Here is a 144,179-nt window from a genome sequence, read left to right as displayed (position 1 = left end):
TCAAAATATTTAAAAAGTGTCCTCTTCTCAGATTTCCAAAATATGGTAACCCTAGTATACAGTCGATAGTCAAAGCTTTGCTAGTGTGACGTCATATAGGCAGGATGTGTGTTCATGTTCATACCCCATTGTAAAACCAGCTAGTAGGCGCTAAAGAATGTCCGGAATTGGTGCCACAAAAATATGGTAACCCTACTAAGCTACTATTCATAGACCATATGGAACTCTACTAATACCTGCACTGACGCCGCAACGAGCGGAATCAACAATTATTTCCGCTTCCTATTTTACACAATTGCAAATTGTCACAGATTGGAAAGTTAAGCCTCTTTACGCACGTGGAGGATGGTTATGTTGGAAGTAGATGAGCCCTATAACGGCGTTCGTATTACGGTTTTGCTGTTACTTCTTATCTCGTTCGTTCCAGATATCATAGCCTCTCCAGGTAAGATTGGATGACACCTCGAGTTGGAAATATACGGATGGAAATTATTTTGTTGAAGGTATTAGTCAGGAAAGTTGGACTCAATGGACGGCTTGCAGTGTAACCTGCGGAAGCGGATTGAGATTCAGATACAGGAAGCACGCACACTTTAATTATTTTGACGAGCAATCAAGTGCCTGCTTCATTAAGTATTGTCCAAGTAAGCTTGTCAGACGTATGTAAATAAGCCTATGTAGTCATATAAATGTATTATCTATACTCGCGAATTTCACAACTGTGGGATGAAAATAGCAAGACAATAGAAATGGCCTATGTCAAATCAGCGAGTGTCGTAATGGTGAGTCGGTGAAAATACCAAGTTTCAGGACAACGAGTGTCTAAATCAGGGGTCACCAACCTTTTTGCAACCGAGGGCTACTTTTGCGTAATGATTGAAGCGGCGGGCTACTATTTACTCCCACCGTTTACCCGCACCACACTGTATTTCCGCTTTGATATCCATAGCACTGGGCAGGACTGGACATCATGTTTCTGTTTCTATAGCAGTCAGTGGGAAGCCTGGCATTGTATGATATCAACTAGTGCGCTGTACTCTGGTATGTAACTTGACACTGCAAATCTGAGTGAGTGTTCCAGATGTGCATTGATTAAGCGTGTTTTGTGTTGTTTTTGATGAAGTTCATGTCCGAAAAGTCTGATTCACAACGATAAGTTGAACCATAGACGCTTGCAACCTTCATAGCTGCTGCGCATACACCACTGTACTTTACCGTGTCAACAAGGCACCAAACGTTTGCTGCAGACTGAGGTGGGGGTCATTTTGCAGTGTTACAATTTCAATCTCCAACTGTTCAGCATCCAGAAATGACAGAATTTCATTATATCGGACAGCAGCAACGATTACATAAAGTTAGAAACCTGGTGTACTAAACTGCTTTGAGTGTGACAGAAACAAGCTCTGTCAAAAGATGCCATACGTAATGGGTATACAGATATTCAAAATCTGCTAGTGCTTCACGGCCATCTAACTCCGAATAGTGATATTGTTTACTACTTTGGCATTGTCCTAGACGTCGAGCTATCATAACGTAACCCCCCGCCATTTCAAGAACACCGTGAATGGCATTTCGTCATGTCGCCTGTATAGGCAATGCGGCGTATCTTCAATTTCTGCCAGTTATTCTATCACATAAATCTATATATTACTAATTGTAATTGAGGATATTTTGAGTGTTTATATATGTAAGTTACATGTTAGTGTATTTGAAACAAGAATAGCTGAATCACTCAATATATATATTTAAAAGATCACAGGTAATAATCTGACGAATAGTAAATGCTGCTATTCCACCTTTTTTAGAACGGGCTCGCGGGCTACTCATCTAGTCCTCGCGGGCTACCTGGTGCCCGCGGGCACCGGGTTGGTGACCCCTGGTCTAAATCATCCCTTAACTCGACTCAAACCTATACCCAATTTAACTCGACCACAATCTAACTATCCTAACTTGGGGCAGTGGTTCTTAACCAGGCTCAATTAGCCACGCACTCAACTTACACATATGATTCGTGATGATACGCTCGTCTTGGCCATCATTCTGGATGTAATTATACGCCCATAGTAGTAGTTGAATCGTGGCTTTTGTGATGCGAACTCATATGCAGTGGCGTACGCAGGGAAGGTCGGGGTTCTAAATCGAAATCCTGTCCTTCCTATATGACATTTCTATCTCCCATATTTAATGCTCATTTGTAATTTGGCAGTTGCTGTTGACGCTGTTGCGTTTCGACCGCACAATACGGTGATGCTTTCCAAGGCGAAGCCTCGCATTTGTGAACTCAGCAGAAGTCACACAGATTTGTGTGAAAATTATATTTTAATTGTTTGTTTCTAATACTCAGTTGGTGCACAGTTCATTATGTTAGGGTTACCATACGTCCTCCTTCTTCAGGTGTTTAGAAATGTCCTCCGAGGTCGCCCAAATGTCCACCTTTTTAGCAATTCGTCCTCCTTTACAACTTATACGGCCAGGATAATGGACAGATTCGATTGAAAATGGGCATAAATGACGGTAAATAGCAATGACGGACGTTCGAACGGGAAATTCGGGGTTCGATCGAAAAAGACGACCTTTTTTTTAGTCAAGTCCACAAATTTTCCAGCAAAAACAGCAAAATCCGCTTTTTTCAGTCTTGATCAAATAACTATTCTGATTTGGTAAAGGTGTCCTTTCCAAATCCCAAAATATGGTAACCTTTATTATGTGCACCAATAATATATATAGTAATGTATTAGATGTACACTGTACAGCTATGTGTGTATTGCGGTAGATTTTATGTTGGTACGACTCGGGGAAACTTAGGGTTCCGCAATGGCTCGCATAGTAGAGTAAATGTATCCGTGGTTAGTAAAGGCTAATGATCACTGGCTTAGAGCTATGCTATATTTAAAGCCTAATTTCAATTACGTTCCATCATTACGCCTGCTGTTTTGACACACACCATTTTTAATGCATCGCCATTGTGATAATCGCTTTTTATAATCCTTTTCATCTGAATACCTTGCTATATTCACACTGGCTAATATGAATGATACCCCGCTACGACACTCGTGATTTCAAATACTTCGATATTTCGAATGGCTTATTATTTTAAAATCGCTATTTGACACATGGTATTTTGAAAACCGGTGCCTATCCCCCATCTCATACATTGTATAGGCCGTTCCAAACCAATGGTTCAAGTGGAGCCTGTAGCTTAGGCTGTCGACTGTCTGTGAATGGACTGCCAATTGGCATGGCAGTAGGTTTGAAACTAATATAGTTTCAAGTTCAAGTTTATTCATAAAATTTCATCACTTCAAAACATCACAAGACTGCAATACAATGAATGATAGGAAGATGCTGAAACGACTAGGAGTAGTCTTAAAATCAGACACCTACCTACCTTGGCCTGGGCGATGTAAAGAGGAGGCATGCACACTGAATGAAAGTAAAAGAAGATAATATAAAGTGGCAAGCGATAAAATCAGGTGACAATTGACAGAAGGCGAGATCGATATGTCAGGTCGTGGTGCGGCTGACTAGTATTCATTCAGCAGAAATTGCTTGTATTTTGACTTGAATGTGGACAAAATGGACATGCTCGACGACTGCCGGATAGCCGGCGACATACTGTTCCACACTTCAGGTCCGGCATATTTGATAGAGCGATTAGTGATTTTTTTTCCATGATAGGCATATAAGCGGCCTTATAATCGCACTTTCGAGCTTTAGTTATCCGTATTTTAAGAAATATTTTGTCTCTGGTGATTGCTGACTGTCACAAAACATTTTTGCTAAATTCGTATTAATCAAATATCAGTTCTAATGATTCGAGTCGAGTAGTGAGAGAACACTTTAAATTTTTGCGGCTGGACAATAGTTGAATAGCCCTGGCATTAGGGTTACATTTAACACAAAAATCAATTTTAAACAAACATGTTTAAAACAAAGCCCATATTTAAAACATGTTTTTATTGTTTTTTATTTTATTTTTCTTCTAGTCATGACGTCATGAATCTTTAATTGTGGCGTCACTGGGGATTGACATAGACATCAGTTGAAAATATAGGGTAAATATCGCTTCTTCAACGAAAAGGATTTCCGGTCACTGTGATAAACAGACCAAAATTGTCTTCAACCGGGACTACATCGTTATGCAGCATTACGGTCGGGTCACCATCATCAGAACAGCCATTCCGTGCCGAAAATCTATATCTACTTGCTATAACTGTTGAACGGACAACGATTTCGAGGGTTGCAGCCACTACACAACGTATAGCCTACGTCGACTATACCGGGTGCAAATCGTCCTTAGGCTAACACTACATCATTTTTCAATAGTATTTAACAACTATGCCCTAATTATACAACGTTTTGAAAAAAAAATTCACTGTTTAAATATGTTTTAAACAAAGAGTTTTGAAACACCGCTTGTTTTGAATGCAAGCCTACCTGACATAGAGCGTCATTGCCAGGCCGTGTTATTTTGGGCACATGCCAAAACTGCCAAAAATAGCTTATTTTTGGCATTTTTCGATTGTTATTTTTCGCACTTTTGGCATCGTCCTCTAAATAGATAGTTTCAGCCCCGAATTAGTCACAAAAACGCTTTATTTGGGCTAGTTTGTCAAAAGACACCACAAAATGTGCAGCATCCACGTATAATCAGTGCCAACAAACAATAAGAAGAAGAAAAAACCTAACGATTACATAGGTTAATAATATCAAACAAAACCACAAAATGTGCAGTATCCATCGGAATCGGTGCCAATAAGCAAAAAAAAGCCTAACAAACACGCTCAACAGCTGATTGTTACAGCTGTTAAATAGACTTAGATCGTTGGCACTGTAACAGTCCATCCAAACTCAGGTCAGCTAAGTTTCTCCTAAATTCATTTCTCGCCCAGCGAATCAGAGAAATATCGGCTTCAACAGTAGCCGTTGAGGGAAATAATGTTGCCAGTCATCCACAAAAGGTTTTCCTAGCTTCAAAATCTTTGGAGGGCCTAACCGGCTTCCATGCATCATGAAAAGACATCACTTCGCCATTGCCATCGATCTCCTCGCGGAAAGAATTTTCTTCCCGATCCTTTTCCAGGAGTTTCCTGTGTTATCTCTCAATACATTCTATTTAGTAGCCCGACTATCATTTCTCCTTCAGTCTACCGATATATTTTCGGAGGACTTTGGTCACTTCAGGCGGCTTTAATATTACCAACTCGCATGGAAGAGTCCTGGGAAGGTTAGCTTGTTTAAGAACATTGACGCAACAAGACTGTCTGGCAAAACGAGGCTATGCAGCTCAGAAATAGCCAGACAGTTTGTTGGGTGACAATGTCCAACTCGATCACAATGGAAAAATCGTGGTTGATTTTGGGGGTTCCAGTTCCATGAGCAGAATATAATTTATATTTTAATAATTAGCACTGCGGCAGCTTCTCATTGTTACCCGTTTCATCAAATTTAACGCTCGACAAGCCGGTCAAAACTGGTCGCAAAATTGCCTTTGGACATGACGTAAACCAAATGCAGTCAGCCGTTCAATCTCGCTGTGCCCACACCATTTAGGACACCATGCTTTCACCCCTAATGGGTGGGCAGGACCCAGATTAAGAAACCTGCCTTTCAGAAACGCTCTTCTCGCTTGTAACGCGGTCCTGTTAACACAACAACATGAACAAAATACACTATTTGGCAGGCCGTGTTATTTTTGGCATATGCCAAAAATTGCTTATTTTTGGCATTTTCAAATTTTTATTTTTGGCAGTTTTGGCATCTGGCTCCTGGAATGCCAAAAATAACACGGCCTGGTCATTGCCCTTCTATATAATAAACTTGATAATTTCGACGTCATCTGCACTCATTGCGTCATATTGCGCCTCCCTTACGTCATGCCAATATTCCATTGTGGCCAACGAACATTTTCGTCGCATTCAACTACTGCCACTCGCTTCTCTGAAAGAAGCCTTATTTTATTACACTTCGTAGGTTATCTTGGCTGGCCCCGGATCCACTTCGCGGGCAAGTTCTTGGTCGACATCAACACCGTGAATAACAACCGATGTGCCTACAACAAGGACTTCTACCCTTCTCTACAATCCGACCAAAATATAGGCGTGGCAAAAGGGGTAAACGGATATAGGCCTATCTATATAAACATGTTTATCCACCCTTAGCACTGCGCGGTGCGCGAAACACTTGGGGTTTGTCTTTTTGTTTGTGGTATTCATGGTGTATGTCGACTTACTATGGTCATTTTCGTTAGGCCAATTTTCGTCATTTATATTCAGTAGCTGCCGACTTGCAGCACAGCCCACTTCTAGGTTTTTTTATAAGACACCGCTTACATGGATGATGTAACTAAAAAGTGACGGTTCACATGGGCATATATATTAAAAACTGCATCTCTAATACTTACTAACTTGTTGGTTCAATTGAGCGTATATTTTCAGAATGGAACTCACGTGTATTACAAGAAAATCGCTGAAAGTTACAACCCCGATGGTTCGAATCACGTTTACTTTATAGACACGAATGTAACATCAATCTGCTTCGGCCCAAAACGATGCAGTCTCGAAGATCCCATAGTCGGCTTGCCTGTACGCGGTGAGAGACTGTATATAGCCATAGCTATCTAGCCATAAGATAGGTACGAAACCCGTGACTGCACACTCGGGCAAGCAAAGGGCACTCGGGCAAGTCGGATATTGTTCAGAACAGTGACGATTTCATTTTTAGGAGCAATTTAGTAGTATTTGTAGTGCTCTGAACTGATGATTCATATTGGAGGAATCAGTGGCATAAACCTCTGGTGTTGGGCTCGGATCGCAAGATATTGCTAGCTCCATCCGAGTGCGCAGTCGTGCATCGACATCATTTACGAAATGAGTGTACATTTACACTCATAAGGTGCACCATGGTAACGAGATTTGAATCTACATATTAATTCAGAATCCCCGTTATCGGGGTGTCCATCGGATCTTTCACCTGACTTGTTAGCAACTGAACTTCCTTCCATATCCTTGTGTGTTTCAATGTGGAGCTAATTTGAGTAAATCATCATTATCAAACGGCGTTTTTCTTTCTCTGTATATATTCAATCGCTGGTTCACTTATGTTGGTTACACCTCGAAAGAGACTGTGGTGTGGCGTGGGACGCAATTATAAGCGGCCCGCAAAAAGTTCCTTGAAATTTACACTATAAAATATATTTATTAATGGTTTACTGTTTACTGAAGTCAGTCGGGAACAAGTCTTTTAGTTTATGGTGAACACCGAGCATGTCTCCGTGTATGAGGAATATTATTTGAGTTGGCCTTATGAGAAAAATCATGTAGTGAATACATACACTCGGCTGCAGCGCATCTGCTAGCGCAGCAAACAAACGAGCAAGGCTATTGTATACCTTGGTATAATTCTGAGGCAGTTTTTGGCTGACTCGAGTAACCTTTCTCGTATGACTTGACTTGACTCGGCGTTTCAAAAATGTGGATTGACTCGTGACTCGGAGCACAATTTACGAGTAAATTTCGAGTCAACAAATAATCGGTATACATTGCATATGTTCGGATTGTTCGCGATACGCTGGCGTGACCTCTGAGAGTGAGCAGTCATTCAATGATTGTGCGCTTTACTGGGCCTCCGTTGTATTATCACGAATAAGAAATAAATCTATCGCAAACGAAGTGATCGGAGCTTACATATTGCGTTGCCGTAAACTAGGAGTAAAGTAATCTAATGGGAAAATATCTATCTCTATTCTATATACGAGTCATTGCGCTCGGAGCTCAATTAAACCAACCTATATTGTACGATTGAAATCGAATGCGAATGATGATATTTCTCGTCAACCATTGGCGCGGGCTTGAATTGCATCATATGGGTCTGTGGGCGGCTAGTGTATTGCATCATATCATTTTGTTTCAACTCGCTGAAATATCGTATTCTATTCTCTATTTGCGCTGATAATTATAGACTGAGGCCATACAGTCACTTACCCATAGCAGTTTAGCAGTTTTACGTATGCGTGAGTGATATACCGCAATTTTGCGTGTATAACTGCATATTCGTTCATCGATTCAACATAGATGGCGACTTAATCTGTATTCGAAACAGGTAGCAAAATGCAATTACTTTATCATTCCCCGGCCGTACTTCGAGAAGGCAACCTGACCATTAGGGTGTGAATCAGGGATATGTAGAAGTTCTAGATATCCCTGGTGTGAATACACACCCCTTTTCGCTAAGAGCGCGCACGTTTTTCGTATATGCCCGTAGGTTAGTTATCGATATATTACCGGAATAAATCTTCACCTCTGTAAAACGTTATTCATAAACACAGAGACTACACGAGGGGTGATGGTGGCGATAGACGTAGACTGGCAAGTTTCGTCTGAAATATACGGGCTTGGAGTGAGCGTACCGGGAATACTTGATGGTACATTTCAGCATTCATCGTATCACATGGTGAAGTTTGGATACAAAGGAATAACGAATGATACGTCCCCGGAATTGGGTCGATACAAAAGGTGGGGAATGAACGGGTAGCATCTATACGTGGTCGCTTTGTTCATGGTGATAATAAAATTACAGCAAACTGAGAAATGTTACGTGGTACGACAGCTATTACAAGTCTCTCTTTGGAAATGCAAAAGAATTATCGATATCGTTTACACTCGGTCCGTATTCCAAACCCTCTCTAATGGCACCGATCAGCGGAACAATCGGTAAGAAATCTTGAAGTAGGTACAAGAAGGAAGCTTTCACACCTTTCCAATGGGCGAAAATGGGTCTAACACAACAAATACTATGAAGCTATATAGAAAGGTGTATTGGTTTTTGTTTTTGTCCGTACCACCCCAAAAATACCATGAATGTGGTATAGGCATATCATATATGATATATAAACTAATGATTTATAAACCAGCAGTATTGTTCGTGAACCGCCATCAAGTCTACTGTCAATTTTTTGTTTGGTATTCATAGTGTGTTAACATCTGTGTTCATTCGACACCAAGCCGGTGATATATATATGGTATCCGGTCTGGTTACTTATATTGTACGGATAAAGTTCGCTTTTTGTAAGACACCTCTTATGCGGATTGGATAGCGATGCGCAATCTGTATCTTAACTCCTAAGTGTGCCGTGCTATAAGTCGGAAGCTCAGGAACCATAGAGAAAAGATATCAGCCCGGTGTAACATAACAGATGACCATTGATATCGCGACACCATAAACACAAAATAGAACTAGCATTAAAGCGAATTGGCTTGTACACTTATGTAAGTTTTGGTACTCTATTGCATGTTTCATGAGTACACAGTTGGTGGCTGCCTCCTACAAGCTCATACGAAACCAAATTACAATAGTGGTGATAAAAATATTGTTAATTTCAAAAATTCATCGCTCACCTGTTAAATCGATAGGTTGACTAAAAACATTCCCTGCAAACTTTGACTCAATTCCTCCAATAGAATCCAAAGGGAACCAAATAGAAATTTTGGTCATATTTGGACATGACTATAAATCGTGTTCCATGCATGCCTGAAGGGAGAGTGATGCTTTTTACACGCGTTTCCACCTTGACACGGGCGTGTGATATGGCTCGCATTAAGACAACGCTAATAAATAGAACATTCATGATTCGCCGGAAATTAGTCAGCTTCATTGAAATAACCTCGTTAGAACTATATGGAGATATAATTTGCAAAAAAATACCTTCTACACTGAAATTACCGACCATGAAAGGAAATATAGTGACAGACGGCTAAAAGATAGGTCGATATATTTCTCAAGTGATATTTAAGTCACTGAGTTTTAGACGATTTATAAGGGACCCTATGAAATTCAGAAAAAAAAAGTATTTTGTAGACGCCTCCTGTACATTACATGCCCCACGCTATAACATTCCCGAAAACTCGCTTGATACGGAAAAGTCTTATTGACATAGTGCCATCAACTCCACAACGTTCACATTATTCGAATCAGGTATCACATCTGCTGACGACCCGGCCATGATCACGACGGGTAGAATATTTCAACTGAGCGATATGACGACGTCTAAAAAACTCGACTCGGCACCGTTCTATATACACGAGAAATCGAAAGTGATGTCCGTTGACTTCTCGATGTCAATTCCGAGAACTCCAAATGGAGTAATAAAGTCAAAAGAATTGGGACAATTAGATTTGGCGATCATGCCACGCGCGTAAGAGACTCGACTCCAACATGTGTTCAAATGAAATGAAATAGTTTTCATCTGGACAGAGACGGCGAGTGGATGAAGATAACTGGGGGAGGCAAAGTTTCAAACCGGATCCGATCATCAAGGCATTGGTATCGAGTCTTCGGAGGCGTGGTCGATATTGACATATCGGAAATTAATTCCTCTATTATAAAGTTGATGCTAAAATCTCGCATCGGGATTATAAATGAGTAAATCATAAAGTTTTTTAGATCAGGGGTTCCCAACCTTTTTTTAAACAGTGTCCCTCTATGTAAAATCTGAACAATCAATGGCTCCCATATTTTCTTCAGATTTCTAAACAATGCAGAAACGTAATTTCATTTGAAGATGGATTTATACAGTTACCGTTAGTTAGAATGATACCATGATATAAATACAGCACACTATAAACATGATGATAAATTAATTAGTTGTTATAAATTCAGTTAATGTGATACTTGCTTTTGCTCGGACAATGTCCTTATTGCTGCTTTGATGATGGAGGTAGGAAATTAAACTCAAGATCAAGTAAATTGATGCCGTACTCGTATCTTTCATTAATTTTTAATTCAATCATTTGCTATAGTGACATGGTTATGATAATTTCTTTCCAAATTTGCTCATGCCCCCCTGAAAACGGATCCATGGTCCCCAGGTTGCCAACCTCATGTCTACTTGATACTATTACATGGTGGTCAATCGTAAATATTTTCTAGAAAAGGAGAGATATACCTAGCCGAGTTTCCGTTCGGAATCAACTACAACTTCATGAATGCCGCTCTGATACGACTGAACGTAGGTGAAGCGTATTTGAATCACGTATTTGTGTCCTCCTACGGAAAGCCGGTCAAAAACGCTCAAGTAAATTTATATTTGATCGACGGGGTATTAGCGAATAACATATGTTCGCTGCCAGCTTGCAATAGGTACGTTTCTGAAACATGACTAACGGCTATACGCGCAGTGTCATATAGTATCTGGAAACTTAATCTTTGCAGGTCCATGGGAGTGCCTACATCTTCGCTGTCGTTATCTACGGATACAAACATCGTACTGACGAATAGATCCGGTGTGACCCCGGTTGTCATATCTGCGATATCTGACCCCGGTAATGTGAGAGGATGTGGGATCGATGGACAAGTGTATCCGTTCAAGATATTTATCAGGTCTGCTTGAGGATTATTTCTGTTTTTACAACCAGTGATTGATATGCGGTGATATTCTTATGTTCGTGTACTTGAACTAGGCTTTTAAGAAAATGCCGAAGGTGCTATTCGAAAAGGAACATAAACCACTATTGATAAGACGGAGGTCGATTATGAGGTAATCGATACGATTTACCGCACGCGTCGTCGTATGTAACGTTAGATCCGTATAGCCATAAGCCTGCAGTTAAAACGCGAAGACAATAATGCTTCACGCAGCTATACTCGACTCAGGGATATGTCTGACTCGACTATGCATACATGCGCGAGTTGTAGCCGCCTGTATATTTTCCCAATGGATTGTAGCAAACAATAGCAAGAGATTAGTTGTAAAGAAGTTGCATGGAGTCAAATTGTTTCGGACTTACTTTGGCGACAAATGTCTCGTTGCGGTTTAACGGCACATACAGTGCATCAAATTTATTCAATTGCAAGTTAGTATGGTACCTGCTGGAAGGTAGGCAATATCTTACCGTAATCAATGAAATGAAGTCTGAATAAGTATAGGGATGGTCAAAACCGAGTACCCGAGTGATTCTATTCTGAATAGAGTATCTTCGAGTATCAGTGATTGTAACGACATAACAGTATGAATGACGTGGGAAATTCCACATATGTGGGCATACCTTTTAGGAGACCACAAGTAAATAATGTCAGCGATACATCACATTAAAGATAGTTCGGTATTTTCCGACCAGAACTTCATTCCACTATGTGACAGTGCTGTGGATTGATCACGACTTCACAGAAATACAATTTCTACTAACGTGTGTAGTTTTGTACAACTTATTGTGTTGGAAGACTGTAGATCGTGATACGACCAATCGGGGTTTCAAAGCTTCAACGGAAGGAAATGGCATCGAAACTATAATTATGGTTGATAAATTACCTCTTTCTGGACAGGACTGGACAGAATCATGACAATTAATATTCGGTTCGAATTCAAATCATTGCGACTAGTCCTAGATATCAGCGGGCCGAAGTACAGTCACAGAGACCGCAAATTCATGCTAAATGATGCATTTTCCTGCTAGGCTTCTGCCTTTTTCTTCATTGCGTGACTGTATAAAGGTACAAACATGGCAACCGAACGTGGACGTATTCTGAGGGACCACAGTTGTCGCATGGCACGGTTCGGTATTCGGCGGATCACGAAACGAATCGGTTTTCTACAGCAGTTCGCATTTTCAGCTCCGTTCCAGAGAAACAGTGTCCAACTTGGAATGACGTCAGAGGTACATATGCCACGAAAGACAAAAGGAATTGATCTTCTATAACTCCAACATGCCGCAGACATATTTTTACCGTATTACAACCTTTATCCGGTTATGTGGAAATACGGCATTATCGATCTCCACTCGTATGGCGATATCAAGAAACGTTCCAAAATGCTGTACGACTCCATGTTTAATACTGAATTTACAAGTGCCAGGTGAAACAAAAATCTTGGTTCTGGAGTTTTGTTTGTAGGAGACACTGATTTAAATCTATTTTGCAGGTACATGCCAACGAGCAGAGAGCTCTCGGCTGGCAAAAGATCAATGATCAAAAACTGGATCAAATGCGGCATGCGTAAAACACCACCTCGCGCTACGAGTACGTTATGTTTGACATTGCTGAACTATTGGTATACTGTGTGGTACATTCCACTGCGTCTACTTCGTGGTAAACTCCAGAATGTATGATTAAGTAAGGCCTGCTGAATATAGGTAGTGTTTTGCAGCAGCATATGGAGATATAGAACAAAAGCGGGGCGTAAAATACAATATTATAATATATTGTAATACAAAATAATATAATATAATATAAGTCGTTATGCATACATAGAGTCATTAAAATTGCACAGAGCTGGTGTAAATGTGCGTTTGCTTGAATTCGACTTTGACAGCATGCTTGCTTTTCTCTTTCAAGGCATGAAAAACGTGTTCCACTTTTAGAACTAGTATTTATGTTTCATTTTCAATTCCCAGTATCATATACTTTGAGTTATACTTAATATCAGTTCTTTTGTATGGATACCATACATGTTGAGGTATAAAAGCAAGTGTAGTAATGCCTTTAATTTCCGGAAATGAAGCTACACAATTTGGGATTTTTACGGTCCACCATATTTTTTATTAACGTTTACTAATCGCACAAAGTGTTTACGCCGTATCCTTTACGACTTCTCCGTATTGCTCTTCGACTAAACTACGGACCTTATAATGGGATGGCGCCATACCATGCTATTTTCTAAAACGTGCTGTTCGAGAAGATAGGATAAGTATCGAATTTCCATATCAATCCTATCATTTTCATCCCATGATGTGGACGAATGCTTGTGCTATGGAAAATTGGATACCTCCTGGTATGCATCAATGTGAATCAAGCTCGTCACCTTTCGCATAGCTCAATTTGCAACTTTATACAATCTATGTGAACAAATTAGGATCGTTTTCACAACTACTTACTTACTTGAGTACTTTTAAAGTCAGAAAATTCTACTTCTACTTCAAGTAGTTTTAGGTAGCTTATGGAAGAAGTACTTCTACTCGTACTTGAGTAGATTTTTTGGTCGCTACTTCTACTTCTACTTGAGTAGCTTTCTTGACTACTTTGACCACCTCTGGTCGGAATTGATATTTTAGTCATTGAAATCCCAAATTTCGCGTACAGACTAATCAAATTTTGGTTTTGGTAATTTCTATTCTGATAATATAACTAATTTCGAGAATAACCCCGCGGGCCACTCGAAACCTTCTTGTTGGCCACGGGTTGACCACCCCTGATCTAGCACGTATTATAATGGATGGTATTTGCATAATTCAAATATGGTGACAAGAATAACTGTTAATCTGTTTCCTTCAGTCAGTCTCAACCGATCCTATCATATTAAAGTAGATTAACATCAACTGAACTAAAATTAATGTATCTTCTGTCAATGTCTTGTCTTGAACAGCATGCCACGCATGACGCATCAACCCTACTATAGATGCAAGTCGTACAGTATACTTCGCATCATTTTATTATTGTAAGTAGTGTGCAGCCGTCTAAACTTAACTTTTCCAGATCACCAATGCTCTATCCCTACCCTGAAGAAAGGTATCGAGGAGGTAAGGCGTTTGCTACAGCACGCTGTCATCCTCGAGCTCTCAACGATCCCGATCTACATGACCGCCTGGTTCAGTCTCAAGACTGAATTTGGGAGGAATCAGGAGATTGCAGATGTCTTGAAAACAGTTTTCGTTGAGGAAATGCTTCATATGGCGCTCGCTGTGAATGTTCTGAACTCGGTAATTCATAAACCCTACTTTAGCGAGTAGTATATCCTGAAAAATATTCATCGAAGTTACAATAGGGCATCCTCTGATGGGGGGATGCCAGTAAAACTGCACTCGAACCACTGCAAAAAATACAACGTAAGGTACTCCGTATCATGGCTAGGGCCCCGAAAGGGCCTGGTTGTCCATCTAACAAGTCGCTGCTGAAGAGATTCGGTGTCTAAACATAGAAAATACGAGGAAACTAGAAATCGCCAAGTTTATGTATCAGTTCCACTGCGGTCATTGCCCCGAATATTTCGATCACTTCTTTACCTTGGAATCAAAAGCTCACAAGTACAACACACGCGCGTCCACGTCGTCCAAATATCATATGATCGACCGAAAATATCATCGCTCTATCAAATATGCTGGACTTTACGTGTTGACTAGTATCCCGCCGGCCATCTGACAGTCGACGAGCATGTCCACATTCATGTCGAAATGCAAGAAATTACTACTAATTAATTACTAGCCCGTCCTTATAAATATCGGACCACGACCTGACCTATCGATCTCGCCTTCCATGACATGCAACCCCATTTTTTGTGGCTTGCTTTTTCTATACCATCTTCTTTTACTTTTCATTCAGTGTACATGCCTCCTCTTTACATAGCACAGGCCAAAGTGGGTGTCTTACTCCTAAGACTACTCCAAGTCGTTTTGACACCTTCCTATCTTTGCATTGTATCGCATTTTTTGTGCTGTATTGAACTGATAAAATTGCTAACAAGCCGAATATTATATAATTTGAAGATATTCTTGGAGGTATAGAACTTCAATATATAAAATTGACTATTATATTCATACTGAAATAAACCCGAATATTTTCACTTGTCAGGGGTAATCTTCAGAAACTAGCAGATAACTGAAAAATATTGCAAATCAGCAATATTATCCCCACGTATGACATCACCGACATGACAATTCGAATAATCGGGCTGAAGAGATCGCTTAAGCTCAGTGCACTTTTATGAATGGTGCACGAACTCTTTCTGTGGGTACAAACTATGTTGACGTATTTTGATAAAGGTTAGCTCCAAGGCACACAAATGAGAGTGTGAATTTCAATTCTCTACTACAGTTGCTGGCGGTTACCTCTGACGAGAGTCAGCCGAGAATACTCCTATCTCCAACGAGAGGAGACGTAATAGATTGTAGATTTTGTAGCGCATTTTTCTTGACTATGTGAAAACCTGACTCGATGCGGTGGACTCTCGACTTATTGTACCCCAGCTGTTAAAGCGAGGCGAACGTTTTTCTGCCAGTTCTTCTTCACGCCGTCATATCATGCCAGTGACTTCAAATATCATTATGTCATTTAGATCGGCGGATCAGTACAACTAATTGACGGAACGAAACTACCGCTGTATCCGACAATACTTGACACCGGACACGGATATCAAATTCTGCCAGACGTGGAGGTGGCTCTAACGCCTTTTTCAATGGGGCTGGTGGATCAGATCTTCTCGCGCATCGAAAGCCCGTCAGATCATAAAACGAAGCAGGTGACATTTTTTTCGCTTACATCTCTCATCTTTTAAAACGCTGCATCATCAATGGAACTGGAACTACTCACTTTTCAAGACTCACAACCAATGTTCCCTCTAATTTTTGACGAGACTGCGCACACTCCCCAACTCACTGCGCAGATCCTTGTACAACAGTGCGTAACGACTAAAAACAAGGTCATCACTTCGGATTTTTTGTGCACAACTTGGATTTTCTATGCGCAGAGACCATCTCAGCACTGCGCATTTGCGCAGGTGCGCAGCTTAGAGGGAACATTGCTCACAACTAGAACTAGAAATAGAATCGCCGACATTAAAAAATCCGCAACTAACCAACTAAAATACAGGTAACTAATAACTGATAATACGAATTATAGCTAACACTATCGAAATCAAAATAGGCATTTCTAAAAGAAGGGGTTGCGAGTTTGAAATGGGAGAGTTTCGACCCCTACAGCTCACCTCTGGCTATATCACTATTGGTAGTAATGACTCTGAGATAGCAATGACTGCAAGAACATAACACAACAGAACACCGGCATCACGATTCATTCCAAACAACGTCACGTGTTTTCTAGTTGTTCTATTACAAATGTTTTGCACAACTCAAACTCGAACTACTTACAGAACTAGTAGTTTGGTAGTTTGTATACATGTCTGTGCTTCCTTTTCGCAGGTTACACGTCAGCTGGGAGCAATTTGGAAGCATCTGTATGCAGCTAACGCCAGTTCAATTGCCAAAAATATGAGGAAATTACTGAGGGAAGTCGGCATGACTAATACAACCGCCAACACCTCTCATAACGCAAAACAGAGTATACAAGAAGATTGGAAATCTTTGATACAAAACGCCAACCGACTGATCGACGGACTGACAGAAACAGACACGAAATCGGTCGGCGGATTGTATTCTGCGATTTCCCTAAAACTGATCAGTCTCGAAGCTTGTGCGAAAGTGACGGACAACGGGACTATATTCCAAGGCAACGAATCGTACCAGTTCAATATGTCGCATTGGTATCAAAGAAGCTACGACTCCATACATAATATCATGGATTCCGGCGAAGTTTTACGTTCCAGCACTTCTACATTTGGAAGTTTGAAAGGTGCAAAGCAAACGATCGCGCAGCCCCTGTTCAAAGTCACAGATCTAAAGTCAGCGTTAGAGGCAATCGTGGAGATTATTTACCAAGGAGAAGGTGGTTCGGAGTGCTCTCCCTTTGTACCAGAAAGTGGAACATACGACAGTTTATGGGGCCGAGATCACGGGCATGAGCTGTCACATTATTACAGGTTTCGCGAGATAGTTCACGGCCGACGTCTTAGCTTGACGCAATACTCAAATGCAACCAATTACGATTGCATTGACAAATCTACACTATCATCGTGCTCTACACCAGCTAACCACCGGTATTGCTACTCTGGCGACGTAATACCATTCTACCGAGACGGTGTGTGGCCGATTCGAATCAACCCAAAAGAAGCTGACTACGTTGAAGGATCAAGAGTACGATTACTAAACAAGCAGTTCAACTTAATCTACACCAGATTGTTGTTTTGTATGGAGAAGTCGTTCACCGGCAGGCCGAATTCGATGAAAGAATGCATGACTATCATGTACGACCTCACGATAGCAGGAAAACGACTGGTGCAAACTCCCGTTTTAAATCATGATAACACTAGAAGTGAGTATACTGGGACACCGACGTGGCAGTTGATAAGAGATGAGTGGAACAGAGCCGGTTTCACATTGATAGACACGCCTCCGGGTTCCTTCTGAATGCAATGTGTCGTTGGTGGGGCTGGACGAAATATCGAGTACCTGCGTGGTTTCTATTCTGAATCGAGTATATTATAGGCTTCTATAGTCGTTTCGAGTATTTCTCATTTTAACGCTATAAAAGTTCGAATTCAATTATCTACCTCTTATTGCAGTAAAGTTTGTGGTATTCGTGGTGTTTTTCGACTGTAATGGTCATTCACACCAATCTGGTGCTTGCGACCCATTTCTAGGTGTTTTTAAGACACCTCCCATGCCAGGAGCGGGCAATTATTTTTCTCCACGGCCAAATGAGAAGTAGAAAATACGTTGACGGGCCGAGTGAAATTTTAACTATATTCTGCAGCGTATTTTAATTTCAGTTCTAAATTACGTAGTTAATAAATGCTGCTCAGTGAATGTGTTGATGTTAGGTATTGATAAAGTGACAGTTAATTAAAAAATATCTATTTCTCGTCATGATTCTAAACAATGTTGAACATGATACCTTTTCAACTCTCTTTAAACTCGTATCCACGTTCTACTATTAAGACACTAAAACAATGGTTCTCACACCTCCCGTTATGATAATGAAAAATTTCGCGCCCTCTTATCATGGTATCACAAAATATCAAAAAGAGCAGCCTGGATGCTAGCAATTCCAACTGATAGGTTGATGCTATATGGAAAGTGATGGCTGTTGATGAGATAATTCTGAAATATCGAAGTCGGAAAATATACAGAGCAATAACGAAAAGCTGAGGGGGGGGGGGGGGTAAATCACGCACAGCGCGAACAAATTTTTCATTTAACCTCGGTTTCACGCTCCCTTCGGATGCTTTCACGTCCTTGGTTCCAGAACCACAGCACTAAAATGTATTTGGGATAGCAGGCCTACAAAGCTTATTGTCTTGGTAGCTGTCTTTCGAGCAAGGGTGCAGTTTAAATAGCTATGATGTGGAGCGAAGCTTGCAGTTTTTCTGAAATTAGCCTTCCCTTGACTGAGTTTTTGTCATAAGACCTACTTTAATTATAATCCTAAATCTCGGCGACATGCTCGGCACAAACTAAAAGGTTTACCTCTGAGTCCAGTATACAAATATTTAGGGCTCTAAACCGAGCGAGATAGTGTAATGGTTATGCGTCCGGCTTCTCGATCGTGGGTTCGATCCCCGGCCGGATCATACCAAAGACTCGAAAATTGATATCTGCAGCTATTCTGCTAGGCGCTCAGCAATCGCTGATAACATGGAGGAGAAAAAAACACGGTGACGCAGACTAGATGACCTCATGGCCGTATCGCAACTCCGTCGTCAAAGCATCTCGATGGTGCAGGCGAAAAAGAATATCATATATCTCCCTCTCTCTGTCTCTCTCTTCTTTGAATTTCAGCTTTCGGCTTCCTTTTTTGACATGGATGATAGATATGATGAGTCATATAGTAATCGCGACAGTGACTGACTTGTTTTACGAATTAGGAATTCGGAACATATCGCGTGATAATTTGAAACACATAACGTATAATGCGTAATGTACGTTACGTAATGCGTAACAAAGAAGGTTTGAACTTTGCCCAAGTCTGTCCTATGCGGCCCTTGAATCGCAGTTTTTCATTCCTGTCAATATATGTGTCGAAAGTAGAGTTGCATTTGAAACAAATGAATAAACTTCGCGGTTATATACCCTCTTTGTCGGATTCGTAAATTTATTTTGGACGACAATTTCTTTCGAGGTTGATAAGGGGACGACAAGTCGAAAAAGGTTGAGAACTACTGAACTAAACGAAGACTCACGCAATTAAATGCGATACACAAAAACATCCAATATAGGTAGGGTAACAGGTTCGTATATTCAACACAAATAATCATGAAAAATCACCGCATATGACTCACCGAAAAGATTGTTTTTTCAGAGGCTTAATAACGGAAGTGTTCGTCAGACTAGTAAAGTGGACCACTGCTCTATAAATAAATCACTGATCCGCATCAAACGACGGATAGTGTACTGTACGCGGATAACATTATTCAATTGAGTTTCTATATTTGCAGCATTTACTCATGGAACCTACATTTTCTGCTACTTGTACCTGAACATATACATTTTCACTTACTTAACTACTTTTCGTTAATTACAGTTTGTCAAGTAGATGTATTATGTTCTTCTAATCGGAGAAAGAGACGTAGACTGAGAACTTGAGGTGTTATTTTCACAGAGGGCGTATTATTATCATCACTGTCCCCATTGATTGTCCTCGTATTCCAGCTAATATTTTGCTAACAGATAAGACCACCGACTTCAAAGATACATTTCATAGATTGTTGAAGAGAGAGATTAAGGAGTGACATATTTTTGCCAATTCCGTCTTGACAGGTGCTAATTTCAGGGATTCAGTTCTGCATAGTAAACCAGCTCATTCACAGGTGCGATGGATTTGACTGCGAAACATGTCATTTTTCAATTTCACATGACTCATCAATACTCGCTATATCGATCAATCTGTAGCCGTAAATGTGTATATTGAGAACCGCTGACATAAGACGTGGTTCGCTTGCGTGTGATAGTGATTTCGCGATTCAGTTGCGTAGGATAAACCGCGCTCCGTATACTTCGATAGCTCATTTGGTAAAGCGGTGGACTGTAGAAGGCGGTGCCGATATACATATAGGTCGGTTGGTTCGAATCCGGCTCGAAAGTGCTTTTTCTCCACTGTAAACCGTGCTTTATGTTTCCAACTTGACCGCTGGCAGAAACTTTGGATACGATCCCTTCCAGAGCCATTATATTTAGCTGAAAGTTAAATATATTTGCGCTTTGGGTGCTGCATTCACCGAAATTTCCTAAATCCACGCAGGCCATCACTGTGGAAACGAATATAATCATCGAGTTTTGACACTAGCCCCCACTGTTAGTGCTAGAAAATTTTATTCAAGATCACACATGAGCATCGACACTCAGTAATCTTACTACAACTTGGATAAGCTATTTGTACCGATAATTAAACTGTGCATATCGGCATCACCCATCCACCTAGTTAAATGGTAATTTCGACGTAATTTGGTAACAGAGAGATCTTCTACACCAGGGGCCAACTTTATGATTATGATTACGATTACAGCTAAATCAGGAAGTAGTCGATTACGATTACGACCACATTGGACAAGTAATCACGATTACTCCCGAGTATATTTATTTTGCTTCTTAGAACTTATCTTTGAAGACATAATAACGATTGCGATGAAAAGGCCACAAGAGAGAACTACTTTCTTTTAAATGAGACTTCATGACGTCGTTCACTGTTAACGTCATAATGTACCAATTGTTCAACTTTATAGCTGACGATTTTTCGCACCAAACAATTTGCATTCTAGCTAGGGTCGTAAACTCGTAATCAAACCTCCTAATTGGATGAAGAGCGAGATCGAAGCGGACACAAAATTATTTCGTAAATCAATTTACATTATAGATTATTTTCGAGAGATTCGATTAGCTTGAAGATTTTTTAACACTTAGCGATTTTATATCTCTAAATATATTGACTTTGAAATTTATGCCTCTCCCCCCGTCCAAAAAATAAAAATATGCGTAATCAATAGAAATAGGCATTTCGGTGCCGCCCATTACCACACCACGACACATCAAAACATATGCAGTTTCGACCAACATGCCACTCTTCAAAGTGTGCTACCAAAGAAAGACCTTGGCCGAAACTTTGTGTGTGTGTCCATTGTCCATAGCGCGACGGATAATCCTGTACTCCCAATATGGCCCACAATACAAATGCCACCAGGGAATCCGCAAAGGAAAATGATGCGTCCCGTTTAGAAATGGCGATTTGTGTGTCTATCTGTCAAAAGTTTTTCTTTTAGTTTTTTATAGTCTATATCAGTGATTCTTAACCTTTTTTGCTCCAGTGCCCCTTTCAAAAATTTCCGTGGTCTGCCGCCCCCCTACTTCAGTACCATTTGGTTCGAGCCCGATGTACACTGCCCGAATCCACCTCTGCGATCGGCAATACGGGGAAGTTAATTGTATTATGCTTTGTTTTATTGTTTTGTGTGACTTTTGCTCACATTGAATTTATTACTGTAATTTAGTCACAACACTAAACAATACGATCATTCGTGATACGGCGAATAAATATTCTGACGATTTAATTTTGTTGTATAGCTCCCAATGATAAGTACATTTGGATAATCATTTTCGCCAAACAGCTTCAAAGCATCTTTAATATATAAAAGGCTCTCACTCTCGATAGTAGTACACTGCCTCTTCGATTTTGACACGCTGTGCGCTGCAGGATACAATACCTAGTTTGAAACATTTTGCTGAAAATAGCCCTAACAAGCGTGGCGGGACTGTTTTAACGGTGAATTCGCGATCTAAAAGTATACGTGCAATTCATTCAACATCAATTATATTAACACACTTCAAACAACGTCGGAATATATTTCGCGCGGAGCGCAACGAAAAATTTCGATAGTTGACAGATTTTGTCAAATGTTAATTTGCAATGAGAACTCGTTAATCATATGTCCCTACGCCATCGATACTTCAATTTTTCTTCAGCACCTCCCATACCGCCCCCCTGATCCCAGCGTCCCCCATATCGCCCCCTAATAGTTTCCGCCCCCTTCAAAATTCAAATCGCCCCTTGGGGGGCGCTGGGGACAAGGTTAAGAACCACTGGTCTATATACTCTGTGGTGTACGTTTGGGTGACTCCAATATTCTTTGACGGTATAGCAGACGGGAGGTCACGAATTAACAACATACAATAAGCACTACCGGTAAATCTGACCGCGTGGGCTGAGTGAGGGTCAGAAAGGAATAGTTTTATATGCAATTACCAATCTAACTAAATCAAGTCATGAACTTGAAATTTTTTTCGCACTTGGCTCGACTTGAAAGCAAATACACAGCGAATCCCCATCGCACCAAACCGTGTTTTCCAGTTGATGCTAACAGCCCGGTCGTGAAAGGGGGGCCCGGGGGACTACGCGCGCCAGAAGTTTGATTGATCACCAACGTGTCGGGAACGAAATGTCGTTTCGATCCTGAGTCTAGCTGCAACCCACGATATAACATGATGTAGGCCTACGCGGATGGGTATAGTGGCAGATCGAAATGTTGAGTGACTAAAGAATTGCGAAATAACATTTGGTGGCTTTTTCAAGTATGGTTATATGAGAATATGATAAGGTGAACATAAAATTATGCCAACAATACAGATATTGCGTGCTGCCGTTACGAGTAACGGCGCATAACAACTTGGGTATGATATATGTCAGCAGCCGTTGATTTTTAATGCTTCAATGTGGAAATCGTCCTGTTTAATTTGACGAGTACACAATTTCAAATCTTTGTCCGGTGTACGTAAATAGGCCTACTGCTCGCCAAGCATCAAAAGCCAAACTAGATAACTAAGCATAACCAAACATTAGTGCATGCATACTGGTACGTTACTATTTGAAAGAATTTGAAGTATTTGAAGTAAGTGACAGTTTGAGTGCCCTATCCGCTATCGCCAATCATGGATCGGTCAATGACTACGTTGTGAACGATATGTTATAATATATTGCAGAACTTCAAAATAACAATAAATCAATCACGTTCATCTGGATACCTGAGAAATGAGCATGCTGGTATTCGTGGTAACTGTTATGTTCTTGATCTTGTTTGAACAATATCAGCATCAGTATATCAGAATCAGTATATTATCAGCAGAATAACTTTGCGGCAGCGACACGATCCAGGGTGCAGTTAAATGAAAGACCACGAGACAACAGAACACAGGGTATAAATACAAGCACGACACACGAGGAAATAATGATTGGCTGTAATTACTAGTCCTATAGAAAGAAAGAGTTGTACGACACCGAACGTAAATGCACGAACATAACAGTCCTCCCCTGTAAGTTAAGAGGGTTTGCCCACATTTACGTAAGTCTATAGAAATCGGTGGCTTTCCTATTTCTAAGAGGATAACGTCTACCCGTCGTACGGGCAGGACTAGCTGCAGGACCTGGTGCCCTGTTCCTAACCAATGGTTGCTCAGCTTGTGACTGTTGCAGCTGAGCAACTTCCTGTGTGGCTTCATCATGACCAGTGGAAATCAAACGTGGTTGGAGTTGGTTCTTGTGCCTTCTCCAATACCCATGATCTGTTTTTATAATGTACACAACACGCCCCAGTATTTCCGTCACCACGCCAGCAACCCACTTTGGTCCGCTACGGTAACTGCGAGCGTAGATCGAGGAACCAATCTCGAAATGAGTGACTGATTGTCTTGAAGTAACGGGTTTCGATTTATCGAAGGGCGAGCACAACTTAACAAATTGCGCGGCTGTCGACCATGTAAAATCTCGGCAGGCGTTTTCCAGTCTATGCCCGGGTGCGGTGCACATCGGTACGTAGCGAGAAATGTTTGGAGCGCGAAGTTGAGATCTTTTCCCCCGTCGCAATTTTTTATTAATCCAGCTTTTAAAGTCTGGACGAAACGCTCCGCTTCCCCGTTCGAGGCAGGGTGAAATGACGGTGATACGATATGGCTGATTACCAAATTAGAGCGAAACGTATCGAATTCATTCGATGTGAATTGCGGCCCGCCATCCGTGACAATTGTTACGGGCAAGCCTTCGATAGAGAAGACTTCCCTCAAAGCGTTGACCACACACAAGGTTGTGGTAGAACCGACATTCATTACTTTAACGAAAAGATATTTCGAATGCGCATCGACGATGACAAGAAACATTTTATTGTTCATTGGACCTACGAAATCCAAGTGAATTCGTTCAAAGCTTTCAGAAGTTTTTGGCCATTCGCGATACTGACGATCAGGCGCTTTCATTACCTTACGGCAAGCGTCGCAACTCTTAACGAGATTTTCAATGTCGCGATTAATGGAAGGCCATGCGATGTAACGTCGAGTCATCTGCTTCATTTTCGCGATACCCCAATGTCCTTCGTGCAACAATGACAAGACTGGTGAGCGAAGTGACTGCGGAATTACTGCGCGCTGAAAACCATCAATATTGAGCATGACTATGTCTTCGTGCAGAGAAAGCGAATGTTTGCGAGTAGAAAACCAAGAAAAATCATCAATATGCGTCTTTGGATTCCAATTACCATGAGTGACAGATAATTTTACTAGTTCCATGGTTTTGTCCTTCAGCGTCGCGTCGCGAATTTCATTGCGAGTTAACGGTAAGCCATCGAATGCCATATTAATAGCGTGAACGATCTCCGCGTTTTCACGAATTTCCAGTTCGTCAAACTCAGGGTCTGGACCCTTTGGTAGGCGAGACAAACCGTCGGCGTTTCCGTGCTGATTAGTCGGTTTATAGCGAATATCGTATTGGTAAGCCATGAGCGTTAGAGCCCATCGCTGTAAGCGTTGCGCTGTAATCACGGGAATTTTCTTGTCCGGCGAGAAAATAGCTAAAAGCGGTTTGTGGTCCGTCACGAGCGTAAATTTTCTACCATACAAGAACTGACGAAATTTAGTGACTCCGTAAATGATTGACAGAGCTTACTTCTCTATTTGAGAGTAGGATTTTTGCGAATCGGAAAGGGTTTTCGATGCGTGCGCGATCGGTATCTCTTCGCCATTGTGCTCGATTGAGAGGACAGCGCCGATTCCGAATTGAGAAGCGTCCGTTGACAAAATGAGCTGCTTGTTTATATCATAATGAGCTAACTGCGTAGCGTCGATTACGTCGTTTTTGAGAATGCGAAAAGCTGCGTCACAGTCCGTATTCCAAATGAATTTCGCGTCTTTTTGAAGAAGACGGTACAAGGCTGTGGCTTTATCCGTGAAATTAGGAATAAACGCGCGATAATAATTGACTTTGCCCAGGAATGCCTGTAGCTGGCGAACATCCTGAGGTTTAGGCAACTGTTTGATTGCTTCAACGGATTTGTGAGACGGGCGTTTGCCGTCCTTGTCGATTATATGACCAAGATACTCGATACTACTTTTGAAAAATTCGCATTTAGCGAAGTTGACGGTGAAACCATATTCGGTGAGGCGCTCAAAGAGTAGCGATAAGTTGCGAAAATGTTCTTGATCTTGTTTGAACAATAAATCAATGCGGCGAGGTTGCAATACAGAATCAGTATATTATCAGCAGAATAACTTTGCGGCAGCGACACGATCCAGAGTGCAGTTAAATGAAAGACCACGAGACAACAGAACACAGGGTATAAATACAAGCACGACACACGAGGAAATAATGATTGGCTGTAATCACTAGTCCTATAGAAAGAAAGAGTTGTACGACACCGAACGTAAATGCACGAACATAACAGTAACGAAATCGCCGATTAATTAGCCAAAGACGCTGCGTAAAGAAGGGATGAAGGGAACAATCACTTATTACCTCTGCGTGATGCACTGTCCGTCTTAAGACACCATTGTAGGTGTGAATGGGATCAGATATACCAAAGCACTGAGACCGGAAGAGCGTATAAGAATCTGCGACCATCAATTACCGACGATATAGCTGAAATTGGAACACGGCGAAGAGACGTAATTCTACTTAGATTAAGGAGCGGCCATTGCAGACTGAATCAAAATCTGCATAAGATCCGTTGTTCTGAGACTCCACTATGTCAGCAATGTAATGCAGAAGAATCTGTAGAGCACTTTCTGTTACATTGAGTGAGATATCAACATCAAAGGAGACAACTACATCATGCTGCGCGAGTGAGCCGAATAAATTGCGAGTTGAAAGACGTTTTAACAGATCCAACGATATTGGATAATGTTGTACATTTCGTGATATCTTCGGGACGACTTATATAGTATAGCTAATACATGTTGTGTATTCATTATTTGTATAACCAAATGTCGTAATTGTATATTGTCGGCTAGCTCCTTATATTGAATGTGCATGTTGGTATACCCATAGAACTGAACGATGCTGTATATACTTGGATAATGCAAATTCATTGTAAAAACAAGTATAGAAGTGGCGCACAAAACCTGTGCCGTGATAAGCGCCACTATCACGATTTTTACTTATAATAATAATAATACTATTTGAAACTATAGTCAGACCTGTGATTATTATCCTGCTACGAGGTAGGAGCGCCTGAGTGTATTGATAACCTGATATAAGGCATGGCGGGTATTCTTACAATCACACTACTACAGGGGTGTCAAACATACTGCCTGCGGGACGCATCCGGCCCGCCGTGCAATTTCATCCGGCCCGCGAAGCTATTCTGAGTAGATTGAAAAATTGTAACATTATTCAGCACATTTCTAACAAATGTTGAGATTTTTTGCAGGAAATACTTTCATTTAAATAATCCCTCAAGACAGCAAATGTGAGACGGACTTTCAGCATTCCCGTGGCCACTTACTGGCCACGGATAATTTCGTGGCTGGCCACAGATATTCCGTGGCCGGCCATGAAAAGTGCTATTCTGTGGCCGGCCATGGTGATTTTCATGGCCGGCCATGAAATTTCAGTATGGCCGGCCATGAAAATTCCATGGCCGGCCATGTCAAACTCATTCTCATGGCCGGCCATGACTAAAGTTCATGGCCGGCCATAGCCAAATTTCATGGCCGGCTGCAATATATCAAGCTAGTATCGATGATAAGAACTGTATGTGGCCCAATCGTGGTCAAATGCATGATCAATTATGTTCTATTAGGGGCGTACAGTAAATAGAACTAGGTGAGAGCGAGAGTTTAGCTCAGTTTATATGCATTTTCACCCGAAATACCAGAAGAATAGCGATACAATGAAACGATAGGAAGAAGATGAAACGATCTGGAATAGTCTCTATATATCAATTAAAAACACAAAAAATGATGTAAAGAATGCATTAAAATGGGGGATATCCGCTAAATGAAACAGAAAATAATGGTATAGAAAGCTAGAAGCGATGAAGACATTATCAAAACTGGTGACTGGTAAGTGTTGATTTGTATCTTTTTTTTTATAGACATAGACCTAAATATTCGGCTGACACTCGTCACAGCTAATCGTATGCAACTTGGAAAAAAAAATGTATACCAGATGTCTGTCATAAAATCTCTATAATTTCCCCAAAAGCTGTGAGATTCACATGACATTCTGTGGCCGGCCAAAGAACAGATCAGAGCTCGCTGTGGCCGGTGCTTCCCCCGTTCTGATATTGATTTTCAACCGTAAGATGTGCAATGTGCATTGTGCGGTTGCAATCGATTGTGTAGTTTGTTTTATTTTGTAAATATGCACACCTACGATTAAAAAATATGATGATGATAATGTCCTTCATTTTTCAACCATGTTTATCGTTTATGATGAGTCTGCGATGCGAATAAGTATAATACATATATATTTGATCATGCAGTTTAAGGATGTTTGTTGGGGCAGCATAAAATCTTTCGTGGATTGCCCTGATGAATTTATGAATAATACAATACTGTACTGGGAATTTGTCTTAATTCACTGCCGATTTTCGATTTACGCTTAAGTAGACTCGACTATATACCTCCTTGAATGCATAATCTGTTCCATCGAGATACTGGATCGGTCAATATGCGGTCATTTTACCTGTTTTCTTGTTTTCAATACTAAATACCGTAATGAAAGTACCCGAACGAAACAATTAGGGAATCAAAGAACCAAGAATATGTGGAAAATACTGTTTCAAGTTCCAGAAAAGCTGTGAAACCCACATAACATTCTGTGGCCGGCCACAGAGCAGCTCGCAGCTCGCTGTGGCCGGTGCTTCCCCCGATCTGATATGTCTTTCCAACACTATAGGACATGTAGTTGCGAACAATTCCATAGTTTGTTATCTTTCGTATAGCTCAAGGGTCGGCAACCTACGGCCCGCGGGCCGGATCCGGCCCGCCAAGCGAAATCGTCCGGCCCGCGACGAAATGATTAGTTACCACAAGAATACGGCCCGCCGTTTCGTAATGAGTTCCAATCTGCAATGCAGCACTGCTTCGAAAAATGTCAAAATTTATAATGTTTTCTTCCACTTACGGATGATGATTCCGGAACATGTAATTCACGCACCTACGGGGCTCGTTCACTTTCGGACCAAACTCAGTACAGCGTTACGGAGAAAAATGGTTTTTGGTCCGAAAGTGAACGAGCCCCGTACTGGTCCGGGTTCGTCATATTCCGATTTTAGAATCAGGCTGCTGCGTGAGTCGCAGAATACCACTTTTTGAATGTTAATCACCTTAATAGCTCTCAGAGAAACGCAGAGATACCTCAAATGTTACTGGCGGTACTGAACTTGAATATTGCTCTCAGAACCACATTCACCACAGCAGAATCCATCACCTCAAAGATCCCCCGTGTGCCCCCTTCAATGAGTTAACGGCACAATAACAAGCACAAAGAGTAGGCCTATATATGCAATCCTAAAATATTAAAGAAAATACCGTTAATTGTCTGTGTTTTGTATGATTTGATTTTCTCTTGTCACTTTGTTATCACTACCGGAGTACCGGTACAGCTGTTAGCGATCCTTTTTATTAATGCATTGTTACGTCATATTTTGCCAATTTGGTTTTCGTATGTCTATATTTCAGTAAGCTCCTCTTGTGTCGCTAACTCCTGACAAGGCGCACGCGAAAAGCCTTTGAGTCAATATGTTCCACTGTAATGAATGCAGACGCAAAAGCAATAGTAAAGATAGGCCTACCCCAATAAGCATTGCTTTGTCACGTATATTTCAAACACAAAAACAACGAAACGTATAGCACTTCAACTACAAGAAGCTGTTCAGCATTCCAAGCAATATGCGTTCTTCTGAAGTTTTCTGTGTCTTGGGCAAACCCGTCGGTTGCAAGTGTCACTGGCAAAACTGGTAGGCCTACATGCTTTGTTACGTCGAGATGCTTGCACGAGTGTATGAACTGAGAAATGAAATAGCAACTTTCCTTGAAAATACAAACATCGCCGACTCATAATCTTGTCATCGGAAATGGGTATCTAATCTTGCTTTCGTAGAACTTTTAACGTCACATCTAAACAAATTGAATTTGCAACTTCAGGGGGAAACAACTAAATAAGCTCACTTTCCTATACTGGAGGAGACTAAACCTACCAGCACTATACATTTGTAACTGTGATATACCAAATTTAATTAATGAATTTCCATCCACTTTTCCGACATTCGTTCTGTACAAAATAAATTCTGACTACCCAGTACTCCGGTTAATGTGGGCGCCAATACCATTGCCAGAAAATTTCAAATGGGCCCATTTGAAATGCCATGCAGTTGAATTGAATGACAAATTTCATACAAAGAGCATATCGCTGATTGACTTTGACAAAGAGTACGTTCTTGAAATGGGTCTTCATCCCAGCTTGACCAACAATGCAAAAGAAACAGCATCGACTTTTGGTAGCACGTGCGCATGTGAACAATAGTTTTCAACAATGAAATTCACGAAGAGCAAGCTAAGATCACGTATCCCAACGCACATTCTGAATATGGCCTGATTCTAGCTTCATCTGACTTGTTGCCAGAAGTTGAAAATCTATCACAAAGCAAGCTGCGCAAAGTGTCACATTTATCCTGCGTTGTTGAAGTGTAAATACATGTGTTTTGCTCTTTTTGTGATTTGTATGATTGAGATTGCAGCATTGTAGGGTAATATACCGACGTGACTGTTAACTATAGTATTAAGAAAAATTCCGGTCCGGCCCGCCAAAATGTTGTGCACCTGAAATTTGGCCCGCGACTAGCAAAAGGTTGCCGACCCCTGGTATAGCTGAATAGCTGTGAATTGGATAATGCCAGGCTGATACAATCCTTCTTTTCTGTATCAGGTCTATGATGAGTCCGCGATATACGGTTATATACATATTTGATTATCGTACTGCTATACAATACATACGACGTTCGAGATCCTCAACATCAATGGAGCTCGCACTCATTTCCACGATGAGAATTGTGTCGATGAATCGAAGAATATTTCTATGCTGTAGCAGCACGTGAACTTGACACACTGCAGATGTGCTGTAGATGTAGAATAAAGGCAACGATGTAGCCTAAGTTACCGGTAATATTGGTAAAATGTGGGGCTTTGTTCCCAGAAATTTGATTTCGGTCACGTTTCCGATCCTATATAATTTGTATGTATAATGTATACTGCATATCCAACTAGGTGCCGTTCTTCCAGGTTGAAGCAAATAATGTACGAATGAGATACATGTCGTAGTCACTAACGATGCCGTGTATGCCAGAGGATACTTGATTATTTCGGATCGTTTTGTATCGCCTGTCGTTGTTAGATCAAGCTGCTAACCGATGTGGTGGGCATAGGACGTAAATGTGCCTGCTATATAATTAAATTACTGTTATAATAATAGATAACTTCGGATACTTTGCGCCATCTAAGGCAGCAGCATCGATCGATGTGACATCAAATGCAGCGCCATTGATCGATGAAAAAATGCCCATGCCAAGCCTGCGAATTGACCAATAGGCATGATATATTTGTGGTTGATGCAGGGAACAATGTGCAATTCAGCGAACAATCTTGATGACACAGACAAGTCCCAATCGTTCATTATAATTCGACATTTGAATGCAGTGCAAATACTTATCGCCGTGTAAAGTGCATCTGATCTCTCGTGCCCCTGGCTGTTTTCTGTGAAAAGCATGTACTGCACACATTGCATTCATGCAACTACTTGTATATGAATTGTGAATGATTCTAATCCTATCTTTAATTGCTTCAGATTTTGTGAGATTGGTAACGGAATAAACAAACTTTTTGTAGCAAAATATGACGGTTTCTTTATGTAGAAAACGAAAGAGGGGCAGGGAGTCAGATTATCTACGTTTGCATCACTAATGGGCTTGGGTGATGGAGATGCCAAGAAACTGCAAGGCTATCGAGTCTGCACCACGATTTTATCTTTCCACGCAATCCCTTTGCGTTGATCGCCTGGCGTGGAAGCAATGTGGACAGTAGTTTTAATGTAAAGACGTTTGTCTGACCGTGCAATAAGATGTACGCAGTACGCTAATACATTACACCAGTGGTTCCCAACGTGGGCGATATCGCCCCCCAGGGGGCGATTTGTCGGTCCAGGGGGGCAAAAATAGCCAAGGGGGCGATAGGGGGGCGAAAACGGACGAAGGGGGCGATAGGGGGGCGATGGCTATATTGGTGTCCATGACCGTAACTGCCACACCCAAACCCCTAATTGGGATGTAGGGCCCGAGCTCGAAGGGGGCCCACAATTTTTTCTTGAATTAACATTAATTATAGAGTATTATTTTGGAAATTTAGGCAACATTAAAAAAAAAATTCGCGCTGCGTGCCATTTCGTGGTCGCATATTTCTTGCTTATTGGATACCCTTCCTCCAATAAATAATACGCATGAGGTATAGAAATGAGCATCTTGGCGTCAGCCATTATCACACCATGACGCACCAAGACGTATGAAGTTTCAGGCCATGTACATGCGACTCCGAGAAGTGTGCCAGAACGAGAAAACCTTGGCGGAAAAGGACTGCCTTCTGATGCTGATCGTCTTCGATATATATATGATATACATATATATTTAATTGTCCATAGGCGCCTAAATGGCTGGCGCCAAATGTTCCTGTCCTGGCAATCAGAACCCCACAAAAAATGCCATGTCGCAGAGAAAAAGTTAATTGCCAGTGCAGAAATACCAATTTGAAATCGTGTACGTCTTTTAGTTTAGTAAGTATGGGCGATTTGAATATCTTTTGACATAGCAGACATGGCACGAAATGTCATTACGTAGCGAAGTCATTATACCCACGGGTCCGCCCGAATATGTTCAATTATTATTTACGGGCCCTACATTTTCCAAGACGCCTCACTCAGCTTTACCGGTAAATCTGAATACATGAGCAGAGAGAGGATAAAAAATTGCCAGCAATATATATGCAATTCCCGATCATATTGACCGATTCAAACATGAATGATAGAAATTTTTCGCGCTTCGCGCGAATTAAGCCGTCTCACTACAGAATCCAACAATTTGTGCTGAGAAATAGCGGTAAAGAGGTATCGAGGGAGTTTGGTCTGAGGGAGCAGAAGTTTTTTTTATCGCCCTATGGAGTGGGGGGGGGTCAAGACCAACGTATTGGGGGGGGCTGACGAAATGCTGTTAGGGTCCTTTGGGAATCAAGTCGGAGAAATCACCGTTTCTGTTGGTCAACTAACCCAAATTTAGCTGGAAAAGTGTAATTTTGAGGTCAAGCCGTAAAGTCGACCTTTTTTCTTAGTCAACTCGCCGGAGATTTCAGTCGGTATGCGGTATGCCCTTTTTCGGTTCCCAATATTTGGGGGGCGATGATAGGTGTGGAGTTTGAAAAGGGGGCGATGAGTCGAAAAAGGTTGGGAACCACTGCATTACACCATCAAATATTGATCTAGATTCTATAAAGTTCAAGGAACGTATATATCGGTGTTAGTTTACAACGCACCGTCCCAAAGTACTTTTTCAATAGTCAGTGGGAATTAAATTCATTTCTACAGCGAACAGAAAAGATAACACGTGTAATGCCGTAAATTTTGAACCCATCCCTAAACTACTCAATAAAGTGGTAATGTAACTTAGTGGAAGTCGTCTATACAAACCTTGCCACCAGCAACTTCGTATTGCAAATGAAGAAGATCTACTTGACCATTGTCAAATTGGATGCAAAGGGCGGATTTTGATCCAACTAGAAGTGCCAAAATCACGAACGGGCCATGAACTCGTGGCCGGCCACGATGAATTCTTATGGCCGGCCATGAAATTCACCGTGGCCGGCCACGAGACAATGCATTTTCATGGCCGGCCACGAGATATTCGTGGCCGGCCACAAAAAAAATCTGTGGCCAGTAAGTGGCCACGGGAAAGCTGAAACCCCTACTGGCAAATGTAGAGCATGTTCAAATCAACATTGTTCATAGGCCACATTACAACCACCCGACCATGGCGTTATGGTTTTACACTCGATCCCTAATTCGAAAAGGCAAAAGTGCACACTGACTTCAGAATTTTATGGAAAAACGGACTAACAATTAATTATTCACAAAAGCGAAAACGCCAATTCGGAACGGGTATATGCGGTTTACATGGGAAATATATATTGGCTAGAAAATGTATAATTCAAATATCTAAGATAACATTGCTATGTCACTTTCCACTCAATAGTTCCCCGGACTTTAAGCGAAACCAGACTGGCGATTTAATGATAATAATCTAAATTCTAAATTCCAAAGTCCTCGTTTACAGGTAAATATCTTGTATTCCACACAGCGTATACGTTGGCTACCGTCAGATTACGACTACAGCAAAGGGAGCATATAAATACGCCAAATTTGATCGTCGTTAGCGCCACGCTTTTAGCGTTTCTTAACTGTATCCAACCGTTCAATCATCGTATTTTTGCCAATTACATTTTTCGCGAAGTAGGGTATTGCGACTTGCAAGTATAAAACCCCTATGAGCCATGTATTATTATCTTTATATATGCTTGATAATAAAGTATTCAAGTGAAAAGGGGAGGGACGATGTAACATTTTGAAATCAGTTGACTGGTCCGGCCCGCGGCCGCTTTGAAGGCTTGAATCCGGCCCGCGATCCAATTTGAGTTTGACACCCCTGCACTACTATATGTACATTGTACATAGTACAACGAATATCTATTTACTACGTGTCGATAATAATTCGTTACACAATGACGAGCAACAAGCTAATACTTATGATGTAATAATGCGCAGTGGCATTTGAAAATCCGACGTATCTGCCATCAAAAACCTGTTGAAATATCGCACTCTTCATTGTTCAAGAATGTTCCCTGTTCAGTTATTTTATGGTCCTTGTACAAATAAAATGTAATCGCCCTTTCATAAAGAAATCGTTTGAATATGTGAAATAGTCGATTACGATTACGTCGTAATTTTTTCGAATGTAATCGATTGCGATTACGGCTACTCCAAAATGCTGTAATCGTCATAATCGATTACGATTACTTATCACGATTACCCCCATGTCTGCTCTCTAGTATCATTCAATCAGTCACAGAAGCATTATTGGGCAACAATCTCTCTTCAGTCTTCACTCGTGCATGAGAACTAAAAAGGCGAACGGAGAGAGTGACAGCTCCCTATTGCAAGTCAACTGTTTTGTCTTGCAAGTGTCATATATAACATTGAGTTACAGCTGATCCATCACATGGCTCGTTGTTATACAAATCACAGAGATCAAAACCATACTAGAAATAGTTTTGTAGCATGTTTCTTTAAATCATTCCTATACATTTTGCGCAATACTCGATGAAAGTTGCAATAAAAAGTTACATGAGAAAGAGAGAAAATTTGCAGTATCAAATCACTACAGACAGCTTAAACATCATACCACATAAAGTCTTCTGAGCAATGTTCCCTCTAATTCTTCATGAGTCTGCGCGCAATCAACAACTCACTGCGCGTGTCCTTGGACAACAGTGCGTAACGACTTAACAAAGGGTCATCGCTTCGGCTTTTTTGTGCGCAGCTTAGATTTTCTGAACGAAGAAACAGTGTCAGCACTGCGCAATTGCGCATGCGCGCAGCTTGGAGGCAACATTGATTCTGAGTGCTTAGGAATCTGCTGGAAGCTGTTAAAAAATGTTGCAAAAGCTGCAAATATTTGCCCTAGTCATGACGCAACAAACAGTGCGTTCGATTCAACACAAGATGAGTGATTATGGTGAAATAAAGTCGATCTATCCAATAGCAATCTACAATACTATACTATCATCGAGCGTTTTATGCTATCGATGCCAATTACTGCAATATAGCGAAGCGACGCAACATATCGGTATTGATTTCTCCAAGTCGTTTCGGCACCTTACTATCTTTACATTGTATCGCGGTTTTTGTGGTGTTTTGAACTGATGAAAATCTTAATAAACTTATACAGATTGTCCTTGCGCTGTCTGCCTCTACGCATGACCAGACCATGTAGCGAACAATTGATTTTCCGCCTAATCCGGACAAAACCGTAAGCAGTTATCCACTAAACTCAGCCCAGTCGTTGCGGAACCAAACTGTCCGAATTAAGCGGAGTCGACTGTAACAAAATTCATGGTTGCATGAAGTAATATATGGACATATTAGATGCAATGAATATGAAGCTATACTTGGCAAATTCTCATCGAGCAACGTAATGATAAATTTGATCAAGTCATATTATATTATACTTACGTATATGGCTGCGCAAAATCGAGTACGTTAGTGATTCGATTGCGATTCAGGTATGAGACTTCGAGTCCAGTCGACGATTTGACTACATTCAATATGATGTCGTAAGTCCTAAGAGTATCGAGTATATGGAAAGTTCAAATATGTACCTTTCGTGACCACGAAGAAAACAATAGCAGTCCTACATCACGTCAGTGTTGGGATCAAGTCACTACCTTCGAGTCACGAGTCATCTCGAGTCATTGCGCATTTTGACTCGAGTCAAGTCAAGTCAATAGATTTGCAAAGGTGACTCGAGTCAAGTCAAGTCACTCGTTTTTTGGAGGTGACTCGAGTCAAGTCAAGTCAAGTCAAGTCAAGTCAAGTCAAGTCAAGTCACGAGTCAAGTCACGCTTCAAGTCAAATCGAATTTTCGAAGTAAGAGGGATGGTGCAAAGTCATTACATTTTGCTGACTGGGTTAAGGACAGACGAAGTGGCCTTTATCTTGAAACAAATAACGAATATAAAGTTAAATATACACGCAAAAAGGTGTTGAGCTGCTAATAAAATACGTGAGTGACTTTATAGCTTCATGATACAGTCTGTTATTATGAGGATCAGCCAATATAGAGGATCGAATACGAAGCCTCGAGAAGTTGAACAAAATTATGTGGTACAATACACTATACCATCCCACCAAAACATTCATGAGAATATAAACGCATAAGCTATATTCGTCCAATTTAAATCATACACGAGTGTTGGTAAAGGTGAGCACTGCGCAATGTAAGAACTGAGCAGTACAAGAAACAAAGATACGTTGCTATTAGATTTCTGCAGCTACTGTACGACAACGTAAACTATGATCGTTGCGTTTGCGGTCAATTTATTTGTGATGTAACAATGGAGGATCTGTGAAACGTACAAGAAGGGAATGACTGGTTGCTCTCACAAGTGACACCGGCGTATCGGGAACAAACCGAACGTACACAAGATAAGGTTGATTTAATCGACATCGTTTACTTAATGACTTGAAATTGACTCGTAATTTTGCTCCGAGTCACGAGTCAAACCACATTTCTGAGGCGCCGAGTCAAGACAAGTCAAGTCATTTTTGCAAAGTGACTCGAGTCAAGTCAAGTCATAAGAAAAAGTTGACTCGAGTCTGACTCGAGTCAAGTCATGACTCGAGTCATCCCAACACTGCATCACGTAAAAGTAATTTAGTATTTATTTATTTAAATATAAAATTTAATGATTTAATATTTAATTATTCGTCCATGTCTACCTCATTTGACTTTGTGACTGACAATGTCGTGCGTTGATCACGGCTTCGCAGATATGCCATATCCGCTAACGTAGGGCCCTCAACCGGGTGTATCGTACACCCTAGGGCAGGGGTGGGCAAACTACGACCTGCGGGCCGCATGCGGCCCGCGACACCGTTTTGTACGGCTTGCGAAAGGCTCAAGAATCGTATTTAAAATATTGAAAAAATGCGCAGTAAAAATCTAATTTCAGCAGGGACTAGATTAAACTTTTTCTCATTATCTTTCTCCATGATAATTATGAGTTTTATTCTGACTGGTATATTTTTATTTCATTGCTGGTGCGATAGCCCGACCTTACGGCCCACACATTGCAAAAGGTTTCAATTGCTAAACATTACAGAAAGTCAAAATGGGAATGACTTTCGGATCACGAGTGTAATTTTACATTGGCCACTCCAGCAAGTTTATTACTGTTAGTGCTGTACTTGGAAAAACCGATTCGCGCGTGTGGTAGGTAGATTCGTTCTCTGTATGTGCAAAAGTAGCTATATTTATAAAATATATCTATATAATATATAGCATACGGAATGCGACCGTATGCTATATATGGAATCGAAGCACGGCCGTGAATAACTAGGAGGTTGAACTCTGCTAGATATAGGCTTACTATACGGAATCAGTGAGTTAGCTGGTGAGGGGTGTACGAGTTTCGAGTGAACGTTAAAAGGGTGTAACACGACGAAAAAGGTTGAAGAGCACTGCGCTAACGTAGCTTTATGATACATGTTTTGGATGATTTATGATTTGAGGTTTCAAGGCTTCAACGTTAGGAAAAAAGCATCACAATTTAATTGTTAGTGGAAACGGGCGTACAATCTTAGCACTCGAAAAAATCGCCTCATACTATACCCAACTCGAATCGTTATTAATCATACTCGATTCGGGATCGAATACTCGAATAATTTAGGCCAGACCTGCTCAGTCAGAGATGAAGATGCTGTCTTTATGAGCCATGTGTTCATGTCGAATGTTCGTAAAACAATAAACAAATTGCATCTACTGAATATTCCGTACTCGAATCAAATGTATCCGAGTGTGAGAATCTGATAATTAGGCTACAAAGGCTATTTACAGGATGCTGTCACTAAAGTTGCATTTAAACAAAGAGCTTTAAAAAAATGTTTTTTTAAAGTTGTATAATTATGCCATAATTGTGTGAATACTTTCCAAAAAACATGTTGTATGAGCCTACGGACGATTACCACCCGATATAGCCGACGTATACGATATGTGATGGTTGGAGACCTCAAAATAGTCGGTTCAACAGCTACAGTACGTAGATATTTCATCAAAGGAGCTATATTTACCCTATATTTTCAATTGTCAATGTCAATCCCTTATGACGTCGTAACTGAATATTCCAGACGTCAGGGCTTAAAAAAAAACAAAAAAAAAAACAATAATAAAAACATGTTTTAAACATGGGCTTTGTTTTAAACATGTTTGTTTTTAAATTAATTTTTGTTTTAAATTTCAACCCTAGCAGTCACGCGTACCTGGTTGCGTATTGTAAAGTTAGACTGACGCCTGGTCAGATATAGGCTCGGTAAAATGTTGAGTGAACTCACAATCAGCACAGCTATTATATTCAGATCACTAAGCGAACTTCCTGTGTCCTGATCGAATGCCAATAGTCTCACTGCTTATCTTCACATCAACAATCCAAAAACCAAACTTACTCGGGCAGAACATGACGAAACAATAATAACGTAGCATACTAACAAACATTATAAATCCAGTATTTTGAACGTGAGGCTTGGGCCGCGATATGCCATTATTTGGGTCGCGGTCTAAGAAGTTGAAGAGCCACTGCTATAATAGGTGTTAAAGTTGCCCGAATATGTCTTGCATTGTGCAAATGTACATTGTGTATCTAGAGCGGATGGACATATTATGATATTATCCTCTGTTTGCATTGTATTGTATTCGGCTATACTCGATTTTGCCAATCCCTAATAACGATATGGTGTATATATGCAGGCTTGGGCTTCATCCTATGATGGATCAGAGCGAACACCTTTAAAATAAACCTGGATAGGTGATGTTTTTTTTCTGAAATCTTTGTTGCACCCCATCGATTATGTGATGAGTTGCATTATGATACGTACAATCGTACATGTAGAATAGGGTTACCATATTTCTGTGACCCAAATTCCGATTTCAAAATGAGTTATGAGCGCATTGTCTGTCAATATGACATTACATTAGCAAATATTTGCTTATAGACTAGGGGTGGTCACAATCCGGCTCAGGAGTTGTATGTGGCTGATGTGATGTGTAACCGGGACCGAAACCACGATTTTTAGTCCCTTCCCGCCCAAATAAGCAATGATTTTGGGCCCACCATAGGGTAACCGATGCAACTTTTTGGGGGCTTGCTATATTCATTTGGTTTATATATGCATCTGGTCGTTAAATTTTTTGAATGAATTATGTCAATAATATTGGTTCTTCCATATATTATTATTATATAGTTTTATCCTCTCTCCGCCAACATGATCAGAGATAGCGGTAGAGCTGATTGAGGATGATGACTTCGAAAATACAGGGAGCGTAATTGTACATGGTTGAGTCATGTTCATGTCACACCGATAAGATTGTTTATCAGCCTTATGCCGGTGCGTACCATGGGGCTTTATCTCCACTTCCAGTGGTTTCCAACCCTTTATGGTCGCGACTCCATCTCCAATTTGAAAATGTTCCGTAGCTCAGATCAAAATATGACGAGCTGGTTACTGAAAGAAGTCAGCACCTTTGCCCAGACTTACTGACGGGCTATTTTGGAAGCTGATTACGTTCAACATCTTCGCGAAACCCAGAATAAAGGCAAACGACCCCAATGTGCGGAATCACTATCTTTGAATAAAGCATTTAAACGGCCTTAACCATCTCTACGAATATACCGTTCTCCTATATTTGCGATTACAATTAGGCTTATTTCAGTAAATGAAGGTTATTTTTATATACATTTAATTGCAGTTTTTGCGAGGGTGGTAGTCCCATATCAAAATCAATAAATAAGATAGTAAATCACGCGCAGCGCGAAGAAAAATATCGTGTAGCATAAATATTCAAAAAATAATGTTAGTATGTTGATTTACGAAAATATTATGAGCCTACACGAAGCCTTCAAAATTCGGGACATTATGCATATTTTAGTAATTCCTCCCGGACGCAAGTTTGAACAGTGAAATTACGGATATGTCCGGAAAATTCCGGACGTATGGCAACCCTAAGTAGAATGCAGGTGTTTTGTGCTCATAATGGAAAAGGTGTTCCATAACGCAGTAGCCTACTTCTAGCTTTTCCGAGTATTCAAGCATATCTTCCCTACTTCTATCACTTACTCAAAGGTTTTTTGTTGACTTCTTCCACTTCTACTTAGCAGTATTTTTCACCCAAAACTACTTACTCATTACACTTTAGATTCTGTTAAGTAGACAGTATAGTTTTGGCATATGCTGTTTCGAAAATGAATGACTTGTGCGAGTAATTCATGTATTTGCACGTTATGAGTATGCCGACGACATGAATCATGTCGACCTGAATTTTGACCATATAGCTCGTGAATCATCTCATACGTTCCTTCAGGGGGACAATTTTCTGGCAACCACATTCAAAATATGAAATTCAAGAATGAAGACAGTGCAAATGCAGGCGTAGCATGTAACTGTAACACAAACTTCACACCAACAGCTACGGATACAAAGTAATGAAATAATATTTCGCGATATGCTCATGCTTCCTGTAAAGCAGAGGTCTCAAACTCAAATGTGCTCGCGGGCCATTTCCTCGTTTTTGACGACGCCGCGGGCCGCACTATTAATCTTAGGGATATTCATTGTATAATTTCCAGGTAGGCCTTATTTGACGGGACCTTGCAGACAGGCATTCCACAAAAATCGTGGAAATGTAGTTTATTATTGCATTATTCTCGCTCGACACGGCACAAAAATCACATTTTCAAATATTTGAATAAAATTGTTTTGTGCCGGGCATAATTTTTCTAATTAATGAGTTATAGACATCATGCGACAGGATGCATCATGCCATCGTAAAACTGTCGGGTTATAATATTGCAGCTAGTGGACCTTTGACGTGCCACAATTTTATGTGGAGTATTTCAAAATCTACTGGAGCATGATTTCATATCAAAGCATTTGAGCGGTATAGCCTAATCCTGGTTTTGATAAAGTCGTGATAAGTATAGGCCATTGTTAAATTCAAATCAGCGTTAGATTTTTCCCTCGATTATTATCAATAACAACTTTAATATAATCATTATTGAGCCATAGCAATATCATTGCTTCTTAACCTTTTTAGCGATTGTACCCCTTGTATTTCCAATGAGATTTCTCCTAGCCGCTGTCCATTTTCACCACAATTTCTGGTGGTACCTATATTAAAATCAGAAAGCCCATTCACATAAAATCGTAGCGAGAAGACTATTTTCCACTTTAATAGATTGGCCAAGAAAATATTCCACATCATATATGCCTAATTCCACAATGCATCTCCCACACCCTGATGTGCTGACCAGCTAGCCAGAAGCGCAGCGTGCCCAACGCCTGCTCGTGAGGTCGAACAAATCTCGCTGTCAATCAAGGAAGTACGATCGCAAATCGTCAAACACTGTGAGCAAAGATGGAATGATGAATTCAAGGAATCAGATGATTATTCGCAATATCGCGAAATATTTGCTTCGCAAACAATCATGCCAAGCTGCAGCATATCCTCACGAAAAATATCATCAATTCTGATAAGATTGCAAACGGGCCACTGTAGACTCCACTGGCACCTGGCACCTTCGCAGAATCGGATGTCACGAGACGGGTTTGTGCGATCTGTGCGGTATCGACGGGACGGTCGACCACTTTTTAATTGAATGCGAACGCTTCGACCCACCGCAATCACTTGAAGACGACAGCGGCTAATCTAGGCTTACCGTTTCAGCCCATAAAACTGTTATCCGATCCACGGACTTTGCTGCCAATGGCTGAATTCGATGTACTCACCGGCAGACAGTTGTGACGCTGAAGGATTTGTCAGACTTTTATGACCTGCTGTGAAAGGTCATAGTAGCCGAACACCATATGCACAATACTAACAACAACAAAAACAACAACAACAACAACAACAACAACACCCTGATGTGGTGCTTTCGTACTCCGATGGGGTCTACGGACCCTGGTTAAGAACCCCAGGAATAGAAATGTCGAATCGGCGAATAATTCATTGGTGTTACTATAGTTACAGCTGTAGAGCTTACTATACTACCCTACTCGCCACCGATAATAACATGGATAAAGAGAACAAACAACACCCAGCATGTAACCAACTATCAGTCACGGGGGCCATAGAATGCCAGTGGTTGCTATACTGACCTGATTAGATAGCTATATACATACCCTACGCAACGCAATCTAAGACCATTTGATATATTACTATAGTATACTCCCCGTGACAGTTGCGTAGATTGTTGCGTCCGTAGGATTAACAAGTTCCGAGTCGCAAGTCCTTCTCTGATTTTAACGTTAGACCCGACTCAACTCGAGACATTTGTATTTAATCACCCAGTCAATCCGAAATCGAGTAATTTTACGGGAAGGTCGCACCAAACCAAATCACAATTTTCAGTCCCGAATTATCAACGGGTCATGTTTTATCGCCATGAACTAGAAATGTGACGTATTAGGTGATCTTCTACCGCATGGTAGCTTTTAAAATTGATGCGATAGTGAAGTTTGATGAGATTTCAGTGATGTTTATAGTAGTTTCAGGGTGAACATCAAGTTCTTATATCTAAAAAAGATATATGGCAATTAAATGTATTGTTGAATACTTGAAATTCCAAAATGCCGTCGCGGGCCGCACAAAATGCTCTCGAGGGCCGCATGCGGCCCGCGGGCCGCGTGTTTGAGACCTCTGCTGTAAAGTGTATATGATAAAATACGGCTACCTCGACGGAGAATATTATCAATATCTTACGAGTCAGTTTCCTCTTTATATGAAATCGATATCCTAAATCTGACAGTTGCTCGAAGATGGTATCATCGAGTCGCAGAGTGAGGATTATGAATGAAGCCTTTCTTTTTCTTGCCATTACTGGTAGTTACATGTTATTGGTATCGGGAGAGCAGAAAGTGCCTGGTAAATAGTTCAAATTGCTCGTAATTTGAAATGATATGAACTGTGATAGCACATCTTTAAAGCAGGCACCGGGGAATGGAGTGTATGGAGCTCTTGTAGCGCAACATGCGGAGAAGGCGTTAGGACAAGACGCAGACGAAATTGTCCACTGGTAGAATGCAATGATGAGATGGATTCGAAGCATTGCTTCGTCATGTTCTGCCCTAGTAAGTTTCCTTTTGGGCTTGTTGATGTGAAGACAAGCAGTGCGAGTATTCGCATTCGAGCAGGGATCCAGAAAGTTGGTTTTTGATAGTAGCATAAAAACTTTGCTGATTGTGAGTTCTTTACTATTGCACCGTGCCTACTAACCGGTGCAGTCGAACTTTGCTGTACGCAACCAATCACGCGTGACATTATCCTGTAAATAGCCTTTGTAGCCTAATTATCAGATTGTTAATCTCAGATACAATTTCTTTAAGTAAGGTGTATTAAGTGGAAGCAATTTGCTCTTTTGCTTCTATTTTAGGCAATCCGTTAACAGCTTTTACAGCTGGGATAATGAACCGGCGAAGTGAAAATCGACAAGTAATGTGTTCGAGCGGGTTATTCGAGAGTAGAATCAGAGTGATGACCTTATTATTTTTTTAGTCAACTCCACAAAAGCAACATAAAGAGTGGGTAACGCGCTATAATAACGTTGCAACATCACCATAAACCTTTTGTCAATCATTTTTTCAAAAAAATACTCTATAATTTATGCTAATTCACGAAATAATTTTCGGCCCCCTTCGAGCTCGGCCCCCCCCAATTGGGGGGTTCGGGGTGCGGCAGTTACGGCCCTGGTTGTAGGACACCAAATCCACTACCTCCGACTACAATGGATCCAACTACAACTGCTATTATTTCAAGCCTCTTCCTACTGAGTATAAAATCGTAAAGTAAAACTTTTTGTGCTATGATATAAGAGTGATTGAATTTTGTGAATTGTTTCACCAAAATCTCTCCGGTTATGTTGAAGTTTTTTTCTTTGAAATTTCTATCAATCATTAAGAACTGTAAGGGTACTTTTCTGTAGACTTTCTGTACTACTTTGCTTCCAGCCATGTTCGATGCTTTTTCGTTCACCTGTTCACAAATCTGTATTTACAATTCCAAGACAGTCTACATTCTACAAAAACAATTATAAATCTTCATCTTCTACAGTGTTTTCAATCGAATTTTTGACATTGGCATAAACATTGTCAGTTCAATTTTCTAGATACATTTATTTGAAAAGCTAGTTTGATGCCATGTCTCAACTGCTTCCAAAAGAGTCAAATATTGAAAATAAAGGGCCAAGGGGCCAAATTAATTTTTTGGGCCAACTGCCTCTAAAAAGGGCCAATCTGGTAACCATGGGAGCTCACGACCAATAATCGGGATTTCGCAGCGTTAACGCTAGGGCTATTAGGGACGTCCACTCATGCACTTTGTGCATTTGATCACGGGTGACGGCATTCAAGCTTGCGGTAGTATAGGTGCGTCAGAGGAGGTGAGTATCGTCAGCGAACAGTGTGGTATTCAATGACGATGTTTTAAAGATAGCATTGACATATAAAGTAAAAACGACCGGCGCAAGAACTGAGCCTTGCGTAACACCACAGGTAACAACGACGACATTGTCACAAAGTCAAACGAAGTATGCATGCTCGATTAAATATCAAGATATCTTTATGAGGTGTAAGGCTGGCATTGTTTACGTTGTGGTCACATGAAAGGTAGTTGAACTTTCCCTATCGTATGTACTCTTAGGACTTGAACATCATATTGAATATAGTCGAATATTCGACTCGGCTCGAAGTCTAATACTCGATTCGCAATCGAATCACTCACGTACTCTATTTTGCCCAGCCTTATATGCAAGTGTAACATAATCTGACATGATCAAATCTATCTTTTCGTTGCTGCCTGGCAATTACACAAGTAGCCTATAGCCCAGGGGCGGGCAACATACGGCCCGCGGGCCGGATCCGGCCCTCGATGGGATTTTGAGCGGCCCGCAGAGAGTTTTTACCCTGAAAGGGAAATTCTAATCTGAAAGTATTGACAAAATTTATGCGTCACAGAACGAATCCAAGTTTGCCAACCCGAGAAAGATGGCAATGAAACTATTTGTTCTGTTCGGGTCCAGATACATTTGCGAACAAACATTTTCGACCTAGAATATTAACACGACAACGCTGCGTTCCAATATAACTGAAGTTCACGTGCAATCTCAGGCTTTCTACATCCGACATGCAGTCAGAGTTCAAAGTACTTGTTGACAACTCTGATCAACTTCAACAGCTAATAAAGTACATTAAGGTAGTATACTAATTAAATACTGTTTCGGGTCTCTATGTTTTGAACTTGACGTTCAAATTATATACGATTTATTCCTTGTATAGGTGGATAAATACGCAAGGAATGTATCGATTCTGTAATCCGGCCCGCGAAGCACGTCATCTTCCCATATCAGGCCCACCGACCGGAGAAGTTGCCCGCCCCTGCTATAGCCTATAATATTCATTGCATCCAATGTGTCCAATGACCATATCTTACTTCACAGTCTGGCGTGCGTCCATGATCCCAGCCAGACTTGGACAACTAGATAATTGTAGTAGTCTAATTTCACTAAATTAGAGCGAAATGCCAGTAATCTAATTCTAATCTAATTTGTGAAATGTTTCCATGCTCTAATTCTAATTCTAATCTAATTTGTGAAATGTTCTTATGCTCTAATTCTAATTCTAATCTAATTTGTGAAATGTCCGTATTCTCTAATTCTAGTTCTAATCTAATTATTGTTTTCCTGAAAATGCCTCTTTGTCCGAGGCATAATGCACTATTGCAGTGAGTTAAAAAGAATATTCCGCTTGCGCAGGGAAATCCAGTGCCAAGCCGCCATCGCCTTACTTACACCGTGCAGTCATAGTAGATATTATGACGAATATAGCCTGCTAGAGTAGCTTGTAGTCTGCGAACAACATTCTAGTTTCTAAAACTTTACGTTAGTACATCGCCATTCTGACTAATATGGGCGATGCCGACGGTTACCATAAAAGAAGTAATATTTTATTAAAGTACAGTAAAAATCGAGCCAAGCTTGGTGTACAGAAGTTAACCATTCTCATGTTTATGGGAATGCACTGTTGTTGTTGTTTATAAAACAAAAATATGTGGCGCATATCGCCTCACGGCCTTTTGCACTACGCACTGTGATTTGATGTGAACTGCATTTTGCTGTATTCAATTCCCATATACAATTTCATTTCCAAGTTTTTGCGAACTAAGTATAGCTCTAATTTTAATTCTAATCTAATCTGGAAGAAGCTTAGTAGCTCTAATTCTAATTCTAGTCTAATTTGAAAAAAGCTGTGTAGCTCTAATTCTAATTCTAATCTAATTCAGAAAAGCTGAAAATTTTCGAATTGTCCAAGTCTGATCCCAGCTACAGTCGACTCCGCTTTATTCGCATTTGGTACATCTTCCTTTTGGCCAAATTAATCGGAGAAACTGCTTTGTCCGAATGAAGGAGAAATCATTAATCCGTAGCATGGTTATGCCCATGCGTAAAGACAGACAACGCATTCATGTTGTGTTGCGTATTTAATGAATTGCAGCAGCAGAATTAGCACTGATCGCATAAAACGCTAGTTGTATAATGTATATATGGTACTGTGTATCGATATCAAACGATTCGAGAATTCATATATACTATTTGCTTACTATTTACTATATTGATATGTAAAACACACATATTTCAGTTAGTGAACCACAGTAATTCTTCACGGGCAAAGAGACTATATCATCACCTGATGAAAATACTCCACAAACAACGAGAAATTAAAAGCAAAAAGATATAGCTAGGCAGAAAACTAGTGTACCATTCTGTTCTACAAGACGGACACAATTGTACCGACGTCAATGCGACTAATACGCAGACACTTTTGTTCCATTCCCGGACATTGTGGTTGTCCGGGTTGTCTAGTGTCCTAATTAAGCTTAGTCGACTGTATTTCAAAATGCAAGACGAAAGTCATGCAGGCGTGCAGGGTACAGCGAAAAGCAGCTATGAAACACGATGAAGTTGAAAAGTCCTAACCCGGCTCATCGAACATCCCATATCTTCTGGGATGAGTTTCTTACTCGCCGGATGTAGTCGATATGACATATTATTATTCGCAGGTTATCTCAGTTGGCCCCGGATTCACTTCAGCGGTAAACTCGTGGTGGACTCAAGCACTGTGAATAACAACAGGTGCGCGTATCACAAGGATTTCTATGCATCGCAACATTCGAAACGGTTCATGACTGTTGCAAAGACGGTGAGACTTACGATTGCACTAGTGATGCCAGCGGGTTCACTTGTTTTGGGTGTGGAAACCGGTTCGAGCCTAAAAGGTTAAGCAAGAATCTGGTCGGAACCATGTAAAATTGTAAACCTTCAGTCTGAGTTTTACCTAAAGCAAAATGATCAGTATAAATGTAAGTCTTCCAGGTTTGTAATGACTCAATTCATGACTCGTCTCGAGTCGCAATTTTTTCTGTGACTCGACTTGTACTCAAGTCATTGTGCATGACTCGACCAAGTTCTATGGCTCGAGAATCGGAAGGCTCAGACAGGCATTTCGTTGTAACATCGAAAAATAGCTACAACGTTATCACTTTTTTGTCTATTATTACTGTTGTTTGTAAAATAGGGCTATAAACTGTGTGAAGTGAAGGAAATTACTATTTTATAAATGCAACGCACTCAATATCACCCAATCAGTTATAAAATGTGGGTAAACGGGGAATGAACTTTAAAATGAACACTAAACACAATGACTTGGACTCGGACGGACTCGAGTCTTAACACTGTGACTCGGAATCGAACATTTGAACCCTGACTTGGACTCGGACTTGACTCGTTGATGAATTGAAAATGACTAGACTTGACTCGAGTCAAAACTATAGAAGTGAAATTTTCTCGAGACTCCGGATCTTGTTACTTGGTTACAATCCTGAAGTTCTCTCGCGCTATCGTTGAAACTATAGAATTGAATATCAATGGAATTCGTGAGTTCTGGCCCGATATCACACCGCCTACTCTGAGAGACAAAACCCGACAAAAGTCTCGACTGCTAAGATACGCAGGATTAACTATACGTTATCGACATTCAGGGTCGGTCCCATACGACTTACACGCATCGGACAGACAACTGGAATCCGGATGGTACAAATCATGTCTACTTTATTGACACAAAGGTCACGTCTATCTGCTTCGGTCCACATCAGTGTACGATCGACGATCCTATCGTTGGGTTACCAGTACGAGGTACGACTCAATAACGCACAGTTATTATAGATATGTTGACGACCTGTTCCCCATACGTGAAATTCCTAACGTAACATTCAATCTTCAGAGACTACTCGAGGTGTGATCGTTGCCCTGGGCGTGGATTGGCAGAGATCATCAGAATTATACGGATTCGAAGTAAGCATATCGGGGATAGTAAAAGGTAATTTCAAACCGGTGTCCTATCAAGACATAAGGATCCGCTTCGATCGCTCAGCGTATCTTTCAAGTAGGAAGTATGCCTATCCTTACATGGCAAGATATAAAAGGTAACTGAAGCAGTCGATCACTAATAAACATCGAATTCCGAACAATACTTTATATTTGGTAGCAAGCTGCAAAACGTCACCTGGTATGACAAGTATTATGGATCATTATTTGGAGGCAACGAATTGTCTATCACTTTATCGATGGATATGTTTGACGTGCTCACGTCGCACCTTCGGGTAACTGGAACAATAGGTGCGCATGGTTTGTGATTTGTATCTGAAATTTTGCAACGATACTTTGGCCGTCAATTTTTCCTAACAGAAAAAGTGAAACGCTGGGAAATTGGATCTTGCTACTTTTCTCTTGACATCACAGATATTTACGAACTGCTATAGTAGGCCTACCACTCATGAAAATCTAAAGTTCTAATATCACAGTGTCCTACAGTGGTGTAGATACAACCAAATCAACGGGCTCACTGTTTGTAGAGTTCAATGATGGTTCTATGCATAACGCATTCGCCATACTTATAGGCATGACTTCACAAGATGATCCGGCGATGATGACCGCAAGCAGAATGCTCCAGGTCGACGGGATCTCAAAATCTCTGTTGTTGTCGCCAGCGCCATTTCATTTTTATGACAACAACAAGATAATCACAATTGACTTCTCGATGTCGATCGGTGGAGAAGCGGACGGAAATATAACATCAGCCGAGTTGGGTTTGCTTGATTTGGCAATTTCGTCACCAACGTGTCCCCAGTGCGAGTAAGAGAGTATGTTTTCCCGAAACGCGAATGTCATTATGAAACCTTTCAGTGGTACAAGATGGGAGAAAATCACGAAGAGAGGTAAGATATCGCAAATGATAGGTAACTCCAGTCGATGGTATAACGTGTACGGTGGAATATTGGATATTGACTTGTCCCATCTTGATCCATCCGTCTTAACTCGGATATCCAAATCACGCATCGGAATACTCAATGAGTAAATATAAACTCTTGATTTCATCCTCGTCATCCGCCCAAACTCGATTAACGTTATTATAGGAGAGGAGATGTGTATATGTCTGAATTTCCACTCGGGCTGAATTACGGCTTCACTGATTGGATAGTCCAGCGTCTAAATGTGGGCGAATCGCGACTAAACCATGTGTTTGTTTCCTCGTATGGTCGGCCAGCGATCAACGCCCAAGTGAACGTGTATCCGAGCGAAGGAGGGTTATCAGAAGGTAGATGCCCCTTGCCGAGATGCAATAGGTAAGTCATTTTACTGATATCATGTAATCTCACTTATCAATTTTTATACATAATATGCAGCACGCAAGGAATACCCGTGTCGTCAATCGGCATCTCAAGCAATAATGACATCGTGAATCAATCTGGGATGTCCGTAGTCAATGTAACAGCAATGTCTGATCCAGGGAATATTCGCGGTTGTGGATTGGACGGACAGGTCTATCCTCTAAAGTTATTCATCAGGTTTGATCAGTGGGCCAAGTGCGGCTGGTTTCAATGTACTAAAGAAGTGATTACCAGCCTTTGGTAACCCATTGCCCTCGTTTAATTTTATAACAAGCTGTTATCATAGTTTAATGGGTCGCGGAAAATCCTAGTGGGAATAAAATGTTTACGCTGCAAAATAGCAAGCAGACTTGGTTCAACATTATACATGCTACACAAACAGCGGTCGGGGACATCGGGCATGCATGCCGAAAGTTGCACGCGAGATGATTTTCTGTGGCACACCAAATGACAAACACGACACACAACCTATTTCGCGATATCACGTGCTCCTTGTGCTCGTTGAGCCATATATCACTGCAAATAGCGATTGATTTAAAAAAAACAAGCTCTGAACAACAATGTGCGCCGTAATACTAATATTCAGCGCAGGGGGGGGGACACTTTTTATAAATTCTGACAGCTCCAAGAAAACTGGTGATTTTGAAAATTTTACGACCAATATTATTGTGTTGACTAAAAAATAAGGTCATCACTTTGACTCGACTCCCAATTTTTTACAAAACACTGATGTTTTACGCGTCTGAGTCGCATTGTTCGTGGCATGTAAATCCTTTTTCAGAGAAAATGAGCTCTAATCCCCAAAAAAGAGGGCATTTAGGCGTCCTCAAAGGACATTTTCAATTTATAATTTTCGATACATACATTTCAGAGAAGTTAACTGGTAACTGTAATCGTGCACGTGTCTCCGGAAATATGCAGAGTTGTGGACTATATCCGGTAGTGCGGTGGTCTCAAACTGAAATCTGCTCGCGGGCCAATTTCCTACTTTTTGGTGGCGCAGCGGGTCGCGGCACCAATCACAGGGGGATTCAATATATTTTCAAGTAGGCTAGGCCTTATTTGACGGGACCTTGCAGACTGACATTCTACACGCATCGTGAAAATGTGATTTATTATCGTGAATTCATGCCTGGCACGAGAAAATCACATTTTAAAATATTTACTTGTAGACACCATGCGTGAGTACAAATGCATCGGGTCCTCGTAAAAGCTTTCGCGTTAGAATTTTGCAGCTAGCAGATATTTGACGTGTTACAATGACAGGTAGAATATTTTAGAATTTTACAAACATTGATCTGATATCAGAGCATTGGAGCAGTACAGCCTAATCCGCGTTTCGGGCATACTCCTGATAACCAGGCTATTGATCATGTCATTACCAAAGTCAAATTAAATAGGCATTAGATTTACCTTCGAATACAGGAACAGATATATAACAACTTGACTATAATGTGTGCCATAGCAATAGAAGTGTCTAATCGCCGACGAATCCATGCGTGTTCCAGCTGTGAAACGAATGCTACGACTACTTATATGCGTCTCATTTATTTGGCAATAATAACAAGGATAGAGATACCCAATATGACACAGGGTGTAACTAACTATACATCAAGAGGAAAACATAATGCAAATCGTTACCATACCGACCTGGTTAGATATCTAAATAAGCTACGCAACACAAACTAAGACCCTTTGATATATTACTATTCTCCATATCAGTTTGACAGTTTGTTGAGTCCATGGTTGTACCAAGTCACTCGTTCAGAGTCACAATAAGGCCTTCTCTGATTGCAACGTTTGACGCGACACAACTCGAGTCATTTTTATTTTATCACACATTGAATCAGAATTCGAGTAGTTCTACAAAAGATCGCGCTGAAGTCCAAATCGCATGTTTTATCATTATAAATAATTACTGTGACGTAATAGTTGAGCTTCCACTGCGTGGTAACTTTTGAAAGTGATGTAGGTGAAGTCTGATGAGTAGTTTCAGGTTTCCAGGGTAGTTTCAGAGCGAATTTCCAGTTCTCAAATTAAAAAAATATTTGGCAGTTAAGTATTGTCGAATACTTCGAAATCCAAAATGATATCGCGGGCCGCACAAAATGGTCTCGTGGGCCGCGTGTTTAAGACCTCTGCTGTAGTGTATATATTGTTTTATTCCCCACCGATTGGGAACCACTGCTCTAGGGAGTGCTGGACTAATAGGAAACACCTTTAAAAATATTCAAAATTCTAAAATAAAAATGTCATATTTTGAGATTTGGCACGCTGCGTACGAAATGATGCCGACAATACATGGCCCATGGCTCCTCGATATGGCTGGTCTGTGTGGAATCGTTGATCATTGCAATAAATCATAAGTTGCATAATTTGCGATAGTGAATTAGATGAGTAAAGGAAAGGAAAGGGCGTAGTTTATTTTTGTCCTTGATGTTTTTGCGGCATATACGCCGACTCATGATATACAATGCACACGATTTGCACATATGTATACCATGAGTGCATGATGTGCATATGCAGCAGGACAAGAGAGGTGCAGATACAGCCTGGTAAGGCTTTCTAAGTCTTGCACCACCCCTTCATGCTATCCCAATAATGCATGAGCGCCAAGCGGGGAAGTCGTGGATACCAGTGTTACTACTCAGGTCTTTGGTCTGACCCGACCGGGAATCGAAGCACGACCTACCGTCCAAGAAGCCGGACGCTTCACCATTACGCTATCTTGTCGCCTCTGATTGTGGGGTTTTGGGGCGCGTTACTTCCGGTCCTGATGGATGCCACTTAATTCAACTAATGCATTTAGGTATAGGAATGGTAAAAAAACATGGACATTTTCGGACAGTCCATTTGTTGGATTTCATACATACCCTTATAATGCGGAATACGAGACGTCGCTCTTCGCCAGCGCTGTTCAAATTTATCATACAGTACCTGAGAATCGAAGTCCATCGTGGGATGATGTAAAAGGTAGCGGATAATATTGCAGGAGTACAATACAAAATACAATCGATCAGCTTTGCAAACCCAGTTTAGACATATTTTTCCAGTATTACAATCTATATCCGGTTATGTGGAAATACGGAATTATCGATCTGCATTCGTATGATGATATCAGAAAGAATTCCAGAATGCTGTATGAATCCTTGTTCAACACCGATTTCACGAATCCAAGGTAACCAAAGATATTTGCATTTTGAGAATGTATCAGGTTAAATGTATGATGTAAACTTTGTTTGAAGGTACATGCCAGTGACCAGAGATCTCTCTGCCGGAAAACAAGCTCTCATAAAGAATTGGATGATACGCGGGATGCCAAAGGTCTCAGCACGCGACAATGGTGCGATCACAATATTTTTAGACGTATACTATAAATGCACGTGTGCAAGCTGTTAGTTTGGAAAGTCAATGAAATATGGACGGTGGATGTTGCATATTTTGTTGTACCTGATGTTTTTGCGGTAGGAGGGTAGAAAGTTTAGGTGTGGCCAATGCTGGTCAGTAACGGAGTACTCCTGGTTTGAAAACTACTTCACCGAGGTTTTGTCAAGTGGTTATGAGTTTAGACTTCTACTTAAAATGACTGATTGACTACTTCAGGGGTCACCAACCTTTTTGCAACCGAGGGCTACTTTTGCGTAATGATTGAGGCGGCGGGCTACTATATACTCCCGCCGTTTATCCGTACCACACTGAATTTCCGCTTTGATATTTATAGCACTGGGCAGGACTGGACATCATGTTATCTGTTCCTATAGCAGTCAGTGGGAAGTCTGGCATTGTATGATATCAACTAGTGCGCTGTACTCTGGTATTTAACTTGACACTGTAATTCTGAGTGAGTGTTCCAGATGTGCAATAATTAAGCGTGTTTTGTGTTTGTTTTTGATGAAGTTCATGTCCGAAAAGGCTAATTCACAACGATAAGTTGAACCATAGACGCTTGCAATCTTCATAGTTGCTGCGCATACACCACTGTACCTTCCGTATCAACAATGCACCAAATGTTTGCTGCACAGTGAGGAGGGGGTAATTTTGCAGTGTTACAATTTCAATCTCCTACTGTTCAACATCCAGAAATGTTTATATATGTAAGTTACATGTTAGTGTGTTTTAAACAAGAATAGCTGAATCAATCAATCTATATATTTAATAGCTCAATGGTAATAATCTGACGAATAATAATAAATGCTGCTATTCCACCTATTTTTAGAATGGGCTCGCGGGATACTCATCTAGTCCTCGCGGGCTACCTGGTGCCCGCGGGCACCGGGTTGGTGACCCCTGGACTACTTGGCAGTTTTCAGTTTCTCAGGCGAAAATAGGCCTAGATTACCTTCTTTTTTACTTACCTCGCCACTACTTCCACTTGAGCACCCACGATTACTTATGTCACCAGCTCAGGTCGTGGCGTATTTTTCAACAACGGCGTGGCGTGGCGAGACGAGTAATTAAGACGTCACAATACACGTATAGACAAGTTAGAGGATGCTAAGTTGACTTTTTCATCCGACTGGCAACGCCAACTGGCGAATAGCAAGTTTATAATAGCAATCCAACTGAGTTTTCTACTGACTTGTAACATCTTCTTCCTATATTTCTTCACAGATCAATGCACCGATGTCTCAATAAAGAGAGGTGTCGATGAGGTCCAGGTCATGTTACAGCATGCAATTATGCTTGAATTCTCTACGATTCCTGTCTACATGAATGCCTGGTTCAGTCTAAAAACAGAGTTCGGAAGAAACAAGGATGTCGCAGACATCCTAAGGTCGATCTTCGTGGAAGAAATGCTCCATATGACTCTCGCGGCGAATTTGCTAAACTCCGTGAGTAATTGTCAGCTTGGTATGTAAACAGTGGTGGCTTTCGGAGTGGGCGAGGTGGGCGGTCGTCCAGGGTCCTTCTGGCTGAAAGGGCCCCCTCTTTGCTTTCAGCGCCTTTCAATGGTTATAGAGAATAGACGTGAAATTTCGTGTACCAATCAAGAAGATGATTCCGTTCAGATGGGTCAATCATCACATCTGTGCATTTGTTAGATAAGTCTCATATCCCGATAATCATCAAGTCTCTGCATGCGGTAGAGGTACTTAGTTGTGATGTAGTCTATCCTTGCAACCGAGCAATAATAGATCTGATCTAATACAGCGCCTGGCTCAAACCTTTGGGTGGTGAGCTAGCTATTGCTAATACTTATAGCGCCCCTCGGAAGTCTCGCCCGGCCCACCCCCAATCGTAGGGCCACCCCTGTATGTAAATGATGTAGACGTCCTAGAGCCTACACAATCTGATCTCAGCAGAAGTGCCAACCACGGCACAGGAAGAGAGTTCAGGTTGTGAGCCGAAGCTAAGCAAAACACTACCAGATCACCGCATGCAATATAATATCATGTGATCAATTTTTTTTTGCCAGATCGGAGGCTCTGTGAATCTCACAAACGAGAGAACGCTTCCTACCTATCCAACTCTCCTATCCGTTGGAAATCAATACCAATTATTACCCAACATTGAACTCGCTCTGGCTCCATTTTCAATCGGATTTACTGATCAGGTGCTTTCGCGCATTGAAAGACCATCAAGATCAAAAGCGAAAGAGGTATATCGCTACTAAATTTCTTCATTATTACTATTTATTCGGGTGATACCAAATTTCAATACTGAAAAAGAACTGTGAAAAAGGAAATGTGAAATCGGACCCTAGGCCGAAGTGGATGCCAGATCAAAAGACCGCTTCTGTAACCGCAACTGGTCGTTCGGCATCCTCCTATCTGTTCATTACATCACATTGTGTATTATTGCATTGTACATTATCTGTGTTGTAGTGCGGATGATTATAATCTGATGAATATTGAATATATTGAATATTGAAAGTATTCTACACTCCCGCTGTCTTGCGTGTGTGGCGATGTGGTCAAATGTGGTCAGCAGCGAAGTACCTTTTAAAAAGAGGTACAGTGTTTTGATGAGTTTCTACTATTCGTAGTCAAATTACTATAAGAACCAAGAAGCTCATGTCTCACGATATCTGAATATATTTTCGAAATTAAAAATTATGAATAGTGTCATTCATTAGTAGGGTAATCTTGCATTGGTCGCGAAAACGAGCCTTAAAATATTTAACGTATAGTCACCTCTCCGATTATCTGCAGAAAGTATGACACCCCTCGACTATACTTACTTTTCGTAACATTCATATTTTACTTCCACTTGGAGCAGTTTACGATATTGCTACTTCTACTTGTGATTGTGATTTAGTGTAAATATTCATCGTTTCATTACTTCTATACTTGAGTAGCAAGGCAGATTGTTCTACCACCACTGTCATCACCCTAGCCAGATTATAATACTTTCTTGTACTCAACTTGTTTCAGATAATCAATCATTTGGGAGTGATATGGCAGCGGAAGTACGCTAACTCAACCTCAGTAGGGACTAATATGGACAGATTGTTACAAGAAATAAAACGTCTGGGCAACGTTTCAATGCTGCAGAATCGTAATTACGAAGAAATTTCCGATTCAGCCGAAGGATGGAGAAGTGTCAAAAACATTGTCGACGGCCTGTTGAACGACTTGGATGAAGTTAATGTAAAGTCTGTAGATGGATTCTACGCCTTGATAGCTTTGAAGCTTGCCAGCCTCGAGTCGTGCGCGAAATTGACGTACAATACGAAAGCGGAACATGATACTATATTCAAAGGCGACCCGTTTCGTCAGTTGAATATGTCGCAATGGTATGAAAAAGATTTCGATTCGATTCTTCATATCTTCGGGCAAGATGGCATTTCACGAACTAACCCTCACAGTGATTCAAAGGAGAGTAGGAAATTGAAATCCGTAAAACCACCTCTATTCAAGGTTACCGACTTGGAGTCAGCTTTAGAAGCTATAGTTGAGATCATTTACCAAGGAGAAGGCGGGTCTGAATGCTCACCTTTGGTTCCAGACACCGATGTTTATGCTAGCTCAAGCGGTCGCGATCGAGGTTACGAGCTATCGCATTACTACAGATTGCGAGAAATAGTGCATGGCAGAAAGTTGATGAAAACACGCTATGCCAATTCCAGCAATCATCCTTGCATCGACGAATTCGTCACCTCTTCGTGCTCTACAAAGAGTCAACACCGATATTGTTACGTTGGGGAATCGGTACCGTTCTATACTGATGGAGTCTGGCCTATTCTCTTCAACCCAAACGATCACGATTATGTAAAGGATACAAAGGCGCACCGGTTGAATGAACAATTCAACTTACTGTACACACGGCTTTTGTTTTGTTTGCAAAACGCTTTCACGGGAAGACCGGAATTACTACGAAAGTGTATGTCGATCATGCACGACCTGACTATTACCGGGAAAAGATTGGCGCAAACCCCGTTGCAAAATCCTGAACTCGAACAGTCGCGTTTCAACGGCGCGCCGACGTGGAATTTCGTAAGGGAGAAATGGTACAGGGCCGGTTTAACACTGCGGATATAGGATATTTCGTCCCACTAACGCAAATATTTGTCCAACTGTAATTACTAATACATAGGATTATAAGGCCTGCATGTGGATACATTCGCTTTAATCAATATAAATTCCAATACTCCACAAAATAATACTGTAGGTACTATATCAAAGCTGTCGCTGAGTTGTGCAATTTCACTCACAGATAAGCCCAAACTTTACGCACAGTATGTCAGAAACTCGAAGTTGAAAATAATAACCGAGCACAAGTTACTCAGTACTATTTCCTGCAATTTTACTTAGTTCATTAAGATAGGGCTACATCTGATATCAGAGACTACATTTTGCAGTGATAAAAAGTGTGTCACATATGAAATATGGCATGAAAAGCAGCCAACGCAAACAGAATATTCCAAGAAATGTGGACAAACTGAACATGTGACTACCCGGGGTCTACGATGACGAAGGTCGGACTACATTTGTGTGCACGTCGACAATAAACAGATTTATTTGATATAATCAAACTGTATTAGAATGCAACATTAAGAAACATTACGTCAGTAAACATGCACAGGTTTGTGATGCGAGGGTTTCAATAGAAAGACAGTCGTTTCGAAGAATACAAATTGGAAGTAACCACTCAGGTGACGCGAGGAATCATTTTGTAAACCGCCTGTCGAAAGGGCTGCGCAATGAACATCCTTGTGCTAATTCAGTGGCTCGCAACCAGATGGGTTTAAGTTTTTAGCAGGGATTCTGGCTTAAGGGTTGTATCGGAAAACACGCTCGGTGCACGTGGTTCTTAGCTTTTATTGTAGAACTGTTAAGTATGAAACTATTTCTTTACAATTGTATGTTTGTTTTTGGCGGATTTTTAGCTGGATGTATGTTTAAATATTTTCCGTATAAATTCCACCCCCTGATAAAGTGAGGGTCGCGAGTGAATTTTGTTGGGCCCGCGACAGCCTCTCGATCAAATTGCTACTAAGAAGGGTCATGCTGAATTCAGCCACTGGTGAAAATGTTTACCTTTTGAAGCCAAGATCTGAGCTAACGTGAAACACATACAACAAGATACCGTAATGGTGAAGCGCCCGGCTTCTTAATCGGTAGGTCGTGGGTTCGATCCCTGGCCGGGTTAGACAAAGGCCCTGATTACTAACACTGGTATCCATGACTTCCTTGCTTGGCGCTCATGCATTCATTACTGGGATAGCATGGAGGGGTGGTGCAAGACTTAGAAAGCCGTAAACGGCTATATCTGCGCCCTCCTTGTCCGGCGGCATATCCACATCATGCACTCATGATGTGCATATGCGCAGATCTTGTGTAGGCTATGTGTATCGTGAGTCGGTATATATGCCGCAGAAACATCAGAGACAAAAATAAACTACGTCCTTTTCTTTCCTTACATACGAAATTTGCCCCTTCAACGCAAGGCTATCGCGAGTGAACTTGGTGATTTATTCTTCGTCAGAAGCTACCCTACCGGTTAACAACAGGTCACATTTCGCCCAATGTTGCCACAACGGAAGGTGACGACCTAATTTCTTTTGAGTAAGTAGCCTGCGCCAGCGTGTTAAATACAGAGGTGGTCAAAGTAGTCAAGAAAGCTACTCAAGTAGAAGTAGAAGTAGCCACAAAAAAATCTACTCAAGTACGAGTAGAAGTACTTCTTCAATAGGCCACCTAAAACTACTTGAAGTAGAAGTAGATTTGACTGACTTTAAGTCTACTCAAGTAAATAAGTAGCTTTGAAAACAGTCTTAATTCGTTCGCATGGACTGTCAAAAGCTGCTAATTGAGCTATGCGGACGGTGCTGAGAGCTTGATTCGTATTGATGCATCCCAGGAGGTACCAATTTTCGACAGAATAAGCATTTTTTCGCATCATGGGATGCAAACTATAGTATTGATATGAAAATGCGATACCCACCCTTGTTTACTAGAAGACCCCGTTTTATAGAATATCATGGCAGGCACCCTACCCCATATTATAAGGCCCCAAGTTTAGGCGAAGAGCAATACGTAGAAGTTGTATCGGAAACGGTTTCATCACTTTGCGCGATTAGTATGCGTTAATAACAAATATTGTGGATCGTAAAAGTTATATTTAGTGTAGCTTTATTTCCGGAAAATACAGGCATTACTACACTTGCTTTTATGCTTCAACATGCATGCTCTGAAGACAAAAGATCTGAAAGCAATTAGAAGTCAAAGTATGATACTCGCAATTGAAAGTGAAATACCACTTCTAAAAAGCGGAAACTGTATTTCATGTCTTTTGTCCATGCTTCAAAGGTGACCTGCTAAAATAGGTGTAACGTTAAAAAAAATGGATTTTCCAGTTTAGCAAGATACGTAATGGGCTTCTAGATTACGATATGATAGCTAATTGCTAGATTGCGAAACGGTAATAGTTTCGCACGTTATTGTGGGCCATATCTACTGTGATGAAATATTTGATGGCGACAATGCGGTGTAAACGGAACAAAGCAATCCGGTACCTAAATTATATTTAGTGATACTTTCGTGAAAATATATTTGTTACTCCATAGCTACTGTGCGCGAAGCGCAACAAAATTTCTGATCTTTACTTGACTTTTATGAATATTAAATGTTGGTACTCCGTGAAAACAGCCCCGAAATTCCTCTTGCTATCTTTCGTATTGGGGGATCGAACAACTTCTACTTGACAAACTGACAATAGCGAAAAGTAAGTAAGTAGATCACAAAATATTATGCAGTAGAAGTAGAAGTAGAGAAAATCATATCTACTTGAGTAGGTACCAGAAGTAGAGGAAAACTACTTGAGTATTTCCAAAAAGTAGAAGTACTTCGTTACTGACCGCCCTAAATAACACTGGTCGACATTTTTCAACTTTTTTTTGGCATTTTTAGAACGATTAATTGAGTTTACCTGGTTTGACGATGCTGATTCCGAATTTGCCGTTAGGATTCACTCATCACCTCACAATGTTTCGCAAAACTCGAATAAAATGTTTACACAAAAACGGCTGCATTAAGGGTGCTTATGCCCGTTTAGGTCCGTGTATGCTACGAAACTCATCCGACAGAGCTCTTAACTTACTTCATCGGATTTGTGGTTTTATTATTTGAAACTAGCCCTCCAAATAATCAGGATTCTTAGTATTTCCAAGAAAATTAGATGCAACTTCAATGAAAGAGAGACATGTATTTTTTTTTTAAATCCGCCTTCCTAATAAGAATAAATAGGGGCTTTTGGTGAGTGTTCTGATTTGAGATCAAACAGATACACCCTCTATTGTATCAACTCAAGTGAGGAAACCTTTCGTGAGTGTATTTAGAACGTGGTGCACTCTTTTTGATCGGAGCCTTCAAAATCTTTTTCGATCCAGTTTAATATATAATGATGGAAATACAACATTAGATCTGTCGATAAAAGCAGGCTCTGAGATATTTTAAAGCCTGGTGTACGATACTCCCTCATCGGCCACTTACGTTTACTTCAATGATTTATACTGTCCCATTCGCACATAAAATTAGAATACCTTGTAGTTCTAGACAGTTTACCAAGTAGCATATTTATGAATTCAAAATCAACGAAAACTTCACACGTTTGAGTAGTTTGAGTACTATATTCCAAATATTAAATCAAAAGTTTCATAGCTCCGTAACACCCCTCGATGCCAATTGTACCAGCCGCAGCAGGGGCGGGCAACTTCTCCAGTCGGCGGGCCGGATATGGGGAAATTAAGTACTTGGCGGGCCGGATTGCTGAAGCGATACATCATTCGCCCATTTATTCACATATACAAGGAATAAATCGCATTTAACGAATGTATTTTGACGACAGCAATGTCACTTCAAAGCCATTTCCAGAGGTGGTCAGTAACGACGTACTTCTACTTTGTCGAAGTACTCAAGTAGTTTTGCACTACATGTGGTACTTACTCAAGTATATCTAATTTTCGCTACTTCTACTTCGTAATCAATTTACTTACTTTTCGCTATTTTCATTTTGTCAAGTTGAAGTAGTATAATCCTCCAATTCGAAAGAGAGACTGAGGAATTTCGGTGCTGTTTTCATGGAGTACACCAACATTTAATTTTCATAAAAGTTAAGTAAAGCCCAGAATTGTCATCGCGCTTCACGCAAAGTACATATTATGAAGTGACAAGTATGTTTTCACGAAAGTATTGGTGAATAGGCTACAGCAGTGGTTCTCAACCGGTGTGCCGCGGCACACTAGTGTGCCATTTATGTATCGCAAGTGTGCGGCGAGCGATTTCTTCGAAATTTTGAAATTATGCGCAAAATAAGTCTATAATAGCAAACGATCAATAATCTAAATTGAGCTTGACATGAAGTTTGTACATTTCATCAATTAAAATTGATAATATGCCTGCAATCAATATCCCCCCTCGAAATCTCTTTACCGGGCAGATTGCGTGCCTCGAAGGCTGGATTCGGTTTTGCACAATACGTTGATTGATCGATCGCCCGCAGCGAAGAGCAGACATATAGCAGCGCCTGCATGACGATGCAGCTTTCTAATCCTCGTTGTCTCCCCAATCACCAGTGAGAAATGAACTCTTTCGGAATTGACGTTCGTGTTTAGAAATTCGAATTTCAAACATGGCAATGCACATTGTGATTGTTAGGTATCGTGCCGGCACTTCCATTAAAATGTAGGCTTGTATAGCACAACGTAATATTACTGTCGACGAATATGAGTAATGAGAATTAAGGTTGATCAAATTATATCAGTTAACAAACCTCTTCGCTTCGCCGCTAAGGTTATAATATCGGTTAGTTGGAAGTACAATGGAACTGCAAGTAGCTGCCAGTAGAACTATTGAGGTAGGCTATGGCTATCCTCACGCGTGCTACGCGTGATGCATTGTGTTCGCCTCCGTACTCGTAAGCGGCGATCGTGCTTGACCACTTCAACCCAATGCGGCAGTGGGCCGATGTATTGCTAAACAAATCTTAGAAATCGTATCTAAGGGCAGCCCTAAGTTACTGTGGAGTCGTATATAAAAATGAACCCCTTTACTTTCGTCTGAATACGCCCTGTTCTTGTAATCACAAAGGAACGAAATTCAAGCCGAAAGAAAACGACCACTTTCTATCACGGCTTAGTAAGCTATATAAGGGAGGCTTCGGGTACAAAAGTTTACTTTTAGAATTGTTAAAATGGAGAATGGAGAAGTTTAGGAAGTAGAAAAACATTTTGGATTGACTGCAGAGGTGGTCACTTAGTCGGCGTTACTACTGGTTGCTAATAAGTATTCTGGAAGTTTGCAGATGCCGTAATCCAAAAAAGTTCAGAACCACTGCGATGGTGTGCCGCAAACTATTTTGCATTTCCAAAGGGTGCCGCGAGGTCAGAAAGGTTGAGAACCACTGGGCTACATTTTAGGTAGCGGTGGCATGGCTCCCTTTACTCACACTGCATTGTCGCCCATATGAAATAGTTCATCACAGTAAATATGGCCCATCATAACTTTTGAAACTTGTAGTTTCACAATCCAACATTTACCAATCATATCGTAATCTAGCAGCCCAGCATGGCGTGTTCTAATCTGGAGAAGTGGTCTCTGACTTTTTGAGCGTGAGACCTGTTTTACCAGACCACCCATTTTCGACTTTTCAGAATTAGTGTTTGTATGTCTCTTTTATTTCGTAGTATCATTAGTTTCAGTTCTAATTAGTTTCAATTCCTTTGTCTGAATCTGCATAGGGAACTTACATGTTGAAGTTTAAAAGCAAGTGTAGTAATGCCTCCATTTTCCGAAAAATAAATTACACTGTGGTATGGCATTTTTACGATCCGCCATATTTTGGTTGACTTATACTAATCTCGCAAAGTCTTAACACCTTATCCGATACAGCTTCTTGGTGTTGCTCTTCGACTAAGCTATGGGCCGTATAATATGGGGGAGGGCGCCGCACCATGACGTTTTCTAAAACGGGTGTTCGGGTAAACAAAGATTAGCGTCCACAGCGATTTCCAGAGCGATACTATCATTTGCGTCCCATGATGCGGACGAATGAATGCTTATGCTCTCGGAAATTGATACCTCTTGTGATGCATCAATATGAATCAAGCTCTCTGCACCTTCCGCATAGCTCAATTTGTAGCTTTTGACAGCCCATGCGAACGTATTATGACGATGTTTTAAACTACTTACTTACTTGAGTAGATTTTAAGACGGAAAATTCTACTTATACTTCAAGAAGTTTTAGGTTGCTTCTTAAAAAGTACTTCTACTCATACTTGAGTAGATTTTTGCGTCGCTACTTCTACTTCTACATGAGTAGCCTTTAAGAACAGCATTGTAGTACAGGCGCCGCCACGTCTGCTTCTCTCTGATCAATTAACACACGGTGCAATCCTTAATTAGGATTTCAAGGCGTTCGAAAAGCCCGGTACCCCAAATTTACCAAGATATCAATTCATTAGGGTTGAGTACTTCGTAAATGCCGATAATGCAAGTCTTTTCGCTTCGATGAACTTACGCGTAAGCGCCACTCTCGCACACACGTATATAATAACATACAGTCTTTAACATTTGATGTTTAAGCAAGTAGTGGGGAATCTCGCCAGACTGGGGCCACGGGCCACATGTAAGACGGGAAACTGTCCACGGGCCGGACAAAATCCCGTCGAGGGCTGTATCCGGCCCACGGGCCGTATGTTTCGCGCCCCTGAGCTACAGGGATAGAAGCACATTGATTTGTATTGTTTGAAAAAACTGCTTTTAGGTTTGATACATAAATAATGAGGCGCAATTCACAGTTTTCAAAGTCTCCATGAAACCTTGAACATCGACACAATAGACTAAAAAGGGTTCAGAGGCAAAGAAGCGTGTGTATTCACTATCACGACGCATATACCAAGCAAAAGTGGTATCAGTGCCAAGTATATGTTTGGTGTTTTAACTGAAACCTACAATAAGAGTAGACTCATTTGGAAAGTTCAAATTTATGACAAAGTCATTTAGTTCAGCTTGATTCAACTTTATATAGCTGCTGATAACCACCAGGCTCGTGCTGAGAACATTTTTCAGATAAAGACTCTTCGCCTAGGGAATCTTCTTCAACTGTTGGTAAAACTTTTGAAGGCAATGGAATTGTGACATCTGGCCCATGAGGAATTGGTCGTATTGCGCAAGCCAAATTGAATATGGAATTTTATGCTGATTTTTGGCATTGAATAAAAAAAACATGAGCATAAACCTAGCAATCTTTTCCATGTCCATGTGGCTGTCTCCAAACCATTGGCACATCAAATGCTATAGGTTTTTGTTTTCAAATGCTTCACAGCCTCAATGTCGCTTTATTTTTCCTTCAGTGTGCTGTGCATATCTCTTCTTTACATCGCCTAGGTCCAGGTGGGTGTCTGATTTCAAAGACTACTCCAAGTCGTTTCGACGCCTTCCTATATTTTCATTGTATCGCAGTCTTGTGATGTTATGAAAAAAAAAAATTAATAAATTGATACTGATATGAAAAACTAGGCTTAGAATACTTACTTTTTTACATACTTATAAAAAGTAACTTTTACTTCTAATTGGGTAGAAATTGATGCCGGTACTTCTACTTCTACTTGAGTACCTATGGTAAATAATTTGGCCACATCTGATGACGTCACAATGGTTATAGCTATGACCCAACAGCAAAAAATACGTCATAGAACAGGCTGTTTTTAGCACTGAAAAGCAAAATTTTTAATCACAGATTATAAAAAATCTTGACGTGATGGAAAATATCGTCTTCATATTCGTAATCAGCGTGCGAAAATTGACTTCAAAGTCATCATTTTGGCCAGAAAGCAAAAATCATGTCGACCAGTGTAATTGAGTCGGAAGTAGCCCGCGGTACTTTGCCAAAGTGTAATGCGCTCCGCATTTGACATAGTTCGGGCATATATTGCTCAGTCAACAAATGGTTGTGCGTTAAAATACACCATTTTAATCATCGGGCAACTTTTTCAGCTCAAATATCGACCAACGGGTTCCACGAGACGAAAAAGGTTGGAAACCACGGTTGTAATTACGGTTGCATTAAAAACAAAAATCAATTAAAATCAAACATGTTTAAAACCAGGCCCTAATTTAAAACATATTTTCTATTGTTTTTTTGAAAGCCATAACGTCACGAATATTCAATTGTGACGTCATAATGAATTGAAATTTAAAATTTAAAATATAGGGTAAAAATAGGTCTTTTGACGAAATATCTGTACTATAACTGTTGAACCAACTATTCTGTGGGTTCCAATTCTTCCATATCGTTATACGTCAGCTAAATCGGGCGGTAATTGTCCGTAGGCACATACAACATGTTTTTTGGAGAGTATTTACAAAATTATGGCGTAATTTTACATCTTTAAAAAGCACAATTATATTTCAAAAAAAGGCCTCTATTCAGAACATGTTTTAAACAAAATGTTTTAAAACACCATTTGTTTTAAATGCAACCCTAGCTCTAATCAATTCGTCGATCTATTAGTGACATAGCATTGGAGACTGTAAAATCAAGCTGCGCAATTGTTGAATGAGTGGTTTCTCGCACAAGTCACGCGGAACAATATCTATAAATTTTCACAGTTGAGATATTGAGTCGGGTGTCATTTGTTTAATCGATGGCGTTTCACTTTATGCAATGCTAAGTAAATAAATGTATATTACTCATACAACAAATTCATGCAGTTGTACTTTATTTAAGCCGACTGTAAGACTAATTTCAACTTGGATTTTAGCCAGAGAAGTGTCTTATACTGCATTTCAGTGTCCTGTGCTGCCTTGCTCTAGGCGGGGTTACTCAGAATTACTTACAAGCCGAAACACTGAGTAACGATAAATTTTGCTGATGATCACGATCATAATATGTAATTGAATAACGAAGATAGCAAATATATTCAAGCCAGTCGTAGCCGAAGGTCTTGTATCTTATTGCCATTAGCATGTAGATCACCAACCTACGTATAGATGCGGAACACGCGATTAGAGCGGTTGGGCAACGAGATAGAGCTATCAATTACTGGTAGCTTCGTACCATGATATGGTAGTTTTATAGCTTGCGACCCGAGTGATATCGTCTTGAACGGAAGCAACCGTCAGAATGATCAGAAACTACAGCACTCCAATTGGCACGCCGTACAGTCACGTGTTACACATCTATCCATACTTAAGTTATCTATCTATAGTCAACACGCATCACAAACTTTAACTCAACAGCAACAGATATCAAGCACTGCGATAGTATTTCCGGATGTGTTCGGTGTACAGGATATAGGATGTAGCGTAGCTACTTCGACGGATACCACAATCAATACCATACGACTTCAGTTTCCCCTTTATATGAAACCGATTTCCTAAAACTGACTGACTGTCGCTCGAAGATGGTGGTACCGCACAGAAGCAAAATTAGGATTATGAGCAAGCCAACTCTTATTATTGCCATTACCACATGTTCCATGGTATTGGTGTCGGGTGAGCAGCAAAGAGTGCCGGGTGAGTGAGCAATGAGCACTAGAGCCATTAAACAATGCGTGAAATCATGGAGACTTATACACTGGTGTAGACTGTAGTGTAGACAGAGGCAAATCGCACGGCTCAATGCAGTTGGTTAGCAACATTTTCTCAAATATTGTCCACATGCGCATAATTTCTTCGCGACGCGATCGCAGTTTCAGAAGCGGACTTGGTAAGCTAGATAGTCGAATTCGAATTCTAGTTATCTAATTAGACTAATTAAGGCGAAATGCTGGTAATACAATTATAATCTTATTTGTGAAATGTTTCTGTGCTGTCATTTTGATTCTGGTCTATTTCTTGTTTTACTGAAAATGCTGCCGGCGATATGCATACATCGACTCCAGTCACATTTGGTGTGCTGACACATGGGATTCTCTTTCTTATCAGAATGAAATGTCATTTGATATTTACTGAACTTGACTTTTTCTCGTATTTCTTTCTAATTCGGAACTGAATACGATTTGTTTAGGAATTCGAACTCTAATCCAATTTGAAAAAGGTGAATATTTTCTATACTTGTGAAACTTTGTCCAAGCGGATGACATTATCCTCAATGCCCTTCAGCTTATGCCTTCAGTCTTCTTAACGCCATGATTCCATCACAATTACCTATAGAGACTGGGCTTGGGCTGGTTTTGAGGGGTTACGGAGGCATGACTAGAATAATATTTATATTAGGGCTGTCCAAAATTGGAAAAATCTTAAAAATACCCCGTGATTATGTCTCATTCCATAGATTATTGATGAAAAACAACAATGAGCCTGAAAGAAGCTCACGGGAAAGCCGTTCAGATTTCGGGCAAAGCGTTTGAAAGTAGCTGCCCAAGAATGGACAACCCTAATTTATATGTACAGTGATATCTATTCGTCTTCATTGACGTAGTATATCTGACGATTGACATCGGTCGCATCGAATTAGGCGGTCTGGAAGTCAGCTAAAATATTGCGACTATTACCTTTGATCATATGAATGGAAATGTTGAAGACCAAGTACAGTGCCGTGCTATTTGCATGTGTCTACTTCAGTGGTTCTCAACTGCCGGTCCGTGACAAGTTTCCTGCCGGCCCACCAGATATATTATAATTTCGTGTCCTAATTAGAAAATGCAAGAAGTTGGGTGCTCGTCCAATGTCCATTGGTTAAAAAAATAAATATCAAAATTTTAATTTATTCAGAAGTGTGGAACGTATTTTGGGCATGGCTTTGCAACAGAAAGTTCATGTCATCCTTTAAGCGTTCGTCATAATGGTAGAAGTGTTATAAGAAACTGTCAAAATGCAGCCTACACCTCGTTTCGGACAAGTTATAGATGAAAGCTACGGAGTCTTTTGAACAAACTTCAATTCAGCAGCTCTTGGCGGTGTAATAGAGCCAATAGTAAATTCACATTTGTTTCAATGGTCACCGAGCAATCACAATCAAGTTAATGGTCTTTAGCAGGACTTTGCCTTGCAGAAGTTTCAATATAACCACGTATAAATATTTAGCATCAAAAAAGCATTATTCAATGGAGTTTCCAATATTAAATTCAAGCTGTCGTAATTAAATTTAAGGTGAATTTTAGTTTTTGAAGGTTCAATGGTCCGTGAGATTTCGTTTGAAGTTTTACCGGTCCGCGAAGTCAAAAAGGTTGAGAAGCACTGGTTTATACTTCACTATGTTGAAATTAGGAGCGTATCATGGTGTAGCATCTCTTTAACGTAGGCACCAGAGAATGGAGTTCATGGAGCTCTTGTAGCGCAACATGCGGAAAAGGCGTTAGGACAAGACACAGACAAAATTGTCACTCGGGACAATGCAATGATGAGATTGATTCAAGGCATTGTTTCGTCGTATTCTGCCCAAGTAAGTTTGCTGCTGGGGGTATTGATTGTGCAATATAAGCATTGTAGCTATTGTCATTCCAGCCATGGTCCAGAAAGTTCTCTAACTGATTTGGATACAAACAATTGGCCCCTATTGCAAGTGGTTTCGATATTATTAGGAATTATCTTCATTCATTACGATAAAATAGGATGGAACACGCGACCGCGTAAACCAACTCGGAATTGAATTGATTTGATAAAATCCACGAACTGCTAAGTCATGTTGCCAAAGTGTGTGTTAAGAACCAATTTTTTATGAAATATTTCTGGCAACACAGTTCTTTCGTCTTGTCTCAGAAAGTAATACCTTGCTATGGTGGTAAAATTCGTGGATCATAATGGTCAAGGGTCTGTGATGTGTTTCGATGTGACTTTGTTGACTTGAGTTTTGTTGTGGTGATATGTGGGGTGTGTTGTGGTGATACGTTGTGTCGTGGTGTGCAGCATGAATTGATACGATTTTGGCTTTTTAATTGGAAACTTACGTGGCTTCGGTGTGACGCTAGTTTTTCATGAACGCTGCTGGAGCAAGCCCGGCAAAGCATTTCCAGGCGAAAACACGGATAAAATCTTTATCTTCGATTTAGATTCGTGATTTTCATTGCCCCGTATCTATTAGCCATATATTGTTCTTAACAGATGCAATAGAACAGAATTATAAGTGAAGCTATGCCTAAGATGCATTATTGTACGAGTCGCTTCTGCACGAATGAAATGTTGCTATTCGCAGGTTATCTCGGCTGGCCCCGCATTCACTTCAGTGGTGAACTCATGATCGACTCAAGTACAGTGAATAACGACAGGTGCGCGCATCACAAGGATTTCTATCCGTCGCAACATTCAAAACGGAGCGCAACTGTCCAAAAGACGGTGAGACAGTCGATTGCCCCAGTAATGCGAGCGGACCTATTTGTTAGGGCTAGAAACCGGTCTGCGCATCCAACTTCGAGCCCGCGTCAAAGCCGGTCAAAACATAGTCCGATTTTCAAACAAGGAATAAATGATCATTGTAAATGTAAGTTCTGACACACAACATCATGGCTTTGAAATGAGCTATCAAGCTTATTCGGCAGTACTGACCCAATTGGAGGCGTCCAGTATTTGATACTCTAAGCTCCAGCCGAAGTTGTACGAATAGAAAATTTTACGTTTTTCCGAACTAGCTTAGAATTAAAAATTATAGCTACACAATATTTTTTTCTAAATAAATTAGAAATAGAATTATTAATTTTTGGAAATTGAATTTAATTCCGAATTAGAAAGCACTAAATCAACAATCAAGCCCACTTCATATCAAATCAGAGTTCATTCTCGCAAGCAAGAGAATGGCAAATGTCAGCAAACTTGGCTCATTTCGCACTGTTCTAGTGGTTCTCAAACTGGGGGGGGGGGGGGCTCGCCTCCCTGGCAGGTCATGCAAGCATCTGAAAGGGGACGCTCAGCCGCGGTCTACTGAACATTTTTTCGCGCTCCGCGTAGTTTACCTCCAATTCATAGTTATTGGTCTGTGTATTACACATTTGAGAATTCTCTCATCAACAGTTATAAGGATAGCCTTACATGCCATCAAATCATCCGTTGAGATTGCTATCATTCTGGTTAGATTTTGTGATATGACGGTAAAGGTGGCGCGAAATTTTTCACTATCATAAAGGGGGGCATGTCTACAAAAGTTTGAGAACCACTTTACTATACAGTTCTACTGAAGCATTTTTAGGCAACCATAAATTAGATTGAAATTATAATTAGAGCAATGGAACATTTTAGAAGTTAGATTGGACTTAGATTACCATCGTAATTAGGCTAGAATTATCCTATTGTGTAATTTTGGCCCGAGCACAACAAATCTGGCATGCATTTCATCACTCGACCAGGAAGACACTTACACTGAACAAATTGTGACGTTGATATTCAGAGTGGGCGCCATTCGATTTACAAGCGACGAACCAGCAACTGGAATCCGGGCGGAACAAATCATGTCCACTTCGTAGACATCAAGGTTACGTCTGTCTGTTTAGGTCCAAAGCAGTGTCGAATCGACGATCCAATCGTGGGTTTGCCAGTACGAGGTATGAAACATTCCCAATCAGATTACAGATACGTTGTCGCAAGCCTCGAAGTTTTAAATTCGATTTCAGACCTTACTCAGGGTGTTATAGTTGACCTGGGTGTGGATTGGCAAAGGTCGTCGGAGTTATACGGATTCGAAGTAAGCATCCCGGGCATTTTTAAAGGTATTTTCAAGCCCGTGTCATATCAGGACATCAGGGCTCGATTCAATGTCTCAACTTATTTGACAAGTACGGAATACGGAAAAGCACTTTTCTTTCTAGCAAGCTGCAGAACGTCACCTGGTTCGACAGCTATTATGAATCACTATTTGGAGGCAACGAATTGTCCATTACTTTATCGACGGATATGTTTGACGCACTCTCGTCGTTAGCTCGGGTAACTGGAACAATAGGTGCGTATGATTTGTGAAATTGTATGGAAATTTTACTGTACAACGATAAGCGTGTACTGGTCTGACATTCCGTCGCATAATAGTTGAAACCAATGGTGCGATAATATATACCAGGGGTCGGCAACCCCCGGCACGCAAGATGATTTTTCGTGGCAAGCCAAATGATGTGACGAACACGACATATCATAACCGTGTTTGATGCAAAATATATCACATAAGTTTTCAAAAAGGAAGAAACTAAAATTATTTGATAAATCAACAGAAAACGGGGGCAGATTTTAGTTATATTAAACCTTTTTTTTCGCGTTTCGCGCGATTTACCGTGGCCTGATTTCTTTATTCTGAGAAACATACAAAAATATATATACGGCAACCTAATATCGTATGAAACTTTTGGATGCTTTAGTCTAGGAGAGTGCAATGTGCAGCCAGTGGGACCGCGAATATTTTATACGAGCCGGCATTTAGGCGCTGGACATTTTCACGCTATGGGAAACACACGTTCCCGGCAACATGCGACTCCGTGCGCTGTGTATGTTGCCAAAATGATTGTCGGCGACAAAACATTAAAATATAATAACCCCCGCATAGTGGCCAAAACGCTCGGCATTGATATGTCCAGGTCCAATGTCCAGGTGTCGATATGACAGGCGCGACTACTCCAGCGCCCGCAACTTGAGCTGCACTTCTCAAATGAGACCAATAGTGGAAAATAATGAGTCTTGCGTCGAAATGCGAACTTGGAATTGTGTTCGTCTTACGAATGGATATATTGTTTCAGTTTCGTAGGATACGTGTAAGCGATTCCAATATATCAGGAACAAAAACAGCCTTTAGCGCTATACCGGACCTTTGCAGCCATATCTAGTGTCAGACCAACTTAATTCTGACACCAAACCGACTTGCATGATACAGGGGTTGGCACATTTTTCATCGTCAGGCCATATCATCGCAACATCTTTGATGGGCCTGCCACTTATTGTCTATGATACCGAACACCGTAGACTTGGAAACGACCAAGGCAACCACACTGAAGATAGATCATTAGGTGACCAAATTTACATGCTGTACATATTGCGTACATTATAGTCGATATGTCTAGGGCGGTAGCGACCAAAGCTTATACCCGTCCAGGGATGAGCGGATATTGGTTTCTGAGAATCCGAATCCCTCCGACAACTTGGGTCTCTGACGAACAATCCGTCCGAATCCGAAAAATCTCATCCAAAAATCCATGAGAATCCTAAAATTATCGTCCAGAATCCTACAAATCCGAAATGAAATACTTTTCCCAAAGAATTCTAATTCTGAAGCTGAGCCAAGATGCATTTAGTTCTAGAGCAACCGGTGGGGAATTCAATAGTTTCTGGTAGGGAATGGACGCATTTGTTAAACATTGTATACATATTTACGGAGACACATGCGCGACTACCGTTACCAGTTAACTGCTCTGGAAAGTATGTATCGAAAATTATATTGAGTGTTGTTCAGAAAAACTAATTTTTCAACTCCTGATAATCAATGATGGCGTCACAAATGCATCCAGCACGACCAGTATGACGTCAATAACTCTTGCAACAGTTTGAGGGTTACCGGTATCGCTTCACAATTCGTTTCATGTTGCAATTATGGGCGATTGTCTTGCGTACTGGCGTGACTTGTGTATTCAGTCAAGCAAATAGCTGCTCCGCAATGACAAAGGTTGAAAGAAAATACGACGATAGTTTTGGGTGGTGGGGAATGAAGATTCGGAATGAGTCTTAAGTGGGGAATTACGACAAAAAGGTTGGGAACCATTGATCTAGAGCAGTGGTTCTCAACCTTTTTGTCTCCGCGGACCCCCTTGGGACTTTCATGGACCTCCGCGGACCCCCAAGTTTCAGATCAAAGTATCTCGATTATCGACTAACCGTTATCTGTCTTGTGCAAATATCGACCTCATGCTAGCGATAACACAATCAGAATGCTAAGAAGCCCAGCGGATAATTTGACGGGATGGAGGGTTATGGCTGTCGAAGAGAGAATTGTCAAATATGAAATGAAAAGTTACACACAGAGCAATAAGTTATAATGATAAGTAAATCGCGCGAAGCGCGAAAAATTTTTTTTCGTCGACTGTGGTTTTGCGCCCTCCTTCATATGTTTTCACCTCATCCCAGTTTGAGAACCACTGTCACAAAAGAATGTGAATGGTTGCAAATATTTCGAAGTCACCCTGCTGGACCTTACTACTCCAACTTCCTATTTTTGCACAAACCCCCACAAAACATCTCTAAGCAGCAATATGTTTGTATTAGTAGGCTATTGGAAGTAAATTGAGTTTGCAATATATGTTATTTGATCTCAGACGGCCAATCTGGTTATGTGAGTCATGAAGTTTTAAAAGTAATAAAGTTAAACTGCCTCGTGTTTTCCCAAATCCCAAAAAATGTTTCCACCATTTTGAAAATTTCGCGGTCTCGCGGACCCCCTGAAAATGCTTCGCGGACCCCCAGGGGTCCGCGGACCCCCGGTTGAGAACCACTGATCTAGAGGAGTGGTTTTCAACCGCCGGTCCGCGACAACATTCCTGCCGGTCCGCCAGGTATATTACAATTTTATACCTTAATTTCAAGATGCAAAGTTGAAGGCGACAATTACAGAACAGATACGAGCTGACTCATCGCTAAACAGTGCAGTTTGCGCGATCATTTGTTTTCGATTCATTTATTTCGTGCAGAAGCGTAACTGGGGCTCACCAAACCATCCAATAGGAGAGGGATCGAGCTTGAAAAAGGACCAAAATTATTTTGCAAATGAACATAAATCATAGCGTATTTTTTTGAAAGTATTTCCTACTTGTTTCAATTTTTTTCGCGCTCTGCGCAATTTAGTGTCACTAAATGTCTTGCTTATTAGGTGCCCTTCTCCAAGAAATACGCATGATTTATAGAAATACGTAGAGATGGTGTGAACCTCTGAAAGGTTCGGGTTCGTGTGAACGCGAACCTTTTTGAAAGGTTCTGTGTGAACACGAACGTGAACCTCGTGACGTCATATTGCTAATTCCAACCCTATCTTTCAATGAAGTGATAGACTATATTAATGTACACGATACCTAGCGAAGACTCGGGCCACATAATGTCACATTGCTGAAGTACATATTGGCGTTTTAAACGTCGCTAAATGTATCAACCGCGGTTATGAAGGCATATAATAATCTCATAAAATCAATACATTCCGTCGCTTTGCCAACAATTTCAACGAGGACTTACCAGGGAATATAAGCTTACGCCTTAACGGTCTTTGACAGACCGGACAATGTGTTCGGAGTCTGAGTATTGCTACATTGATATTGAGCAGAGTGTAAAACGGGTTTCTATACTCGCTACCGATACCATAAACAACAAGTTATATAGCAGTAGCCAGCACCTTAATCGCATGGATTTGGTTTTAATGGTACAGTAAGGATATGAAGTCAAGATTTACCCCGTACGCCCGCTCGATTGTTCACATCAGAAAACGATATCAATGTCATTGATTGGTTGAATCAGCATCATTCGCTGACTACGTATATCGCTCGTGATGTGGTGTGATTGCGGGTCAAGCTCATAGCAGAGAGTCACTAAATATTCACAAACGGAAAGCTGGATATTTCGAGAAGTTTTTTGCAACAAAAAAGCAAGTAAAACTTTTAATGTTGTCAATGTGCATGCTCGTTTAGTGTTGATTTTTTATGCTGCCAGCGCCATGCATAGAGTGACCCGCAGTTGAAATGCAATATATTTTAACCAAAGATCTTATAGTGAAGTCCAAATTACAATTTACCAAAAAGGTTCACAGTGCAGAACCTACCAAGGTTCTGTTGTGAAAGCGAACCTCTAAATTTTCGAGGTTCACACACAGAACGCGAACGTGAACCTCGCGTTCACACCATCCTTAAAAAATAGGCATTTCGGCGTCAGCCATTACCGCGCCACAACATACCAACACATAATGAAGTTTAGGCTAACATGGGTCTCAGAAAGGTGGGTCAGAAATTCGGCAGCGAGAAAACCGATTCTGTCATGAATGATCGAAAATTTTCGCTATTGGCGCGATTAAGCTACATAAACTATCTGCTTACACTGAGTAGAATGAATGTGCTCACAAGCACAGGTGAAAACAACCACCCAACTGTGGAGTCTGGGGGTGAAGCACCCAGAAGTTTGGCTTATCGCCCTGTGGACGCCCAAGACCAACGTTTTTGGGGTGGACTGACTAAGTGCTTTTTCGACCCGGATTTGCGGAAGCCCAGTATAGCTGCTGTAAAGTGTCTTCGTGCGGCGCATTGTATTCGTAGTTGCCAGAGTAGCCTGCATCTGGTGGTAGTAGGCAATGAGCAAGGTAGCATGACAAGGTGCTTGGTTCGACACCGAAACGCTACTTCTCTCGATATTGTCAAAGAGAAGAATACTATTCGAGTTGGCGTGGTCGGTTTAACCTACGGCCTTCGGCGCGAAAAACTGTAAACGAATTTCGGCGGTAGCACGTATTTCTGGACAAGGCAGTTTTACCTCGACACAACAGACGCACTACCATAAACTCACATGGATTCCATCATGAAGATAATTTATTACAATAAAAACCCTATAAATATCACTCTCCAGCACCATATAATCGCATGAAACGGTTGCATACTTTACATTTTGGCTTCCTTTCAATTTTTGAAAGTCCACCGGTCCGCCAGACCTTTTTTGAAATTTTACCGGTCCGCGAGGTGAAAAAGGTTGAGAACCACTGGTTTAGTGTATGTCTTCAAATTTCGTTCGAAGGTACATGCCAGTGACCAGAGATTTCCCTGCCGGAAAACAAGCTCTCATAAAGAATTGGATGCAACGCGGCATGCCAAAAGTCCAAACACGCGAAAATAGTGAGTTCAAAATATTTGTGGGCGCTTACCAGAGATGGGCATGGATTATGATTATGATTTGAAAAAACAGGATTTGTGAAATTTTGTCAGATTTGGATTGGATTAGGATTAGCGTTTTTTTTCTGAACGGATTATGATTTGGATTGGATTTACCGATTTTCTGGGAGATTGATACGTCGTGTGGCGAATGGCGACAAACTTTATTCGGATCAGTTATTAATGTGCTTATGGTACACTACGCCATGGTATACTCGGTGCCAATGAACATGAAAGGTGCAGCCCTATGCCAAGCTACCTTAAATAAAGAGAATGGTTGGTTGAGAAAGAAAAATTTCCAATTCCTCCCTTGCATCAATTAGCATTTTTTCTGAATTTCAAGTGAGTATCGGATTAGGATTGGACTTGAATATACAGAAGTTCTGGATTTGGATTTGGATTTGGATTTGGAGATTCGGATTTGGATTGGATTAGGACATAGAACTTCCAAATCCTCTCATCTCTGGCGCATACATCGACCAGTGGTTCTTCACCTACATGAACTTTTTCTTCGCGCGATTTAGTGTCGCATATTTTGACTTTAATATGGAGACCACCGCCCCCGCAAATACTGCAATCAAAAATAATTAAAAATAAACTTTCTTTACTGAAATAAGTCTAATTGTAATAGCAATCCTCCTATATGTTCATTACATTACATCGCTTTGTGTCTTATCACATTATACAATGTGTGTGTTAGTCCAGATACAAATATATTCTGACGATTATCGCGATTATAGGAGAACGGTATATTCCGAGAGTCAGTTACGGACGTATAGATGCTTTAGTCAAATTTTTGTTTCCAAACCTGTTGGTCGTTTGCTTTTATTCTGGGGTTCGTGGAAGATGATAAACGTAGTCAGCTTCCAAAATAGGCCGGGAGTAAGTCTGGGCGAATGTACTGAACCTTTTTCGTGCACAGCTTATCATGCTTTGAGCTGGGCTACGGAACATTTTCAAATTGGAAATAGAATCGCGACCATATAAGATTAGACACCTCCGGATGTCCAACCTGCTGGTGCGGATCGGCATTTAGGTTTATAACTAATCTTATCCGTGTGACATGAACATAACTTAACGATGTGCACAATTACTCTCCTTGCATTTTCGATGTCATCATCCTCCACCAGCTCTCCCGCTAACTCTGATCATGTGGGCGGAGAGAGGATCGAAATTATATAATACTATATGAAAGAACCAATGTTATTGAAAGTATTCACTCATAAAATTTAAATACTAGAAGCATATTAAAATAGGGCTACCATATTTCTGTGACTAAAATTCCGGACACTCTGTAGCGCCCACTCGTGGTTTTGATAATGAGGTATGAGCACATTGTCTGTCAATATGACGTCAGACTAGCAAAGCTTTGCTTATCTAACAGAGGTGGTCACGATCTGGGTCAGGAGTATGATGTTGTGTGTTGGGTAACCAGTAACCGCATTTTTTCAGCCCCCTCCCGCCCAAGCAAACATTGATTTTAGGGTAATCATAACTATAGGGTAATCGATGTCACTTCTGGGGGGGGAGGGGGATTGCTATATGCATCTGGTTTCTATATGCATATTGTCGTATAATTTTTTAAGGAATTCTTTCAATAACATTGGTTCTTCCATATATTAATATTGTTTGATCCGATATCCGCCCACATGATCAGAGTTAGCGGTAGAGCTGCTGCAGGATGATGACCTCGAAAATACAGGAGCGTAATTGTACATCGATAAGTCATGTTCACCGATAAGATTATTTATCAGCCTAATGCCGGTGCGCATCACAAAGCTTTATAAGCACCCGTAACCCGGTGGTTTCCAACCTTTTATGGTCGCGACTCGTTTCCAATCTGAAAATGTTCCGTGGCCCAGATCAGAGTTTGACGAGCTGATTACCGGAAGAAGTCAGCACCTTTACCCAAACTTAATCACGGGCTATTTTGGAAGCTGATTACGTTCAACATTTTCGCGAACCCCAGAATAAAGGCGAACCCCAGAATAAAGGCAAACGACCCCCACGTTTAGAACCACTATCTTTGAATAAAGCATTTAAACGGCCTTAACCGTCTCTAGGAATATACCGTTCTCCTATAATTGTGATTAGGCTACAAGTAGGGTTATTTCAGTAAATGAGGGTTATTTATATTTATTTTTATTGCAGTTTTTGCGAGGGTGGTAGTCCCCATATTAAAATCAATATATGTGATAGTAAATCGCATGTAGCATAAATCTTCCCCAAAATAATCTTATTATGTTAATTTACAAAAAAAATGAGCCTACATCAAGCCTTCAAAATTTCGGACATTCAGTCATATTTTAGAAATTCCTCCCGGACGCAGTTTGAACAGTGAAACTCCGGACAAGTCTGGGAAATTCCGGACGTATGGCAAGTGGCAACCCTATATTGTAAGTCCTTCCCAGATTTTGCATCGACTATCCTAGGGTGGGCTGAAGATCAGTGTTTATTTGGGCGGGAGGGGGCTGAAAAAATGTTGTGGTTTCGGTCCAGGTCACCACACATTACCACATATACTCCGGGTAATGAACTGGATCGTGACCTCCTATGGTTGATAGGCAAAGCTTTACTAGGCCGAAGTCATTCTGATATAGTCATGTGCCCATACCTCGTTTTAAATTCCGGTAGTAAGACTGTCCGGAAATTGAGCCACAATAATATGTCAATCTTCGTATATTATATAGTATATCCTCTTCTGATGTCAAGCCGAAGATTTTACGAAAACCAATAATTTACGATATTAGTGAAATAAGTGGCTGGATTTAAATGTTATCAATTTCTAGCAAATAGTCCCTTCGTCATATACAAGTTCTACGTCAAACTGATCATAAATAAGTTTGGGGAGCTGACACAAACAAGGCACAGTTTTAGTCCATAGTTTCGAGAACTGAGCTTTTTTAGGGTACTGCAGATAAAAACTGGTTCGCAGCAATTTTATGGAGAAAACCTCTAGATTCAGCAACGTTTACTGGCAGTAAGAAAGGTAGACCTATTTGGTTAAAATGTATATCGAATCATTTCGTCCACAGGGTATGAGGATTCACTCAAAATCAAGAGATGTTGAATATGTTTTCGATGACAAGAGATTCAGGAAGATCAGACAGTAACTAGATAGGTATAGATGTACAACGCGGAAGGGGTTTGATTGCATAAGAATGTTATCCATTTCATTATATAAAATCGTTGCTGAAACTGCTGAGGTATGCCTAGTTCCACCGCAAGTTATTGTAACACTTAAGTCCAGTGTTTCCCCAAACTTTTTTACACAAACCCCCGGGCAACAAATCAGGTATCAATGCACACACAGAGCCACTACCCCACGAGCAGACTTCAAGTGCTGATCTAATTTATTGGCATTCAGAAATACGTTGCGTACGTTTTGTCAGATTCACATTTTTTCAGACACACTCTAAGACAGACACATTCAGTGAAATGAAGCGTACAAGTCAATTTCTCTTCCAAATCATCGTACTTCGTTGTGCCTGAAACTTCCAAGTCCTTGTTGTACATGCGGTTGAATGTGTGCTCTGAACTTGTTTTAGTGTCACTTATTAATTAGTCTAATTGTCAGAATAATTGTCTATTTATATTACAAAACTCAATATTGCATAACCACGAACGCGGAAACGTTAGTGACGATGGTCAATTGAATACACCTTTTACCACCGCGAACGACGACGACATTCATGAATCAGATTTTGTTCCACAGACAGAGCTATTATATTACTGATTTCCCCAAACAGTTTCCCATAGTACATACCATCCACGTTGACACTCAGCGCTTACGCTCACTTTACGAACCACTGCATTAGTCATTAATGAATGTAGGTCGTTTCTTATGTACGTGTTGTTCAATTACTTATATTGGAAATTATTAGAAATTGGATATATCTATGACTAAACTGCAATAGAAACAGGAGTTTTCTTCGGTGACGTACAAGTCATCAGCTGTATATGCATTATCATAAACTTTCAATTTGTCATATCAGCGAGAATTCAAAGAGAAATCGCGATTTCAATTCATATCTAAATATGTATTCGAGAAATTGTTTTCGCGTCCAATATTTGTGGTGATATGCTTGATATCGCAATGATCTCATACATGGTCATGTAACATATACAAATGGTATATTAGTTTAGACGAGTTTAAAGTTGTACCATCCAAGTTTGCATTCTTCATCACAGCCTCCAACTTCTTCTGTTGAATAAAACATGAATTGAGTTATTGAGTCTTTTATAGGTATGTTCTAAGCGCAAAACACGAATATCATACGATATCACACCTTTAACATCCCAGACGAAAACAATATCCAATAAGTAATTACTAGGGCAACTTTTTGCAACTTTTGCAACTTTTTTACAGCTTCCGGGAGCTTCCTAAATACTCATAATTCATTTGGTAAGTCGTTTTAAGCTATTTCATGGAATTTTATATTGCAAATTTTGCAACTTTGTCTGTTTTTCACGCTACTTTTCACTGCAACTGTTATGAAATATTGTGCAAACTCTAAAAGGAGTGATTTGAAAAATATGCTATAAAACTATTTCTAGTGTGGTTCCTCTGCCATTTGCTTAGCAAAGAGCTAAGTGATTGATTAGGTGCATCCCAATTTTATCTATGACGCAATGGCGCTCAGGCTAGAAGTGGAACAACACCAGCCAAGCACGATACTGCCCGCATGATATGGAAATGGATCGCTTGATTGCTTCACTGTCGCTTAAATATGATACCAAAAATTACATTATCCCAGTGTCACCTTTTAAATGTGTCGATTTTGTTAGTCGCCAACATTGAGTTTTGCTGCAATGCCTTGGGTCAAGTTTGCATATCTTGGGGTTTGGGTTTGGTATTTGACTCGTTTGATGGGTTACCGGCTTGCTGTTTGGCTTTTTGGTAAAACTTTTCCCTCATTGCACCATTTTCTTGCTGCGCCTGGCAAAAATGTCATTTTTGGCGGTGTCGCCAGGCCGTTCGTGAAAAGGGAAAATACGCAATTTGAAAACTCTGCAGGAGCTGACAGCCAAATGCTCTCATGTAGGTTTCAAATCTAAAGAACATAAAATGCATGCATAATCGATTGAATAGCAAAGAAATAAACGGATCAAGCAGACACTTTGCAAATCGGAAACTGTTGGGTTGAACTTTCTCACGGTTTTAAAACAACAAAACTTGCCCCAGCAATCACTTATTACTATTATATTTGAATGCATGGCCACTTTTCATTTACCACGAGGCATTTGCGCCAAGAAAGATTTATTTATTTGGAGTTATGCCTAATTTGTAATATATATGGACCTCAAGTATTTTACTCACACCATCCCCGTGGAGAAGAACGTTCCATTTGATTTTTGATGCTGACTCCTTGAACGACTCCGACAGCGGTGGTCAAGAGCAATGCCGAGAAAATGATGCCCATCAAGCTGTTCATTTTTATTTCTGCGTACAAATAAATAGAATAAAATTGATAAATTTTTGTTTCATGATGTTTCCTATTATTTGATAATAATGTAGGTTAGTTTGCACTTCATCATTTTGGATTTGAAATATTGTTGCTGGTGCTTCTTCGATTCATCGTTGTATCCACCCCTCAATTATGAAACTACACTTCAAAGAAATCTATTTCAATCTGTACAAATGTGTCATCCGATTTTATAGCTCACCAATATCCCGATACAGGCTACGTATGGAATCTGTGCGTTTCAGAATAGGCTTATATGTACAATATTATCGTTGCTAATTGCTATGTTAAAACTCACGGGTCATATCAGAGATGATCACAGAGAAATTTTGAGTATTATTTACGAACGCTCGCAGTGGTAATATTGATAAGAGCTGGTCTATGGTGCTGTAGAGTTGTAGATATACACTTTGAATATTGAACATTGAACAAGGAAGATTTCATAGGATGTACAGCTTCCAGCTGAGTATATAGCCTACTCCTTCATCTTGAAGTAAGGCACAATGCCGCAAACCGATATCGAAATAGATCTAATTTACGATTACACACACACACACACACGAAATTTCCCCGTGAAAATATCCCACTTCTAGAATTTCCAGGCCCTGGAACGGAATAACATTGTTGCACTGACTATACCATGCCCAATGCCTATGCGCTTTATTAGCTTACCTCGTCAAATGTGCGCGATTGAAGTCTTATATATGCCATGCATATGCTGAGATCATGCAAACCTGGCGTAAAATGCACAGAAAATCGTTCAGATCAATATTCGATCCCCCTTCCGTTATCGTGTCAATGAAAAGCTGCTTCATCTTATAGCACATTGGCGACTGCAAATTAGTTGCCCCCAAGTACTACATTGATTAGGCAAATGGCAATTCGTTTGAAACGTGTAAGTCGTTTCTTAGGCTTAATATGTGAAGGTGGACGCATATTAAAGGTTTGGGCGATACTCACAGTTGTAATTTTGAACCAATGCAGACATGACATCTGCAGAAATGGTCAATAAAGAAGTACCTTTTCGGAATATTGAAGTAGGCTTTGTTACTTTCACGACTTATTCGCGTGGTTAAGATCTCAGACTACTTCGGCCAGTTTTTGATGCAAAACTACTTATTTTTTCAAAATAGAAAGGAGTTTTGGATTGGATTGCATAATTTTTGTCATTGATATCATGATAGCTGGCCAAAATATCCGTGGTAACAGTATGCAATTTAAACCTTCATTTAAACCAGTGGTTCCCAACGTGGGCGATATCATCCCCAGGGGGTGATTTGGCGGTCTAGGGGGCGAAAATGACGAGGGGGCGATAGGGGGGCGCAAATGGACAAAGGGGGAGACAGGGGGCGAAAATAGCGAAGGGAACGATAGGGGGGCGATGACGCGTTAAAACGGCTACATTTGAGTCAAATCGGAGAGAAGACTCTTTTTTTTTAATCAACCCGCGGAAATTTAGTTGAAAAAGGGTAAAATTCGACAGCGAGCCGAAAAGTTGACCTATTTTTTAGTCAGCCTGCCGATGATTACAGATTGTATACCGATTTTTCGGTTCACAAAATCTGGGGGGCGATGATCGGCGTTGAGCTTGAAAAGGGGGCGATTAGTCGAAAAAGGTTGGGAACCACTGATTTAAACCTTTATACCTTCATTTACAGTATAAAATGTCATTTTCTGTTTTCGGAACAACTCGAAAAAAAAAGAATAACGGTTGGCTGAGAAATGACCAATGCATAGGGGATATCCCATTGAAACCAAATCCACAACAAATTCGCAAATTAAAATGCTCTACTAGCCGTCTTGAAACATGGAGCACTAGTTTTCAATCGTCGGTCCGCGGAATATTTTAGAATTTTATAACTCAAATTCCAAACGCAAGAAGTTTGAAGAAGTGTCCATTGGAATCACCACATCAAATTTTAAGTTGATTCAGAAGTTCCTGACGTATTTTCTGCATGGTGTCGTAAATAGAGTTCACGATGCTGCAGGTGTGGCACGAAACTGTTTAAAAGTATCATGCAACTATTTTTGGACAGTATATATGTGAAAGCTATGAAGACTTTTCAGTAAATTACGTTTAATTTTCACAGTGCGATTAATCAACACATTACAGTATAATAGAGTCTATAACAAGATGCAAAGTCGTATTTTGATCAAAGGCTAGGGAATAATCACAATCAAGTTGGTGGTCTATTTCGGGATTTCGCGAGGTTAGCCTTGTAGAAACTTCAATTGATATACGTATAAATCTCTACGTCCAAACGCAGCATTAAATGAAGCTTTTTAATATTATCCATGAGCTGCATACATTTCTCGTAACTAAATAGATGGTTGGTTTCGATTCTTCACTTCATAGATCGCGGTCTACTACTTTATTTTGATGATTTTCCGGTCCGCGGGGTCAAAAAGGTTAAGAACCACTGATATAGAGTACATGTGAAATTACGAAGCATGTGCGTCATATTTGGGGTCGTGCTAAACTCGTTGCCTAACTCACCGTTTCGTTGACAGCGTATATAGCGTCTATCGACACTTCGTGAAGGCCCGGCACGTATATCAGGAATCTCTACTTACGTGATCAGTGAAGGGAGTTCATACTTTTCATTGCACGATCTTTCTGCATAATATCCACACCATTACGTCAAAAAAGAATGTCATATGACTTCATTCATCTTGGTTCACAACAAGTCGTCAGCATCACGAATAAGAAATAGTATACCTTAATGCAGACATCTATCTGACATTCACATCACGATTTATCGTCTCATCAATACGTGTCAAATGTCAGGGTAATCTTGCAGCCGACGGTCACACCTCAAATTCAATACAAACCGGTTTTATCGGAAGACTAATATTTGTAATATTTCCGAATATACAGTTTTTCCGGTCCGGACACTCTACTCATATGTAGAATGCGACTATCGTGTGACCAAACCCTTCAAAACAGCCTAATTTGTCATAGGATTAGAGTAGGCGTGGGCAAACGTAAGCCCGCGTGTGTCGTTCTCGCAGAAGTAGGGGAGATGTGGTACCGATGGATCTCTGGGACCGAAAATACTTTGAAAATTCTCTATGATAATTCCATTATTACACTCCGTGAACTTGTCTACAATTGCATGCTGGCAACATCTTTCCTCACATACAAAAAAAATCGACGTGCGCGAACTATGGGGTCTCTCACAGATGTTTTTTGTTTTGGGGGGTGTAAACTAAATTCAGATCGACATATACATTTTTCTTTGTAACCTTCAACACGAACAAACCAGCAATCATTTTTATTGTGAAGTCTAGGGCTTGTATCAGGCTATATAATGTAACCTATTATTTTTTTCAGTACTTTCCTTGAGTGGATTTTTTTTCGATTCATGTACAAAATTAGTATGGTGGGGACCGATGATACAATAGCCAAATCAAGCAAGATAATCAAGCATACTAATCATGAAACAAAAGAAACATGACTACGTACAGAAAATCTTTATGTAATAATTGCATATGATGTTTTATCGCTATAACGAGGTCTTTGGAAGTCACACTGTCGATTTTCGGGCAATATGTATGTACCCTCAAATTTATAAGTCCGAGCCTAAATCGAAACGTGATTTTATGACAACATTTGAGTCAATATTTAATCTATTTTTTGACGGTTGCGACCGAAAATTCTTCTTTGGCTTGCTGTAGCTTAAATTATAATACTGAGCAAGAAAAGTTGTCACATCTGAGTTTTTTAGGGTATATGTGTCATAGGTCCCTGGGTCGTGTGCCATTGGACCCACCGGGTGGGGACCGATGACACGTTCGAGCACCAAATTTTAAACGTCCATAAATATTTTTTGAAAAGACGGATATTCATGTATATGTGCTCGATAGGTAGAGCTTGTATCAAAGTGCTGAGCCAGCAAAAGATCTGCTGTTTTCGGCTGAACATTTTGGGGCCAGCGATCATTTTCCAATTTTTGATCCATCGGTACCACATCTCCCCTACGTGAAGAGTCAAATGTAACACGGTAAGCATTTTACTGAAACGTATTTACAGGTGATATACTGGTTATTATGACGCTGTCGGCATTGTGCGTTCTGAAGTTGACCAAATGCAGAATCAGTATTTGTCTATGAGCCGATCGCTGCTCGGCACGACCTACTTTCGTCCCTAATTTTGACGAATTGATTGAGGATGGCCACTGGCCAGCTTATATAATTTCGTTGATGTTTCTGACGCATGTGCTTGTGCATTCATCTGCTCGATGTTTAAATTGTTTGTATTATGTCTCCATTCCGTTGCTACATCACTACATGGTTACTGTATATTCAATTAAAAGCTTATTCCGTAGCTTATAATCAGTGGTAGCCATGGGCAATACTTCAAGGAGGTCCCTATCAGTATGCAATCTCAGCTTATTCAGACCCCTCTTTCGCATTTGTTTTAATATTAGTTCGCCATCTGGATCGGAATTACGTGATGTGTATATGACACTGTAACACGGCTTTGAAGCAGGCTTAAATGTTGAAATGCTCTAGCTCCCGAGCCTTCTTTTATCATACATTGTGAAATTATACAAGAAGTTATCCAGTTAACTATAACTCATGTCTTAATGTTGTAGATGTATGGCGTGTAGGTTGAAATAACAGAATAGCGACGCAGCTGCTGCAGGATAAAAAGACAACACTAATCTGGAAAGCAACGGGTTGACATTAGTAATAAGCCAGCACACCACGCCAAGGTTCAAGCCGGGCGCTGGATTAGACCATATCTATTGTTGCATAGTTGCAAGGATAAACTACATCAAAAATAAGTAGGCCTACCTCTACCGCAAGCATTTGGAAATAATAAAATTTATTTCAGTTTAAACTAGAGGTCGACCGATTATCGACATGGCCGATTATCGAGGCCGATATTTAGAGCTTCCCCGATTATCGATAGTTTATCGATATCGCGGCCGATAGTTTATATTTTTAAAAAATTCAAAAAATTCGGAAATTCGATGCTTCGTGTTCTCAATCTCAAGAAATCGACGACGCAAAGGGCGATATATGACAGATTTACCCTTGCAGGACGAGTTTAGCTGGGTGAGCATGCAGAGAAACAATGCTATCTGCATTACAATCTACCTATAAAAATTTTTTTAAGAATGAATTAAATTAGGGAGTCAATTCGTAAATTCTATTTGCACATTGACGGGCGCCAACACATCATAGTTGGATTAAGGATCGACGGCCGCATAATTCTCCTTCTGCAGTCGCAGATTGAGCACCCCTGGACTGAAGAATCTATATTGGGGTTTGCTAGACACGGTACTTGCTGGAAAACTATCTCCTCGTAAACCATGGTCTTTTGGATAGTTGAAATCGCTTTTCAAGCGTCTCGTTCTTGGCAGTGGTGGGACATTACACGTCAAGGCAATATGCCCAATGCCCCTTCAAATCAGTAAATTCTTTCTCCATGGAAAGATATTACCATCGTCGAAGCCGTATCAGCTGGTGAGGAATAGTGATAGTGGGCAGAGGAGAATGCCTTACTTCGAATAACAACAACAATACGTTTAAACTAGAGGTCGACCGATATTGATTTTTGCAGGCCGATACCGATAACGATACATCGGCTCACTCACAAGGTCGATACCGATATCATAGGCCGATATTAATATGTAAGGAGCAGAGAACAATTTCAGCAAAAATATTTTATATTAGGCAAGATGGCACTCGTACATGTACATGCCACAGAAAGCTGAACAACAAACGAGAAAACTGAAATTGAAAAGAATTATTGCTTAATTGTGCACATCGATGAAATTTGGATAACCTAAAAAGCAAAATATGATACAGAATTGCAGATCAGTCCAGAAAAGGTAGATTGTAATGCAGATAGCATTGTTTCTCTGCATGCTCACCCAGCTAAACTCGTCCTGCAAGGGTAAATCTGTCATATATCGCCCTTTGCTTCGTCGATTTCTTGAGATTGAGAACACGAAGCATCGAATTTCCGAATTTTTTGAATTTTTTTTAAATATAAACTATCGGCCGATAGTTCATAGGCCGATATCGATAATTGGGAAAGCTCTAAATATCGGCCTCGATAATCGGCCATGTCGATAATCGGTCGACCTCTAGTTTAAACTGAAATAAATTTTACCATTTCCAAATGCTTGCTAAGCGTTCTTCCGAAATTTCTTGAAATCAGGTCGCAGGCCGCAAAATATGACAAACGTCCATCCTTTTGTAAATTTCAATGTCACAGACTATTCATTGTGTCGCTGCAGTCTATAGCATATGCATTGTTAGTACGCGAATGAGATTTGTACCATAAAATAAATTGTGTTTATGCCGCCGGACTGTTCCCTTTTTGCTATGTTATTGCTAACTATTCAGTATTCAATCACCGATTTCTTACGATGAAGCAATGGCAACGGTTAGTATTCGCAATATAAAGATTTGTATTTTTTTACTATACTATTGTTATCACTTGTACTTTGTAGTAGATTTTGTGATCGGAAAACATCACACATTCACGGCAGCGAAAAGGTACTTTAGAGCAGGGGTAAGCAAACTTTTCAGCTCGCGGCCCGCATTCAACATCTGAATCCGTTCACGGGCTGCGTAATCGGAATGATAAGCAGTGCTGGCTTTTGGGGTGGGCGAGGTCGGCGGTCGCTCAGGGCGCATCCTCTTTGGTTCAAGCGCTTTTTCAAAGATTATAGTGAATGAACGTGGAAATCCGGGTACCAATCAAGAAGATGATTCCGCAGAGATCAACAATCATCAAAACCCTGCATTTGTTAGAAAAGTCCCATATCCAGATAATCATCAAGTTTCTGGATGCGGTATAGGTAGGCTTACTTATTTTTGATGTAGTCTATCCTTGCAACTATGCAACAATAGATATGGTCTAATCCAGCGCCCGGCTTGAACCTTGGCGTGGTGTGCTGGCTTATTACTAATGTCAACCCATTGCTTTCCAGATTAGTGTTGTCTATTTATCCTGCAGCAGCTGCGTCGCTATTCTGTTATTTCAACTTACACGCCATACATCTACAACATTAAGACATGGGTTATAGTTAACTGGATAACTTCTTGTATCATTTCACAATGTATGATAAAAGAAGGCTCGGGAGCTAGAGCATTTCAACATTTAAGCCTGCTTCAAAGCCGTGTTACAGTGTCATATACACATCACGTAATTCCGATCCAGATGGCGAACCAATATTAAAAACAAATGCGAAAGAGGGGTCTGAATAAGCTGCGATTACATACTGATACGGACCTCCTTGAAGTATTGCCCAGGGCTACCACTGATTATAAGCTACGCCGCAGGGGCGGGCAACTTCTCCAGTCGGCGGGCCGGATATAGGAAAATTAGGTACTTAACGGGCCGGATTGCTGAATCGATGCATTATACGCCCATTTATCCACATATACAAGCAATAAATTGTATTTATTGAATGTCTTTTAACGACAACAATGTCACTTCAAAGCCATTTCTCGCCGATAATGACGAAGACAATGCAGATTTCAAATTTGAGAACAGAATTGTCATGCAGACCCCGCCTTGTCCGCTTCTCTCTGATCAATTAACACACGGTGCAATCAAATTGTCCTATAGTGACCAGACCAGCTTGCTGAGCGAGAAATTTGACAAAACGGGCATCAATCGAAAGCTGCCGAGGTACTGATTGCGAAAATATAAATTATATTCGGCTCGCGGTCCTGGAACTCCCCAAAATCCGCCTCGAATGTTGCATTGTAACGGAGTTTGGTATTGTGGCGCGACGATGCCATCTCGGAGCAAGTGAGAGCAGTGCAAACCGCACGCGTATTGGCCATTGTTGCGCAACGGGTTGAGCATTCACACTCTCACTCTCGTGCGCACTTGCTCCTGAGCTGCTCAGATGGCGTAGTTACGTTATTACTGCCAAATTGCCTTTAGCCAAATGGAAAGTCTGACGTAGACCAATTTCACTGAGCCGTGGAGATATGCTTGTTTCCACACCATGTATGACACTATGGTGCAATCCTTAATTAAGATTTCAAGGAGTTCGATAAGCTCGTTACCCCAGATGTACCAAGATATTAATTCTTTAGGGTTGAGTACATGATAAATGCCGAACTTACGCGTAAGCTATACTCTCGCACGTTGCGCACTGAGCACACACGTATAAAATAACATACAGTCACTAAAATTTCATGTGCGAGTACTGAGGAATCTCGGCAGATTGGGCTGCAGGCCACATTATCATGTTAGACGGGAAACCGTCCGCGGGCCGGATCCGGCCCGCGGGCCGTATGTTGCCCGCCCCTGAGCTACGGCATAAGCTTTTAATTGAATATATAGTAACCATGTAGGGATGTAGCAACCGAATGGAGACATAATACAAACAATTTAAACATCGAGTTGATGAATGCACAAGCACATGCGTCACAAACATCAACGAAATTATATAATCTGGCCAGTGGCCATCCTCAATCAATTCGTCAAAACTAGGGACGAAAGTATAGGTCGTGCCGAGCAGCGATCGGCTCATAGACAAATGCTGATTCTGCATTTGGTCAACTTCAGAACGCACAATGCCGACAGCGTCATAATAACCAGTATATCACCTGTAAATACGTTTCAGTAAAATGCTTACCGTGTTACATTTGCCTCCTCACGTACTCCTGCGAGAACGACATACGCGGGCTTACGTTTGCCCACGCCTACTCTAATCCTATGGCAAATTAGGCTGTCTTGAAGGGTTTGGTCACACGATAGTCGCATTCTACATATGAGTGGAGTGTCCGGACCGGAAAAACTGTATATTCGGAAATATTACAATATTAGTCTTCCGATAAAACCGGTTGTATTGAATTTGAGGTTTGACCGTCGGCTGCAAGATTACCCTGACATTTGACACGTATTGATGAGACGATAAATCGTGATGTGAATGTCAGATAGATGTCTGCATTAAGGTATACTATTTCTTATTCGTGATGCTGACGACTTGTTGTGAACCAAGATGAATGAAGTCAGATGACATTCTTTTTTGACGTAATGGTGTGGATATTATGCAGAAAGATCGTGCAATGAAAAGTATGAACTCCATTCACTGATCACGTAAGTAGATATTCCTAATATACGTGCCGGGCCTTCACGAAGTGTCGATAGCAGCTATATACGCTGTCAACAAAACGGTGAGGTAAGCAACGAGTTTAGCACGACCCCAAATATGACGCACATGCTTCGTAATTTCACATGTACTCTATATCAGTGGTTCTTAACCTTTTTGAATCCGCGGACTGGAAATCATCAAAATAAAGTTGTAGACCGCGATCTATGAAAAATCGAAACCAACCATCTATTTAGTTACGAGAAATGTATGCAGCTCATGGATAATATTAAAAAGTTTCATTTAATGCTGCGTTTGGACGTAGAGATTTATACGTATATCAATTGAAGTTTCTACAAGGCTAACCTCGCGATATCCCGAAAAAGACCACCAACTTGATTGTGATTATTCCCTAGCCTTTGATCAAAATACGAATTTGCTGCTTGTTATAGCCTCTATTATACTGTCAAGTGTAGATTAATCGCACTGTGCAAATTAAACGTAATTTACTGAAAAGTCTTCATAGCTTTCACATATATACTGTCCAAAAATAGTTGTATGATGCTTTTAAACAATTTCGTGCCACACCTGCAGCATCGTGAACTCTATTTACGACACCATGCAGAAAATACGTCAGGAACTTCTGAATCAACTTAAAATTTGATGTGTTAATTCCAATGGACACTTTTCTTGAAACTTCTTGCATTTCGAATTTGAGTTATAAAATTCTAAAATATTCCGCGGACCGACGATTGAAAACTAGTGCTCCATGTTTCAAAACGACTGGTAGAGCATTTTAATTTGCGAATTTGTTGTGGTTTTGGTTTCGATGGGATATCCCCTATGCATTGGTCATTTCACACCCAACCGTTATTCTTTTTTTTTCGAGCTGTTCCGAAAACACAGAATGACATTATATACTGTAAATGAAGGTATAAAGGTTTAAATGAAGGTTTAAATTGCATACTGTTACCACGGATATTTTGGACAGCTATCATGATATCAATGACAAAAATTATGCAATCCAACCCAAAACTCCTTTCTATTTTGAAAAAATAAGTAGTTTTGCATCAAAAACTGGCCGAAGTAGTCTGAGATCTTAACCACGCGAATAAGTCGTGAAAGTAACAAAGCCTACTTCAATATTCCGAAAAAGTACTTCTTTATTGACCATTTCTGCAGATGTCATGTCTGCATTGGTTCAAAATTACAACTGTGAGCATCGCCCAAACCTTCAATATGCGTCCACCTTCACATATTAAGCCTAAGAAACGACTTACACGTTTCAAACAAGTTGTCATTTGTCTAATCAATGTAGTACTTCGGTGCAACTAATTTGCAGTCACCAATGTGCTATAAGATGAAGCAGCTTTTCATTGACACGATAACGGAAGGGGGATCGAATATTGATCTGAACGATTTTCTGTGCATTTTACGCCAGGTTTGCATGATCTCAGCATATGCATGGCATATATAAGACTTCAATCGAGCACATTTCACGAGGTAAGCTAATACGGCGCATGGGCATGATGATATAGTCAGTGCAACAATGTTATTCCGTTTCAGGGCCTGGAAATTCTAGAAGTGGGATATTTTTCACGGGGAAATTCTATGTGTGTGTGTAATCGTAAATTAGATCTAGTTTGATATCGGTTTGTTGGCATTATGTGTCTTACTTCAGGTTGGAGGAGTAGGCCTATATACACAGCTAGAAGCGGTACATCCTGTGAAATCTTCCTTGTTCAATGTTCAATATACAAATTATATATCTACAACTCGACAGCACCATAGACCAGCTCTTATCAATATTACCACTGCGAGCGTTCGTAAATAATACTCAAAATTTCTCTGTGAGATACAATCGATCATCTCTGATATGACCCGTGAGTTTTAACATAGCAATTAGCAACGATAGTAGGGGAGATGTGGTACCGATGGATCAAAAATTGGAAAAAGATCGCTGACCCCAAATTGTTCAACCGGAAACAGCTGATCTTTTGCTAGCTCAGCACTTTGATCCAAGCTCTACCTATTGCCAACATATACATGAATATCCGTCTTTTCAAAAAATATTTATGGACGTTCAAAATTTGTTGCTCGAACATATCATGGGTACCCACCCGGTGGGTCCAATGGCACATGACCCGGGGACCTACGACACATATACCCTAAAAAACTCATATTTGACAACTTTTCTTGCTCAGTATTATAATCCAAGCTACAGCAAGCAAAAGAAGAATGTTTTGTCGCAACCGTCAAAAACTAGAATAAATATTAATTAAAATGTTGTCATAAAATCAAGTTTCGATTTAGGCTCGAACTTGTAAATTTGAGGGTACATACATATTTCCCGAAAATCGACAGTGTGACTTCCTAATACCTCGTTATAGCGATAAAACATCATATGTAATTATAACATAAAGATTTTCTGTACGTAGGCATGTTTCATTTGTTTCATGATTAGTATGCTTAATTATTTAACTTGATTTGGCTATTGTATCATCGGTCCCCACCCTACGAATTTTATACATGATTCAAAAAAAAAATCCACTCAAGGAAGGTACTGAAAAAAATAATAGGTTACATTATATAGCCTGATACAAGCCCTACACTTCACAATAAAAATGATTGCTGGTTTTTTCGTGTTGAAGGTTACAAAGAAAAATGTATATGTCGATCTGAATTTAGTTTACACCCCCTAAAACAAAAAACATCTGTGAGAGACCCCATAGCTCGCGCACGTCGAATTTTTTGGTATGTGAGGAAAGATTTTGCCAGCATGCAATTGTCGACAAGTTCACGGAGTGTAATCATGGAATTATCATAGAGAATTTTTTAAGTATTTTCGGTCCCAGTGATCCATCGGTACCACATCTCCCCTATTGTACATATAAGCCAGGGATATATAGAACTCCGGGATGGCTGACTTCATTTTGGCCTTTACCTAAGTAGGTCCAGAAAGTTACCTGCAATCTGCCTCGAAATATCCACTTTTCTGCAAGCTAGCGATACAGCTTTTTCTAGAATAACGATCCTCAACCTTTTGCGGAATAGTTAGTAAGCTAGACGTTCTTCCCTCATCACAACCTTACTGCTGTATAGCCAACCTAGTAGAGTATGACACTGCTGTATAGCCAACCAAGTAAACTATGACAACTCTGAATTTCAGTAAATCATGAATATGTTTAATTTCTACACATATAATTTGCATCAGGCGATAAATAACAGGGTGAATAACGAATAATATCAGTGTCTTCTACCTATTTACAAGCCATTGTCGGAAACCTTGCAGCTGGAAAGGGGGGGGGGGGGGGTAATATGGTTGATTAAATTAACCGTTTCAATTAGCGTTAATCGACAATTACCATGGAGTATAGGGTTGCATTTAAAACAAACATGTTTAAAACCAGGCCCTTGTATAAAACATACTTTTTTAAGCCATGACGTCAAGAATATTCAATAGTGACGTCATATTGGATTGACATTGACAATTGGAAATATAGTGTAAATATAGCTCCTTTGACGAAATATCTGTGCTATTGCTGTTGAACCGACTATTTTGAGGGTTCCAGCCATCCCATATCGATATTAGTCGGCTATATCGGGTGGTAATCGTCCGTAGGCTCATACAACACGTATTTTGGGAAGTATTTAGACAATTATGGCATAATTTTACAACTTAAAAAGATTTTTTTTCAAAAGGCCTTTGTTTAAAACACTGTTTAAAGCATGTTTTAAACATAGTGTTTGTTTGTTTTAAATGCACCCCTACCATGGAGGCTTTCCAATAACAAAAAGATAGCACGGCCTGTAAGGACTCGAAATTGTGATAGCAGCATTGTCAGCTTCAATTACTTCGTTTCCATGCTCGGCCGACGGTCGGCCGAAAGGCCATGACGCATGCGTTGTACATGTCGGCCGTGTTTCCATGACTGGGCGTAATCCGACCGTGACTTTGCCGAACTAGGTGGGCGAAGCGTTCGCGATAAAGTTTTTGGCTTGCTTACTAAGTAATAATTTCATAATAATCACAGGATTGCGATAAAATGACTCGGGAGGAATGAGCCGAGATGACTTGTAGCGGTCATTCAATCAAACAACACGCTTTGACCTTGAACACGTCGGCCTAAATCCATCCAACATGTAAAATGGTCATGATGAACAGAAGATAAAATAAAATGGAAAAAAGATGAAAATTGGTGGCATATCTTAGTATGTGGGGGATATAGATATTCTATGGGATATCGGGGTCCAATAATTTCGAGCGCAGAATAATAACTTGTCCAGTAGTCTACCGGTACTACTGTTTCGTCGTCATGATCCACACATGAACTTCCAGTGTCCTGTTGATGATTTGCTTACAAGGGGAATGTGAATAAGATCACCTAGTTTGTGGTCAAAATGTACAGTTTGTGTTGTACCCATGCACCAGAACACAAACCCTCGAATTGTGGCAGCAGCGTACGTGATCAGATCGCGAAGATTTCGGTAGCCTACGGGTAATTCGTAGCAGTACCGGTACTACTTTATTCCATTGCAATCATAATTAAATTCCGGGGTTTTCAACGCGTCCAAGATCCGTCCGGAGTGCAGCCATAGTTAATTTTATACGAAAAGCGTATTGTAAGTAGCGAATGAATACCAATTCGCTAGTCGAGGACACAGCGCAAGTATGGCCGAAGGGCTAAGCCGAAGCTTTCATTCGTCGGCCGACGTGGGTGTGCAATCTGTGAATGCGCAACAAAATTCTCTCGTTCGTCGGGCGAGTCTCTCGAAAAGAGGCCCATCGGCCGAGCATGGAAACGAAGTATATGTCACTCAATGAAAGTTGATCAAGAAATCAACACACCATTGATACTTCTCTTCAGGTTCAAATGTAGCCAGGGTAGCAGTTTGGTACATATCATTATCAATTTAAGAAGCATTCGGTAGACCCAGTTGTTGAATTGAGCTGATATTTTGTTCACCGAGAAATAGTTTCATGACCACAGTGAAGAAATTACCACTATGGCTTAACGGTACATCACGAATGGGCCTCCTGAAGCATTTCATGCCATTTATCAGTTAAGAAATATTCAGTATCATTGTCTTGCAGATTTTCCGATAGAGCGATAGATGATTCCATGTCAAAAAAGCATCTCGGTGAGGAGGCACGAGATCCAGATCGTGGCCATCTTTGCCAAGATTTCAATGGAATGTGCCCAGTATAATATATCAGGATATCCACGGTTGACGTGATGCAAATGCTGGAACATCGCGTTTGTTTATCCGGAATCTGCAACAAAAATGAACAAATGATGTTTTTAGAGACACAAATTAACATTAAGAATACATATAGATGTATGCACATGCAGACTTGGTCAGTAATGAAGAACTTCTACTTCATTGCAGTACTCAAGTAGGTGTTGCCTATTTTCGAAGATACATCTTGTAATTTTGAAGCAGCCATCTCCAAACTTAAGTACCTTGCATGCATTCCACTTTCTACAGCTACTTGAGGAAGTTTAAATACCAGTACGCTCGGGAATACAACTGTTACTTCAGTAGCAATGCAGACTACTTTAACCACATCAGGATTAATGTAAATCCCTCATTTATAATAACGTATCACTAGAATCAGCCAAACTTACCTTGGGCCGACTGAGGAGAAGTCCATGCGTTATTGCAACGATTTGACTAAACCTTGCAAATTGAAAGCAATCTTCAGAGTTTTCTCTTCCTCCATCGTACAGGCCTATAGCCAATAGGCTATGAGTGTTTATATGGTAAAGACAGGCCGTATCTCAGGGTCGTATCGTGTCCTGACGATTGTGTTGGCTTATCCATTAAAGGGAGTGGGCATCTTCATGGCTTCAGTAAGAGCAAAAGGTCAACAAATGCTGTGGCCATATACTGGGAGTCAGCCATTGGCAGTTCACACTCAGTGCACTTCCGTTGAAGTATAATTCCAGTACTGTAGCATTGAGGGGCCGTTCATTAACAAACATATGCCTGCCTTGTTTTACCAGACATGTAACTGATGAATAGTATATCTGTAACAAGAGATTGGATTCAACAGTTGTTATGGACACTTACAACTGCAACGACCTTGACGTGTTGTGTTTGTATTAGATTCAAATGTTAGGTTATCCTTAATTGAAATGCCTCTTGAATCTTGCACACCGGTGGTGTACTCAGTGGCTCCAATTCTTACTAGGAATAATCCAGCAATGATCTGGAATAACGGTAAGCCTGCAATAGCAGAACTACCTGCATATTCACACATTAATCTATAGTACAAGATCTTAACTGACGAAGTCCCTCCTAACGGTCGCCTTCATAGTTGACACGGCACGGTGTAAATGTACACTTGTACTTGTACAATGTACAGCCTTGGATGGTGACATACATTCGCATAACATACCGCAAGGCGTAATCAAAATCATACTGCAGATATCAATGTTAACGTTGGAAATTATTCTACATTTTGTTATCTTCTCACGATTATCAGCGCAGCAAAACATGTTACATAAGATACTACAGAAGCAGAGATATTCCGATGGCGAGTAAATGACCGTACCGGTATACCGGTAAATTGCTGCTGAAGGAATAGGGCTAATACCGCAAAGTTTCAGACTACCTGAACATCTCATAACCTAGTTAACCTCTAGCTTTATATAATAACATAAACATGGATATTATATGCCTCTACCGCTCTCAAAAACTTAAAATTACACACAGATGAAGCGGCTGAACGGAACGTGCATCAAAACTGAATGCGCGAATCTGGACCCACTTAGGTAATACCGCGATGACGCAATTGACGCAGTCAGCCATCCCGGAGTTCTATATATCCCTGATATAAGCCTATTCTGAAACGCACAGATTCCATACGTCGCCTGTATCGGGATATTCGTGAGCTATAAAATCGGATGACACATTTGTACAGATTGAAATAGATTTCTTTCAAGTGTAGTTTCATAATTGAGGGATGGATACAACGATGAATCGATGAAGCACCAGCAACAATATTTTAAATCCAAATGATGGAGTGCAAACTAACCTATATTATTATCAAATAATATGAAACATCATGAAACAACAATTTATCAATTTTATTCTATTTATTTGTACGCAGAAATAAAAATGAAAAGCTTGACGAGCATCATTTTCTCGGCATTGCTCTTGACCACCGCTGTCGGAGTTGTTCAAGGATTCAGCATCAAAAACCAAATGGAACTTCCTTATCCACGGGGATGGTGTGAGTAAAATGCTTGAGGTCCATATATATTACAAATTAGACATAAATTAAAATAAATAAATCTTTCTTGGCGCAAATTCCTCGTTGTAAATGAAAAGTGGCCAGGTATTCAAATATAATAATAATAAGTGATTGCCGGGGCAAGTTTTTTTGTTTCAAAACCGTGAGAAAGTTCAACCCAACAGTTTCTGATTTGCAAAGTGTCTGCTTGATCCGTTTATTTCTTTGCTATTCAATCGATTATGCATGCATATTTATGTTCTTTAGATTTGAAACCTACATGAGAGCATTTGGCTGTCAGCTCCTGCACATTTTTCAAATTTGGTATTTTCCCTTTTCACGAACGGCCTGGCGACACCGCCAAAAATTACATTTTTTGCCGGACGCAGCAAGAAAATAGTGCAAGGAAGAAATAATTTTACCAAAAAGCCAAACAGCAAGCCGGTAACCCATCAAACGTGTCAAATACCAAACCAAAAAAACCCTAGATATCCAAACTTGACCCAAAGCATTGCAGCAAAACTCAATGTTGGCGACTAACAGAATCAACACCATTAAAAAGTGACCCTGGGATAATGTAATTTTTGGCGGTTTCGCCTGGGCATCCGTCAAAAGGGGAATCACATCATATTTAACCGACAGTGAATCAATCAAGTGACCCATTTACATATCACACGCGCAGTATCGTGCTTGGCTGGTGTTGTTACTTCTAGCTTGCACGCCATTGCGTCATAGATAAAATTGGGATGCAGCTAATCAATCACGTAGCTCTTTGCTAAGCAAATGGCAGAGGAACCACACTAGAAATAGTTTTATAGCATGTTTTTCAAATCACTCCTTTTACAGTTTGCACAATACTTGATAAAAGTTGCAGCAAAAAGTAGCGTGAAAAACAGACAAAGTTGCAAAATTTGCAATAGAAAAATCCATGAAATAGCTTAAAACAACATACCAAATTAATTATGAGTATTTAGGAAGCTCCCGGAAGCTGTAAAAAAGTTGCAAAAGTTGCAAAAAGTTGCCCTAGTTATTATTCATTGGATATTGTTTTCGTCTGGGATGTTAAAGGTGTGATATCGTATGATATTCGTGTTTTGCGCTCAGAACATACCTATAAGAGACTCAATAACTCAATTCATGTTTTATTCAACAGGAGAAGCTGGAGGCTGTGATGAAGAATGCAAACTTGGATGGTACAACTTTAAACTCGTCTAAACTAATATACCATTTGTATATATTACATGACCATGTATGAGATCATTGCGATATCAAGCATATCACCACAAATATTGGACGCCAAAATAATTTATCGAATGCATATTTAGAAATGAATTGAAATCGCGATTTCTCTTTGAATTCCCGCTGATATGACAAATTGAAAGTTTATGATAAGGCATATACAGCTGATGACTTGTACGTCACCGAAGAAAACTACTGTTTCTATTGCAGTTTAGTCATAGATATATCCAATTTCTAATAATTTCCAATATAAGTGATTGAACAGCACTCGTACACAAGAAACGACCTACCTTCATTAATGACTAAAGCAGTGGTTCGTAAAGTGAGCGTAAGCGCTGAGAGTCAACGTGGGTGGTATGCAGCACCGTAACTGCCGCACATCAAACCCCCCAATTGGAGGGACCCGAGCTCGAAGGGGGCCCAAAATTATTTCGTGAATTAGCATAAATCATAGAGTATTTTTTGAAAATTTATGCAAATTTTTCAAAAAATTTTTGCGCTGCGCGCGAATTCAAGTAGCCGTGTATCTATATTATTGGGTATTGGGCCATTACCGCGCCACGACCCACCAAGACATACAATCAAGTTTTAGGCCATATAACATGCGACTCCAAGAAGTGTGCCAGAACGATCGGCAGCGAGAAAACCTTGGCCGAAAGGGTCTATGCCCTTATGCTGACCAAAGACTTTGTTATATATACAAAATACATATAGGTTTAATTGTCCATAGGCGCCTAAATGATTGGCGCCGAATGTTCCTGTCTTTGCAATCTGAACCTCACAGGACAAATACCATTTCGCTGGGAAAAATTTTATGCCAGTGAAGACTTTGAAATCGTGTGCGTCTCTTAGGTTAGAAGCCTACGTTTGGGCGATTCTATATTTTTGATACAGCAGACTGGAAGTCACGAAATAACATCATGTAACGAAGTCATATCAACGGGTCCGCCGCCCGAAGTTGTTTAATTATGATTAACGGGCCCTCCCGTTTTCAAGACACTTCACTCAGCTCTACCGGTAAATCTAATTACGTGAGTAGAGAGGACAATAAATTGATAGCATAATAGGTTCACATATACCTTTCGCCCGCTTCAATGCCGAGGCATAGTGGGAACACTGTATAATAGGAGAGAATTGATGTGGTATGACGAAGCAGAAATACGGTATGAAATGTATTTGATGTTATAGGGAACTGATGAAATAAATACCCTTAAAAATTAGCCATTTTGACGTAACCGCAATGTGATTTCGAAAGTTGTCGACAAACGATGCAAACTGTAGCGAGTAGGGATTAAGCTATATCATAACGAGAAAACCATTCACAGTAGCAGCTTAACAAAAACGGCTGCATGAGCTGATACATGATGGTTTTTATTATATCAAAAGCTAACAGCGCATACAGGCAAATGAATGCGTCGGTGCGATTGATCGCGAAAGGCCGTATCAGCATTGATTATAACATGCCTTGAAAGGAGCGTGGCTGAAATCGGCACTTTTAAAACTTTTAAAGTTCCGTTCGAACCGTGTTTCCTGCTCGTCTCGCTAGTTGGATAATGAACTTAACTCAGTAACCTCATAAATGTAAATTCAAAGTGTGAAGTTATCTACAGCCGGCTCAACAAATATTGCATGTCCAGAGGTGATAGTACTATGGCACCGTTCCGACCCGAAAATGTCGCCTATACCTTTTGCAGTCCCAAATAAAACAACCATTGAAAGGGCTTATATCTGAATGATGAATTGTGAGGTGTGAATTCAAGGGGGGTACTTGTTATTACCCTCGAACCTTGTGCTGATCGAACGGTTATTCGCGCCGCCTCCGTCGTTCGCACGGGAGCGGGCCGTTGCGTAGGTTGAAAAGCGCTGGCCTAATTAATTAAGGACAATAAACGTGGCTAGGAATACGTGTATTTAGTAAGAGCCACAAGGGAAGGTGCAGTGTTTGCCAGATTGTGCGCGCTATTCCCTCCTGTCTGCGCGCGCTGGCGATGGCGCATTCGCGGCAGAAGCACTGCAAATGCTTGTGTTGCGCGCGGAGGGAGGTGGTGGTTATCCGTTTGACAGGTGCGCTTATTGACCCTAGATCAAACACACGTGATACCTGCGCGGCCTTGAGTCAAGTTGTCAAAAGTCAATGCAACTCCGGGGTTTGGTGGCATTCGTTATAAAATTGCGCCACTCAACGAGCTAGCAACACGGGCTCCCCACTGTTGAGTTGCGATTACTTGCGAAGAATAAGGGAGACGGGCTTTGGTGGATGTATGCAGATGCGTAATGTGCAGTCCTCTACCACTCGCTTTTGTAATAAATCAGCAATTGTGGTGAAAGTTGCAGAACTGTGTTGATGTATCTGGGAACTTTGCTGCGATTGATTTCAAGCTTTTCTCCTGGAAGACGGTAAACTGGCGTCATAGAAAATTAAAATAATAAGAGAAGAGGTTTAATGCTTACTTAAGGCAATGATTGGGGGATGAAAACCCCGATGAATGTACTCCAAAATTAGGACGGTAACAACAAAATCGTCATTTGAAATATTCATCTATAGAAACGGCAGAGTGGCATTGGGCGGTATACGCGATAGATTGATATTGCAACATAAAGTTGCGAAAGACTGGTATGACAGCACTATTGTGGCCTAAAAGCGTGTTTCCTGTACGCTAGAACTGTGCAGCAGAGAAACGATTGATCGGAACGAAGTGAATATACTAGATGAATACCCTATTGCGAACCTTATACAATAAGTGCAATTTCATATGCAGAATATTTGGCGTTGGAACGCGTCTTCCCGGAACAGTTCGAAGGGAATGTGCCTCTTGCTTCGATGACCACACCTGAGAACTAATTAGGCAGCTCTTAATGTTGACAGGGAGGCAGTAGTACTTTGCATTTCTGACCACATGTGAATTGATTTACGCATTGCAACATTGGCTCTGATTTGTCTCTTGCATGCCATTAGTGGTAAGTGCAAACGATCTCAGAGGCACCGATCTAAGAAGACGCTGATCTATGAACAGCACCCATCCACATATCTTAAAGATAGCGTGAAGGCATGCTCAGTAGTAGATAAAGAAGACGCATGAACTGGTTATGCCTCAGCAGAGTGTAAAAAACAATTGGCAAGGTAAAAATCACCTTTGGTTAAACTATAACCTTCATGTCTGGGGTAATCTCGGACACTTTACTTATCCGAAAAATGAAACAACAGCGCTTGCTAGCGGCCGAAGGTGCAGACTCGAATTCCTTGGAACCGCTTGTAAATAGCCGATCTTCTGACTAAAAGGGGTGTCACCTTTAGTTTTCTGAGCCGTCGCCCCAACCACTAGACCTGTCCTGCTGACCAGTAAGATTAATCGGGGTCTGACCAAGGCATAGTCCATACGCAATGTACACAACGCTTAGACTAGTATCCGAGCATGGGAACTGGAAAGATTGGTGATTGAAACATATAACGCTATGTACTCTCGAGTTCGATTCATTAGCAATTTTTATCAGTTCAATGCACCACAACAATTGCGATACAATGAGAAGATAGGATGGTGTCGGAACGACTTGGAGTAGTCTTTGAAATCAGACACTTACCTTAGGGTTGCCATATGTCCGGAATTTCATTGTTCAAACTAGCGTCGGGGAGGAATTTCTAAAATATGCCAAATGTCCGGAATTTTGATGTAGGCTCATAATTTTTTCGTAAATCAGCATAAAAACAATATTTTTTGGGAATATTTATGCTGACGCATGGTATTATTCTTCGCGCTGTGCGCGATTTTTACCATCACATTTATTGATTTTAATCTGTAGACTACCACTCTCGCAAAAACTGCCATAAAATATAAATAAAACAACCTTCATTTACTGGAATAAGCCTAATTGCAATCCCAATTATAGGAGAACGGTATGTTCCTAGAGATCGTTAAGGCTGTTTAAATGCTTTATTCAAAGATAATGGTCCCAAACGGGCGGGTCGTTTGCTTGATTCTGGGGTTTGCGAATATGTTGAACGAAATCAGCTTCCAAAATGGCCCGTGAGTAAGTTTGCGCAAAGGTGTTGACTTTTTTTAGTAATCAGCTCGTCAAATTTTGATCTGGGCCACGGAACATTTTCAAATTGGAGATGGAGTCGCGACCATAGAAGGTTTGAAACCACAGGATGTGGGGTGTTTCTCAAGCTTCGTGGTGCGCACTGGCATAAGGATGATCAACAATCTTATCGGTAGGACATGAACATGACTTAACGGTGTGCGATTACGCTCCCTGTATTTTCGAACTCATTATCCTCCAACAACTCTACCGCTAACTCTGATCATGTGGGCGGAGAGTAGTATCTATACAGTAATATATGGAACGACCAATATTATTGACAGAATTCATTCAAATAATGGAACGACCAGATGCATATAGAAACCAGATTCATATAGCAAGCCCCACCAGATTCATATAGCAAGCCGCCCCCCCCCCCCGTCGATTGCCCTATAGTGTGGGCTCAAAATCATTGTTTATTTGGGCGGGGAGGGCCGGAAAACATGTGCCATCGGTCCCAGTTACACAACACACAGCCACATACTCCAGAACCGGATCGTGACCACCTCTGGTCTATGAGCAAAGTGTGACGTCATTACTCATTTTTAAATCCACTAGTGGGCGCTAAAGAGTGTCCGGAATTTGGGTTGCTGAAATATGGTAACCCTAACTTACCTTGGCCTAGGCGATGTAAAGAGAGGCATGCACACTGAATGCAAAGTAGAAGAAGAGATATAGCAAGCCACAAAAATGAGGTGGCATGTCTCGGAAGGCCATATCGGTAGGCAGGTTGCGGTCCGTTAATCTGGAGGACGGACTAGTATTCATTGAGTAGAAATTGGTGTATTTGGATTTGAATGTGAACAGCTGAACACGCTCGTCGACTGTCGGATAGCCGGCGGGATACCGTTCCGTACGTCAGATCCGGCATATTTGATAGAACGATGATCTTTTCGGTCGATCATAATTATGATGATTGGGCGACGTGAACGCGCGTGTCGTATTGTGCGCTTTTCATTCCGAGGTAAAAAAGTCATTGAAATATTTGGGACAATGACCGCCGTGGAACTGATACATAACCGTGATAATTTCTAGTTTGGCCTCTCTCTCCGACCTATGTCCTCCAATGTCGACACCCTAGTCATATAGATTCCTCCAATATTATGTCGTATTATTGACTTTATCTAATAATCCACTTATTCCCAGATCACCAATCATTTGGGAGTGGTATGGGTGCGGAAGTACGCCAACTCAGCCTCCATATAGGGACTAACATGGGAAGATTGTTACAAGAAATAAAACAGTTGTGCAACGTTTCAACTCCGGAGAATCGCAGTTACGAACAAATTTCCGAATCAGTCGAAGGATGGAGAACTGTCAAAAACATCGTCGACGGATTGTTTAGAGCAGGGGTGGGCAAACTACAGCCCGCGGGCCGCATGCGGCCCGTAACACCGTTCTGTGCGGCCCGCGAGAGTCTAAAGAAACTCAATAAAAATATTGATAAAATGCGTACTAAAAATCGAATTAATGCAGGGACTTGATTAAACTTTTTCTTAGTATATTTCACCATGATAATTCTAAGGCGGTGGGTCTCAACCTGGGGGACGCGCGCCCCTTGGGATTATGAAAGCATCTGAAGGAGATCGCGAAGCTGAGCTCCACTGAATTTTTCTTCGCGCTTCGCGCGATTTACATCCAAATCATAATCATTGCTCTGTATTTAGTATGAATTTCATATTGAAAAATCTCTCATCAATAGTCGTAACTTCCCATGCCACCAAACTATCCGTTAGGCTTGCTATAGCATCCTGGTTGTGTTTTGTGATATGACGATAAGGAGGCGCGAAATCTACACATATAGTAGAAGCGTGTTTGAAGCTAACATGGTTATGATGCTGTCAGCATTGTGTGTCCTGGAACTGAACCCTAAGCAGAATTGATAAATCTATGAACAGATCACTGCTCAGTGTGCTCACAGATTTAAATTTCAATCCGGTTCTAAGAATCGGGACAACAGACTTTCATCTCTATAGTTTTGACAAATTGGTTATTGAGGTCGACCAGCCTATGAAATCTCGCCATTGTTTCTGGCGCGTGTACGATATCATCATAGCAATGTTTGGTTTGTTTCAAATAAGCATATATATTTTCTCCATGTCCTCACTATATAATCGAATACCAGCAATATTGCGTTTTGGTTTATGATCCCAATTTTATATAGTGCGGCCCGCGTATGGATTCAGATGTTGAATGCGGCCCGCGAGCTCAAAAGTTTGCCCACCCCTGGTTTAGAGACTTGGATAAAATTAACGCGAAATCTGTAGACGGATTCCACGCCTTGATAGCCTATATACTTTGAAATACATTGAATTCCCCTATTATTGGTGGTGCGGCCCGCGACGTCATCAAAAATAGGAAATTGGCCCGCGAGCACATTTGAGTTTGAGACCTCTGATATAGACAATGTCTTGATCGTTTCTCAGTTATGCGTGGTTACGCAAAAATGTCAAGAGTATGCGAATGCGAACGTAAAAAATTATTCAAAAGCAAGGCAGTTGCCAATCTCAAAATTTTGTTGCATATACTTGAGCCCGAGTCTAAGTGCAATAAAACATTTTGTGCGGGGACTACTGATGAGAGACCTCCTGTACTAAGAATTCCTATACGGCTCGACCTATATCATATTTATTATCCATGCATATATCACACCCTTTTATGAGGGAGCTATTTGTGTTAGACCAGTGATTCTCAACCGGAATTCGCCACCTGGACTTCAATTTTTCAAGAATAACTGTCAAGTATGGACTTGGTGGTTTCCATGTTTTTGTCTGGCGTAAATGCATAATTACAAACCAAAAAATGCCACCTATTTTTTTTACAGTGTGATATTGCCGGGATTGCTGCAACCTGTTTCTAACTGTATTTTCCAACATACAATATATATATATAATATGTGTGCGACGAAATGTTTTGCTATTCGGTGGCAAAATTCTCCAAGGGTTGTGCAATGAACATAGAATTTCTACTTCTTTGTCATTGGGCTCTATCCTGTTAAGGCTGCTGCGCTTGCATTACACCCATACACCGGATATGCTCGTGACGCACGCCAACCCCACCCACTCTCGGTCTTGAAACCGGTACTGGAATGAGTTGTTCTTGTCAGTGACTGGGCTTAATGCATGATACTATAGTGTTGCAGTAGCTTGAACTGTCTGAAGTACGTCGACTCATAGTGATCGGACTACCAGAAAGTAAAGCAACCAGACTGAGGTGATATAGACATGTAATATTCGTTGGAATATATTTTCATCCACTCAATACACACAGTTCACAATGCGATACACAAAAGAGATGACATGTAATCAACAGATAGGAGTATCCCGCAGCGACCAGTAACGGGTCTAGCTTCGCCACCTCGCCCTAGGGTCAAGTATAAAAGTGTTCGATTTTGATCTTTATTCGGCTGTCTTTTCTTTAGACCAGGGGTATCAAACATACAGCCCGCGGGCCGCATCCGGCCCGCGAAGCAATTTTGCGTTGATCGAAAAATGCTTATATTATCCAGCACATTTGTAACAAATGTGGAGATATTTTATAGAAAATACTACTATTAAATAATCCCCTAATACAGAAAATGTCGAGTAGATTCATTGGCCACATTATTACCACCTGACCGCGGCGTCGTGGTTTCACACTAGTGGACACTGGGAAGAAGTCATTGACATTGACCCCCAATTTCGAGACGGCAAAAAGAGCACACTGCACACTGACTTGAGAGTTGTGTGTAAAAATGGACCAAAAAGTAGTTATTCACAGAAGCGAAAACGCCAATGGGGATCTATTTTATGTAGCATACATGGAGAATATATTAGTTACGCATTTGTGTGCCTTATAGTGTCGACTTTTATCAAAATACACCAGCCAAGGCTGTGTCAACAAAAAGAGTTCGTGTATCATCTAAAAATAGTACATTGAACACTCTCGTATTTGACATTTCGTGCTGGTGACGTCATATTTTGTGCTACGATTATTGGTATACGTTGTTTTTTTGAATTCTCTACTCTGACGATTACCCCTGACGAATGTCAGCCGAAAATATTCGGGTTCATTTCAATATGAATATTGAATATAGGCTACTATTCAATTGTATATTGAAGTTCTGTACCTCCAAGAAGCTGTTCAAATATAATTCACTATGGTTCACTGCTGTGTCACTTCTGACGGAACAGGTCCCCAGAAATTCGACTAGTGATTTAATAACAATAAACCAAATTCCAACGTCCAGGTTTACAGTTAAATATCGTGTATTCCCCACAACGCATACGCAGGGCTAATTCTAGAATACGACTTAAGCAAGGGGAGCATTGAAATATGCCAACTTATATCGTCGTTAGCTCCACTAATTTAGCGGTTCGTAACTGTATTATTTTTGCCAATTGCATTGCTCGCAAATAATATTGCTAGAATAAAACAGCCATGTTTATTTCCATTATATCCATTATCCAACCATTATCTTTATATGCTTTATATGATACAGTATTCAATTGAGAAGCAATGACATCATGATGTAATATTTTGGAATCAGTCGACTGGTCCGGCCCGCGAGGCAATTTGAGTTTGACACCCCTGTTATAAACAATCGTAACGACGCAGCACAATGACCATAACAATCACCTTTGCGTGGTCGGTTCTGTACAAAATGAATGAATCGAAAAAGAATGATCGTGCAAACTGCGCGGTTTAGCGAGTCAGAATTTATGTGTCGCTCGCATGTCGTCAAATGACATGTTATCGAAAATGTTACCTTACGAAGTTCTGAATCAGTTTAAAATTTGCTGTTTTGTTTATTTTATCGATCGACAAGCCTTTAACATATTGCATCTTGATATTATGGCATAAAATTGTAATATACCTGGCGGACCGGCAGGAAACTCTTCGCAGACCGGTTCGCGGACAGGCGGTTGAGAATATAACCACTGATCTATAAGCGACTTGGATTAGTCTTTGGATTGGATCAAGATTCTGTATTTTTCGAGCAAAATTGGATAGGGGTCCAGAAAAAAGCATGATCCGTGCATTATTCTAACCTCTACTAGTAGTACTAGTACATTGCGCCAATGATATAGATATATAGCATTCATTGCGCTACATACAAGGAGCTCAGTTGCAGAGATGAGCGGATTTGAAATTTCTATGTCCTAATCAAATCCAAATCCGAACTTTCAAATCCAAATCCTAATCCATAACTTTTTCATATTCAAGTCCATGTCCAATCCTAATCCGATTCCAACTGGAAATTCAGAAAGAAAGAAAAAATATGCAATGGAAGGATTCGAAAATTTTCTTTCACAACCAACGATTCCCTTGATTCAAGATAACGTAGTAACCATAAGTACATTAATAACTGATCTGAATAAAGTTTGTCGCCATCCGCCACACGACATTTCAATCTCCCAGAAATTAGATGAATCCAAATTCTAATCCGTTCTGAAAAAAATGTCTAATCCAAATCCGACAAAATTTCACAAATCCTGTTTTTTCAAAACCTAATCCTAATCCATGCCCATCTCTGGTGGCCACTGACTGGCCACAGTGCAGGGTTGTAATGACTCGAGTCACCTTTTTTTTGTGACTCGACTTGACTCGAGTCATTTTCTTGAAATGGGAAAATGACTCGACTCGGCTCGACTCGACTCTGCAGTTGACGAGCGAAGGCACTCAACTATGTCAACCATGTCACATTGTCACAGTTGGGTGGGTTTGGTCCAGATCAAATAGTGGTTGGTACAACATGAAGTGGGAGTCACATTGCAACTTGCAAACTTATCTGCGGTTTATAGCGTAGCGGTAACAAATTCAACTCAATTCCAACTGGTAGAAGCGAAGTTATTGAAGCACAACATTTTATTGTACTCACGGTGGCAAATTGTCTAATTAATAATTATAGAACTACCCACTGTGAATAGCCTACTATTACAGTGTGATACGAGCAAAGCTTGATGTACGGTACAGTCCTGGACTGTCAGTCCAGAAATTTGCCATATTCTCATGACTGTGGTTTGATATGAATTAATATATGATATGAACTGAATTAAGTGATTGTTTTATTTCTGTATATTACAGAATTGAATTCGATCCCCACGTTTTTTTGCGAATTCAGTCATTCTAACTCTAATCTGATTTATTAAAGTTGGAAATTTTCTATAGTTGTACATCTCAAGGCCATTGAAAATATGTTTTTGACCGCAATGCTCATGATGAGACAGCCAAAGACGTACGTCGCGTCACGCTTTTACAAGCATCAAAAGCTAAAAGAACAGGCAAAGCACTTTTGGCTGCGCTGCTGCCGTGTGAGGACAGGAATGATGAAAGACATGCTAAGACGCGCTCTGGTTCACCAAAAGTTTGGACGCAAGCAGAAGGGAACTGTTGCTTTGAAACTGAGACAGGAAAGGCTAGATGCTGCGTGCGCTGAACACGATCTCGAACAGAAGCAATTGAAAGGCGGGCTGAGATCATGCGGGGCTATGTTATCCAACAAATCTCTCACGATATTGTCAATATACGAACCAAAGACATTTCAAAGTTTAGTTGAGGTCGCACAGCGAGCTCGTATTGAAGGGATATATGCGAATCATGTTGAGTTGCCCGATCGTAGACTGTCCGCCAGTAAACCCAATAAAAAATTGACTAGCGGAGTGTATTGAAATTTTTGCCAAAATCCCTAACCATCACTGTTTGACCTACATAGACTAAATCTGTTGATATTTATCCTATCTATACAATGGTATATCTCATGAATAATGCCATCGTGTCTGGTTGATTTCATTAGATGCTTTTGACGTGGGCTGGGCGCAGTGATTTAAGTAGTCGAGTAATAATTCTAATGGTTTGAGTCGAGTATCGACAGATGATTTTACAAGGACTGACATTATACACTCCTTGCTGCTGAGAGTTCATTCATTGACGAGAATAATAGTTAACAATAGTATCTTGCATCGTGGAAGGATGTTAACCTCGATTGGCAATATCGTAGCATACGAAAACATCTGGTACAAAGCTATGCACACGGACTATTCAAAAACACTTTTTTTTTCAAATTTCAATGGCTACGTGATAAAATTATTATGTTGGCTAAAACAACGCTACACATCAAATTTGGGTCAATTCCAACCAGTAGAAGCGAGATTCTTGCTGTAGAAGATTTTGAATTTATCATATAAAATTGAAATTTTAAATTTTTTCTGTTGACCCCATAAAATTGTTAGGCTGTCAGTAGAGCATTGCACACCAAATTTGACTCAAGTCCAATCAGTAGAAGCGAAATTATTGCAGTAGAAACATTTGGATTTGAATAAAATAGTATCATGGAATTTGAAACTAGTGGTTGGAATTGAGCCGAATTTGGTGTGCGTCATCTATACTGACGCCCTAACAATTTTACAGAGTAGACAGAAAAAATTGAATATTTTATTTTTTATATGATAAATTTGAAATTTTCTAGTGCAAGAATCTCGCTTCTACTGGTTGGAATTGACCCAAATTTGGTGTACATCTTTGTTTTAGCCAACATAATAATTTTATCACGTAGCCAGTGAAATTTGGAAAAAAAAAATTTTTTGAACAGTCTACTATGTACGTTAGTGGAAATGACATGTTTGTGAAGTCGTGATCAATCCACAACATTGACGCGAAATTCAATGAAGTAGGTATAGTCGAAAAATACTGAATGATCTTGAATGTGATGTAGATCTGGCATTTGAAGAGCTTCTTGGCACAGAACTTCAATATCCAATTCTCTACTAGCTGCTGACGATTACCCCTGACGAGTGTCAGCCGAAAATATTCGGGTTCATTTCAATACGAATATACTGTTCAATTGTAGATCTGGCATTGTATTTTTTATGCGGTCGTATAAAAGGTAGGCCTACATATTTGAACTTTCTAGGTGGTACTATTACTGTTGTGACACTATAGTGAATGATACTCGACTCAAACCCTGATACTTGATGTAGGATCAAATCTGTCAGGTACTCGATTTTGCCCAGCCATATGTGTGGGCTTATACTATGTAGAGGTCCACACTATTTCCTAAACCGGAATGCGTATTCTCATTTCTGTGTCATTGAACGTTTTACAGTGATTTTTCGCTATGAAATTAACTGATGACGGGCCTGCGGTCTTGCATCAATCTGTTGCACCACATAGTCCTGATTTAAGTTCTACCACTCTTGATATATCAGGCAAAAACTTTGTTCTATTTTGCATGACAGGCGTGTATATTAGAAGCAGTCATTCTCAAGATGTCCGACCCTGTCCAATTTTCGTACGTGGAAGCCTTTCTGCAAAAGACAATCCCGTCGTTAAACGACAGTAAGCTAATTTCGATGAAATCAACGCTTAGGAACAAACCCATTATGCTTGTTGCGGAGAAAAAGGCGAAGAAATCAAAGCGGAAGCCGAGAAAACGACTGAGAATGACCAAACGAATTTTAGCCAAACCCACCAATAGCGCCTATTCCAGTTACGGAAGACTGCGATCGCTTTGGAAAGAATATATATCAAACTTGCTCGACGAATATATGGCTGTCAAAGCGGGAGGCCAGCAAAACGCAGACTTGAAATGCGTTCAAGACATTTTGTTGAAGGCGGATTATCATGGGGCTGATATCACAGTGGCAGACACGCCGTGCCGGACAATGAAGGGGATAAGCGGGACTGTGTTGCAGGTAAGTGTGGTGTTGATAACTGTTTAAATATAACTTTTCTTAAATTTTACTAGCTCACTTGATGATTATTAGGTTGGCCGAAAAATGGTAAGCCTAGGCTATTTACGGTAAGAAATTCTGTCTTACAATATGGAGTTACCCACCGTGAATATTATTTTTTAAATTTAAAATGTTCTGCTCCAATAATTGTTGTTGCGCATTGTTTTTTTAGACAATGTAACAATTAGATGGGGTAGATAGTACCATTAGAAAAAAATAGTAATTTTTTCATGAAAAATTTTCCCATCTTAAAGCTATGCTATGCTACTTTTTTAGCTAATTTCGGAATTTTATCAAGCAGCCAGTAAAATTTGGTAAAATGTTCTTAAAAACGTACTGTTCATGGCCTCATGCAATATTGAAAGAAGCCTGCGTTTTCCAGCCAAATTTCGCGTTATACCAATGTTTTTCCGCTTCTAATTTGTTGCAAGTGATTTTGTTACTACGTATAGTCGAAATTTTTGTGAATTTGCATGTATTTTTTGCGCCAGTGCTTACTGGTGAGATCGGTGGTTGAATTCTTATCCCAGCCTGTAAGTTTTCTGATCTAACAGCAATACTTGTTCCTTGATTACTGGGACTGGTGTTAGCTGAATTCTGTATATGTGACTCGCTAAGTTTATTGAACAAATGCGTGTGGAATATTGCATGTCCAAAGAACAACTTAGTTCATGGTGCAAATTGAATCTTAAAAATTTGAATCCATATAGCTCCTAAGCCATTTATTTCCACTCAGGAGATCAATTTTGCGCTAGTGTGGACACTGGACGAGTTACTTGATCTGTCATACTTATTTTATATCTTCCAGGAAACCAAAAATATCTTCCTAATCTGTACCAAAGACAACAAGCTCCGAAGGATTCCAAAATCGCAAACCATCTTCACATTTGAGCACCCACCAGGATACCGAGTCACGTTGTTCGGTTCACAGTTTTGTTTCAAGCCTGCGCACAGGCTCACGAAAAGGTTCAACAAAAATCCGACTCTGAAAGAGCTGTTGAAATGAAGCAACACTGTGGGCGTATGAAGCATTCGAATTGGGGAAGATATCTTCGAGGATGGCCAATACTACCTACTGCTGAGTACAAACCATGCTGATCGGTCGTCGCAAGATGATGCGATGCTGAAAAGCACCTGAGGATGTGCTGTATAGCAAATGGAGCTTTGAAATTTCATTGCCATGAATCTTACCCTCCAGCCCAGGAGTCTTACCTTTTCGCTAGCGCGGACCCAGAAGTTTTTTTGGTGGTTCCGTGGACCCCTTAGCCATAACATTTTGGGAGCCGATTACGGTATATGGGTTAATACTTAGGAACTATGGCATGGTACTGCTGCATTAGTGTATCTTGTTGAGTGAAATCTCTATAACTGTGTGGTGGCTACTTCCCTGTGCAAAATTCCAGCAGTTGCCCAAAACGTCTGCCACAAATAATTGCTTGCGATAAACCGTACTAGTCCTTATTTTATTGCAAATGCGTGGTTGCTGGTAGTGGTTTCTTGAAATACATGAACTTGCTACGCATTGGCATATTTGGTTTTTAGCAGGGGATGATGAGATTGAAGGCAGTGTCTGAAATCAGGACTTTCGTTGAGCGTTTTCTTCAACAGCTTTCCACACTATATTGGCAGCAACGGCGTCCTCCAATCCAAGACCTTGAGATATAGTGACAAAATGAGCACTGAGCAGCAACGTTATATGAATCAACTAGGGCTGAGTGGGTCGAGTCGCGGCTTTATAGCATTACAAATCCTCGCCAAGAAATCAGAGTGGCTGATGTCCACTGTTACGCATTTTGACAAAATTAAGTTTTCATTTTCTTTCGGCCATATTCAACTTAGACATGGACTTATTGAAAGTTTACAAAAAAAAAGGATTTTCTCAAATATTGAAGAATGGACAATGGACATAGTTGCGTCGAATTGAATTTGGTAGTTTTTTGGTCTGACCTATTTCATTGCACTTTGTAACAATGTGTTGGCTGATCACAAGTTTATATGGGAATGTTATTTCCAACGTGTGTAGTAGGGATGTTCAAAAATAACTTTTTTTCGAATTCCGAGGATTCACCGATTATATTGTTAGGTCGCCAATAAAATCGCTGCACGCCATATTTGGCTCAATTCCCACTACTAGATGTGAACGCACAGAAGATTAAAAATTTTGAACTTATTATAAAAGCGTTTTATAAAACAATTTTCAAATTTTACTGATTCGAGTGTATAACCGCAATGAAAAATAATCTCACTACTCGACTTGAACCATTGGGATTAATATCCGAACCATCGCGTCCAGCCCTAGATTCAACGTGTAGGCTACGTACCGAGAGACTTGAAAAAAGTGTGATGTGCCGGTCGTAGAGGCTTCATCCCAAGCAAGACTTCACCGACCTCTCCGTACACTTCGGCCTGTAAAATGTGCACGAGTCAGAACCGGCCACAACCCAGTCACAAGAAAATCTCACTTTTATGGTTTTGACTCGAGTCGTTTTCAATACACCACCTAGTCAAGTCCAAGTCAGTGAGCCAGGGTTGTAACCGAGTCACAAGTCAAAGTTATTTCCGTATTTTGAGAAAATGACTCAAGTCAAGTCATCAGAAAATCGTGACTCGAGTCGTTACAACCATGCAGTGAGCAAAGGGTCGAGTCCGAGTCATAGTATCGTGACTCGAGTCCAAGTCGTTGTTCACTGTTCAGTTTTGAGTTCATGTCCTGTTCAACCCACTTTTTTCGACTCTGCTCGAGTGATATGGAATGACTCAAATTCCTAGTATTGTAATTTCCCTCAGTCCTAACACTTTCTGGCCCTATTTTCCAACCATCAGGACTGATCGACAAAAGCAGGGTTATAATGAATCGAGTCACGATTGAGCATGACTCGAATCAAGTCGTATGACTCGAGACTCAGACGGCCAAGACCGACATTTCATTGTAATTTCGCAGAATAGTTAAGTAACCACACTATTGGCATTTCGTCTATTGGTACTGATACTTGAAAATGAGACCAGAAACTGCTAAAAGTGGGGAAAATTAGTATATTATAAATGCGAACCATTGGATATCAACAAACAGAGTTCTAAAAGAGGGTTTAACAAGACTTTAACTGGAGACTGAGCAGTCAACACAATGACTTGGACTCGAGTCATAACACCACGACTTGGACTCGATCCTCTGCTCGAAGACTTGGACTCAGACTTGACTCGGTGGTGAATTGAAAATTACTCGAGTCAAAACTATAAAAGCGAAATTGACTTGTGACTTGGTTATAACCCTGGACGAAAGACAAATAACGTCATGACTTACTATTCTTCGAAGTTACAATGAATGTCTGTCCTGGCCGTCCTAGTCTCAAGTCATGCACAACGACTCAAGTAAGTCGAGTCGATACAAAAACTGACCCGAGTCGAGTCATTTTACACATTTGAAAAAATGACTCCAATCACCAAAAAATCGTGACTCGAGTCGAGTCATTACAACCCTGCATATCTTTACAAAAGACGTTTGCCACTAGGGTGAATTTGGAAACTAATCGGCAGATACGCTCCTGGCCACTAAGAGTTAATTTATCAACGAGTATCAGAGTTTCAATACTAATTTCCACTGTCCTCATCATCATTTTCTTAAAATTTTCATGAAATCAATATACCACAATATTGCGATATAATGAAGATGGGAGGGTGCCGAAACGACTTGGAGTGGTCTTTAAATCAGCTAAAGGCTGTAAGCCTCAATATGCTGTATCTCGGCACGCAAATCTGAAACATGTAAAACAAAGCTATGTACGTTAGCGGAGATGACATTGATGTGAAGCGGTGATCAACCCATAGCATTGTCACAAAGTTGAATGAATTGGGTATTGTCAAAAAAACTGGGATTACATTCTTTGTGGTTGCATGAAAGGCACAAATTCCACATTATACGTACGGTTGTGACGTGATAATTAGTGACACTCGGACACACTACTCAAAGCATAACACTCGTGGATTTCGTCTATTAGTACTGGTACTTAAAAATGCAACCAGAAACTGCTAAAAGTGAGGAAAATTACTATATTACGAATGTGAACTATTACATATCATCAAACAGAGTTATAAAAAGTGGGTGAAACAAGATTTTAACAGGAAACTGAGCATTCAACACAATGACTTGGACTCGGACTAGAGTCATATTATCAAGACTCGGACTCGACCCTCTGATCGCTGACTTGGACTCGGACTTGACTCGGTGGTGAATTGAAAATGACTCGACTTGAGTCAAAACTATAAAATTGAGATTGACTTGCGACTCGGAGCCTTGCGACTTGGTTACAACCCTGATAGCAGCCATGCCCCGGAAAAACTGTCTAGCTTCACAATTCATAGCGATATTCATATAGCAATGCAGCACCTTTGACAGTATCACATCTCCGGACTCGTTCGAAGCAGATTCTACGCTGTCGCAGTACACGGTTGCATTAGTCAGACATTCATCGTCACACTCTCTCCACGTCGGTCTGCATGCGCCAACACCTGCAATTATGTGCACTGGCTACAGATGAGCACGACAATTCAAGTACTTGGAATCTGAAGCGAATGTTAGTTCTAATGATTCTAGTCGAGGAGTGAGAGACGACTTTTACAACTACTAAAATACATAAGTGCTCAGTAACATGATACTTCACGTAGATTCTGCATACTTACAATACTTAATCAAGTAGCTATGGTTTAGACAGTGTTGTAACCAAGTCACAACGTTCCGAGTCACTTTTATAGTTTTGACTCCAGTCAAGTCAAGTCATTTTCAATGCACCACCGAGTCTAGTCCGAGTCCAAGTCAGCTAGTAGAAGCTCGAGTTCGAGTCATAGTGTTTTGACTCGAGTCCGAGTCCAAGTCATTATGTTCACTGTTCAGTTTTCAGTTCAATCCGGTTCAACCCACATTTTTCAACTCTGCTCGAGCGATATAGAATGGCTGGCATTCATAATATGGTAATTTTTCTCAGTTTTAACAGTTTCCGGCCCTATTTTCCAAGTATCAGGACTGATAGACGAAATATCAATCACGTGGAGACTTTACTATTCCTCGAAGTTACACTGAAATGTCCGTCTTGGCCGTCGTAGTCACGGATCGATGACTTGGTTCAAGTCATGCACAATGACTCGAGTGCAAGTCGAGTCAATACAAAAATTGACTCGAGTCTAGTCTATTTACGCATTTGAAGAAATGACTTGAGTCAAGTCGAGTCACCGAAAAATCGTTACTCGAGTCAGACTAGTGTCGAGTCATTACAACCCAGGGTTTAGAATACTTCTACTTCTAGTGGACATGTAAAACCAGACTTACCGAAATATTTTAAGAGATCTTAGTGGTACGGAACTTGATTGTACAATTGAACAATATATTCAAATTGAAGTAAACCTGAATATTTTGGGCTGACACTCGTCAGGGGCAACCGTCAGCGACTAGTAGAGAATTGGAAAGTACATTGCCAATAGCATCGCTTTTTACCTAACTGGGAAATAACTTCAGCTATTCGTGGAGCAACGATCACTACTTGGGCCACCTCTGTTAAAATGATATGCTACCAGCAAATCTATGAGTTAATTTATCATCGATAATTATGATTTTGATAGTACTTGCCACTATTGAAGGCTTGAGACCTCAATTGGTCGCATCACAGCACATGAAAGATACAGACGTTAACGGAAACAACATATCTGTGGAGTCATGACCGAATCACAGCATTGTCACAAGTGCAATGAAATAGGTATGTTCGAAAAAAACACCAAGTTATCTTAAATGTGATGTACAGCTGGCATTGTGTTCTCCGTGGACGCATGAAAGGTGCGTATTTGAACTCTCCAAATCATTCATAGTTTCATGCCCGCTACATCAGTGGTTCTCAAACTTTTTGTCTTCGTGGACCCCTTTTCGACTGTCAAGGACCCCCTCTAATTTTAGTTCAAATTTAGCTGAATTATCATTCAACCGTCAGCTGTAGGCATCTTTTCATTGTATTTTATATTTTGAGGTGTATGGAACTGATAAAATTGCTAATACACCAATGATGATGATGATTATAAGCAAGAACAAAATGACGTTCTCCAACTTTACATTTTTTCCCACAAACCCCAACAAAGCATCTCCAAGTCCAACAGCAATATGTTTGCATCATTATGCTATTGACAATTAGGCAATTAAAATGAGTTTGCATCATCATTATTGGTTTATTAACAATTTATCAGTTCCATACACCACAAAATGTGATACAATGAAAAGATAGGAAGGTGAAGAAGCGACTTGGAGTAGTCTATATGATATCAGACACCCACCTTGGCCTAGGCGATGTAAAGAGGAGGCATGCACAGTTTGCACACTGAATGAAAAGTAAATAAGATAGTATAGAAAAAAGCAAGTGACATAATGGGGTGGCATGTCATGGAAGGCGAGATCGATAGGTCAGTCGTGGTCCGGTAATCATGAGGATGGACTAGTATTCACAGTACGATATTTCATCTCGGACATCCATTCTGTTGATGTGAGTCCTGAAGTTTTAGTACTTGTACAGAGAAACTGCCTTGTGATTTCTCTAATTTTTAAAAGAAATTAACAATTGGATTTTCAATCGTTTCGCGAATTGAGAGGCTTTGCGGGCCCCCTGAAAATGCTTCGCGGACCCCGGTTGAGAATCACTGTGCTATATGATACTCGAATACAGTGACACGCGGTGAGGTTCATCACTGGTGAGGCACTGACCCCTCTAGAGTCTGATTTCCAAATACATAAACCCAAATTGGCAGTTGCCTAATTGTTTCTTATCACATTAGCACTCTTCACATGTACGCTACGTAAGAAGCTACCATATATATCCACAATTGCAGGTATAGGCCTAGGTGTGGATGAAAACACATAAAAGCTACGTCAGTAACTGAATAAATTTGCTCTGCAATAGGATACATGTTGGCTGTCGTAACTTCACGATTCATATCATAACGTCGATTTGCGAAGTGGATAGCGCATTGCATCACAGCGATTGTCGGATTGCTAGCAAATAGTGGGTGAGGCAAATTCATCTGTGCCTCACCTCGTCGTTGTTTCTCTGCCCTGTCATCATTCGTCACAAAGCTGAATCTCACATTCCTTGGCGGTTTTCAGGGGGTTCTAGTGATCTGACGTTAATAATGCCTCGATTTTGGGAATCAGTGCAACAAAACCATCAGATTAATGCCAGTTAGAATAAAGTGTGAGCGGCTTATGATGAATTGCGCCCGTCTGTGCCTCACCTCTCCTTTCGAGCTATAGTTTTGAACAATAAATATGCAAATTCCCTGGTTTTTAGTGGCAAAATGATTAAACTTCAGTAATTCATGAATATCGATAGGAAATAAAAAACCATCCTTATTGGTGTTGTATTAGTCATTGAAGGTACACAATTTTCTCATATTCATCCTGACAACAGGTGAGGCACCGATAGTTGCGGGTTCCGACTGAGGTCGACTTCTGAATTCCTATAACTGAGTTTTGGAGGTTTATCGAGGCTACTCCACGCCACCTCATCCGCGTAAGCGGTGTCTTACAGAAAGTCTAGACATGGGCCGTGCTATAACTCGGCAGTTACGGGATAAAAATGAAGAATATCGGCCTGGTGTAAATGACCATAGTAGTCGACAAACACCATGAGTACCATAAAACAAAAAAAAGGTGAGGCACCGCCTAACTTGCCTCCCCTGACCGGACGTTACTGCTTGAATACTCGATTCAGAATGGAATCCCTCGGGTACTTGATTTTGTCCAACCCCACTCAAGACCTATGGTGTTGGGTCAACTTACAATTTATATGTGCCCCCTTTTTCACCCAGGCGCCCTTGAGTATAGGCTCGGACGCATGCGTCACGGTCACTATGACGTCTGCATCTTTGACGGCGTCCTCAATCGTTTCGCAATTCTCCATGACCAACTGCTTGAATTCGCTGCAAACGTTTTCCGCCTTTTGGTGGTCTCTGCCCCAAATCTTTACCTTGAAACATTTCGTAAAGTGATGTGATTACAACAAAGCCTGACCAACTATTGCACTGGTCAACACACATTTTGGTGCCAAGAAAGTTTCAACGGTTTTAGGGTATTTTCAGGTCGCTGAATCCAAAAATGACATTAGTTTTCCTGAATTGGCTCCATTTTTTCAATTATTCCATATTTTTGGTTCGAAAAGTGCTAAAAATACGCAAATTGTGACATGGGTAAAATGGTCTTTGTGTACCGCACTACGGACCTTTGTATACTACGGTTTTAGGGCATTCTTATGTCCCTGAATCCGAAAATGACATTAGTTTTTCCAAATATACCCTATTGTTCGAGATATTTCACATTTTTGGTTGGAAAAGTGCATAAAATACGCAAATTTTGGCATAGGTAAATTTAACTTTATATACTACAAGTTCGATGAGTTCACATCTGTTTCTTCATGTGTGTGCTTACAGCATTGTTCTATTTCTGGAGAGAGATCGTTGAAGACGCAATCGCTAACACAGAGAGCCTTCTATACGCGAGTCCTGTTTCATGTGAAAATCAAGCAAAAATTATAAAAATTAGGCGATATTAGCGGTAAACAACATATTTTTTTAAAATCAAAAACAGGTACCGTCAAAGCCCAAATACTACGTTCAGTAACGCTCAAATCTCAGTTAGTAAGCTGTCAAAGCACGCTAATCAATCATATACCTCCATTTTCAGTAAAAGCCCTTCGATATCTTTGCAGTAAAAAGATCATCTTGATGGCTAAAACACAGAAGTAATTCTTTCTCTCTTGCTCCATTTCGAGGAGTTTCGTCTTTGAGTCGGGTACTTCCTCAGAGTGAGGCACAGATCGCTAAGAAGATTTTAAATCTGCGTAATTTCAATTATTCTACTTACAACGAATAAATAAAATAAATAAAAAGTAGAGCCAATTCAGAGAAATGGATGTAATTTCCGGACTCAGCAGCCCAACCATACCTAGAACCCAATAGAATATCTTTGGTAATCAATAAAAAGTTTTTTTTGTAGGCCAGTGTTATTGGTTCGCCGACAATTTCAAGTCGATACCACACTTTGCAAGAAATATCAGTATCGGCCATAAGAGTTGAATAATATCGGCAGTTTTCATCAAGTCACAGGACGGTAGTAGTGAGTCAGAACTAAAACGTGCAACTGCTAGACTTGAATAAAGTATATTCATATTCAGATGAACCCAAATACTTTCGGCTGACAATCGTCAATGGTGATCGTCAGCAACTAGTAGAGAATTGGAAACATTTTATATATACAGTCATATCACAAAAGATGACATCGTCAGCATGAAATTTCGAATAATTAGGGCGAAGAGAGCGCTTAATCTCAATGTACGATTTTTAGATGGTACACGAGAAGCCGATAAATATAAATATCCAGACTTGGCCGTTACAGGTATTACTATGTAGACGGATATCGATTGGGCACTGACAACAAAATATTCAAATTTTACTTTTTCAAATGTATAAGCCTCCGAAAATGCTGCAATGTGACTTTTGGCCTGCAGTCCGGAACCAATTATACAGAGAACCCTTGGCTTGCCTTCGAATACAGCCTGAAAATGATATTTTATACATTAATATTAATATTAAATGGCTGTCTTGCTAGAGGTAGGCCAACCAACCCAATAGTAGGGATGGTGTGAACGTGAGGTTCACGTTCGCGTTCTGTGTGTGAACCTTAGAAATTTAGCGGTTCACGTTCACAAACAAACCCTAGTAGGTTCCTCACTGTGAACCTTTTTCATGGATTTCCATTGTTTCACGTCATTATAACATCTTTGGTTGAAATTAATTGCATTTCAACTTCGCACCAGTCTATGCATGGCGCTGGCAGAATAAAAAAATCAACACCAAGAGCCAAATACACTACATTTATAGGTAGTCAGTGAATGGTGCTTTTTCAACCAATCAATGAAATTGATATCGTTATTTGAAGTAAAAAATCTAGCAGGCGTTCGGGGTCAATCGTGATTTCATATGTTTATTGCATCATAAAAACCAAATCCGTGCGATTGGGGTGTTGGCCACTGCTGTATAACTGGGGTAACATCGGTAGGAAGTGTAGAAACCGGTCTTACACTCTGCTCAATATCAACGTAGCAATACTCGTGCCGAATACATTGTCCGGTCTGGCCTTGACGGTTAAGGCGTAAGCTTATATTCCCTTACAAGTCCTCGTCGAAATTCTTGGCAAAGCGACGGAAGGTATTGATTTTATGGGATTATTTATATTGTATCATTTGATTGCCCCAGTTGATACGTTTGGTGACGTTCAAAGCGTCAATATGTACTTCAGCATTGTGGCCCGAGTCGTCGTTAGGTATCGTGTACATTAATTTAGGCTATAACTTTACAGAAATGTAGGGTTGGAATTAGCAATATAACGTCTCGTGACCAGAGGTGGTCAAAGTAGTCAATAAAGCTACTCAAGTAGAAGTAGAAGTAGCAACGAAAAAATCTACTCAAGTACGAGTAGAAGTACTTCTTCCATAAGCAACCAAAAACTACTTGAAGTAGAAGTAGAATTTACTGACTTCAAAAGTACTCAAGTAAGTAAGTAGTTGTGAAAACGATCCTAATTCGTTCACGTGGATTGTAAAAAGGTGCCAATTGAGCTATGCGAAATGTGACGAGCTTGATTCATATTGATGCACACCAGCAAGTATCCAATTTTCGATAGCATAAGCATTCCTCCACATCATAGGATGAAAATGATAGTATTATTATGGAAATGCGATACTTATCCTCTGTTTTCTCGAACAGCACGTTTTAGAAAGTAGCATGGTATGACGCCATCCCCCATATTATAAGCTCCGTAGCTTAGTCGAAGAGCAATACGGAGCGGACTATAAAAATGCCATATTGTGTAGCTTTATTTCCGGAAATTAAAGGCATTCATGCCTTCACTCCAGAAAGGGTCAAAGGCGGTATGCTAAAACAGCACTGAAACTGACAACAAAGTCAGAGTCCACTTTTCCAGGTTAGGACGTGCCATAGACATGCTAGATTACGATATGACAAGTAAATGCTAGATTGCGAAACATCAGTTTCAAACGATATGATGAGCCATATAAACTGTGATGAATTATTTCACATGGGCGAAGGGCGACAATGTGGTGTGAACGCAGGGATATCTAGTTCTAGTTCTAGTTCTAGTTCTAGATATCCCTGTGTGAACAGAATCACGCCAACCCACTACCTAAATTATATTCATCGATACCTTCATGAAATCATACTGGAAACTCCGTATCCACTGCGCGCGAAGCGCGACGAAAATTCCGGGTATTACTCAACTTTTATGAAAAATAAATGTTGATATTCCGTGAAAACAGCCCCGAAATTCCTCAGGCTATCATCCTGATTGGAAAATTGAACTACTTCTACTTGACAAACTGAAAATAGCGAAAAGTAAGTAAGTAGATCACAAAATATTATGAAGTAGAAGTAGCGAAAATCAGATCTACTTGAGTAAGTACCAGAAGTAGAGGAAAACTACTTGAGTACTTCGAAAAAGTAGAAGTACTTCGTTACTGACCACCTCTGCACGTGAGGTCATGAGGTTTATGTTCGCATTCACACAGAACCTTTCAAAAAGGTTCGCGTTCACACGAACCTGAACCTTTCAGAGGTTCACACCATCCCTACCCAATAGCTCTAACACAGTGGTTCCCAATCTGTGGTACGCGTACCATTAGTGGTACGCGAAGGTCTTCCAGGTGGTACGCGAGTAGATTCTGTTTTTTTTTTCGACCGAAGGAAGTTATTAGTCCAGGTGGGTTTCATTTTGAATTTTTTGAAGTTTTTTGACTAGTGGTGAAAAAACAATTCCATGCATCTCATCAACCCGGGCTGATAATGCCTAGTTTAATAAAATTTGGTATTAGTAGGGCTATTTTTTTTACAAAATTGAGCGTTAAGTCAAAAAATTGTCAAAACTGTTTACAAAGTCAAAAGATTTTTTACCCCTCCATTTCGTTTGTATCGTAGATTCGATATTTTAAATCTTGAAGCCATACTTTATAGGCCTACCGTTGTAGGCGGCCCATTGTCTGCTCATCGTGGATCATAAATTGTCAAACGAAACAAATAGGTTGACAATTGACATGGTGTTATTCTCAACGTATCGTAATATCCTAACTGAAGCAAGACTGCTTGGGCATTGCATGGATGTTTTATCAAGAAGCGCATGATGAATAATTGTGATGTATGAATGACAACATTGTCAGAATGAAGCACCATGGTGGGTCACCAGCAGTGTACGCACAGTTTCAGTGTTTTCAACCAACAACTACACTGCTGTTAAACGGTAGGCTATTTCTCCATTCTTGGCAAGCTACTAAGTAAGGACAGACAATTTCCACCCGAGAATATAAGAAAGTATCTTTCGTTGTACTACAACAAATTTTAATTACCTCCTCCATAAAACGTGGTGTAACTACTTGGCCGGATACCGTTAGAATAATGTTTTTTAATGTCAAAATTTGTCAGTTTTTAAGTCAAAAAGGCTTTTTCAGGCCATACTACTTCGTAAGGACAGACAGTCCTTACCAAAATTGAATATAAGTAGTACAATTTTAACATTATGTGCGAAAACACCTAGTTTGCGTACGTGAAGTCAAAATTTGGTCAAAATCCTCCAATTTTTAGGTAAAAATCGCCCTACACCCCACATATCCAATTACGTGATTATGACGTCATAAATGGTTAAAACTTTTTTACCGCCTACGTCGTGCGTAAATTATGTAGGTGGTACGCGAGCACTACATAAAACCTCGAAGTGGTACGCGGATGGAAAAAGGTTGGGAACCACTGCTCTAACACAATCGAATTAATTTTGGTTATTTCTTTATTATAAGCAAGGTCCCAATGCTGTTCATTGCAGTTCTCTGAGAAATTTCTATGCCTCAGGCGGAAGAGAGGATGAAAATCGTTCAGCCACAGAAATTTCCTATGGCGTATGTTACCATAATGTAAACTTAGCAAGCAGCAAAGCCAGTGCTTCCCAACTGGTGGGAAATTCCCCACCGGTGTGGAATTCAATGGTTTCTGGTGGGGAATAGACACATTTGTTAAACATTATATACAGGATAGTCTACATATTTACAGAGAGACATGCGCGATCACCGTTACCAGTTAACTGCTCATTAGGGCTGTTCAAAAATAACTTTTTTTTCCGGATTCCAGCCATTCAGTGCTTAAATTGTCAGGTTGCCACAACAAAGGCTGCACACCAAATTTGGTTCAATTCTAACAAGTATAGGGCTCCGCGGATCCAATTAAAATTTTTAATTTATACAAGAAAATTGAAAAAAAAAATTTTTCAAATTTTTCTGTCAACCCCATGAAATTGTTGAGCTGTCTTCAGAGACGATGCAAAAAAAATTTGACTCAATTCGGACTAGTAGAAGTGGAGTTATTGGAGTTTTTCGTTGATAATTCTCCAATTATCCTTGATTGGGGGATAATCCGAGAATTATCAACGAAAAACTCGAATAACTCCGTTTCTACTGGTTGGAATTGACTCAAATTTCATTTGCATGGTCTTTGAAGACATCTCAACATTTTCATGGGGTTGACAGAAAAATTTGAAAATTTTTTTTTTTCAATTTTCCTGTATAAATTAAAAATTTTAATTGGATCCGCGGAGCCCTATACTTGTTAGAATTGAACCAAATTTGGTGTGCAGCCTTTGTTGTGGCAACCTGACAATTTAATCAGTGAATGGCTGGAATCAGGAAAAAAAAGTTAATTTTGAACAGCCCTACTGCTCATGTATCGAAAATTATAAATTGAAAGTGTCCTCGGAGGACGCCTAAGTGTCCTCCTTTGTGGTGATTTGTCCTTTTTTCGCTGAATGCCATGAAAAATACGACCCCGACCCAGCGAATGTCGGAGTTTCGTAAAAAAAATCGAGAGCGATGACCTTTTTTTCGGTCTAAATTTTTTTAAATCACCAGTTTTCTTGGAGCTTCCAGAATTTATAAAAAGTGTCCTCTTTTTGGGGTCTCAAAATATGGTAACCCTATTTCAAAGGGAATATAGGAGTTTTGGGTAGTGGGGAATGAAGACAAAAAGGTTGGGAACCACTGAGCTAAGCTAACTACCTCGGATTAGAACTGCTTTGCTGGGAGTTTAAAACAATAGTTGAAAAATTTACGATCAAAGAAATTTCAAAGTTTAGATGTAACCAATAGGGTTTGTTACGTAACTAAACCTGAGCAGAGAGCAGCATTCATAATACTAAATTTAATTTCAGAGGACATTGTGTGACTAATTACCACCAACAGTGGTTACTAGCGTTGTTAAAAAATAACTTGTTTTTCCGGATCCTGGAAAATCACCGATTAAATTTCCAGGTTGTCTAAAAAACGCTGCACACCAAATTTAGCTCTATTTCAACCAGTATTCGCCGACGCAGAGCCAATAGAAATATTTGAATTTGTTATAAAAAATAAAAATAATTTTGTTTTCAAATTTTACTGTCAACCCCATGAAATCGTCTAGCTGTCTATAAAAACGATGCAAAACAAATTTGAGTCAATTTCAACCCGTAGAGGCAAAGTTATTTGAGATTTTATTTCATAATTCTGAGGTTTTCTCCGCTATGCTATTTTTGCGAATCCAAAACTTTCAACTGCAATAACTTCACTTCTACCTGACGGAAATGAGCAAAAATTGTAATACATCGTTCTTTCAGGTCACTTAACAATAAAATGGCGTTGACAGTAAAATTTGAAAATTGATTTTTAAATCTTTTTATGATAAATTCAAAATTTTTAACTACGAGTTCATATCTACCAGCTGAAATCGACCAAATTTGGTGTGCATCGTTTTTTTAAGCAACCAATCAATTTAATCAGTGAATCCGAAAAGAAAAGTTATTTTTGAACAACCCTAGTGTTTAGTAATGAAGTACATAGACTTTTTCAGTGTAGGTTTGGCTTACTTGTGCTTACTAAAAGCGACGACGTTTCCAACTACATCTGTTCCGCAATTTTTGGATCTATCAGGCAGCACAGTTGAACAACTATGAAATTTTCAGCTTCTCCAAATTAGATTGGATTTAGAATCATAAGCACCCAGGTTGTTCCGAATTAGATTAGAATTACTGAGTTCACAAAACTCGGAAATTGAAGAGAAATACAACAAAAGTTCGCTTCATATCACATTAGAGTTCAGTCTCATTAGCATGAGAATGGCAAATGTCTGTACAACAAGCTTGGCTTATTTCGCACCATACGGTTCTCCTGTAGGGTTTTTAGGGAAACCAGAAATTAGATTAGAATTCAAATGAAAGCAAAGAAACATTTCACAAATTAGATTAGAATTAGATTACAGGTACTTTGCTCTAATTAGTCTAATTAGCCAACTAGTAATATCTAATTGTTTAAGTCTGTCAGATAGGCTAGGTATGTTTCAAGCACGTAGATCAGTGCTTCCCAAGGTAGGCTCCAAGGTAGCCTTCTTGCGGCTCTGATTGACCTATAAATATGCCACAAAATTTAATAGACAACAATTGTTGTTTGTTTCTATGAATAGTTACAGTCAATTTCCATATATGAATGCTAAAATATAAGATATTAGTTATACCTAAAGCCTTACAAGGCCGCTTCTGAAAACTGGGGGAAAGAATTTATGCAGACAAGCGTCAAACGCATGGATTAATACTCGTCAGATAATGATATATCTTGAGTTCTACTGGTTATAGACCTTTATAGGCTGTATCGTCTCCATGAAGAGTAAATTTCAACACAATTTTACTAACATTAAAATAACGGCTCATAGTCAAGTATAAATTGCAATAAGTCCAATATTACTCAGCGAATAATCCCCCGCAAACTTGTGCATTAAGTGCTGGAATGTATGAAGAGCTATCACATAACGATATAATAGTATGTTGTAGTAATGATATGCATTTTTAGTTTATTTCAATGTATAGCACTCGCCAAACTGTGTCTATCAATGCTAAAATAACCGATATAGAATCTATAAAAGTCTCTGTGCCTTTGAATTAGCTATAGGTGGTGAGATCCAGAGATAGCGTAGCTACTCAAGTGTTTCATGCGGCTCCATGTGTACTCTGAAGTTTGAAATGCGGATCCAAAAAGGTTGGGAACCACTGACATAGACCAACACTAATCTCAACATTGCATTTAAAATATTCCTACAACAGTTAATACCTGAGTTCCTACTACAGTGGCCGCTGCAGTTCTCATTGCTGTGATTATCTCACCGTCCATTAACTGCAACAAAATGTACGAATACAGCATACAGTAGGTTGCAAGCACGGCATTATTAGCCTTACACATTTGAGAACGCCGGTATTTTCATCAAACAGCGTGATGTAACAGTGATGAGTCGGTAAATTGTGTTTGGTATTGTCCGGATAAAGTCCAATCAATTTGGTCATCAGAGTCTTGTCCGTTGAACTGTAGCTTGGCATTGTAAGTAGCGTTCTGAATATGATTGATTTGAATCATTTCAATGTCACAAATATAGCTGTCCCAGCTTAGTATTAGTAAGTCGATCTGGTAGAAAGCTTGCCTATATGACTTGAATGAATAAGATATTCGGAAAATAACTGGCAATTATTCGATACAACCCCCAAGACTTGGATAAATAATACATATTTCTAATTATACTAATGAAAGCTAAATGCCGGTAATCTAATTTGTGAACCGTTTCTATGAGAATGAGCTTAGGTTCGATAAGAAATTAACCTGATCTTGTTGTATTTCTTTTGCGAATTCAGTAATTCTAGTTCGAATCTAATTTGGAAAAAATGTAGCTTAAAATTTTAACTATTGATTCAACAGTGCATGTATTTCACAGGCTCAGTCCAACATCCTTCAAGACCCAAGTAAAATAATAATGTCACGTTTTGAAATCACATAACCTATACCGCATGAATAAATGCTCACCCATTGGCCCCCGGTACAGATACAGCAGTTCGTAAGGGCTGAACGGACCTGTTGCTCGAATACTCTTGTAGAGCTCTCCGTACGGCTGGGATAAGTTCCGCGTAACTGAGATGCTTTTTTACGAATTCAGTTCCAATATACGGAATAGTTTCCATGCTGACTGGAATGTAGCGACAGTTTCAGGGCGGAAATCAATCGTTCTGCTAAGTAGAAATCCAAGAATCCAGAGTACGCAATTCTCGTTCATATTTGCCTTCAAAGCCGGGGTTTTCCCGGACTAATGTCCAGCAACGTTACTCGAGCGTGCAGTAGCTGCACAGTGCACATCTTGCAAAGGAATGCCGATTGCCGAAAGCGACTCCGGAGAAGCGGTTCCCAGTTCGCACATAGAATATGCATGCAGGGGAGGAAAAATTACTAGGGATACGAAAATAGTCATTTTCCGAATTGAATATAAAATGCTAACGCGCCCGCAATTATTAATATTTTTAAAGATAAAATAGTGACACAATGTTAGCCGTAATCGTTATGTGCCCGTAACAATGCAACGAAATCAAAAGATCCGAAAAAGCACACTTTTTTCGAGTTATATTAAGATGGAAATTTGGGAAAAATATGTGAAATTTATTGCCAAAATCATGATCGCCCGGAAAGATTTTAAAAATAAGGTTTCCCGAGTCGGTACCTGAAATTCGGTTTCCACCGACAGTCTATTCGTTTGACCTCCAAGCTCAAGTTCAAGTTTATTCATAAAAATTTCATCACTTCAAAACATCACAAGACTGCAATACAATGAATGATAGGAAGATGCCGAAACGACTAGGAGTATATAGTCTTAAAGGTCAACTGCATCTTCATGACAACTTTGCGGAATCATGTTCAGAATTTTTTTTCATAACGAAATTACCGCCTTTCCGTGTTTCAACTCAATCGGAAATTGCCGTAATTTTGACTATAAGTTCCAATATTGGCATGTTTACAGAAAAAGCAGAATGTGCATTGTGACGTCAAGTGAATGACACATATTATCAACACCGGTCACAGCGGCTGTTTGTGTTCTCGCAGTCTTTATTCTAGTCAGTAATGGCCGAGGTTTCCATTGTAACGGATTTGCCAAGTGATATTGAGACTGAGTCTGAGTACTCCGATGTCGAATGTGAGTATCGTTTTTGCACGTACTTACAAAATTACCGTTAAAATGCCGGATTGGTTCAGGTGTTGATGCGCTCGATCCCACGTCAGTGGAACCCCTTGCAGCTTCATAATAATGATTGGTTATGAACAGCCTTAGCTTGCTCAGCGCAAGCCGCTCGTCGAGACTACATGAAATACAGTTGTATATATAGTATGTAGTGTAATAGCTCGTTTCAGTCATGCATCTTGATAAGTTTGTGCTGTAAGGGGGTTCCGAGAGTTACTGACAGAAATAAAGTGTATCACAGAATTGCCAGGATTCAATGCAGTGTGTCTGGACGTTGACGTATTGGAGATGTCCTACTATGGATATCAACAGGAATATGGCCGCAGAATAATAACATCGAGTTCGATGTATGAATGGGATGAGTCTCTGATCCGGTTGTCAAATACTTTTCTCGCACTAATGCATTTGTTTTCACTTTTCAGAAATTGTGTTCGCTGGGTATGGGGATTCTGTGGCATAAACCAGCGGAAAATCCTGCCTGCGTTGTTACTGCTGTCCGAACAAAATTTACGTCAAATTCTTACAAAGGATTCAAGTTCAGTAACGCCACATTGTGAATGTACAGTTGTATTCCAAATAATAAACGCATGTAACTAATCGACCAAAATGACTACCGTGTCGGGTGTCAGGCAGAAAAGCATATCGGGTTTTATGTCGGGCAATAGCTTCCTCTCTGCTAATTTTGATTACGCTGCTAGTCAGAGGTGGAACGGTCTCAGCACAATCGCTCAACTCAACAGTTTCTGGTCCAGTTCTGATGAGTGCTTGAACTTCTTCGACAAGCTCATTGTAGAAATCTAGAACAGGCATAACAATATGAAGAAATCTTATGCTGCAGTCAGATCAGCGGCAGTTACCAAATTTTGAATTTTCAAGTATCTTGTGGGCCGTACATTCCCCATTTTTGTACTTCCGGTATTTGACCACGGTGCTCCTTCTTTCGACATTTTCTGAGTTTCCGAGAAATTTTCATTGAAATGCAGGATTGCCAACTGCATCCTACAAAATATGCATAATTGATGAGGCTAGTAATTCATTGTAACTTAAATTTAGGCCTATATCTATCATGTATATATGCTGAATGAAGCAGTTTGTTTCTTTTTGATACAGTCAAGTAGGCTTTAAAGGATGTAACGCCATCTACACTACCCGTAAATCAAAATCTGGAGTATGAGCAGTTTGTGCAGTCTTGCTTGATTCTCAGTGTGCCACCTAAATCAGACTCTTGCACGTTCGACTCTGATTGACACATTGGACAATGTTGAAAAATGCTCACCAGATTATTTCTGTCCACAATCACAAACTGGGTCTTGCTATTCTCCAGACATTCCTCTGAATCTGAATGCCTGCAAATCATTATCTTGGTTAAGACTTGGTACAAATATGATTACACTGTTCAAGTACTCACTCTGACTCGCCATCTAACTCTGTGGGGTGGAAGCTCCCAGCAAACACAAAACCGTAAAAGGATCATCCGGGATCATCTCGATTAGGTTCTGATTTTCTAAGTGTCGAGAGAATGTCTAAAATACGTAGTAGGATGGTCTTGTGGTTATATTCAATCAGAATAAATTCATACTCGGTGTTGTTCCATCTCATGCATTAGGCTTCGTTATATCCGGTAGTTAACCTAATAATGCAAATTTTCTATCTCTCGCGGGTACGACTAAAATACGTAGAAAGGATGACTTTGTCGGTACATTCAATCACGATGAATTCTATCCGGTTTTGTTCGATCTCATGCGGTAGCTTCGTTCTATCCATTAGAAAACAATGTTCTCCCTTCGTTTTATTGCGTGAGGATGTCACCGGTGTTGTATATTCGTGTTGTTGCTCTAAGGTCGAATAGTTTTGTTTTCCTCTGATATATATGATCTTCATTATATATATATTCGCTCTTTCGGTAATCTCGCATGTTCAACGAGTATGGTTAATAGTTTTATTCAGAGAATAACTAAATAAGTGATATGTTGTACGTTTAGGAATATGATTATCGATGCGTGACTTCTAGAATATTTCGGCGATTCAAATTTTACGTCATCGCGCCATACAAAGATTTGAAGCGCAACAGGTCGCAGCCAGGCATAGTTCGCTCTTTCTGTATGGTAAATGCCGTAAATATATAGGAATTGTGACTGACTGAGGTAGCGGGTTAAAGGTATATATGCAGTAGCATATAGCTTATGGGGTATTTGGAATTGCCTGTAGTATATGACGCCTCGAGCTGTTTGACTTTCTGCAAAACAGGTGTAGACAACTATAGAAAAGTTTCAGCTTTTCCAGGTTAGAATTAGAGCTAAACCGTTTCTCCGAATTAGATTACAATTATATTGCTGGCATTTCGCTCTAATTTAGTGAAATTAGACCACTATAATTCGCTTCAAACATCTGAATTACCGGTACCTATACCTACGGTATATCATAATATTTATGCTTGAATGTTCTAGGTATATAAGTCATATAGATACATTCCTGTAGAACACTGATTCATGATTTTATAAAAGTTGGTGCAAGAATGGACATTTTCAACTTGATGTTGATTAATGGAGCAAAATTTGATATTTGAGTGCAATTATACCTCGAATCCAGTGACAAGATTATTAATCGTTTAAACCAAACGCAGCTTGATTATGTTGGCCCAGAGAATTTGGCTAGCCAGACCATATTGATGGAATATGGTCACAGTAAGATAATATTTTGGGCTATTTTACATGAACTTTCCAACATTTGATTTGATATGTCCACTAAAACAGTTGTTATTCTGCTTTCGAATAAGACCTTAATTGCTGGTTTCAATGGTAACTGTGTTTGTCAAAGGCTGCAAAGGTAATTTCTTTTCCTTGTTAGATGTTTATTTGTTTGTTTGTGGTGTTCATGGTGGTGGTTCGACTACACTGGTCATTTTACACCAGGCCGGTTCTTATTATTATTATTCCGTATCTGCCCGATTACCAGTGAACTCGGCACTTAGTGAATTCGGCCGCACAAACTCGGCACTTGGTGAATTCGGCCGTGGTAGATCTCGTAGCGGTACCGGTCACCATGATTGGTTACTGGAATGTTTGCCGGTGAACTTGGCACTTTGAGTGGTTGTCAATGTTGTACGGCGGTCAGGGCATGCGTAGATCACAAAGTCACGGCATGCGTAGATCACACAGTCACGGCGTGATTAGATCACAGATTGCGTAATTGCGGGAAATAATGCGACGCTCTTCACTTGGTGAACTCGGCCCTTGGAGGAATTGGCACTAGAACACCTTCGCATTAGAAATGCATTTAGTATGAATGAACAGTATCAAAAAGGAAATTTAAACGTGTCGTGGCTCGTGGTAGATCTCGTAATCTTGGGATCCTTCAACCGTGTTATCGAGACACCCTAATCCCAGAGTGGAATCGTCTCTCCAAAGGCAAAAAATAATTTATTTTGACGTGATCATGCGAAACATTTGTTGATGAGGAACACTGGCTTGTCGTGATCGATAAACGAAGAAGCGCCGCTTGATGTTCCACAGTTTTGATCTCACATACAACGCCAAGATCCATCTTCTCAAAACTTACACGACACAGGCCCGTGACTCACGCCATCGATTCCAAGCAGACCGCGCGTGGTCGGTATATGAGCGCTGTGTTATTTCCCGTGGCTACGCAATCCGTGATCTAATCACGCCGTGACTGCGCGATCTATGGATGCCCTGACCTCCTTACAAGATTGACGAATCACTTGATAATACTATTATTAGTTTGATAATTCATATTAATAGCTGTAAATACACTTCATTTCAAAATTTCCCGAGGGCCGAATTCACCAAGTGCCGAGTTTGTGCGGCCGAATTCACCAAGTGCCGGGTGCATCGGCAACCATCTGCCCACTTACAGCACGGCCCACTCCTAGGCTTTTTAAGACATGGCTATGCGAATCAGATGGCGAGGAGGAGCCTAGATAAACGGCCAACACTTCGGTAGGAATTATGGAGTCGACGTGTCACGCTCGAACCCGCAATTCATTGGTGTTTAGCTATAATGGAACGTACCACTACGTTTCCTCGCCATATTTAACGCAGAGCGAACGTTTGTAGTTGTATAATTGTATATCTGACTCCAAGAAGGTTGCGTTTACAATTCGCTGCGTGTTCTTCTTTCGTTCGACGACCGGCGTACACGCCGTACGACCTTGTTGGCTGACGTACCACGAAGCCTGTCTATTGGACACGTATTCGATGGATCACACTGACGAATATATTTGTTTCTGTCTCCACGACTTGTAACTTTATTGAATTACGTACGACAAAGTAACGGACTTCCGAATCAGCGAAATATCATGAATTGAATGAATGTCTACGCGGTATTACACGCGTATATAAATTATAGCCACGAGAGAATATATTCACAAAACATCGTACGATTTCATATTTCGTTATCTACGTTCACACGACAAACTATACGACTCACAAAGGTATTATCAGGTTTCAGTTCAGGGAATTAAGTCAGTTCACAACACTCCCTATTGCTCAAATCTTAAAATGGCGTGAACAATATAGTTCGTTAAAAGTTCCCCCTTGCTACCAAAAGAACTTGGTGTAAAAAAAACGAATATATTGTTCAAAATGTTCGGTTATAAATTCCCCCCTTTCAGCCAAAGAACTTTGTGTAAAAAAAAACCGAACATACCGTTCAAAACCTTCTATCTAGAGTTATAACTAATCAGGGACTGGAGACAGGTAACAATTTTATATGCAGGGGCAAAAGTAAACAAATAAAACGAAATACCATCCAAGCGTGGCATCGTGGCAAGCGTGACAAGCGTGGTGAGCGTGGCAAGCGTGGCGTGGCGGAAACCCTATTTTACATAACCATCTCGGAATGACACGAAATATCATAGTTCCTTCCTTCCCGGGCACTGAAACTCATATCAACAATAGTGTTCAAACAAAACAAAGAAATAAAATACATAATTTACCCAGCACCAAAAGCGGTACCACCGTGACATCAACGGTCACTACGCATGCAACAACAATATTATATCATCAATACAACAAAATAAACATACTAATTAGCCCCCAAAAGCGATACCATAGAGACATGCACGATCTCATTGCTTGCCATAACATACCATCATTAAACACAAATGTAGAACTAAAATATTAATAGCACAAAAGCGGGACAACGGATACCTTATAGGTCCCTTCGCATGCAAAACACAAATCAATGAAAATTAATAATAAAGATCAACAAAATGAAACACAATACAATGCAATTCATAGACGAAACCAGTCTATATGCACTGACGAATGTCATAATTGTGTATGCAAGGCCATACCATCGACAATCATGCATCAAAACCCACAGAACATGCTATTCACTGTCGTCAATCACTTCTTCCTCTTCTACTTTCTCATTATTACTGTTAACCCGTCCAGCGGGAACAGCAACCATTCCTACCAAATCCATGTTGTCCGATCGCAACAACAGAGGGCTTATGGCAACTCAACGACAATTCTGCCGTGACCATCTCAAATATGACGCACTGTTCCGTGAAGCATAAGCGGGCCTACACGAGCCTAACATTCTGATGTCCGCACATATTACTACAACGCATACTTTAGCAACGAGCTTCGGTGACCCCACCTTACATTCTACAACGGGGAGTCACAACATGATGCAGCAATCCTGCATTTTCATAATATATCAATGCACAAAGCACGCTTTCACTACGCATATCTTTACTTTACGCGATTCAACGATCGACGAAGCAGCAATCCTGCCTTTGCGCAGCATATTAATGCACAAGGCACGATTTTCAATCATGCGTATCGATATTCTACGCGATTTACTGCAATACATAATCATTCAAATGTCTTGGTCTAACAATTCGTCTCCCTCTGGACGTATATCTTGGACTTGACTCGTTGAGAGTTCTGCCTTCATTACATGTTTGGGTCTCAGATTTGGGTTCATGCCCATTATTATCGCGATCGACTTCAACAGGTAAGCTATCAGATATTCGCTCTCGAGACGCGTCACTAACACTACCCTGACAGTCGCTACCGCTGTCATCATCACTAGACGACACTACACACGCGTCGCCCGGAGTTACCGCGGAGTTTAGTACCACTTTGTCCGCATCAACGGGCGGAAACTGCCGAACAAAATCATCGAACATGTCGTATCTACATCAAATGACGGAAAAAATAACAACGGTCTATTTATGCAGACTACTGAAATACAAATCAACAACATAAGGCGCTAAAAAAAAACACAAACATCACGTAATACCTCAAAACAGTACATACACGATATTACGGCAACATTAAAGGATACATTACATTGGGCATTCAAAAAAACCGATAATATCACCCGCACACGAACTAATTAGCAAGATACTGTTATGGGTATAAAAAAAAAATCGAATCGAACATTCACCTGCAATCATTTTATTCTAAATCGATATGAAACTTCCTAATTCATATCGCGTAGCATTTAACATTGGTATATACCAACAGAACGAGAGTGTGCCCTATTTAGTGTATTACATGCAAAGCAATGTTTGCAAATATCATGCACTACCGCAGTGCATATTTTCTCAATGATATACTCAACATAAGGGTATCGTCGTATGGCAGAGGCCTAATATCTCTTCATAAGGCTTGCAATATATCATTATTCATCACACATACATATCAAGCTATTCAGCTACTGGATGCGTCATCGCATCGAATAAATAGGGTAGCCTTCTTGCCACGGGTTTACCCGCACACATCTCTTAACAAAACATCATGCTATATAAGCACCTGCGTCATACCGCTGTCAACAGCGCAGGATTTGACCCGCAGGATATGCGACCCCTACCTGGGTAGAGAAACCAATGATTGCAAGTTACTCTACTAAACTATACTTTGTCAATATCCCAATAACAGCAACCAACTAACGTCGTAGTGCAAGAAAATAAAATCGATCTACCTTACATTTTTCTAATCCGTGTGATGCATGCTTGGAGCACCACTGTCCGCAAATCTGCACAACTTCTGCGAATTCCAACCGATTTCTGACACTGCAAACGTTGCTGTCTTCATTATTGTCTTCTCTCTGGAGTATTGATCGTCGAAAGCACAACCCCGCTGCATTTCTTGCTGGCAATAACGTCACGTCGGGGTCACCACTTTAACGCAGAGCGAACGTTTGTAGTTGTATAATTGTATATCTGACTCCAAGAAGGTTGCGTTTACAATTCGCTGCGTGTTCTTCTTTCGTTCGACGACCGGCGTACACGCCGTACGACCTTGTTGGCTGACGTACCACGAAGCCTGTCTATTGGACACGTATTCGATGGATCACACTGACGAATATATTTGTTTCTGTCTCCACGACTTGTAACTTTATTGAATTACGTACGACAAAGTAACGGACTTCCGAATCAGCGAAATATCATGAATTGAATGAATGTCTACGCGGTATTACACGCGTATATAAATTATAGCCACGAGAGAATATATTCACAAAACATCGTACGATTTCATATTTCGTTATCTACGTTCACACGACAAACTATACGACTCACAAAGGTATTATCAGGTTTCAGTTCAGGGAATTAAGTCAGTTCACAACACTCCCTATTGCTCAAATCTTAAAATGGCGTGAACAATATAGTTCGTTAAACCATACCTTGTAAAATGAGACCGTAGCATTTGGCATTCGTGTGGCAATTGACTTTTGTGTGGAAAATTGTGTTCGTTTTAGAACTTATCCGAAACTTTTATTCCGCCATAGATTGTATATGATAAAACAATATCGGAATTGATCCTAGAAGAATTCCAAAGCAACTCACCACAAAGGAGGATTTAAAGAAGTTTGATGGAAAATTGAATGAAAGCAAAAGCCTTTGCAAGAGATGTGGTATGTTGAATCTGTTTTGGTATTTTTAAATAGGCCTACTTTGTTGTGCCGATAGCAGACAGTATATATAAACGTAAGATGTGGAAGCTATCAAGGTGTTTTTAGAAATTCAGTCAGTCAAAGTGGACGATCGTATTGCTTGATTATATTTAGGCTCATTTTAGCATCTTTGAGATGCAACTCTAAACGTGGACGGTCATGAACAGTAGGGCTCTTCAAAAATGACTTTTTTTCTCAAATCGTACTGGCTACTTGATAAAATTGTTAGGTTACCTAATTTAAGCCTACAAACAAAATATGGTTCAAATCCAGCCAGTATCCGCTTTGCTACAAGAGAAGAAAGTTCCTATTTATTATATAAAAATGAATAATAAAAAATTTGAAGATTTTCTGTTAACCCCATGAAAGTGTTAGGCTTTCTATAGAAACGATGCTCACCAAATTTGGTTCAATTCCAACCAGTGGAAGCGGAGTTATTGCTGTCGAAAAATTTGGATTTTAATAAAATAGTACTTACGGTGAGCACAACTTTAATAAGTAAACAAAAAATCGGTCACCGTAAATACTATTTTATTCAAATCCAAATTTTTCGACGGCAATATCTCCGCTTCCACTGGTTGGAATTGAACCAAATTTGGTGAGCATCGTTTCTATAGACAGCCTAACACTTTCATGGGGTGAACAGAAAATTTTCAAATTTTTATTACCTAATTATTTTTATATAATAAATAGAAACTTTCTTCTCCTGTAGCAAAGCGGTTACTGGCTGGAATTGAACCAAATTTTGTGTTTAGGCTTAAATTAGGTAACCTAACAATATTATCAAGTAGCCAGAACGATTTGAGAAAAAAAGTCATATTTTAAGAGCCCTAATGTCCATGTGAGAGAAACGTTTTAGGGTAGGCCTACTCATATGTCTCGCAGCGTTCTCTACATAATTGTCAATTGCGATACAAACTGTTTGAATACAAACTTCGAATTGTAAAATGTTGGGAGTCTTGATATCAAATTTTTGAAAGGTGCACTTTAAGAGGATTTCGGAATCTGTCAAATTATACAAAAATTTAGCAAATTCTTTGACATATTTCATCTATTTGGGACTCGATCAACGTTAAAGAATTGGTAATCATTTTATACAATGTATTGTATTTGTAGTTGAAGTATAGTAATAATTCTTATGGTTACCGCACTTGTAACGATTCACGGCCATAACTGGAATAATTAGAATGATGTAACTTTCAAATTGTCATGCATTTTGCAACAACATTGTTCTCAATTTTCAAGGTGCTGACCATTCGAGGAAGAATCACCCACCGGGAATTCACGATCCGTAAACGCGGCCGACTGTTTCTCTCCTCAAGCGGAAGCGACAGAGAAGAGGAACGAAGAGAAAAAAGGAGCAGAAATAGCAAGAGTGTGACAAGTCGCGTCCGTTCGCTTTAATGCGTATTTCCATCCGCGAAGTAGTAGGTGGGAAAACTAATGGGCGTTTGGTTAGGGCTTATATAAGGTTGACTCCAGCGCTGTATTTGCTAAATGTTGCTATGAAATAGGGGTGGTGTCATTTGGTAACCATTTGTTAGTGGTCATGGATTTGTTCCGCCAATATGCAGTAATTTCTGATGGTCACTTCCCGGGCTTCTGTTCTCTAACCCCTCATGATTGTTATTCTGCTTCTAGTAAGACTGTCGATTCTAATGTTTTATCGTATCATTTGTCGGAGGTTTCGCTCGCTTTATTTACAACGTTTTGCTCTCTGCTAGGTTAATTACTGGCTGAGTATCACTACAGCCTAAGAAACTGCACTAATTCTCATTTTAATGTCTTGCTGTCAATTCTAATAATTTATTAATGTCTATACCAGTGCCGCCACTCAAATGTTTTGTTCTATGTACACAATATTGTTAGGTCTTCAGCTTTCCAGGCAGAGTATCATTCCACTTTCTAGACTTGAGTATATATCTCTCCAACTAGCTGCCAAATAACTGATTCATTTGGATTGTTGAATTGATCATTTTGGACAGAATGTGAAGAAATTTTAGTCAAGAATTCTTTTTGTGTTAGTGGCTGTTTTCAAAGAGTGCTGAAGTAGTCATCGTTGATCTTGATAATCAAGTAGAAGTGACGATTGAAGTCAGTTCTCTAGTCATATAATATTAAAAAATATAATAATAAAACTTGAAAACTTGAGTGGAAATAGTTCAGAATCGAATCCATTTTAGTAAGTATGGGCGAAAAAAATGTAGGAGTCATTCGTTAGTCGCTACCTCTGCCATTTTCGCAGTACGAATGTCTTAGCTATTAATCATCATTTTCATTTTATTTCTGCAGGGTGTTGAAAAAAAAAGGCCGCATGCTGGTTATTTAACTGGCTCATCAGAAGATGAAACCTGATGATAAGGACTGTTTTCACTTTCTTTCTAAAGACATTCGTTCGTTTGTTCGTTTTATTTTTTACAACGGCATTATTGCCAATTCGTTTGAAATTAAATTATCACAAATGTGATTAATATGTAGTAAATAATGTGGTGTGTGTACGCAGCCGTGATCAGGTTAAGCCCATAGTGGTAGAAAACAGGTTATTATATCAGGATCTTCTTCTTCTAACGTAGGATCTACATTCTACTCACCATGTTTAAAGGCTGTAGCATCTGCATAATATTTACATTATTGAAGGACATGGAAAAGACGTTGAATTGAGTCGACACAAAATCCCCCTTTCTACGACCTGCCGAGATCTAATATCTACTATATCGGCTCGGCTTTTCTACATCTTTGGTCTGTACTGTGTTTGCTGGGCTATCGTCACTTGACAGGAATTGGATATCACTTTCACAGTCTTCATAATCCTCTCCGGCAATAGGGTTTGGACAGCGATGAAAAGACACTTTGGGTACGGAATATTGCGTATTTCAGCAACCATACGCGACACAAGATGTACCTCCGTGCCTCATCTTCTTCATACCTTCCATATTCACAATCAAATTCAGTATCAAAATCAATCCCAACACGAATAACTATCTGTTTACCACACTGAGCTATACCAGGACTTTTGCCGTGTCATTCACATGACGTCATTTCATAGCTGAATGATTTCATATCCGTTTTTCCGCTTTTCGACTTATAATTTAAATTACTTGAAAACTATCATGTAATTTCAATTATTATTATTTTATTCATAATCCTAACCACATAACGTACGAAATAAGGCAAAGTCATTTTTTAGATGCAGTTGACCTTTAAGATCAGACACCCACCTGGGCTTAGGCGATGTAAAGAGGAGGCAAGCACACTGAACGATGAAGTGGCAATTAGCTAACCTCCGCGGCATTTCCAGATGTAGTCGATTATCACGTGTACTTTGTGGCGAGTTTACTTATTTTAGTCGTGTATGTATTGCATATATAGTCACCTTACACTCGAAACATAAAGACTTGCGAAAAATTCTTGCGAAAGGCTTGTGAAAAAAGAGGACATTTGGGCGTCCACGGAGGACAATTTAGCTTCATTGAAAAAGAGAACAAATCCTCTTAAAAGAAGACATATCGTATCCCTAACTAATAAGTTAAGACACATATTGTCGAGGTGGAATCAAAGCAGCTTTATGTCCATATTACAAGTTTTGAGAATAGCACGCCTTTATATAAATAAGTCACAAACATAAACAATTATACATGGCAACGATATTGCCGAAAAAAATGGAAATTTGCTAAACTCGATTGAGACGAGATGGACTGGCGACAAACAGACATGGGCTAATCGTGATTAGTAATCGTAATCGATTACAACGATTACAGCATTTTCAAGTAATCGTAATCGCAATCGATTATATTTGAAAAAAATCCAAAGTAATCGTAATCGTAATCATAACTACTTCACATATCTAATGGATTTCATTGTGAAAGAACGATTACTTTTTATTTGTATACATTGCCAATGACATAAACTGAACATTAGTGAACAAGGAAGAGATATACCAGGTTTATTGATAGCACCAAAGTCTGATTTTCAAACGCCACTGCTCAATATTACGTCAGAAGTGCTAGCTTTGCTCGTCATTGCGTAATAAGCATATCCACTATCCATACCAGGGATATCTATCTACGTACACCGGACAAAGATTTGAAATTTTGTACTCGTCAAATAAATGAAACATTACGATTTCCAAAATGAAGTATTAAAATCTATCAGCTGCTGATATATATCATGACCGAGCCGTTCTTGCCTTTTCTCGTAACGGCAGCTTGCAGTATTATTTGTATTAAGTGGAAGGCAGAACTTTGTGTTCACTTCATATTTTTCTCATATGACCTACTTGAAACTGGTGCCAATCGTTATTTCGCAATTCTTTCCTCAACAACTGAAGGATCTGCCGCCATACCCACCAACTTATACACCATGTCCGCATGGGTTGTAGCTAGAAGCAGGACCAAAACAGCAAATTGTCCCCCCACTCCAAACGTTGGCCTTGGGTCCCCACAGGGTGGTCAATTTTCAGGTTGATGACTGAATTTCGTCAGTAATATTGGTAATTGCATTATATTACTAATCATTTTACTCCTCTCTCAGCCCCATATGTTCAGATTTACCGGTAGAGCTCTCGAATCATTGTGTTCAGCTCCAATTATCACTTTCCAACGTACAGTAATGTTGGCAGGAAAGTACTAGCCGGAATGCAATTGGCAAAGAGGAACTGCCAACATCATTAGTTTTACTCTTACGCGGATGATGACATGATGCCCGATCTGAGCAAGCGGTCTACGTCGAGATACAAAACCAAATGGATGGCGACAATTTCGAAAACACGCCCATCATTTGCCAGAACAGTCTTTGCGAAGTGGCGAGATAGCGCAGTGGTATAATCCGCGGCTGCAACACCAATGTGTGAGGGTTCGAGTCCGACCGAGGTCGACTTCCGAATTCCGATACCTAAGTGTTGGAGGTTTACCTAGGCTCCTCCTCGCCACCTCATCCGCGTCAGCGGTGTCTTACAAAAGCCTAGAGGTGGGCCGTGCTATAAGTCGGCATTTACGGAAAAATAAGAAGAATATCGGCCTGGTGTAAAATGACCATAGCAGTCGACAAACACCATGAATACCCCAAAAACAAACAAACAGTCTTTGCAGTACCGAAGGGTACATCAGAGATACGCGTTACCGAAACTCTGTTCCATACAAGCACTACTCCAAGGATTCGTATCCGAGCTTTTGCACAGGAGGCTTTTATTCAATGCCCGCATCGGTGTCAAACGCCATCTGTCAAGTGTCTATAGGTATAATACATATTTTTATAACGATGACGTGTGGGTAACTGCCAGGGCTTTGGAGCCGGAGCCGGAGCCCGGAGCCATGAATTTTTACCGGAGCTGGAGCCGGAGCTGGAGCTCTACATAAAATTCAGTCGGAGCCGGAGCCGGAGCTGGAGCCAGTTACTTGAGGGGTAGCTCCGGCTCCGACGTATTTCATTAGATGCTGTTATATATGCAACAACCATATCTGCTGAGTTCACATAATTCAACAGCAGGCCTTCGCGAAATTAGGAATCTTTTCCTCTTTGGCACTAGCTTTTCCGACGAACCATATTCCTGCGGATTTAACAGCAGAGCAGTC

The 144,179-nt window shown here is 40.3% G+C and overlaps 6 protein-coding genes and 7 long non-coding RNA genes across 15 annotated transcripts in view; 8 read left to right on the top strand and 5 right to left on the bottom strand.

Annotated features, from left to right (window-relative positions):
• The window catches only part of LOC145442308 (uncharacterized), an 18,930-nt gene extending 526 nt beyond the window's left edge, over nt 1–18,404 (top strand). Inside the window, exons 1-16 of the mRNA XM_080320202.1 lie at nt 1–445; nt 504–644; nt 5,974–6,113; nt 6,438–6,591; nt 8,327–8,513; nt 8,578–8,711; nt 9,973–10,192; nt 10,252–10,419; nt 10,927–11,136; nt 11,209–11,376; nt 12,487–12,650; nt 12,709–12,847; nt 12,914–13,011; nt 14,464–14,687; nt 16,040–16,222; nt 16,902–18,404. The exon at nt 1–445 is cut by the window's left edge and continues 526 nt beyond it. Coding sequence (XP_080176328.1) covers nt 346–445; nt 504–644; nt 5,974–6,113; nt 6,438–6,591; nt 8,327–8,513; nt 8,578–8,711; nt 9,973–10,192; nt 10,252–10,419; nt 10,927–11,136; nt 11,209–11,376; nt 12,487–12,650; nt 12,709–12,847; nt 12,914–13,011; nt 14,464–14,687; nt 16,040–16,222; nt 16,902–18,005 — 3,534 coding nt within the window. The 5' untranslated portion in view covers nt 1–345 and the 3' untranslated portion in view covers nt 18,006–18,404. The remainder of the gene's footprint in view (nt 446–503; nt 645–5,973; nt 6,114–6,437; nt 6,592–8,326; nt 8,514–8,577; nt 8,712–9,972; nt 10,193–10,251; nt 10,420–10,926; nt 11,137–11,208; nt 11,377–12,486; nt 12,651–12,708; nt 12,848–12,913; nt 13,012–14,463; nt 14,688–16,039; nt 16,223–16,901) is intronic.
• Nucleotides 18,405–43,448: 25,044 nt separating this feature from the next.
• LOC145442307 (uncharacterized) lies at nt 43,449–58,510 on the top strand. Of its 2 annotated transcripts, none has more exons than XM_080320201.1 (16): nt 43,449–43,633; nt 43,699–43,839; nt 47,822–47,961; nt 48,800–48,953; nt 49,042–49,243; nt 49,306–49,436; nt 49,718–49,952; nt 50,004–50,171; nt 50,234–50,443; nt 50,504–50,665; nt 53,298–53,461; nt 53,528–53,666; nt 53,734–53,831; nt 55,100–55,320; nt 55,905–56,087; nt 56,863–58,510. In XM_080320201.1, the coding sequence occupies exons 1-16, from the start codon at nt 43,528–43,530 to the stop codon at nt 57,967–57,969; spliced, it is 3,561 nt and encodes a 1,186-aa protein (XP_080176327.1). In that variant the 5' UTR covers nt 43,449–43,527; the 3' UTR covers nt 57,970–58,510. The 2 variants fall into 2 exon arrangements, with proteins under 2 accessions (XP_080176327.1, XP_080176326.1); XM_080320200.1 differs by having other exon boundaries at nt 43,696–43,839.
• An 8,745-nt stretch (nt 58,511–67,255) lies between these two features.
• LOC145443336 (uncharacterized) lies at nt 67,256–74,328 on the top strand. Its single transcript, XM_080321319.1, has 6 exons — nt 67,256–67,446; nt 69,176–69,316; nt 70,067–70,206; nt 71,252–71,405; nt 71,475–71,570; nt 71,670–74,328. Exons 1-6 carry the CDS (start codon nt 67,335–67,337, stop codon nt 71,777–71,779), a joined length of 753 nt encoding a protein of 250 aa, XP_080177445.1. The 5' UTR covers nt 67,256–67,334; the 3' UTR covers nt 71,780–74,328.
• A 6,237-nt stretch (nt 74,329–80,565) lies between these two features.
• LOC145443781 (uncharacterized) lies at nt 80,566–82,484 on the bottom strand. Its single transcript, XR_013916532.1, has 2 exons — nt 82,048–82,484; nt 80,566–80,931 (listed from the first exon to the last, which is right to left on the bottom strand). It is a non-coding gene; the product is annotated as an uncharacterized LOC145443781 (long non-coding RNA).
• A 10,327-nt stretch (nt 82,485–92,811) lies between these two features.
• On the top strand, nt 92,812–100,027 carry LOC145442758 (uncharacterized). Of its 2 annotated transcripts, XR_013916149.1 has the most exons (3): nt 92,812–93,149; nt 98,384–98,506; nt 99,660–100,027. It is a non-coding gene; the product is annotated as an uncharacterized LOC145442758 (long non-coding RNA). The 2 variants fall into 2 exon arrangements; XR_013916148.1 differs by lacking the exon at nt 92,812–93,149 and having other exon boundaries at nt 98,105–98,506.
• LOC145442759 (uncharacterized) lies at nt 94,430–97,038 on the bottom strand. The gene is made up of 2 exons (XR_013916150.1): nt 96,897–97,038; nt 94,430–96,541 (listed from the first exon to the last, which is right to left on the bottom strand). It is a non-coding gene; the product is annotated as an uncharacterized LOC145442759 (long non-coding RNA).
• Nucleotides 100,028–110,013: 9,986 nt separating the features above from the next.
• LOC145443522 (large ribosomal subunit protein bL20m-like) lies at nt 110,014–110,472 on the top strand. Its single transcript, XM_080321478.1, has one exon. It carries the CDS (start codon nt 110,014–110,016, stop codon nt 110,470–110,472), a length of 459 nt encoding a protein of 152 aa, XP_080177604.1.
• On the top strand, nt 110,471–114,055 carry LOC145443829 (ribonuclease P protein subunit p29-like). Its single transcript, XM_080321790.1, has 2 exons — nt 110,471–112,494; nt 113,342–114,055. The coding sequence occupies exons 1-2, from the start codon at nt 112,069–112,071 to the stop codon at nt 113,537–113,539; spliced, it is 624 nt and encodes a 207-aa protein (XP_080177916.1). The 5' UTR covers nt 110,471–112,068; the 3' UTR covers nt 113,540–114,055.
• On the bottom strand, nt 113,978–129,749 carry LOC145443828 (ketimine reductase mu-crystallin-like). Its single transcript, XM_080321789.1, has 8 exons — nt 129,480–129,749; nt 128,864–129,014; nt 128,739–128,801; nt 122,010–122,111; nt 120,341–120,527; nt 116,918–117,039; nt 114,855–114,939; nt 113,978–114,186 (listed from the first exon to the last, which is right to left on the bottom strand). The coding sequence occupies exons 1-8, from the start codon at nt 129,632–129,634 to the stop codon at nt 114,110–114,112; spliced, it is 942 nt and encodes a 313-aa protein (XP_080177915.1). The 5' UTR covers nt 129,635–129,749; the 3' UTR covers nt 113,978–114,109.
• Nucleotides 129,750–130,322: 573 nt separating this feature from the next.
• LOC145443831 (uncharacterized) lies at nt 130,323–131,287 on the top strand. The gene is made up of 2 exons (XR_013916550.1): nt 130,323–131,027; nt 131,103–131,287. It is a non-coding gene; the product is annotated as an uncharacterized LOC145443831 (long non-coding RNA).
• Nucleotides 131,230–131,708, bottom strand: LOC145443833 (uncharacterized). Its single transcript, XR_013916552.1, has 2 exons — nt 131,538–131,708; nt 131,230–131,477 (listed from the first exon to the last, which is right to left on the bottom strand). It is a non-coding gene; the product is annotated as an uncharacterized LOC145443833 (long non-coding RNA).
• A 134-nt stretch (nt 131,709–131,842) lies between these two features.
• LOC145443832 (uncharacterized) lies at nt 131,843–132,123 on the bottom strand. The gene is made up of 2 exons (XR_013916551.1): nt 132,089–132,123; nt 131,843–132,026 (listed from the first exon to the last, which is right to left on the bottom strand). It is a non-coding gene; the product is annotated as an uncharacterized LOC145443832 (long non-coding RNA).
• A 1,201-nt stretch (nt 132,124–133,324) lies between these two features.
• On the top strand, nt 133,325–141,080 carry LOC145443830 (uncharacterized). Its single transcript, XR_013916549.1, has 4 exons — nt 133,325–133,506; nt 138,445–138,570; nt 139,855–140,040; nt 140,902–141,080. It is a non-coding gene; the product is annotated as an uncharacterized LOC145443830 (long non-coding RNA).
• The last annotated feature ends 3,099 nt before the right edge of the window (nt 141,081–144,179 follow it).

This window comes from Botryllus schlosseri, chromosome 7 (assembly GCF_051294905.1).
Source record: "Botryllus schlosseri isolate E-star chromosome 7, Bs_hap1, whole genome shotgun sequence".
Classification (NCBI taxonomy): Eukaryota; Metazoa; Chordata; class Ascidiacea; order Stolidobranchia; family Styelidae; genus Botryllus; species Botryllus schlosseri.
The sequence above is the reverse complement of the archived record's forward strand: the minus strand, read 5'-3'. Positions and strand labels throughout refer to the sequence as shown.

Bases quoted from the DNA above. Each gene is read 5' to 3' on its own strand.
- LOC145443522 (XM_080321478.1), top strand. From the start codon at position 110,014: ATGCTCATGATGAGACAGCCAAAGACGTACGTCGCGTCACGCTTTTAC.
- LOC145443829 (XM_080321790.1), top strand. From the start codon at position 112,069: ATGTCCGACCCTGTCCAATTTTCGTACGTGGAAGCCTTTCTGCAAAAG. The intron at 112,495-113,341 runs GTAAGTGTGGTG...TATATCTTCCAG, and splicing joins TAAGCGGGACTGTGTTGCAG to GAAACCAAAAATATCTTCCT.
- LOC145442307 (XM_080320200.1), top strand. From the start codon at position 43,528: ATGGTATCATCGAGTCGCAGAGTGAGGATTATGAATGAAGCCTTTCTT. The intron at 43,840-47,821 runs GTAAGTTTCCTT...TATTATTCGCAG, and splicing joins CTTCGTCATGTTCTGCCCTA to GTTATCTCAGTTGGCCCCGG. The intron at 50,666-53,297 runs GTTTGATCAGTG...TAATGCATTTAG, and splicing joins CCTCTAAAGTTATTCATCAG to GTATAGGAATGGTAAAAAAA.
- LOC145443828 (XM_080321789.1), bottom strand. From the start codon at position 129,634: ATGGAAACTATTCCGTATATTGGAACTGAATTCGTAAAAAAGCATCTC. The intron at 129,015-129,479 runs GTGAGCATTTAT...AATCATATTCAG, and splicing joins TCTGTACCGGGGGCCAATGG to AACGCTACTTACAATGCCAA. The intron at 114,187-114,854 runs GTACGTAGCCTA...CTATATCTCAAG, and splicing joins CACTTTTTTCAAGTCTCTCG to GTCTTGGATTGGAGGACGCC.
- LOC145443336 (XM_080321319.1), top strand. From the start codon at position 67,335: ATGGTGGTACCGCACAGAAGCAAAATTAGGATTATGAGCAAGCCAACT. The intron at 70,207-71,251 runs GTGAGACAGTCG...GTTGATATTCAG, and splicing joins GCGCAACTGTCCAAAAGACG to AGTGGGCGCCATTCGATTTA. The intron at 71,406-71,474 runs GTATGAAACATT...ATTCGATTTCAG, and splicing joins CGTGGGTTTGCCAGTACGAG to ACCTTACTCAGGGTGTTATA.